Raw genomic sequence first — 144,179 nt, 5'->3', positions numbered from 1 at the left:
TAATTTTTTCTTTAGCCATCATTGCCAGAATTCTATCTTCATCCCAGTGCCGGTGAAGACAAAGATAAAACCAAACTACAGCTTCTGCAATAGCTATCACAACAAACTGTATAAACTGATGCATCAATGGGATTCCTCTGCTTTGAACTGCTTGCAGAACTTGCCTGGACTATGTATCACTTGTATGCATTGTGAACTATCTGTCGGTGCAGCGACTTGTGGTAGTGCCGGGGTATTTTTGCTGATGGTATTACCGGTGGTACAATTTTTCCAAAAGGAGCCGTCAATTGGCTTGGTGTATCCTCCTCCCTTCTGCTTGTGATGGTCATTCAGCTAAAATTTGGGGGCCAACAGAGGTGAGGCAAAGAACCTCACCCCCCCCACTGGTACAAAGGCCTATCCACAGGTGTGGCTGTATGCTGGACCGGTAGCCAATGATGGGTAAGATCCAATTGCAATGGTACCAACCTAAGACAGGAGGCTGACGCCTTGAGGTCAGCTCATCTGATGTCGGGTAAGGACCATATGTAGTATTGGACAACCTAAGACAGGCACGGTCCCTAAGCCACATGCTTGTTGTTTAATTAAACAGACAGGGTGAGTCTCAGTGACGCCGCCCCCACCGGCAGCCCCAGCAAACTTCCAGCTGATTGGCTCCTTTGCGGTGACGCTCATTGGGCTGTTTCCCTGCCCTTTCAGACCACGGAGTTGCTCATTGGGGGACTCTTTTGGCTCTGCCCATGCGACCCGGAAGTCTGCCTCAAGAGGGGGAAAATTGAAAATGACCTGGAAGTTCCGGTAGAGTGCTCTCCGGAAGTGCCGGTGGTTGGGGTTGAGCTCTCGGGGAATTCCTGGAGAGCGCGCATGGTGCTGCGTGCATGCTAAAAATAAAGTTCGTTCCTGCTTGACAAGTGGCTCGTGAATTGTGCCCAGACTGCGGCAATGGTTCAGGCAAGATGGCAAGCTGTCTTATAAGATGGGGACTGGCTAACTTAAATGATATAAGTAGAACAGTTCTCATAGAGGGAGTGAGAGGAAAGGACAAAGAGCAAAGGAATTCCTAAGAAAAAGGGAGTTAGAGGCAAGTAGTCCTGTGGCATTAAAATGTTCTTCTGTAAACCACAGGATGATGTGAGTTTGGGCCTGGTGGGGTTTCTGTATGCACTGGGAAAGGGGTGTCCATCTGCACAAGCTCAAAAATATCAGGGATACATGACTGAAGCCTGGTCTCTTGTGTCCTCTCAGCCCTTCTGTGGTGCACCAAAATTTGTCCTTTTATTTTAATTTCTTCCACAAGACTATGAAGGTTTTCTTTATCCTTTTTTTCTATGTGGGATTCACTGAGTTTCTGAAATTTATGACTTTATGGTTGTCATCAAATGTAGAAAAACTGTAACCATTATTTCTTCATATTTTTGATCCTTCCTGTCTCTCCTCTCCTCATAGTTTATTACACATAAACGGATCCCTTGGTATCTTTGCAATCTTTTTTCTTTTTTTTTTTTTTTTGGCTTTATTTATTTATTTATTTATTTTAATTTTTTATTGTTGGTTGTTCAAAACATTACAAATTTCTTGATATATCATATTTCACACTTTGATTCAAGTGGGTTATGAGCTCCCATTTTTACCCCATATACAGATTGCAGAATTACATCAGTTACACATCCATTGATTTACATATTGCCATACTAGTGTCTGTTGTGTTCTGCTGCCTTTCCTATCCTCTGCAATCTTTTTTCTCTGTGTACTTCTATTTGCTGTTTTCAGTATTACTATACTTTTCTTCTGCAATGTCTAATTTGCTATTAATCCAATAAAGTGTGTATGTCATATGTAAAAATGTCTCTTTTATCTCCAGGAGTTTAGGTCTTTCTTAGTATCTTCAAACTCTCTCCTCATGATATTCATGTTTTCCTCTAAATTCTTAAGTATTCGAGCCTATTATAATAGGGTTTTTTTTTTTTCCCAACGTTGCTGTCTATTAAAAGTCTCACGTTATAATTTCTGGGCTTGTTTCTCTTGAATGATTTTTCTCCTGGTTTTGGATCATTTTCTTTTACTTTCTTTCTTTCTTTTTTGTCTTTGCATGCTTTAGATATTTTTAATTGTATGCTAGACATTGTGACATTTGTATTGTATACTGGATTTAATTTTATTCCTTTGAAGTGAGTTGATACACACACAGGTTACTGAGGAACAATGATTCTTTCACAGCTTGCTGTTAATGTTGTTAGGGAAGCTCCCAAGCAGCCATTACTCTAGGAGTAATTTAGCTTCACAGATAAGGTGTGACTCTTCTAAATACTCAAACTGACTTTCCATGTATTACAAGGTCTCTCCACCCTATAGGTTAGAATACACCTTTTTCCCAGCCCTGTGTGAGTTCTGGGGATTGTTCAGCCTATTATTCTTCAGCTCTGTGGAGACTCACTCCATGAATGCAAAAACCAGTATTCAAAATTTTGAAGGGATCCCGCTTTAGATCTTCAGAGGTCCCTTCTCTCCAGTATTCTGCTTCGCAATTCTGGCAGCTTTGGTCTCTACAAATGCTGACACTCTTCTCTACCATTAAGCTGAATTACTAGACTCTGCCTGGAGGCAATCAGCCAGGATGATCCTAAGACATAGGTTACTTTTTCTTTCAGGGATTGCACTCCTGCACTGCCTGGTGTCCAATGTCTGAAAGGGGTGTTTTGTATATTTTTTCTGATTTTTTAGTTGTTTATTGTGGGGGAGTTTGGTGGACAGAGTCAAGGACAGCCTATGGTATTGCATCCTAGTGATCATGCGTATGCATGCTCTTGTCCCCTTGAGTATGGGCAGGATTTAGGACTTTCTTCTAACCAATAGAATCTGGTAAAAGTGAGAGGCTGTATGTGATCATAATACTTAAAATTACAATGCCCACCTTGGGAGAAGACAGCTTCTCTTCCTTGATAACGTTGAAGAAACAAAATGCCATGTGAGCTGACCACAGCCAGAGGACCAAGTATGGCCTCTGGCCAAAAACCAGCAAAGCATTGAACCACTCAAGCCAGCAGCCTGCAAGGAATTGGACTTTTCCAACAACCATGTGAGCATGAGAGTGGAGTCCTCCCCAGACTTCATATAAGACCACGAATTTGGACAACCTTGACTACAACCAGGGAAAAATGAAAATCAAACCGATAAAGGCAAATTCAGATGCCCCAAAACATTAGACCAAGAGAACCTGAGACATCAGACTTCGTTCCCACCTACCTTCACATAAGCTTTTGACCTTGTGCAACATGCTATAGTTTGTGAGAGCTGTAATTTTCAGTAGAGCAGAAAGCCACTAGGGTCATTTTGCCCCTAACTCTGTTGTTTTCCCCAAAATTTCTTTGTTCCTTCTTGAAAGCTGATTAATATATATCTTCAAAGTTCCCCAATCCCTTATTTACAAGTCAGCTTGCCAACCTACCTGCACCAATCTGAATTCCTGACAAACAACTGATACAACCCCTCTCTCTACTTGTGTTTTTTGCTTTTAAAACTTGCTTAAAATTTGTAAGACTGGCATATTTCAGCCAGCCTGAAATTTGTGTCTCCTGAATTAATACTCTTATCAGTCCAAATAAACCCTCTTTGTTTCTCAATTACTCTGTGCCTCAGTTCCTAACAGAATACAAACCCTAAGGCAAAAGACTCAGCTGATTCATACACAGGTTTCCTACCCAAAGGATATAATAAATGTATGTTATTTTGACCTGCTGAGTTTGTAGTAATAGTGTTCTACAGCAAGAGACAACTAATACAGAGGTAATCCTTAGAGCAGTTAACGCTTGAGGGCAGAAGCAGAAGTCCGGCTCCACTCCGCCTCACTCCTGAATCCAGATACACCCTAGGTAGACCTTTTTTATCTTTCATTTTAAGACAGAGTCTTGCTAAGTTGCCCAGGCTGACCCTGAACTTATGATTCTCTTGTCTCAGTCTCCTGAGTTACTGGGATTACAGGTGTGCACCACCTCACCCAGCTCCAGAGCTACTCTTAAGAGGAAAAAATATATATTCTATTTCTACTTCCTCAAAAAGAATCTAAAAATCTATGCACATTCTTGTTTTCCACAGAAGACATAAAGCGTCTCATTAAAATAAGAATAAATGTGAGAGAGTGATTGACTGGACCACAGGGTAGAGATTAAGAACACAGTGACTGGAGTTTGTCCCCTGTGACTGGCTACCCATTACCTCCCTTCTCTGCAGTGCCCCTGTCTGTAAAGTGAGGCTAACACCCACTCACAGAATCTTTGTGGACCACAGATGGGCCACTTCAAGGAGAGTGCCTATCATATTGCCAAGGGCGTGAGAGTTCAACATATTCTGGTTGCTAGTTTTGTTCTTTCTGGTGAAACTAGTAGGATTAAATAACATTTTTGTAGTCTTTGGTCATCAGTAATAGGACCACACAGATCCAGAGGAGTATTCTAGAATAGCCATGCAGCAAATATTTATCAAGCTCCACTTTGTACAAGTATTGGCTGGACTTTGGATATATTTTGGTGAATAAAACAGTCTGGAGGAGAGAAAGTACAGAGAAATTCCACTTACAATCCAACCTTACAATCTAGTGTGGAGAACATTAATGATAGACAGATAGACAGGAAGATTGATAAAATAAGAGTGTAATTAGTTTGATCCAGAAATATCATTGAAATAAATAAATAAGATTATATTTTTCCAGAAACTATTTCTATATTACCCCAGTAAGTCCCAAGTTTTCCATTATGCAAATATTTCAATGAAATTGGTACAGATGCATTAAAATAGGTTGGAAATCTTAATCTAGAACTTACATGCTAATATTAATTAGTATTATAATCATCAAAAGTATATTCTTATTATTTAATTATATATTATATAATTACATTATTTATTATGTACCATATTTAAGTTTTTATAGGTTTTCCACATCAGGGACAATCAGAAAAAAATCAATTAATTTGCTCCATCAAATTCCTCCATTTTCCAAGTGAGTATCCTCAGTGGAGTTTTAGCCTGATTCTCCACTTTCCAGCCACTTTTAATTATTAAAACAACCTGGTCAGAGCTGAGGTTTTAGCTCAGTGGTAGAGTGCTTGGTTCACATGCATGAGACTCTGGGTTCAATCCTCAGCACCACATAAAAAAATAAAGATATTGTGTCCATCTACAACTAAAACAGAAAATATATTTTTAAAAAACTGGTCAACCTGTCAATTTCATAGTCAATTAGAATTCCTCTCTTGTTGATGCAAAGTTTCAGTTAGATGTGGTAAATAAAATTCAGGAATCTATTGCACAGCATGGTAACCATCGTTAATAATATGTATTGCCTATTTCAAAATTGCTAAATGAATAGGTTTTAAACATTCTCACACACATAAAAAAAAAATAGATAAGGTGATGTGTATGTTAATTGGCTCAATTTAATCTTTCTACAATGTACACATACATCAAAGCAACACACCGTAGCCTATAAACATAATTATCATTTGTCAATTAAAAATAACAAATGAACAAACAACACATTTTTTACAATTACTCTACCTCCTCTGCAGCGCTCTCTCCTGCTGGATGGAGGGCTTCTGCAGCCGGAGGGGAGAAAGTACAGAGAAATTCTGCTTTACCTCTCACACAAACACCACCTTTCAACTGCCCATCCCTTTGCTTTGGAAAGAGCAAGAAAAAGAAAAATTATGTTTCCCTTCATGATTCTGCTCCTGTTGAGTTTGCCTAGTTGGTTATCACTGTTAATCCATTATACGAGCAACATGGTGAGCGTGAGACTGCCGCTGTGTTTTATTAATTTCGGTTGTCTGAAATTGGTTTATTGTCCCCAACAATTCCCACTGACAAATGAATCCCAAGCAGCCCCTTGACAAACAAGTGGCTCTTTGCAAGATATGATGCGCCTTTCAGCTGCCTCCTGGAAGTGGCATTATGCAAGAATCCTCAGATGCATCTACTTACCTTTCCCACCCTGCAGTGATCTCTAGATAACCTACAGCTCCTGTTCTCTCCTGTCTCCACAGCCCCAATTCCCTGGTCCTAAAGGAGATCGTGCTCCTCTTTCTACTTCTCCAAACTATCACCCCATCTCTCCTCACGTACCTTCCCCCAGCTCTAGCAGCAAAAGCACAAGCCAGGCAATACAGGAGTTCAGGGGACATCCTAAGGAGAAAAGAACACCAGTATTCCTTTCTTTAGCACCTACAAATTTTGGAACTTTATTGAATCAGGATTTAGGGAGGGGACCCTCTTGGTTAAAGGAGAGACACCTTCTCACCCAACCCGTGGGCCAGTTCATAGTCTTTTCATAAACATTACCGTCTTTCCCAAAGGTCACCTGTCTCCATATGTCCCCTTCCATAGTACCATTTCATCTCCATTTTTTGTTGTCCACAGCCACCCACAAAGCAGGTGAGCAGTTAACCAATCACCAGCTGTATTTGATTTTGAGAAAATAAAAGTCAAAAGAAATATTAAGAAATAAAGACAAACACACACACACAAAAAAAAAAAAAAAAAAAAAAAGATGGAGCAGCAGCAGGATACAGTGGGTGACCCAGCCCTGGTGGAGATTGCATCTAACGAAGGGAATGAAAACCCACTTGTTTACTGTATAAGTATGAGCACTAAAGGGTTTCAGTGTGAAAGGCCGACAGGATGAAGTTGAGAAAAACAATATGGTTGGGGCTTATGGCCCATCTCTTCTACCTCCGGGCAGCTGGGATTTGAGATCAAGGCTTTTGAACTAGTGAATTCCATGACAAACTGAACTTTCCTATCAACAGGAGTCATGATGCAAATGGGCGTTCCCCCAAAGCAGTGTCTCACTGTTCCCAGAAGCAGTGTCTCACTGTCCAGGGTTTATCTAGTTCAAATCAATGGTTATACACTGCTCACAACACTTAGTTGCCAAGTAAGGAAGAAAAGTTTCAACTTCTCTATCAGGGATCTTTCACAGACTCAGCCTATAACAAATCTCACCAGCCCTCAGGCCACTTTCCAATGTCCTCTTCCATTGGGAGGGAGCTGGGAAGAGCAGTCTTCATGGACCCTTGAAAGAGAGAGGAGGGTGCTCATCTCCCTGTTAAAAGTTCCAAATTGTTACAAATTAGGTTGCATTTAATGGTACCCCTAAACTCTAATAACTGATTTCTAATATTCTACAACGTATTTCTAGACAACTTGCTGGGATTCTAGAGGTGAATGTTGACATTATTTCAGAGAATTTCATCCTTTTTAGAAATACGGATTGCTTATTTTCTTTGGTTTTGTCTGTAAGTAATTCACCTCAATATGAAGGTCCCCAGTGTCCTGACAAGTAAGTACCATCCCATCCTCCATTGATGAGAAGGCCCAGGCATCCACTTGAGGCTAGGACCCCAAACAGTGAGCAGACCATGGGAGGCCCAGAAAGGACAAAGATGTGAGATCCAGAGAAATGAACAGAACAAATAAAGTGTGGATGGTGGACACCTTTTCAACCTTTATAGTCAGCAAGGCACTTCTTCCAGTAACTTCTTCAGGTCAGGTGAGCCCAATGCACAGGTATAGCTCTCTAAAAGTTTCCATGAAAATAGGAGCCAGCTGTAAACAAACAAAAAAAAATCCTTTTTATTTTCCTTAATCCATGCTTTTCCACAACCTTCTCCTGGAAATCACTGCCTAGAGAATATACACCCTCATGTTGCTTCCAGAGATGCTAACAGCTTCTGAAGAGAATTGGGCATAGCTCTTTGATGGTACCTCTGGTCTTTAGAGCACATCTTTGTTTATGACAGATGCTAGTAATGCTATGATCATAGCTTGGTATGGACCAAACCCAGCCCATCAATGATGGACTTTCTAGCAATTGTTCTCACTCTTACATTTTGGTAAAACTCTTAAGCTCTAGTGCCTGAGAGGTTAGGTGAGGTTGAGTCTCCTAGGACAAAAATAAGAGACAGAGAACAGGAGAGGTAGAAGACAGCAAACCGAATTGGAGGCTGAGATTTCTGAGTTGATGGGAACATTGACATCCCCTTATTATTAGTAAGAGCATGAGGATCTGGGACTCTGGCAGAGCTTTCTACAGCAATTTATGAGTCACCCCATTCCCATTTAAGGCAGCCCTACAGCTCTGTGTAATTACATGCAGCACAGTCTCGGCAGTAGTCTCTTGACAAACTTAAAATATATGTAGAAGCCTGCTGCGCTCGTTAGTTTTCCCTTATTGTAATGGAAACCGCAGATCATCAACTTATAAAGAGGAAAGATTTATTTTGGTTGGTGATTTTCAGCCCAGGATCACTTGGCCCATGCTCTTGCACCTGTGGAAAAGCAACATATTGAGGCAGAGAGAACATGGCAGAGGAAAATCATTTACTTCATGGCCAGAATACAAAAAAGAGGGTGAAAGAGGATCAGACTGGGGTCCTGTGATTCCCCTTTGAGGGCACATCTCCAATGACCTGAAACCTCTCCCTAAGCTCTACCTCTTAACCTTTCCACTACCTCCCAGTAGCACCGAGCTTGGGACCATGCCTTTAACACATGGCCCTTTGGGGACACTCCAGATCCTAACTATAGCCCTGGTCTCCAAAGGCCCATGTCCATCTCACAGTCAAAATCTATTTAGTTTGCCCCAAAATTGTCCAAGGTCTTAACTATTCCAGCACTGCTCAAAAGTCCCAATCCAAAGTCTCTTCTAAGATTCAAGACAAACAGCTGTGAGTCCTATAAGAAAATGTTTTGTAAAATACATACTTCCAAGACATGATGGTGGGAAGGGCAGAGGTTACATAGCCCATTCCAAAAGGAACAGGAAACTAGCAAGAAAGAATTGGACCAAAGCAAGACTGAACTTCAGCAGGATAAACATTTAACTCCTACAGTTCCGTGTCTAGCACCCAGGGCATGCTTTGGGATGAGGCTCCCAAGGGCATGGGAGGACCCCAGCTTAGCTGGTTACAGCGCACACGGCCACTCTCCCAGGCTGGCTTCACATACTACCTGCAGCCTCCCTTGGTCGGTGCTCCACGTTCCTTTCATGACCTTCCAAACTTTCCTTTGAAATCTTAGTGGAAGCCTCCACATCCCCATAAAACTCTCGTTTTCTGCATCCCTACAAAACTAGCATCACGTGAATGATGCCAAGATCTGGTGCTGGCCCTAACTGTACTTGGCCCCACTTGAACCACTGCAGCAGTCTGAGTGCCTTGCCTGCTTAGGCCATCCTTGGTGAGGAAAGTGCCCTGGGCTCTCTTCTTAAAATACTCTGCCCTACCATGTCTTTGAAATAAATTTGCATTTCTCTATCACTGAGTCTGTAATGGCCTTGCCATTCCAAAGGTATCCTCAAGACATCTTTCCTGATGTCCCCATTGCAGGGCACTTGGCTGCTTCTTCTTCTTCTAATTATTATTATTAAATTTGGCTTCTTTCTAATGGTACCAAAGTCCTTAGTAATTGTGCCTTCCTTGGCAGCACATTAAAATACACTCATTTTCTGGCCAAATTGCAAGATTTCCAAAATTTTCTGCTCTGCTCCTCTGAGCTCCCGATTCTCACTATAAATTGGGATAAAAGCAGCCAGTCATACCCAAACTACTGCCTGAGTACTCTGCTGCCTTGAAATTTCCTCCACCAGATGAACTAGCCCATTTCCTTTAAACTCAGCCTCCCACAACATCTCAGAGCATAGAAAAATGCATTTAAATTCTTGACTAAGATGTAACAAGAATGACCTGTAGCTCAATTTCCAATAGAAGACTCCTTTCCACCTGAAACCTCATCAAATCAGCTTTACTGTCCACATTACTATCAATATTCTGGTCTTCTAAGCCCTTGCCAGATGAGTTGTTAAACACTGCTTTACAGAACTCTAGGCTTTTTCTAGTCTGCTCCCCAAAAGATTTCCAAACTCCTCTGCAAGCCAATTTCAAGTTTTTCACATGATCAGGGAAACACAAGTCAGAGCCTAGGAGGACCTGATGTTTCTGAAGGTCTACTACCAAGAATGTTTTGGGGGGTAAAGAAGAGGGAAACCACATTCTTCACCTCCAATCTTCAGGTAGGGATAAAGCAGAACAACCTTGGTTGTGGAGTAGAGTCGTGTGCTTATAAAGCATCTGAAGAAATCCAGATGCACAAGTGGCATGCAATCTATCCTATATGCACTCCTCCCACCCACCCACTGCTTATAGGTGCAGAATGGCCGCCATTTTATCCCGGTCTGCCACCACTGAGGAGCATGTGAGTAATAAAATGTCCAGACCTTCTTTGAGTACCTCCAGGTTTTGGGGGGGATCAGGAAAACCTATGCTGGGACTTCTGCAGCCTTGAATTGAACACGGCACACAACTTCTTCTGCTGTGTCTATTGTTTTGCTTTTTGTTTGGGGTTTCAATTTGGGTTTTGGTTGAAGTTACTGTAATGGCTGCTATTCTTAACCTGGGAATGAGGGTGAAAACTTTGAACCAGGCTCTCTGTTCTAAATGCAAACACAGGAGATATTGGGTATATCTGGAGAGAAAGAAAAAGCCAGAAGGAAACAGAATGGGACAGTCCTCAGAGTTTCCACAATAGTCAGTGCCAATTCTTATATGTCTGTAACCTGGGTCGTTAACACTGAAGGCTTCAGATGGCTTTAACAGAGCCAGAGAGAGGTCTCTTCTGTCATAACTCTTAACATCAAGCTAATATAGGAAATGGTGTAATTTTAAATATAATCTCAAACAGCAGTATTTCTGTGCTTACCTGGGAGACATTAAGTAGGATTTCTCATTCCTGGATGAGGTCTGAGTATTTGCCTTTAGTTGTCTGAGTCAATGAGACAGGAATGACTTAACTATACAAATAAAAGAATAAGTATTTGTGTTTGTTTTATGCCATTCATTCTGCTGAAGACAAAGAAAAAGTGATTCCATTCTGCTCTGTGGTGGAGGGGAAATGGATCACCCCAGCTCTTTGCAGCTGACTCCAGAGCAAAGCCATCACGAACACCAGAAGCCTCCTCTGATAATTCCCTATGATTCAGCCTCGAGAAGGCAATATGCCCAGTGCACAGTCACATGCTGGAATCTTTCCTCCCTTACCCATGATAAAAGCTGAAAAATAGCAGATCACAATTTTTCAAATCTATACTGAGTAGCAACCACTTTCCAAACGTTTCCAGGTTCAGGAAAGTCTGAATTCAATGAATAAATAAATAAACATGAACTGGCAGCCTGGCCACTGCTGCATTCACTTAGTCCTGCACCAACAATGGCGCTGCTGGATGGAAGGCAGGGTCCAGGTTGGGCAGCCCAGTGAAAAGGAAGGGTCACCTTTTTCCCCAGGAAAATATGGAACACAGTTCCTGTATGTAGATCTGAGCTGGGCGACACTGACTGCATCGAATGCTGCTCTCTGGTCCCATGTTCTTCAGCAACATCCTGGGATGCTGGAGGCTGGAGGGAGCTGCTTGGTACATGGGGCACATCTCCCAATGCTATGAGGGACAGAGCGACATGGCCAATTACCACCCCCTTGGAATGAGCAGACGCCCTGGGCACACTTGATGACAGGCTGGGAAGAGCAGGCATTCTCCCATGAATGAGATCCCATAAGGCATGGATTTTAAGCCTACTTTACCAACCATCCACCTCATGCTTTCTCTGGCTTCTCATGTGCTTCTTTCTGCTAAGAGCCAGAAGGACTCAGCTCCTGTCTTGCAACCTTTTCTCATGGCCTTGTGAGTAAATTTTCTTCCCCAGTATTGGATTTGGCAAGGACAGTCCTGGTTAACTCCTTCCATTTGATTCTCAACTCTTCGCTCCATTAAAACTAGTCCCAGTGACTCCCTCTTCCAATTCTGGCACTATATGGAAGTGTTTCCAGGAAATGGGTCTCAAACCTTGACAAGACCTTCCTCAAAGCATCCGGTCGGTTCCCAACCTTTTTAATGAGTCTGAACAATGGCTATAAAGAACTCAAAGAGTAACTAAAAATAACAAATAAAAAAATAACTCAAAAAGATATGGAGTCTTAGCTTAGCTGTTTACTAATAGACTTTGAATAACTTAGTCATTTACTTTCCTCATCTGTAAAATGGTAAAAAATAGTTTTTATACTATGGGTTTATTGTGACGAAGAAGTGAGGTAAGAAACACAAAGCACTTGGCATGGCACCTGGAGTATGGTGAAAGTTCAATCCACAGGTCTCTGCCCTGGGTCAGTCACTTGTATGGCTTACCTGGACAACAGCCAGTGTCTCTTTACCTGTCTGCACTCATCCTACCTCCATAGCCTCCAGTGCCTCCTCACCTGCCTGCAATTATCATCCCTTTAGCAACAGGTGCTACACAAAACTAAAATCCTAGGCAACAGCCTCCCATGTAGTACTGCAATTGAAACGTGTTCCATTTTCCTGGTCGACACTCCCTCACCAACTGAACACCCCAGATTTTTCCATGCCCCCCTCCCCTAGCTGATTCTACATGATCTTATCTGTTTCCAGAAACACCTGCAGCTCAGATCAACAGACACACCTTCTGCTTCCACTGGTCCTGTGTAAATATCCCAAGGATTCTGCCCAAATTATCCTCCTACAGTAGATTCCAGCACATATCCTCATATCCCTGACTGAGGAGGGAGTTTGCTTTTCTTTCTCTTCTCTGACATTTTAAAACTCTTACAAGTTCTCAGTTGCTGTTCCCTTAAATTCACTAAAACTCCAAATCTACTTTGCCCCCTCCCCCACACACACACACACAAATATATATATATATATATATATATATATATATATATATATATATATATATATGCGCCTTGGATCTTCTGTGGTAAGTGAGATGACGCCACAGAGGAAGTTTGATTTTCACCCCACATCCCAGCAGGTGTTTCCATCTCAAATATCCTTGGAGCCAATTCTGTCTGTGTTTCTAAGGCTTCTGGTGCATATTCATGGGAAATGCTTAAAAGGAGAAACTTAAGAGAAGTGGAGGTGGGGATGGTTGATGAGGAAGGAGAAAGGTCTCACAGAAGAAAACTGAATTCATGGCCCAGAGTCAGTGCTATAGTTTGACCTGGAATGTCCCCCAAAATCTTATGAGTTGAAAATATGGTCCTCCATATAACAGTTGAGAGGTGGGGCTTTTAGACAATGATTGGCTCCTGAGGGCTCTGACCTCATCAGTGAAGGAACTGCTTCCCAGTGGGACAGAGTTGGAGAATGTAGTCTAGGTCACTGGGGGCTGTCCTGGAAGGTTCTGTCCTCTCCCTAGCTTCTTCCTCCCTGCCCCTCCCTCTGCCCACCCACCTCTCCTTTCCAGGCTGCTCTGAGTTGAGTAACTTTCCTTCTCTACACCTTTCCACCATGATGTTTCTGCATTCAAGTCAGCCAACCATGGGATAAATTCTTTAAAACCATGAGCCAAAATACATCTTTCTTTTTCTAACTTGTTCTCATCAGGTATTTTGGTCACAGCAACGAAAAGCTAACAGTTGGCAAGAAGCCAAACAGGTGGAAGAGCAGTGAGAGAGAATGGGTGAGATGCGGAGGAGGAGGGGAAATGCCAACATCAGGAAGGGCTATGGAACTTAACTTCCAGTTAAGTGGAGGAAAATCTGTGACTATACCTGGAGCTTGGGACTGGAGGCAAAAGAGGCAGGATATTGTTGATGGCCCCCGGGGCATGAGGAATGATTCACGATGAGATGACTCCCTCCTCCCTCTGAAGAGAATAAAGTCGTCATGAATTTTGCATAACCACTAAAGTGAAAGCTTGCAGCCATTTTGATCTTGCCAACATCAATGCTTAGATGATTATTCGCCATTCGAAAGTTGTTTGTGCCTCTCCCACAGGACAAAGCCCCAGCTTTGGTGGGGCATTTGAAACCTTGCCAACAGGGCCCTCCCACTGCCCACAGCCTGCACTCTGGATTAGCTTCTGGCATGGCTCCTGTCAATCACTCCCAACACTATTGCTTTGTCCAACTCTACTGCAATTTAATAGCCAGGCTTCTGGGTCTACTTCTTACCATATCTGATTCCACTCTCAGGTCCTGAGAAAGCACCTCTTGCTTTATATGTTCATCAATTCCTATTTCTTCTACTCTGAACCAGATACAGAAAGACAAACACCACATGATCTCACTTTTTTGTGGAATCTAAAAAAATTGTTCTCATAGAAGTAGAAAATAGAACAGGTTCCCAGGTATGGGGGCGGGAATGGGGGAGAGAGCAATGTGGAGAGAAAGGTCAACAAGTACAAAGTTATAGTTAAAAGGAATAAATTCTAGTGTTCTATTGCACAGCAGGTTGAATATAGTTAACAATAATGTATTGCATATTTCAGAATAGCTAGAAAAGAAGACATTAAATGTTCTTGCTACAAAGAAATAATATATGTTTGAGGTCACAGAAATATTAATTAGCCTGATTTGATCATTACACATATATATATATATATGTATCAAAGCAACACATTGATTCTAAAAATATGTATGTTTATTATGTTCCAATCAAAAAATAAACTTTCAAAATGCTTACTAGAAAAATATAAACTCATTGGAATAACAGATTGATTTGGTCATATCGGTCACCAGGAGAGGACTGAGTCCTAAAATAAGTGGACAAAGTTCCTGCCTGCAGGAGCTGGATGTATTCAGTACATACATGCACACACACACACAACAGGATCACATCAAGACCCTCAGCTGACCTCTGAACACAAGTTCCCTAAAAGACTGCGGTTGGTGAAACCTCAGCTGGTAAGATCAAAGGGTTTTGGGGGGGTTTTGTTTTTCATTTTGGGGGTGTTTTGGGTACCAGGGATTGAACCCATGGATGTATAACCACTGAGCCACATCCCCAGGCCTTTTTGAAATTTTATTTTGAGGCAGGATCTCTCTAAGTTACATAGGGCCTCACTAAATTGCTGAGGCTGGCTTTGAACTTATGATTCTCCTGTTCAGCCTCCTGAGCTGCTGGGATGACAGGTGTGCACCATCGCACCCAGCAAGATCAAACTTTTAAAGAAAGAGAGAACTATGTATACATTTTATAGATATGGAAGTGTAGATTTCTGCCAGTCCACGAATATTCAGATTTCTTCTATCTGTTGAGCCTGTGCTAGCAAATACAGGAAGAGGCATTTCCACCAGCTATCCAATCCATTCTTGCAGGGGAACTTCCCTCACATTAATTTATTGAAATCCAGAACATTGCACAAGGAGTGAATTTTTACAGTTTCCCTGCAATGCAGACCTTTTATTTTTCTTTTTGCAAAGATCCGAACCAAATCTTCAATTTGAAATTTAATTTCTTATGCACATTCATTTCCCCCAAAACTTTCGTAAGTAACCGTGTAGTGTATCCATCTGCTGGGTGCACACATTCACACAGCACCCAGGGGGAATGTTCTGAGCTGTGTGCTGCACATATGACCAGCCTTTTCCTTCCCCACCCCCTGACATAGGACACGCAGACAGGAAGAGCAATATAGAAAAATATAAACTCATTGGAATAGCAGATTGATTTTATATGCTCATCAATTCCTATTTCTTCTACTCTGAACCAGATACAGAAAGACAAACACTACTTTTTGTGGAATCTAAAAAATTGTTCTCATAGAAGTAGAAAATAGAACAGGTTCCCAGAGGAGCAACAATGACCTGCACAAATAAAAGTTCTGATTTGGCCTAAAAATACTTCAAACCTGCAAAGACTAGGAAGGACAGGCCCTGAAGGCCCAGGAAAAATCCAGATGATGTGGTCAAGGGGAGCCATCAAGTTCAGAGTGGAGCATGAGTTCAAAGGACCCCACCATCTATCAACTAGTGATACAAACAAAACCAACCTTGATACTGGTGTATATAGTATTTAATGGAGACCAATTATATTTCATGAATAGGAAAAAAATGTGGTTTTAAGTCTGAACCCAACCCTTACCCTACCTGTAGCTGATTGGGTGCCCTCAATTCTGAAGACCTGTTTGATTCCTGCCTCTCATTCTATGCTTACTTACCTTTGGGAGGATTCTTAACCTTGTGTATATCATTTCTCTTCCCGGCTTCCCAAGAGGTTGTGGTTTTCTTGTGAACAATGACGGTGCTTTCTGAATTTCTTTATGGACTACTTGGTCTTTGACAGAGAGGAGGGAAGATTTCTGATGCTGGGGCCCCATTCCTGGGAGCCACTGATGATGCTAGACCCAGACTCAACCATCACAGTACTGGATGGAGAAGGGTCCCTGGTGGTGACAAGCAGTCCACTAACCCCATAGCCCCTTTATTCACAGGTCCATGGTGCAGGGCAGCCCCTCTGTTTGCTACAGGAGCCAGCTTTAACACTTCTCTGAACTTAAGTGAGGAAGTTCTGGAAGGAAACCATCTGAATGCCAACTGGTACCCATGAAGTCATCCTTTATGGCCCTCTTCCTACATCATATCAGTGGGAAAATGAGAAAGTGGGAAGGAGTTATAAATCTTGTATTATTTTTTCATTGCTGTGACCAAAACACCTAACTAGAACAACATAGAGGAGGAAGAGTTTACCTTGGGTTCACTGTTTCAGTAATTCGTTCCAAGATTAGTCAATTCCATAGCTCTGGGACAGAGGGGACACAGAACATGATGGCAGAAGAGCATAGCAAAAGGAAGCTGCTTCGTTCATGCAGAGAGCTCTACTCTCTAGGGACAAAACATAAACCCCAAAGGCACGCCCCCCAGTGACCTACCTCCCCCAGTCACACCCTACCTGTCTATAGTTAAGGTCAGTTAATCCAAATCAGTGGATTAATCCACTGATTAGGTCACAGCTCTCATAATCTGATCACATCACCTCTGATCATTCTTGCGTTGTCTCACACATGAGCTTTGCAGGGAATGCCTCAAATCTAAACCACAACAGAAGTGTCTAGTATTGTGTGATGCTGAAGGTCATGGTTTAAGTTCATGGGTATTGAGAAGTAAGTTCCAGCTTTCTTTGTTTTTTACTGTCCTGGCTGAGCATGGTGTTTAGCAGGTCATAAATATTAATTCTTTGAAAATTGTCTACATTTAGCAGCAACTTGGTAGGAAAAAAACAAGATAAGCAGGAACCAGGAGTTTTACTTCTAAATTTCAAAATGTAAATACACCAATAAAAATTGCATAATAACTGAATAATTTAATATGTACTCACTCAGAAGTCTTTCTCTCAGAAGAATAACTTTTATTAAAATGGCATTTTAATGCCATTTAATGGGATTTTATCTAAAAATATGGATACAACATTTATAAGCATATAACTACCAAAGGTTTATGTTTCATTCATCTAATCAGGTGCGAGAGGCCACAGCCCTTGAAAGAAGGGGACAGACCTCCTCCCCATTCCCCCTGCTTGTCTTGCTGGTGTTCAGAGTGGCAAAAGACATTTCAGAACAGAATTCTGGGCAGAGAGAAGAATCATTTTGGAGGAAACCTACCCAAATCATAATTGCCAAGGATATTATGTGTCCTTTTGGCATTGAAAGATGTTAAGAGCCCAAATCCGGTGAGAGGACTTAATGTTTATAGATTACATTTCCACACCTTGAAATGGGCCACTAAGATCCTTCCCAAAAGTTCAGGAATCGATTTTCCTCAGTACAAGTGTACTGTGTAAAAGACTGGCAGTCCAGACAGGTATTCACAATACAGGGCTTCCAGCCTTGGGAGCTCACTGCCACCCTGCCGTGCCTGCAGCAGGATTTAGGGAAGACCCTCTCTGGTGTGCCTTTTGTGGGGAGACAAATAGGAAAAGAAGGGCAGGATTCAGGGTATTTGCTCATAGGGTGGATTGCATAATAACTTCAGATACTGACTGTGCTCACAAGAGGACTAAGTATCACAGAGGCCAGTCTTGGGACATTGCAATTGTCATCAGGAGGAACTCTGTACTGCTGGGTCCAAGTCCATGTTAGAGTCCTCTTTCCCAGAGCCTCCTCTGGCAAGCTCACCGTCTCACTTTCTTGTTTACTGGTTTCCCTGACAAGCCGTCCCCATAGAGAAACTGATGAGCAAGTACCTAAGGAAAATCCCCAGGCCACCAGGTTCTGGACCCACATGAACAGATTCACTCTGGAAATCCTTCCAAACAACCCACTCATGATAGGTACAGCCCATGCTGAATAAATTTTAATGCAAATAAGGATTATTCAGTATTGTCATGAAATGAAAACTGCACTTGGTTTACAACATAGCCTTGTCGGGAAAGGACTGCAGAAAACACTTGCATTCTAAGTAGTGGTGGTTTGGGCAACTTGTTCTTACACAGGCAACCAAATAAACTAAGATCCAGGTCTGTAAGCAGAACTCTGACAAGTTCCCCACTCCCTCCCCATCCTCCAAAGTCTCTGGAAAATCACCCTCTCCATACACACACAGAGTCCACTTCAAGTGATCCTGGTGTGCATGGTGGGTACTGGCACTTGTTGATTAACATGCGTGTCCTCACTTTTTTGACGGAGGGAGCCCTGTTAGGTTCAGGCATCTCCCTTCCTCCACCTGCTTTCAGGTAGATGGAGCTGTTTTAAAGTAAGCAAGGTCATCCCATTGAATCCCTCTGTCCTGCCATTGACTGTGCATTGCTTTTGGCCAGAGAGAAGTAAATAATGTCTGTAGGGCTTTCTATAGGGACACAGAAAGAAATATGGGGACAGAGGCTGGTAGCAGTTAGCCCACAGGTGGCAGATGCATGAATGAGATTGTGCTGAGACCCAAGAACAGGATGGATGCCCCATCTTTTTTTTTTTTTTTTTTTTTTTGTACCTAAGATTGAACCCAGAGGCCCTTAACCACTGGGCCACATCCCCAGCTCTTTTTTTATATTTTATTTAGAGGCAGGGTCTTGCTGAGTCGCTCAGGGCCTCCCTAAGTTGCTGAGGCCTCCCTAACTTGCAATCCTCTTGCCTCAGCCTCCCAAGCCTCTGGGATTACAGGTATGCATCCCTAGACTTCTTACAGAGGACAAGGCAAATTGTTTTTAAGCTAGTTTAAGTCAAGTTTTCTACTGCTTAGACAAAAACATCTTAAAAGACACATCTGTGTAAAAGATTAGGCCTCATAACCTCAACACTAAATATTTAACAAGCCAAAGTTATTAAAACAAATCCAAAATTCCATTTCCTCTGGTCTTATAATTAAATGGTACAATAAAAGTGTCATGAATCATAGAACTGGGTTTTAATTGGAATTTGGGGGTTTATTTAATCAATTCCAGGTTCTAAATCTGGCCAAAGTCTGTCTGGTCAAAATTTTCAGTAATCACTTGGATGAAAACAGAAAAATTATAGTTAATAAATATGCAAGTGGCCAAAGTTGATGGGCATTGCTAATAACAACTAATAACAGATGGAGGATATAAAAATTTGAACAGAATTTATTTGCATAAGAAACAATTTCCCATAACTAGATATGGTATATTCCAGAACTGTTAATAGTTCTTAGCATTAGGAACCCATAGACTAATTTAAGGGTCACCTTAGGAGATCACATCAATAGGTCAAATAAACTTCCATGGGATTATTCCAGTAGATATCACCAGGGCACTGACAAAACTCAATATCTGTCACTGAACGGGATAAACTAGGGTAGAGTAAACTAGGGGCAGGCACATCCCTTGACATGATAAATGTCTCAGGCCAACAGCTCTATCTTGCACATGAATGAAACACTAGGGGCTTTAAAATTGAGACCCACAAAGGAAGTGCTATTAAGTAGCAATATCCTGTGAATTAAGACCAATATAGTAACTGATAAGGAGCATTTCAAGTTATTATTATTTCTTCTTTATATATATATATATATATATATATATATATATATATATATATATATATCTTTATTTTACGGTTATGTAGTGCTGAGGATTGAACCCAGTGCCTCATGCATGCCAGGCGAGCACTCTACCACTGAGCCACAACCCCAGCCCCTTATTATTTCTTCTTAACCTTTGCAGCTCTGTGAAGTAGGTGCCATCATTTTCAATTTTACAAACAATAAACTTGAAGTCTAAGGAAATTTGATAATATCTAATTAATAGTATGAAGCAAAGCTATATTTAACCTAGATCTCTCTGAGGAAAGAATGGGCATACCTATTGAAAAGTAAGAAATAAAATTGTCATTACATGCACAATATGTGATTATATGTCCAGGAAAAATGGGTGGATGAATGGACAAGTGCACAGTCACAGACTAAAAGACGGGTTGGGCGAGGAAATAAACCCACCTTGATAGTCCTGAAGGACTGTGCACTCCTTCTACTCTGGCCCTGCAAATCTCCCTCTCCCTCAACAGCAGCCCGACCCTTCCACTTGCAATTGACCAAATGCAACGTCTGCTTTTACCCAGACAAGCTTGTTCCATCTTCCATCGAGCAAACTCAACCACAGCACCTTCCTGTCTGCCTGGTACGGATTACGTCCACACACAGACACTCCATGAGTGTCCTTCAGTATGTTTCAGGCTCCCTCAGGTGGAATAATCAGCTTCACCCAGTCAGTGGGAACATGTAAGGCCACCTAAAGAACACGGGAAGGGGGAAGACAGCCTCTGAAGAAGCAGCCACCCCTCAGAAGGTGCCACAGAGCCGTGCTGTGGTTCTCAGGACTCGCCACCAGTGTTCCACCAGGCGGATGAGGCAGAGCCTCTCTGCCTCGATCCTCCTCCACCCTCCGGTGGTCCAGCTCACATCCCCACTCTCCTCTTGACCTCATGGGTTTTTGCTTATGGCTTTTATTGCCTTTTTCTCTTGGTGGGTGGCTCGTTTGCATCAATCTCACTGTCTGCTGCTTTCATCTAAGTCTCTTAGGCTGATGCCTCAAAAGAGAGGGTTACGCCAGGCTGTGACTGTCTTTTGGAGCAGGCCACCTAAGACTGTCAGCCACCTCCTGTCTGCTGCCAATGGACCAGTCTCTGGCCTGGATCCAACCAGAGCATCACAGAGCAACCCAGGTAAAGTCCCTGCACAAAGGCCAGCCAGGGCCACTCCTAGACAATGAGGGGCAGGCCCTCAGACGGTCGTGTTCAACACATGGAGATGTCTTGTAGACTTGTGACAACTGCTCAAAACCTCACTTGTGCAATGGTTTCTCCAACAATTTCTCATTTGCACAATCAGAGGAGAGTCACAACCACATGGTCTGATTGATATTGTGTGACATAGGTTTGCCTAACCTTTATACGTCAAAATATTCCCTAAAATTTTTAGCATTGAAGTAGAAACATTTTAAATGACAAAAATATTGTTTTAGAATGAACATTTTAAAAGAAAGTAGAAGATTAAGAAGGAGACTTGTTCAGTGTTATTCCAAAGGTAGAATTTGGTCCCAATGTTGAAAAATACAAAAATAAAAACAACAAAACAAAACAAAAAAACTGGATACTGGCTCAAAACAAGAAACACTCTAGCACAGTTTCCAATCAAACAGGGTTCCTGACACTGGTATAGATACAAGTCAAGGTAGGATATGCACCTGTTATTCTCACCACATGAAATACATTTCATATTAACTACACATTACAGTCTAGTTTCAATCCTCATTTTAACTCTCCCAACTCTAGATGCTACACATTGTTAGAATACACAACCTCTATCAATCCTCAGCACCACATAAAAATAAAATAAAGGCATGCTGTCCATCTACATCTACAAAAAGAATTTTTAAAAAACCCCACAACCTCTAAAATCTTTTCCACTCTGAAACCATATGCTCTGGTACATCTGCTCCCCTTTCCTTACTCCAAAATTGAATAAAGGCCTATCCTCACATGACATACACAGACTAACAGGTTGGACAAAGAAATAAACCCACCTGGATAGCCCTGAAGGATTGTGAACTCCTCCTACCCTGGCCCTGCAAAGTTCTCTCTCTTACAAGTCAACATTGATCAAAAATACCACCTTCAGGATTTCAGTGTAAGCATGATCAACTGAACACACACATTTATTTCTGTTTCTTCTGAAACCCCACTTGAAAGGCTAAAAGGAATTTTTTTAAAAAATAAACAAAAAACAATAATCAGAAGAACAAATGAGATAATACAAATGCTAGCAGGACAATTTTGGAAGCTGGGAGAGTTGGATGAGTAGTGATTGACTTGGGACTCTTGTTTTTTCCACTCTATTACAGTCTGCAAAGGTATAGGTGAGAGAGAGTGACAGAGTGAGGCCACTTGGTATTCCAGACTAGCTCGTCTCCCTGAACCTTGGGAACTGGTAGCAGTGGGCTTCCTCGAGTGGGCCCGCTCACAAATTTCTATATGCGTGAAACTCCCTGCCTGCTACTGTAGTTATGGTATTGCTGGGCTTAGGTTTATATTTTTGCTATTTCCTATGTGTCCCCTCTCTTATATGTTCCTTCCATGTCTCTTCTTTTGGGTTAAGCAAGTATTTTGAGTACTCCACTCTATGGCCCCTTAGCCTTACCACTTTCAGTTTATTGTGGTGGTGGTTGCTCCAGGAGTTAGGTATGTATCCTGAAATCGTCAGTCTACTTTGTATTATGTTATACTACTTGATGTCTAATGTGATCACCTTACAAGGGAATAGCCCCATTTTCTCCTCCCTGCAACCTTTGTGCCATTGCTCCACATATTTTAATATTATATGTTACAAACACTGTTATTTGGTGCCTTGTGTACATTGGCTCCTTCAACCTAGTTCCTGATATTTTCTTTGTTCAAGAAGGGAAAAAGGCAAAGCTGGGAAGGTACAGCATCTTGGACCAGTATGACTTCAAACATAGAAGTGTTCCTTCAGCAATTTTATCCTAATTTTGCAATAGTACTTAACCCTTTCTCTTTTAAGAACTGAAAGAAAACATGAATTTGGTGTCAGATTTTGCATACACTATTGAGGGACCTTAACATTACTCAAAGCCCTTTCTTCTCTCCAGCTGACTCTCCCATTGGCAACTTGTTAAGAAAGCCACATCTCTTAAAAACAGAACATTTTGTACAGCACAACAAAAAAGAAATCTCTTCTTGAAATCTGAATGATTTCATTACCAGGTGTAGATTTGGAAAGTAACTTTGCCACCTACAAACTTTGAGTGATCTCAAAATTTAGTCTAAAATATTCTCTATTAGCAAAGGTAAAAAAAAAAAAAAAACAAAACCGGGAAAAGGGAAACTTTTAAGTAATTTTCAAATAGATCAAAAGCATTAAAGCCTGGCTCTGTCTTTCCAGGATTTGACAGCTAGAGGTGATGAAAGTATTTAAATTTCAATTATCTGAGATCAGCACCAATTACTCTTATATGGCTAGAAGTGAAAGAAGTTTTTTGGACTGGAGACATTCTGTTACCTGATATTTGCAGTTATTCAAGTGTAAAGTGTGGAAATAAACTTCAACTACCAATGGGAAAGCCCATTTCCATGCATCTTTTAAAATATTAATGTGAACAAGACCCAAAAGGAGTTTTTGAAGAAAGAAAGATATGATTTTATTCCCGTTTTATAGGACTGTGTGCCTCTCAAAATCTTAAGTCAGAAGTTTTTTCACATAAAGTTAATGTTCATACCTGCTCAGGTTGATTTTATTATAAATTATTAATAAAAAATATTTTAGAAACTGGTTTAGTTGGGTTTCCTATTGAACTTTGTAGAACCTATTATGCCCTCATCAAGAAATTCAATAAAATACCCAAATTGTAAACTGTTTTTTTCCAATACATTTCAACTTCAAATAGTGAAATTATTTCTGACAAATTGAGAAAGGACCGATGGTTATGGGATTTTAAGAGAGAAAGGGGACAGAAACGAAGGAGGGCATACAACACTTAACTAAGGGGCTGAATATCATGGAGCTGAGTGATGTCCAAGAACCTAGAAAGCCCTTTTCTGCATGGGATTGTAAAACAAGGAAACTTTTTGGGTTTGGGTTGCAAAAGAGGGGAATTTTAAGTGATTGATTAGGATTCAGCTATAGAGCATGGATTTTAAAAACTCAACTGAAAGTCTGATCACAAAAAGCAGCACAGATTGTCAGTGGCTGGATCACCACATGGAGTCCTGGAGCCTCCTGGTTTTCAAGACGTATTACTTAACTCACATATCCACCTACAAAGCATTCCCCACAGCTCTGTGACAGGAACTCAAGAGCTATAAGCTAGTCAAATGTATAAAGTTGGATACATACGATGGGATATTTTTCAGCCTTGAAAAGGAAGGCAACTCTTCAACATGCTACAAAAAGAATGAACCTTGAAGATTTTTTTCTAGCTACAATTAATCCAGTCACAAAAAGACAAATACTGAATGGTTTCACTTACGTAAGTTACTTAAAGTAGCGCAAAATTATACAGATAGAAAGTAGAACAGTGTTTTCTATGAACTGGGTAGGTGGGATGTGGGGAGAAGGAATTAATGTTTAATGGATACAGTTTCCATTTTATAAGATGAAAAGTGATGGCGATGGATGGCAATGATGTTTTCACAACATTATGAATGTGTTTAAAAAACTGAATTATACACGTTAAAAAAAAAAAAAAAAAAAAACTAGTCACCTCAGCAAGCCTGGAATGCTAGGATCTGGCCTTCCTGGTTGGGTACTTATAACACTAGGGAAAATGTAAAGTGTTAGCTCCCAAACAAGAACTTATAGTTAAGCACCTGTCCTTGTGTCTCAGATGATACACATCCCTTCAAGTTCCTCTTTCTTATTTTTTTCCCCTGGGGCAGGTACCAGGGATTGAATTCAGGGGCACTCAACCACTGAGCCACATCCCCAGCCCTACTCTGTATTTTCTTTAGAGACAAAGTCTGAGTTGCTTAGCACCTGGCCTTTTTTTTTTTTTTTTTTTTTTTTTTTGGCTGAGCTGGCTTTGAACTCTGAACGATTCTCCTACCTCAGCCTCCCGAGACACTGGGATTACAGGCATGCACCATTGCACTCCAGCTCGAGTTGATTTTTGTTCATTTCTGATAAGGCCCTCCAGAGAAGAAAACAAAGTCACCCAACCCTAGCTCTAGGTGACCTAAATTTTGCTCATCATCATTCTAATGCCAGATTCTTCAGGGGAGAATTTAGGCATTGGACCCTCTACTATTTTTAAACATAAAAATGTACAAAGCATGATCTAGAACTGTGTATTTGCAGGAATGTGCCCACCTCTATATGCAAGGGTGAGTCTCCCCACTATGAATATGCATTATCTTCCTAACAAAATTCCCTTGTTCCTTTGTTCAGAGAGACACTGCTTTGGAAGTCATCCCCATGCTCTTCTTGCTTGCTATAACTTATCAACCTTCCTTCACTTTTCTCTCTTGGTTGTGCTTATTGGCTTTGCACTTACCAATGGGAAAACCCACTGTGTTTGGTTACATAAACATGGGGTAATGAAGAAATAATTCAATCCTATAATATTAATGGTTTTATGTAAATTTTGTTGATACAGATGTAATAACACACTTTGTAACTATTGGGCTTTGTTTAGGCTGACTTTTAAATGCTTATTAATAGCATTTGTCCTACCACGTATACACCTGAGTAGGTTTACATGCATTTACTACTTAGATTTGCCTGGTCACATTTATTATTCTGCTGTTATGTATCTGCCATTCAACTGAATATGTAAACTTCGAGGGTTTAGTCACTGAATATTAATCAAAAGCATTAAGAAAAAAATGGGGGCTGGGGATGTGGCTCAAGCGGTAGTGCACTCGCCTGACATGCATGCGGCCCAGGTTCGATCCTCAGTACCACATACAAAGATGTTTTGTCCGCCGATAACTAAAAAATAAAATATTAAAATTCTCAAAAAAATGAAAGTGAACAGGTTGAACAGAAAAAAGGTGCCTAGAGATAGTTAATTTTAATATATAGGATAATAATTAAAATATGATGACATGGGAGTAGGGCTTCCCATGTACAAAAGCACTTCTTGGAAATTATAGCACTAACAATTCCCACCAGAATGACTGTCACTGATTTCTACTTTAGAAGTACAGGTTTTTGCATAATGAAACCAAAATCAGAACCTATGATCAGAACTTTCCAACGTTGAGTGTTTAAAAAATTTAATAATTCACAGACCATTAACGGGAAAACTGATCTGCTGAATGTAGAACCTGTAATTACCACAGAGAAAAGCTCTATTTAGTATTTTCCAGGTTTCTGAAAGTAAAAATATCTAGGACTGAGCAATTTTAAAAATTTTAAACTTGTTGTCAAAAAAATATAAATATATATTGGTCTGACCAAATCACTGACATTCTGGCAAAAATGTACCTTTTAAGGAAAATCCCTAAGTCACAAGAACCCACTAACAAAAACATATTTTTAACTTTTCTACAAGATCTCTATGTTGAAAGTGAAACAATCTTTGAATATTAAACAGGAGATGGAACCTATGAGTATCTTTCTATAGGAGAAACAACAAATGGATTATTAGCCTTAGCAAATTAACTTAACAACTCAACATTCAGAAAACTGCTAGGAATAAGAAGGGGGGAAAAATGAAAATGAGAGTCAGAGAGACGAGCTGATGGGTTTTGTTGCTGTCGTTGTTGTTGATAGGGGAAAATGCCTGTCACATATATACTACTAAAGGGCTGTAGTTCCCAAAATATAGGAGAGGGGGAGAAGTAAGATTTCTTTTGGCAATATTTAAACCAAAATTACTAAAACAAAACAAATGAGGATGTCATGTATAAAAAAAAAAGAATCATTTTTTAAATGAGGTACTTAAAATCTGAAGTATAAGAAATCAAAGGAATAAACTAACCTATAGGTAAATTTTTTCATGGAACTCCATGAACAAATCTTTTAGACCACAGGATGTTAAAAATTTAAGATTTCAAAGTTCTCTAAATATAATCATTCCCCATGTAACAATGTTTTGACTAATGGTGGACTGCATATTCAATGTAGCCCCATAAGATTAAATGAAACTAGAAAATTCCTATCACACAGTGGCATTATAGCCATTGTGACATCTGAGCCTAACATGTTACACATTTGTGTGGTGAGGCTGCTGTAAATATGCACACAGTCATATAAAAGTAGACCAAGTACAGTTACATGCAGCACATAACATTTGATAGTGATAATAAATAACTAACTATGAGTTGGGCACAGTGGCCTATGCCTGTAATCCCAATGGTTTGGGAGGCTGAGACAGGAGGATTGCAAGTTCAAGGCCAGCTTCAGCAACTCAGCAAGACCCTAAGCAGTTTAGCAAGACCCAGTCTCAAAAATAAAACAGGCTGGGGATATATAGCTCAGTGGTTAAAGTACCATTGGGTTTAATCAACGGTCCCCTACCCGCCAAAAAGACTATGTTACTGGTTTATGCACTGATTATGCTATATTTTCTATCACTATTTTAAAGAATATTCTTTTTACTTGTTTATTAAAGCTTATTGTATAACAGCAAAGGTTTACTGTAAAACAGCATGCAGTTACACCAGCAGCAGGCTCATTCACCTGGTGTTTACCCCATCTCTTTGATTGCATTAAGTGTACAAGTGATTGACCTAAACCATCTAGGTATGTATAGGTGCACTCTGTGATGTTTACACAACCAAAATGCCTAATGTTCTTCAGAACACGCCCATCATTAAGCAACACAGTATGTATTGCTCACTCTAACAGCTACAGTGTTTGTGTCTGTGTAGATACCCACTGATAAGAAATGATTCAAAGACAATTTCAAAACATTTACTTGCCATTCCCTACTTTGCAACAATTCTCCCAATCTGGTTTGAAAGAAACAAGTGACTTTTGTTTAAAGTCCAAGTAAGGAATAAGAAAGAAAAATGAGACGTTTGGAGTGAGAATTCTTTAATAGCTATATTAATTTTCATAGAACAATAAATACAGAAATTGCAAGCAGTATGTGTAACAGAAATATTTTCCTTAGATACAGAAAACACTGTTATACAATTGAACAAGCAAACACATTTTTCAGAAATCAGTACTGGGAGAAGCTACACAACAGAAGAAAATCACAAGTAAAATTAAAAACTATATTCTTGACCCTAAATACTGAGGCTCCCACTCCAAGTAGTCTTCACGGGTAAGGGGAAGTGGAAGAGGCCAGTTCAGCTTCGAGCAGCAGCAGTCTGAGGCTGCTCAGATTGAAGCTGCTTACCAAGGTATTCCCTAGAAAATAAAGAGTAAAACAACATGGCATATTAGAACTAATCTTAGATAAAATCACTTCATGATCTAAAAATTGCTAATAAAACAGCCCTGGAAAATTAAACTTCTCCATATTTCAAAAGTATTTATACTAAATTCTACCCTATTCCTGCAAAAACAACTCATGACACGTACAAACTAGTAACTGTACATACAAACGAGGTATTATAAGCTGATGTAATCGCTCCTAAGGGAAAGTCTACTTCTCTTGTTCACATAAATGTCTATTTATTACTGCCGCCATTTTTGCAATCTATGTTCAAAAATCAACTTAATTATGATTCCAATGAGGATCTTATTTCCAAAGAAGAGTAAGTAGTAATGTCTAATTTATGTGAAGGCCAAAAGGGAAGCCATCTTAAAAAATTTTATCAAACATGAAAAATAATATTTGGGGGGCACTATTACTGCTGCTACTTTGGGAAGGCCTGCAATTAGGGAAAATTTGTGGCTGCATAGGTTTGTTTTATTTTCTTGTGGGAAAGGGGATAATCTTAAAAAATTCCCAGATCTTGTAATATATATATTTCTATACATCCCTAAGAACTTAAGCCTGAAATTAGATATGCTTCATTTTAAGGAGAGCTTCAAATATTCTAATTTGAACATTAGAATATTTTAGTATGGTTCCTTAGAAAACATTGTAAGAGTGAATTCAAAAACATCATGTCATCCTTCAATCATAATAAGCTATGGTTGTTTCACAAAAGGACCCATGTCAAGGACCAGATTTTAAATGTAAGTTTCTAAGACAGCAGGCAAAAGCATGTGGCAAACCCCCAAGAACTCAGAATATAAAATGCTAGGTGATTACAAAGGGTCCTTGTGGATTTTACCCACAGAGGCTTCCAATTACTCCATCCGCTCCAGAGACCGAAAGGGTGGCTCATTCCCCTCCAGACTGAACTAATGTCTAGGGGACAATAGGGTCCTTCATGTGAGAGGTTCTGTTGAAGAACAGTCAAAATAGGAGGACACTAAAACACAGCAAAGGTGAGATGTCCTGGCAGAGAATTTAAAGACATGCCCAACCATGGCTTCCTTCCCAACCCTCTTTTGCTCCTGTTTGTATTCCCACTCAAAAGCATGTATTGTGGATAATGGCGTCTCCTACCCTCCCATTTATTCATACATACAACACAGCCCAGAGGCATCTACTTCTTTATGGCCTAATGTGTAGTAAAATCAGCACCTCCTTTTCCATCTGCTAACAAGAATCTATGTAATTTTGGATTCATGGATATAAAGCCAGTACAACTGAGAACTTGTACTCCACAGGTCACATACAGAACTTTGTGAGCCTAACTTGAAGTACAATAGGTCACAAAATGCCAAAAGCCCATCAAGGAAAAGCAGACAGGCTTGTGCAAAGAAGAATCATCAAATTCCTTCCTAAGGGTAACTGCTGAGTTTGTTATAGCAGGTGGCTTGTTAAAATAACAGAGGGAGTTGAATCATGCTCAAATGAAAGGATGTTCTTCTACAGAAAAGACCTAATCTGCACAATATATTGGAGAGAATCTGCTCCTTTAGCTCAGCTTAACAAAACATTGTAGTCTGCTGCCCTGATCCCAAGAGAGAACATGCAGTCAACTGGAACATTCCCAAGACCCAGGGAGTCAAGCCTGCTCTGAAACCGATGTGCCCCAAGCACAGGGAATTTGGCACCAAGTGGCTGCAGGCTGGGAACACAGGCTGGCTAGTACCATTGCACCCTTTATTACAAAGTCTTCATGGAAACTTCCTTACAGGGGTGGCCACAGGCCATCCTCCACCATCCTTACATGAAACATCCCTGTGAGATGGGGGTTACCTGCCCCATTTTATAAGGGAGGGACCAGAACCTTAGAAAAATGTCAACAATTGAACAAAGTGACCTCAAGGCTGACCAGAACTCTCATCCCATCCTCCCCAGACTGTGAGGCTGCCTAGCATCTAAGAAGAGCTGGGAAGTTGCAGAGTGCAGACACTGTTCCTATATTTATCAACCAGAAAACAATTAGGGGATAATTAATTACTTCCCGTTAAAGTTATTGTCAGATAAAGGAAAAACAAGTATGGATCTTACTTCAGAGAATTATAATTTATCTGTAAAAAGGACTCCAAAGAGATGTTTAAATGAATTAGCCTGTCTTTCTATGTATGAAGATCAATATAACAATAAAATTTCAACTTTTAATTCACTTAAGAAGTGCCCAATTTGTATCAGCAATCAACAGCTTGACATTAAATCTTTAGTTCTCCTACTCAAGAAGCAAATTTGAAAAGTGTAATATTTTTCTTCTCTTTAACTTCATCCATAACTGAAATCTCTTGGAATCCCAACATCTCTAAAGTTGAAATAAGTGGAAGTCTTGAAGACCTGTTCCACTTGGAAAAATCCAAGGACAAAAGAGATCACACTGTATGTGCCAAGAGAGTTTACATCTAGCAAAGAAATACTGAAAACCGCTCTCTGCTTCCCATAAGACACCAAGAGACAGCCGAGATTTGGCAGAGGCAGTCTGAAGGTGACATGTTCTACTGAGGTTCTATTCTGCAATGAGCCAGTATATCTGGAAGCCAGCAGCTAGACTACATTAACCCTCAGAATAACCTTCACTGTATTATAATGAAGCACCATACCATCACAATATATTACTTGTTTAAAGAGGGAAACATTTTTATTCTTTTTTTAAATCTAACTGAAGACACTATGATAGTATTCAACATGCTAACTTCTTCTATATAACTGAAACACATGGTAACTTCAGCAATATAATTTTGTGCCAGGAGAAAAGTGAATTTTCTATTGGCAAACATATTAATCAATGGAAACCACTAAGTCATTCTTATTTTCTCTTACCTCAGTAGAATATCTATCACCTTTGAATTATGTAATTATGAAACAAGTCACTTTTAGTCTTATTTTCTTTAATGCTAATTCACTATCATTTAATCATAAATTTAGTGATCCTTACAGCTTTTCTGATTTTGAATATTAAACACAAAGAAAATGTTGTTTTTATAAGCTAAAAAAACAAAATTTGTGTTCCTCCTATGAAAACAACAGACCCGTATAAAAATCACAGTGCTCTGTCTCATCTGCATCAAATTTGTAGAAACACGTAAATTCTAAAAGTATTATATAGTCAGACTGTTTCCACAACATTTCAAAATCAGCATAGGAAACATCACAACAAAAACCTACTGTTTTAGAATCTGGAACTACTAAAAACTACATTAATTACTTTGACATACATTTTCTTACTCTTCACAATAACATCTGTAAAAAGTAACGATGAACTTTTTATAGAAAATAGACAATTTATAGAAACTAGAAGCTAGCAATGATAAATGACAAGCTATAAGGTTAGGATAACTAGTTAATGGTGATAATTGTATTTATAATCGAATCTGTCAGATTTTAAAACTCAGTTTTAATGGACTGTGAAATGAAAAGGAAAATAAGAGAGACAGTAGTTTTCACTGATTAATATGTTTGCCAATAGAAAATTCACCTTTATTCAGGCACTAAATTATATAGCTGAAATCACCATGTGTTTCAATTATATAGGTAAAGTTAGCATCACCATCATAGTGTCTTCAGCCTCAGTTTCAATGAGCAAAGCACTGCCTCATAACACCTTATTCTATCTCCCACTGCTTGGAGACATGTTATTGGATAAAAGTTAGAATGAAGAACATAAGACCTTCACAATATGAATCCTCAATTTATTTTCTCAAATATATTTTCATGGGGCTGGGGTTGTGGCTCAGTGGTAGAATGCTCATCTAGCATGCACGAGGCACTGGGTTCGATTCTCAGCACCATATAAATGTAAAATAAAGATATTGTGTCCACTTAAAACTTAAGAATAAATATTTTAAAATATACATATTCATAGTCATTTAGCCACTTCATTTTATAGCAGTATCTAAATCCAAAGATAAACAGATTAGCAAGTCTGTTTGATGATTGTCCAGTGAAAAGCAATTGGAGTGAGCTGGGGATACAGCTCAGTGATGAAGTACTTTCCCTGCATGAAAGAGGGCCTGGGTTGGATAAATGGAAGGAAGGGAAGAGGCAGGAGGGGAGGAAAGGAAAAAAGTAGTTGGAGAATTTAGCGAGGAAGTTAGATCCTGAAAGAAGATGTATATTCCTTTAGAAAAAGGAAATGTGCTGAGACACTAATAGACAAAAACATTAATAGTTTATACCTAATAGTTACTCTCTAATCTAAACCAGTACATTACAACAGAATTGTCCAGTGAATTATGAACTAATTTTTTTTAGAGTCTGCTTATAACACAGGACAATTCTACTAAACCTACCATAAAGTCAACATTTTAGAAGGGTAGTTCACTGTTTTAATGATATGTTGTGGAAAATGATTAACGTTTTATAATTAAACCTAAAAGATTTCCTAGCCTACACAATTGGCCTTTAGAGAATCATTTTCCCATGAGATACACAAAAACTAAAATATATCAAAACATGTAGGCCAATTGTTTCTTCAATATGAATTATAATCACCTGCAATGAGTTTCAGAGCTATATAAAGAACAAAGAGGGCAACTTTGATACACTACATAAAAGGCAACAAGAGTTTTAAAAGCTTGTCTGATTTTGCAACATAATGAGAATATCAACTGTAAATTTGGGGAGTGGCTGACTTCCTCCCTCTTGTTTTTCCCCATATCCACTGGCCTCCAGGTCTTGCCCATCCGTCTCCTCAGCACACAGAACCCGCCCTTATCCTCTTCACCCCGACCCTGCCTTACTGAGTCATATGCTCCCCATCATGGCTTGGATGCACCTGCAGCCTCCTCACTGGCATTCTTCCTCCTGTGTTACCGTCTCTGATACAGCAGCCCCCACTCTCTCTAAAATGGTCTTGCTAAAATGACACTGTTATTATTTTTATTATCACTTGGTAGTTATCCCCTGCCTTCTGAAAAGAATTCAAACTTCTCCGCAGAGCAAAGATGGCTTGTCGTGAGGTCATTAGATACATCTCCAATTTTACTTTTAGCTTCATAACCAGACTCTAGTTATACAAAGCCACTGGTAACTCCCCAAATGGACTGGGTGCTCTCTACTTTGGGGTGTCTGCATACACAGCTCTCTTTCCCAGCACCTGCCTCTTCCTCCTGATTCCACCTCCCCCCTTACTACCTATCTCCTCAGCTGCTAACAGCTGCCACCTACTCTCTGCCCAGAACCTGCCAGGGCCTGGACAAGGCCCACTCTTTATAAGTCTTGTAGATCTTCCTACAATATCACAATTAAGCCTATGCTTGTTGCCCCCACCACAGGATGAACAATCTAGCTTTCACCCCAAAAGAGATTCAGAAAAGTTAGATATGTTCAAATTTGAAAATCAAACATAAGATTAAATAGTATGTGATTAACAGACCTACCTCTTTCTCTCATCAAGTTTCTATCAAAAAAAGTTTCAAATCGAATTCAAATTAATTTCATTTAAGTAGATTTTATTATTAACTATTTTTTCAGTTAATAAATCATCAATAAAAATGGCACAACTACTTCCAAAGGTTTTAATTTCTTAAACATTTAAAAACAAAAAATTAGCCAGGCGCAGCAGCATGTGCCTGTAATCTCAGCTGCTCACGAGGCTGAGGCAAAAGGAACGAAAGTTCAAAGCCAGCCTCAGCAACTTAGCGAAGCCCTGACTCAAAAATAAAAAATAAAAAGGGAAGGGAAGATGGTGGAATAAAGAGGCTGCTTCCCTGGTGGCTTTGAGGCATGAAACCAAGAAAAGCAGACAGGCAGCTTTTCAGCAAGGTGGGTGAATGAACAAGAATTAGGGAGGACTCTACTGGAAGTTAATACTGGACACTTAAAACAGATTGGGGACTCAGGAGATCGAATATAATAAAACAAGGGAAAAGTCCCCAGCCTCACAGTTGCTGCAGTGGCTGTAGATTCAGCCAGAATGGTCCCTCCATGAATGCAGTAAAGCAATAAGAGAATTAAAGGAACCCCCATTCTCCGGAGGATTGAAGCATGTTGGGGTATGGAGAGTTTAGAGGTCAGAGTCACTGCCTGAATAAATAGTAAGCTGCACTGCTCAATATCCTTATACCGAAAAGAAGCCATCATCTCTCTCCCTGAGGCATGCAGGAGACATCGGAAGGAACCATTGTGCAGCCACAGAGCAGAGGCCAGCAGCCAGGAGAGCTGATTTCTAGCAGACCTGAGGCTGGCTCAAAAAACAAGTTAGGCAAACTCGCATGGAGTGACAGGTAGTGTGCCCAAGTGACCAGAAGAAAATCAAGAATGGAGAGAGGTTTACACAGGGGAATACTGGTCACGGAAACCCACTTGGCTTCCTTCTCACCTTCCAATCCAACTGCTTGCAGGACCAGCTGGGAAAGAAGCACCTGACCAGAATTTGAAAGGGAGGGGGTGGGAGAGATGGAGTTTGTAGACTGAATCAGAGACTAGGAATCACGGAGTCTGCAGGCGATGCAGTGGACTAAGAACAGGCTCCTTACACCAAAGAAGGGAACCCAAAGGAGATTCCTGGGTATGGTCTTCCAGTATGGACTAGCAACTGCTGGGCCCTGTAGTGCACTGACTTAAAATCTCCAGACCAAGTAGCATTCAGCAGAGAGACTGAAGTATACCTGAGCCTATACCCTGCCTCACAGAGTTCAACCCCCAGGATTAATCCTCTCACCCTAGCAACCCCACCCACCCTGAGAAGGGAAGCTGAGAAACTTTTGAAATTCAACAGAAACAACTTATAATTTTTCATCGAGATTTATTTTTTCTTCTTTTTCTCTCATATTTCTACCATTTTTGAATCAAATATTTGTCATGTATCAGTTTATTGAGGACTGGATATCTGAATAATATCTTTCAGTTTTGGTTTGTATTCGTTAATTTTTACTTTTTTCTATTTTTCAATTTTTTAAATGTTTATATATATATATTTTTTTTTTTTTCCTCCCATTTATCTGTTTCCCTGATTCTCTTTCTCTTCTCTCCTGCTACAGCCCACCTCTATTATTCCCTCATTTACTCTTCCTTTATTTTTTTACTTCTATCTTCTCTCCTCCTTCCTCATAAACATCACATCTACAACTTCTGTTCTCTTTGTATCCACCACTGGAAATTGTAAAATATTTTGCAAACTTACTGTTTTTACTGTAGGCAATAACTGAACACATCATTTCTGTTTATTGTGATAAAACAATAGACGTCTTGGTAAGGGCTATTTGGTTTAATGCTGTATTTTGTTTGCATTGGTGGCTGTTATTATTTGTCTCCCCCTTAAAGATGAGGTACTGGGAATGTTCAGGGACACTCTAAGTCTACAGGATAGAAACTATACTGCCTCAGATCCACAATGTTAGATGGGTAGGCACACAAACAACATGAAAAAGCAAGAGAACAAATCACACCAAACAAACCAAGATGCTCCAATAACAGAATCCATTGATACCACAGTGGAAGAAATGTCAGAGAAGGAGTTTAGAATATACATACTTAAATTGATCCACAAGGTAAAGGATGGTATAAGGAGTGAAATCAGAGATAAAATTCAGGAGGTAAAAGATCACGTCAATAAAGAGAGATTATGAGAAGAAATCAAGCAGAAATCCTCAAAATGAAGGAATCAATAAACCAAATTAAAAATTCAATGGAAAGCATTACCAACAGACTAGAGCACTTGGAAGACAGAGTGTAAGGCAATGAAGACAAAATATATAATCTTAAAAATAAAGTTGACCATGGAGAGAAGATGGTAGAAGACCATGAAGAGAACTTTCAAGAAATATGGGATAACATGAAAAGACCAAATTTAAGATTTATCAGGACAGAGGAAGGCACAGAGATAAAAACCAATGGAATGCAAAATCTTTTCAATGAAGTAATACCAGAAAATTTCCCAAACCTAAAGAATGAAATGGAAAATCAAAAACAAGAGGCTTACAAGACCCCCAAATGTACAACATTACAACAGACCCATATCAAGGCACATTATAATGAAAATGCCTAGCATAAAAAATAAGGATGAATTTTAAAGGCTACCACAAAAAAATGTGAGATTATGTTTAGGAGAAAAACAATTCAGATCTCAACTGATTTCTCAACTCAGACCCTCAAAGCTAGGATGCTTTGGAATAATATATACCAATCACTGAAAGAAAATGGATGCCAACCAAGAATTCTATACCCAGGAAAATTAAGCTTCAGTTTTCAAAATGAAATAAAAACCTTCCAGGATAAAAAAAAAAAAAAAGGTTAAAAGAATTCAAAACTAGAAAGACCACACTACAGAACATTCCTAGGAGAATATTTCATGAAAATAAAATTTTTAAAAAATGAAAACCAGCAAAGAGAAGGACTATACTAAAGGAATAGTCAAACAAAGGAGAAACTCATCCAAATTAAAAACTGGATAAAAACCAAAATGACTGAGAATAAAAATCATATCTCAATAACAACATTGAACATAAATGGCCTTACTAACCAATCAAAAGGCACAGACAAGCAGATTGGATTAAAAATAAGACCCAACAATATGCTGTGTCCAAGAGACTCACCTTGTAGACAAAGACATCCACAGAATGAAGGTGAAGGGGTGGGGGGAAAAAACCTATCACTCACATGGATCATGCAAACAAGGGGGGGTTTCTATCCTCACATCAGGTAAAGTAGACTTCGGCCCAAGTTAATCAGAAGGGCAAAAAGGAGGAATTATATATCAATGAGACATAACAACTGTTAATATTTATGCCCCAAGCAATAGAGCATCAAACAAATGTACATCAAACAAACCTTTCTCAATTTCAAGAATCAAATAGACTCAACAACAATAATACTGGGTAATTTTAAAACATCTTTCTCACCCCTGGATAGATCCTCCAAACAAAAACTAAACAAAGAAGTTATAAAGCTAAGTAATACAATCAATAATACAGAATTAACAAACATATAGACTATTTCATCCATCAACGATTGAATATACTTTCTTCTCAGCAGCACATGGAACCTTCTCTAAAACAGACCATATCTTATGCCACAAAGCAATCACATTAAGATCAGAAAAAGAAGAACGGATCAACACCAAAAGTAGTAGAAGGCAGGGAATAAAATCAGAGCTAAGATCAATGAAATTGAAAGAAAAGAAACAATTCAAAAATTGACAAAAAATGGTTGGTTCTTTGAAAACATAAATAAATTGATAACCTTTAGCCAGGCTAATGAACAGAAAGAGAAAACATGAATTATTAAAACTCATGATGAAAAAGAAAATATCACAACGGACACTACTGAAATACAGATGATAATCAGAAACTATTTTGAAAATTTATACTCCAATAAAATAGAAAATATTGAAGACACTGACAAATTTCTAAAGACATATGACCTACCCAAACTTAATCAGGAGGACATACACAATTTAAACAGATCAAATTCAAGCAATGAAATAAAAGATGCCATCAAAAGCCTACCAATTAAAAAAAGCCCCAAACCAGACAAATTCTCAGCCAAGTTCTACAAACCTTCAAAGAAGAATACCAGTACTCTGCAAATTATTCCATGAAATAGAAAAGGAGGAACCCTTCCAAACTCATTCCATGAAGCTAATATCATCCTGATACCAAAACCAGAGAAAGACACACCAAGGAAAGAAAACTTCAGACCAATATCCCTGAGGAACATAGATGCAAAAATTCTCAATAAAATTCTGGCAAATTGCATACAAAAACACATGAAAAACATAGTGTACCACACGATTAAGTGGAGTTCATTCCAGAGATGCAAGAATAGTTCAACATACGGAAATCAATAAATGTTAATTCATCACATAGATAGACTTATAGACAAGAATCATATCATCTTAATAGACACAGAAAAAGCATATGACAAAATATAGCACCCCTGCATGTTCAAAAATACTAGAAAGACTAGGGATAGTAGGTACATACCTCAACATTGTAAAAGCTATCTATACTAAAGCCAAAGCCAACATCATTCTAAATGGAAAAAAAATTGAAAGCATTCCCTCTAAAAACTGGAACAAGACAGGGATGCCTTCTTTCACCACTTTTATTCAACATCATCCTTGAAACTCCAGCCAGAGCAATTAGACAAAAGAAAGAAATTAAAGGGAAACACATAGAAAAAGAAGAACTCAAACTATATGTATTTGTCAACAACATGATTCTAGATTTATAAGACCCAAAAAATTCCACCAGAAAACTTTTTGAACTCATAAATGAATTCAGCAAAATAGCAGGATATAAAATCAATACCCATAAATCAAAAGTGTTAAGAGGAATTAGGAAAACTACCCCATTCACAATAGCATTTAAAAAAAAAACTGGGAATCAATCTAACAAAAGAGGTGAAAGACCTCTACAATGAAAACTACAGAACACTAAAGAAAGAAATTGAAAAAGATCTTAGAAGATGGAAAGATCTCCATGCTCTTGGATTGGCAGAATCAATATTGTCAAGTGGCCATACCACCAAAAGCACTATGGAGATTTAATGCAATTTCTAACAAAATCCCAATGACATTCTTCATAGAACTAGAAAAAGCAGTCATAAAATTCATTTGGAAAAATAAGAGACCCAGAGTAGCCAATGCAACCCTTAGCAAGAAAAGTAAGGCAGGAGGCATCAGACCTTAAACTATACTACAGAGCTATAGTAAAAAAAAATTAAAAAATAAAAATAAAAAAAGAAGGCATAGTATTGGCACAAAACAGACAGGTAGACCAATGATACAGAATAGAAGACACAGAGACAAACCCACATAAATACAGTTATCCCATACTAGACAAAGGTGCCAAAACTATACATAGGAGAAAAATAGGAGAAAAGATAGCCTCTTCAACAAATGGTGCTGGGAAAACTGGAAATTCATAGGTAGTAAAATGAAACTGAACCCCTATCTCTCACCCTGTACAAAATTCAACTCAAAGTGGATCAAGGACTTAGGCATTACAACAGAGATCCTGCACCTACAAGAAGAAAAAGTAGGCCCAAATTTATATCATGTCGGCTTAGGAACTGAATTCCTTGACAAGACTACTAAAGCGCAAGAAGTAAAATCAACAATCGATAAATGGGATGGAATCAAACTCAAAAACTTCTTCACAGCAAAGAAAACCATCAAGAATGTGAAGAGAGAGCCTACAGAATGTGAGAAAGTCTTTGCCACCTGCACCTCAGATACAGCATTAATCTCCAGGATATATAAAGACCTCAAAAAACTTAACACATACATACACACACACACACACACACACACACACACGCAGACAAATAATCCAATCAATAAATGGACTAAGGAACTGAACTGACACTTCACAAAAGAAGAAATACAGTCAAACAAATATATGAGAAAATGTTCAACATCTCTAGTAATTAGAGAAATGCAAATTAAAACTACTCGGATATTTTGTCTCACTCCAATCAGAATGGCAATTATCAAGAATACAAGCATAAGCATTGGTGAGGATGCAGAGAAAAAGGTACACTCATAAACTGCTGGTGCAACCACTCTGGAAAGCAGTATAGAGATTCCTTAGAAAACTTGGAATGAAACCACCATCTGACCCACATTCTACTATCACATGTATAACTAATTAGAATGAATAAATAAATATATATATATAAAATAAAAAAGAAAAGGAAATTGAAAAGATGCTATTTCACTAACTAGATTGGCAAAGATTTAAGTAATTTGATAATATCCAATGTTATGTAAGGCATAAGAGAAATGAACCCTCTTATAACATGTTGGCAGAAATGTAAATTGATATAACCTCTGCCAAATTATTTTGGTAAAACTAGACAGATTACTTAAATCCTGTATGGTGGAAATATAATGACATGATTTATTCAGGACAAAGTCATTGCCTTAACCTGTCTAAACATTACCACAAAACATTTTATCATAATTTCATTATCTGGATGTCAACTATATTTATATTGGTATGTATGCACAGAAGAGTTAAACTTAATGATTTATAGAATCATTTCCTTTAAACTGTATTTCTAATCCAATGAGTAAAGAATCTAATAGATTCCAGCATTGGTAATTATTTTTCAGGTTTGGCAGTCATTTAGATGACTCTGGTTTTAAGAATGAATGTTATAGACCCTTTCGATGCCTGTGTCTACTTGTTCTGTTAATTGTTATGCAGCTATACTATTCATTGAAATATTAAAACTCATTCAAGGGGAATTAATTAAAAAATAAAAAGGACTGGGGATGTAGCTCAGGGGTTAGGCACCCTTGGGCTCAATCCCACATAACCAAAACAAAGAAACAAAAAAAAACACAAAAAGTTCTGGACAATGCCAATGCCATGAGAATTGCCAAATATGAATTTTCAAGGTATTACAAATGATTTTTCTAAAATTCTTATAGGAGGAAGGGGCTTTTAGGAGCATAAACCCACCAATAACTACAGTTTCCTCAATCGTCTAGTGAATGCAGGTTATTTGGCCTAGAAAAACTAAAAATCAAAATGCACATAATTTTAACACATAGGAGTATAAATCAGGTTTAATTTCTAGGACAAGATTGCCAGCTGCTATGCCAATATCCTTTATCTCTCTTTCCTAATGAACAGAACACCTGAATTTTACTAGAGATGTGGCCTATCAGAGCAAAAACTTCATTTTCCAGTTTCTTTGAAGCTATGTGCAGCCACCTGACTCAGTACTAGACCAATAAGGTTTAGCAGAAGTAGCAGGGGTGACTCTTGGGAGCCTTCCTACTGCCTGGAACACCCACCACCACCACCACCACTCATACCTATGAGGATGAAAGCCACACACCAGAGGCGGCAATATGCAGGGCTGGAAGAATCCTGGACCCTTGAGCACTTTCAGTTCTAGTCTGCCCAAATTCCCACATTTTGATGTAAGAGAAACAAACATCCATCTTGTTTAAGATATGGTTATTTGGGGTTTCTGTTATATCACTAGCTGAAACTATCCTTCCCATTATTTCTTCTCTTGAATAAAAATATTAGTATCTGTACTAGATACACACTGGCAAGTGTATATGACTAGATCAGTCAACTGGGGATCTAAAAGATATTGCATCAACAGCATACCACACACAAATAAATCCAAACACAAGGCAGTAGAACTCAAGATTTTTTTTTTCCAAATACTGAACTTCAGAACCTTTCCTCAGAGTCTTATCTCAATACGCAGCAGTCTTGACCCAATTTTCACCTGACTGCTCACCTATTATTTGTGACCCCCTTCTCCTAATTCTCATCTACATAGATGAGCAGAAAGACAACTGAGATAGCTACAGGGCCAAAACAAACAAAAGTTTAGTAACAAACAATGCTGGAGACCTTGAGTATCCTAGAAAATGGTCAGCAAAGTTAACATAAAACTATGACTATACAATAATGTTCCATAACATACACAAAAAGAGAATGAGAAACAAACAAAACAACTGGAAAAAAATGCCAGAGTGTGATGACTTGTTTTTATATTACCCTTTAGAAAAAACTTTAAGTTTCAAATAAAATATGAAAGATGTTTCTAAACGAATAATATATGAGCAAGCTGCTCTGCAGAGTACTGATCATTGACAAATTATTTAATGAGTGAAAATTTTAATTAGTAAAATTATTTCTTTAAATAAGTAAGACAATTTATACTCAAAACTATCCAAAGAAAACCTGATTAAAAAATTAAGATATCTATTCTTTGAAAATGTTAGTTTTTCTAATATTATTCCACAAATGGGAACACTTTCCACAACAGTACAGAGTCTATGTGTACCACAATTCTATACATTTTCTTGTGTTTTTAATAACCCACATGTATGCCCTTATTATGATATTTGCTCTCGTTTAACATAATATGAAGGCAAAATAATTTCTAATAATCATTTTCTCCAAATGTGAAGCTTTTATTTTCCCTCAAGCTTTCAGGAAATTATTGGTCCCTACATGGCACAATATAAAAAGCCCATTCTTATACAGTCTCTATCTTTTGATATTTTAAATTTAAGGTACTTAAAATACTTGATTTCATCAAGGTAAGAAGTCAACAAGACTGAAGTAAATTAGTACTATCAAATTCTGAAGTGATACCAGAAGGAACTTAAAGATATTAAAGAACAAAAGCACAAACTACTAAAATATTTTATCACCAGCAAAAACTTCTATATACATGAAACTCTAAAGTACAAAAAGACAAACTATGAAAGTAGTATTAAAAATCCCCAGCACCACAAAATGAAATGTGACTAAGAGTCACATTACTTCAAAGAGACTGCAAGTGGTAAAAAATGTTTTTTTTTTAAATATATCATGGTAAATAATACAGCTAATTCCAAATCCAGTTACTTGGGAGAGGAAAAAAAACAGGTCAAATTGCCAAATTAAAATCACTACTTATAAAAAAAATCTGAAATGGACATTTAAAGTAAATTTAATATAGGTCTTTAAACATATCTTAAACTTCTAACAATAAAGTTATACAATTAATTTTCTTAATTATTAAATGGGCATAACAAGAAAAGTGATCAGATGAGACAGATATTGCCCCTGTAATTTAAAAAGCCAAGATACCCCCAAAAAGCAGCAAGTCATATTCATTTAATCTGCAAAATCTGAAGACTTACTATAAGACCTATCTTTGCTTGATTAAATTACTCATTATGCATTCTGTCTACTCTTAAAAAGATCTGGAAAAATACTTAGTGGATGGGAGTCTGGTGGAGGTCCAGTTTCCCTAGAAATCGTTTGTTTATCCCCAAGGTGGCCAGTCACCTTTCCTTTCAGTGGCAACAGAAACATCACCCTAAATATAAAAGTTACATTGGGAAATGGACAGAAAGGCATCTCTTTCCATCAACAAAGAGCCAGGAGCAGCAGGCAGTGATTAAAGGAAGTAAAGAGAAGTGAAGGCAAGACAATCAACCTACTGGGGCCTATCCATTAGTTCCCATTGATCTTCAGGCCTTGGGAAAGCAATGACTGATTGCTGGGTAAGACCTGAACACAGCCGGCCTCTCTGCACAAAAGTCAGGGTATGAGAGGAAGGAAAGAAGGAAAGAGATAAAAAAAAAAAAAAAGTCAAATCATTCAGCAAATAGCAGCAACTGAGACAAAAATAGCAAGGACTTGGGAGCAAGAAAGAAAAAGAACAATACGGACAGTAAGCAACAGACATGGACAAGGAAACCAGGAGAGAAGAGACAGAGTGGACAAGCTTCACAACAGTACCACTTATGTGGCAAAGCAAAGCCATGAAAGGTACTTTGGATGGGAAGGGGATACAAGCAACCACATGCCTGAAAGGCCCCCAAGGATGCCTTACTGAAAAGCTCAATAAGTGACACCAAGATTGGAATTGGGGTCACACAGATTGAGGTCTAAATCCAACTCCCATAAGTGGGAGAATATGAGCAATTAACCAGGCTTCGTATCTATGAACACCAGGCTTTGTATCTATGAACATAAGGACAGTAACATCTACCGTGAAGAGACATGAAAATAAACAAAGTATGTCCCAGGCTGGTGCCACCTGGTGCCTCACTTACGTTGATCTCTTTCCTTCCATGGTTTGAATAGGAATCATCACACTGCGTCCCCATCTGTTATCTTTACACACAATAATTGAAAAAGACTGGCAACACTCTGAACATTCTTAACTAGTCATATCATGTGCTTACCTAGCAGAACTAGGCCCTGGGTTCAATCCCCAGCACCACAAAAATTAAATTAAATTAAAAAGTCACAATACTTTCTACCTACTACCTAATCTCATTCCCAATGACCAAATTATAAGTTTAGAACACAAAAAGTTAAAAATTTAGCTATGAGGAAAATAACTTATTTAGCATAAATTGGACACCTTGCCCAATCTACCAATATTTACCAGTTCATTTCAATAAATATTTATTTGCTGAAATTAGTCCAGACAACAGTTGTTTAACCTCACTATTAGAAATATCAGGAAAGGAAGTTTGTCTGCTCATTTACTGCTACAAAATCCCCACCTGATTACTCTTTCCTGAGTAATAATCCCACCCTGCCTCTTCAGGGCCTCTCTCCATCAATTTCCCAGCACTTCGATCTTCATTTCTACCATTTTAACTCCCTGCTGGCAGCATTTAGACATCTTCTACTTAAAAAAAATTATAATAATACAAACCCAATCTCCACCTCAGGCTCCCACTAAATGCTGTCCTCTTTCTCCCTCTCTCACTGAAGTGTCTTGAAGAAGATGCCCACATGGCTTCATTTGTTCTCTATCACAACCCTTGACCTGCTGCAATCTGCCTTCTGTGGCCCCCCAAGGGCCCTGGTCCAGACAACCCCTGGCATTCTTGCTACCACATATGAAGTATGCTTCTCAGCCTTCCCACTGTGTGTCCTCTTGGCTTATTTTACACTGAGGACTACTTATCCAATCCTTTTTTATCTTCCATTTCCCTAATGGCATATATGCCTGGTTTCCCTCTAAGTTCCCATCATTTCTCTTTACAGTATGGAAGTCTTTCTCCTCACCTCTCCCATTATATAAAATCCACTCTTCTTCTCTGGGTGCCTTGAATGTTTTTTGTCACAACGCTTTTTAACCTTTTGTGGGTCACATACCTCCTTGAGAATCTGATGGAAAGCATGGACCCTTCCCCCACTGGAGACTAGTTCAGGGAAACTGTCCAAATGCCTCCTGGGGGAAGAGCCCCTGTTCTACATAAACTTTTGGGGGGTAAGCTTGCCCCCTTCCATGAATTCAGTTCTTACTCCACTCATTAAATCTATTATTTTTGCTCACATCTTGCTTCAGAACACCAACCCTATATTTCTTTGGCTATAACACAAACACATAAAATTCAATTTGTCCAAAAACTGAACTCACTGCCATTTAAATCCCGTTTCTCCATCTAAATTATTGTATTCATAAATGAAACATCCAGTTCTAAGTCAGGAGCCTATCCGCCATGCTGGATCTGACTCATTCACCACTAGCTCCATTCAATAATCAAGTTGACACTGTTTTTTTTTGGGGGGGGGGGGATACTTTGAACATAGAGTTGCTCCAGCTCTGAGCTAAATCCATACCTCTTTTCATTTTTTTAGACAGGATCTCACTAAATTGTCAAGGCTGACCTCAAACTTGCAATTCTCCTGCCCCAGTCTCCCAAGATGCTAGGATTACAGGTATGCACTACTAGATCCAGCTACTTCTATACCTTAGTATCTCAAAAAAATGGTCTTTCATCCCCCATTTTTGCCATCACCATTATCATTTAGAGCACAATTACCTCATCTCTAGATTAACTGAACAGTCCCAACTTGTTTCCTCCCTTCTAAATTTGCCATATGTCAGGAAGGGAGATATTAGGAAGCACAATTCTTTTGATGGTACTCTCTGCTTTAAAATCCTCCAACACTTTCTATATTCCCAGGAAAATGTCTGAACCCCTCAAAATGACAAGAAAGGCTCCCTATATCACCAGCTTCATCTCCCCTTCATGAGTCCATTCTGAGCCTCAATGAGACTGATAGCAACTTGGCCTGTGTGACTAATGCCCTTTAAAATGGATCAAAGCAAGACTGAGTTGCAGCAAGTGAAAGCTCAGACAAGAACTTGAAGAACTGGTGTGAAAAAATACCTTGTTAAAAATCCTCACACTGTGTTATGATTTGGATCTTAAATGTCCCTCAAAGGCTCATATGGTGAAGGCTTGGTCCCCTGTCTATGGTGCCTACTGGGAGGTAGTGGAAGCTTTAAGAGGTGGGGTTTAGGAGGAAGTCTGGTCCTTGAGGGCATGCCCTGAAGGAGATATTGGGACTCTGACCTCTTCCTGTCCCCTTTTGCTTCCTGTTCACTGTGAGGTGAGCACTCTCCTCCACCATGTTTGCCCACCATGATGGTCTGCCTTGCCACAGGCCCCAAAACATCAAAACCAACTGATAAGAGACTGAAACCTGAAACCGTGAGCCAAAATAAACCTTTCCTCCCTTAAGTTGTTTATCTCAGGTATTTTGTCACATTGATGGAAAACAGATATAACACACAAAGATCTCACTGAAATGATAATGTAAATACATTAAGTTAAATAAAATGTATTATTGAAATTAACCTCAATGTTCTTTTTATTTTTTTTTAAATGTGCCTACTCGAAAGTTTTGACTTTCTTGTGTGGTTTGTGTTTGTGGCTCATATTACATTTCCTCCAGGCAGTGCTGCTCTTAATCAGATGACTTTGTGCAGTTCCTTCAGCTTTGTCCTTCCTGGTAAATTCTCCTGCTCAACAATACTAGTTAGGTGTTATTTTGGGTCAGGCACTGAGTAAGATCTGACATGAAAGAAAGCAAAGCATAAGGACCCACCCTCAGGGAACCCTGGAACACCTTCTATGTGCTTTTTCCCTCTTTATATGAGTTAGCTCCTGCTTAAGGCCTCAGAATAACCATTCTTCTTCCAGGAAGACTGTCCTGATTTCACCAAGTAAAATACCTCATTCATCTTTCCCCTAAGGAATACAAAGCACAATCCTATCTTAGCATGTGCTATAATATTCTGTGCTTACAGTTTCCTCACTTAGTCTCTAAATTCCCTGAAATGCTCATTACCAGAGCCCACAACAAAGCCCAGCACAAAACGGCTGCTCAATTAATGATTAATGAACAAACTCATAACTCATATAATTAGTACTTGTGGTTTCAGTTCTGATGATGACTGGAGATTTGATAACAGAGACTTAAAAATCTCTGGGCCAGAGCAGCTACTCTCTTCAAACCCTACCTTGCACAAGCACCAGAAACCAGCATATTTTGTTCAGCCAGGGCAATTTTTTTTTTTAAGTTATAGTTTGTATCTTTAAAATAGTACAACCAGAGAATAACGTATTCAGCATTTTAAGAAACCAGAAGTAGAAAGTGTGAAGCAGGTTCAAAGTGGACTGGTCACCAACACGGCTGAGCCTATGACACCAAGCACATGATAAATTATATAAAGCAGGTTTATTACTTACAGATAGGCAGGAAGAAATGACAGAAGTCAAGAATTTATGACAAGCAAATCCCCTACGTCTTAGGAAAGTTGCCTGGAGCAGGTGACGTTTCAACTGCAAGTGGCCCACTTGCACCACAATTGAGGGTTCCCAGAAAGCAGTCACCTTGGATTTTATTTTACATGGCATGCTGGGCTAACGCATTAAGAGACAACCTGTTGGTGTTAGAGTGGGGCAACTGAAATAGCCTTGGCTGTTCTAGTCAACTCTGCCAATCTGCAGGATGTTGCTCCCCAACACACTCTACAGTTATTCATAAGAACTATCAGTGAGAAAGGGGAGAGAACTGGGTCAATTCCTGGCCATCTGGAAAACTGTCCCACAGAATGAGGGGCCAGTTCTTCATTGCTCTTGTAAGGGACAAGCCTCAGCCACTCTACTTGTCTACGCCATCCCACCACATGGGTTTAGCTTAACAGGTAAAGGAGAGAAACTAGCCAATGAATAGTCCAGGCTAGAAGTAAGGGAATATCCCACATCTAGAAATTTGGAAAGGTATGCCCAATGAGCCAGCTTGGAAAGGTGAACCAGAGAATCAGAAAGACACTGGGGTTTATTACCCTGCTGCAACCAAGACAGGCAGAAAAGCCAGTCTATAGAAAAGAACAACACAGATGAGCTAGAAATGTGAGAAATCATGTGGCCCAAAGGGGAAGATAGATGGAAGAAGTTACTGCTTTACTTCTTGCCAATTTTCAGTTTCCGTGGATGGTATGACTTCACCTAATGGTTTCTGTAAGCTACCTGATGTCCTTACAATCTATCTTATTATATTTAAGCTAACTAGAGTAGGTTTTTGTTCCTTACAAATAAACCATTCCTTAGAACAAAGGAAAAATGTTTAGATTTTAGTTTACTAATATACTGTTTCACTGGCAGAATCAATTACATTCCTGTTTCACTCTGATAGAACCTCTAGTGGCAAATTCATTTCTTTAACATTTACTTTATTTCTCAGCTGAATGTATAGAATCCTCTGACAAGCTAAAAAAAATACTGGAAAGACTTTAAGATTATCCATTAAGAATCATTTGTTACCATCCCACATTTTTACCAAAGATGTAAGTTAATAAAATCAGAACTTATATCCTTACTGAAAATAACATGCTCCTTAGAACAAAAATAGCAAAATTGTTATAGGTTGTCAAAGACAGTAAACTGCATATATCTGATTTTAAACACACAGAATACATAAAAGATATCTAGAAAATAGGTGCATGTGAATGCCTACACACAAATATAACCACAAAAATTTCTTACATAAGCAGAACAAAATTAGACAAATGAAAAAAGTAGTCTCAAAATTATGCTAAATGTTCTAACATTAACATACTATGAACATACAAACCCTACCAAATACATTTTGTCCATTTACGTCTAAAAAAATGAAAATGAACGCTTGCAGTAATCTATCTTACTTGCTTTCTTAAAATTGTATTCATGTGGGAGAACACTCACTCTGGTATCCCAAACAAAATCTCTAGTATGATCCTATTAAAAAGCTTGGTTATTAAAGACAAAGAAAATAAAAGCTTGGTTAGGAGAATTTTTCTTATTAGAAAGAAAAAGCTATTGCTTTATTATGTCCATCATATTTATTATATCTCTAGAAGAGATCAAAGACATGTCATTTTCAGAAAATGATAACTGAGATGGGAAGCTGACGTGGAGTCATACTTTTCTCAGTATAACTACCTGAAGTGAATAAAATAAGAATTTTATCTTATTTCCATTTCTCTTTTCCCTCTAGCATCTTGTAAATGGTACTTGGGTGCCAGAAGGAAAGAAAAAAAATGGAAATAAGATAAAATTCTCACTGGCTCCCAGGAAGTAGGCTATGGAATGTCAAGAGCCTAGCATGGCCTCTAGCATCTTCCTCATTCTCCCAATGGCCACTAGCATCTTCCTCATTCTCCCAGTGCAATCCAGACAAAGGTTTTACTGAATCATTGCATTATCTCTACTTAAGATTTTATTTCCTATGTGCTAAGGAATACAGACTACTGACTTAAAGGCACTACGAATATAAAAAAATAAAATCCCAAAAAGCATTTTGCAATCTTCACAATAGCCTCAAAAAAAAAAAAAAAAAAAATACTTGGGAATCAACTTAACGAAAGAGGTGAAAGACCTCTATAATGAAAACTAAAGAACACTAAAGAAAGAAATTGAGGGGCTGGGGATGTGGCTCAAGCAGTAGCTCGCCTGGTATGCGTGCGGCCCGGGTTCGATCCTCAGCACCACATACAAACAAAGATGTTGTGTCCGCCGAAAACTAAAAAATAAATATTAAAATAAATATTAAAAATTCTCTCTCTCTCTGTCTCTAAAAAAAAAAAGAAAGAAATTGAAGAAGACCTTAGAAGATGGAAAGATCTCCCATGCTCTTGGATAGGCAAAATTAATATTGTCAAACCCAAAGCACTATACAGATTCAATGCGATTCCTATTAAAATCCCATCGTCATTTCTTATATAAATACAAACAGCAACCATAAAATTCATCTGGAAAAATAAGAGACCCAGAATAGCCAAAGCAATTCTTACCAAGAAAAGTGAAGCAGGAGGCATCAAAATACCAGAGCTTAAACTAAACTACAAAGCTACAGCAACAAAAATGGCATGGTATTGGCACCAAAATAGACTTGTAGACCAATGGTACAGAATAGAGGACACAGAGACAAACCCACATAAATACAGTTATCTTATAACTAGACAAAGGTGTCAAAAACATACATTGAAGAAAAGATAGCCTCTTCAACAAATGGTGCTAGGAGAACTGGAAAATCATACGCAGCAAAATGAAAATAAACTCCTATCTCTCATCATGCTGAAAACTCAACTCAAAGTGGATCAAGGACCTAGAAATTAGTCCAGAGATCCTGCGCTTAAAAGAGGAAAAAGTAGGCCCAAATCTTCATCACATCAGATTAGGCCCCGACTTCCTTAACACAACTCTTAAAGTGCAAGAAATAAAATCAAGAATTAATAAATGGGATAGACTCAAACTAGAAAGCTTCTTCTCAGCAAAAGAAAAAAATCAATAAGGTGAACAGAGAGCCAACATTTGGGGAGTTAATTTTTGCCATATGCACTTCAGATGGAGCACTAATCTCCAGGATATATAAAGAACTCAATAAAACTTAACACCAAAAAAACAAATAACCCAATCAATAAATGGGCTAAGGAGACACTTCTCAGAAGAAGGTATACAATCAATCAACAAACATATGAAAAAAATATTCAACACCTCTAGTAATTGAGAAATGCAAATCAAAACTACTCTAAGGATTTCATCCAGTCAGAATGGCAGCTATCAAGAATAGAAACAACAATAGGTGTTGGTGAGGATGTAGGGGGAAAGGCACACTCATACATTGCTGGTGATACTGCAAATTAGTGCAACCATTCTGGAAAGCAGTATGGAGATTCCTCAGAAAACTTGCAACCTTTATAGTAATAATTAACTCAGGTAAGAAAACAACAATGGATGCCAAATAACTGAGAGAGAATCTGTTGGGAAATACAAGTATTTACAGTCTTAAAGTACCTCCTCACAGCTTGCTTATTTATTACAAAGGGCAAATAAGTTCATGTTTTATCATGGACAAATCTAACAGATTTCTGTAACCAGTGATCAAAATTACCACCACCAAAAATAGGGCAAATGAACATGACAACAAAATCCAAGTTATGATCTTGGACTAGACAAAAAATAGTTGCTATTAGACAACAGTATAAACAATAGATAAGAAAATATTAATATGAGGAGATCCATGGTCAAGTATTTAGGGTTAAAGGGTCATACTGTCTACCATTTTTATATAGTCCAGAAAAAGAGAGAGAACACAACACAAATGTACCAAAATGTCAACAACTAGTAAATCTAGGTGGCAGGTATACTAGATAAGTTCACTGCACTAGTCTTATAATTTTTCAGCAATTGAAATCACTTTCAGTTTTTAAAAAATAAAATAGAACACAAGGTCTCATAAGAAAAAAAAATTTCTTTCCTACTTCCATTTTCCATCATAACCAGAAGGATGAAAGCTACAGCTTATGGCCAGAGAAGCAGGAAGGTTGAAGGATCCTGACCTTTTTGAGTAACTGTACCAACTAAGGATTTGTCAGTGCTATAAAGATAAATTCCTTACTTATATTTTAATTATTCAGAAAGAAATAAAATTGGCATTCAGATTACCGTGATTAAGTTGTCCTGAAATGCTAAGATAACACATGACTTCAAAGTTGACCTACGGCCTTAATCCAGCCACTCTGAGACTGGCAATTTCCTTTGTGGCAGCACTGCTGTGGCTCCTACATACAGCATGCTCATCCAGTGTCTCTGTCTGCCAAGTCCTCCCTGTTCTCCAACTACATCTTCACTAACTCATTCTTTGATTCTTTTTTTTTTTTTTTTTTTTTGGCATATTTTTTAAATTGCATTAATACTTGATCTAAGCACATCCACCTGAGATATGGGTCCCAAGCTCCTGTAACACCTGTGTATACTGTTACTGTGTGCTAGGCCTTTATTTTCTACTTTGTATTTCTCTACCTAGCATACACTGAATCGTTCAACAAACATTCCTGCTCATGTTTCAATCAGAGACTGATTACAGAAATAAATGTAAATACCCCTTTAATTTCCTTAACTGAGAAAAAAATTGAATACAAAGGGGACAGGATAGTGTTCTAACCAAACACTAAATTGTTCTGCTGTTTCTGGGATCATCCAAGAGATCCTTTGTGTTTCAGGCCTCCACAGGGACCTGGCCCTTACTTAAGCCCTTAAGGAAAATAGACAAGCACAGCTTGTAACAGCGACCCAGGGAGGGGTTGTGGAGCTTTTTTGTTTCTGTTTTTGTTTCAAGGCTGGGGAAAGAACCCAGCTCACATTCAGCAAGTGCCCTACCACTGAGCTACACCCCAGCCCTGCTGTGGAGCTTTGATAAGGCCTGGGTGTCAAAAATCTGGCCCCCTTCAAATACTGGGCATTATTTTCCTGAATTCATTCTGTTAAATGTAAGGACAGATGACAAATTCTATTTAACTCACCTAAGGGAGGTTAAGTTTAGGCCATTAAAAAAGTAACTACTGTATAATTTCCTTAAAATGTAAATTTGATAAAAATTTAAAGAATATTTACATTGAAAACTAGCTTTCATAAGATGAGAGTCTTTAACATTGCGCCCCACCCCACCCCCGCCGCCATTTTTGGTTAATTCCTCAGGTTTTATATAGTGATTAAAAAAAAAAAATCTTGTCAGTTCATTTCTGTTATCTGTGAAGGCTTTTTCCCCATCAAGATGTAACATCTTGGTGGTATACATAAAGGAAACTAAGAAAATAATTCAAAAACCTAATTAAATCTCTTAGTAAATATAAATTTTGCTTGCTTCTTAGTGAATACTAAACTCCTTTTAGCATACTCTATTGTTAGATGATTCATTTAAAACATACATACACACACACACACACACACAGCCCATGAAATGAAATAAGCCAAGTGAACACAAATGTTAACTGCTGCACTCAGAGGAAGACAAAAGACAGCACTTAGAAGCCGAGCATGTTAATCATAAGCGAATCCATTTTTCTCTACTCTCACTGGACAAGGTTTTTCCTGGTTTTGGTTTTGGTTTTAGTTTTGGGTGGTCTCTGCTTTTACTGATTTTCACAAACCCAGTTCAAAGATCTATCTGACCAAGATCTGGACCCCAGATCTTTACACCTTGGCTACACATATCTATCTGTGAATCTGTTTTTGATTTTATATTTAATTATAAAATGCACAGATTCTATTATCCTTCAGTTTTATTTTCTTTTATTTTTTTATTTTCAAAAATGATCTTTGCCCATCTCTTCCAAACGTTTATTTTGACTGGTTCTTTGCAACAATCTAAGATTTATATTTTGGTGGCACTTCCAAGTCAATTATGATTCAGTGATACACAGTGTCCAAAAAATTAAAAGTTAGTACAGCCCTAAGTATCAAATACAAAATCGGGCTGGGGATGTGGCTCAGTGGTCCAGTGCCCCTGAATTTAATCCCAAGTACCAAAAAGGGGGGCGCTGGACCACTGAGTCACATCCTCAGCCCTATTTTATTTCATTTAAAGACAGGGTCTCACTGAGTTGCTAGCGCCTCACCATTGCTTGAGGCTGGGTTGGAATTTTGATCCTCCTGCCTCAGCCTCCCGAGCTGCTGAGATTACAGGCATGTGCCACAGCACCTGGCCTCAAAAAACACTTCTGACAAGCAAAACAGGCAATTTGACACTGGGAGACAGAACTTTTCAACCGACAATGAAACAACTAAACAATTCCTCCACTTTTATTAAGAATTGGTTTTAATTTTACTTTCTTTTCTTTTTTTGGGGGTGTGTGTGTGTGTGTGTGTGTTTCTGGGGATCAAACCCAGGGCCTCAAGAATCATAGTTAAGTGCTGTACCACTGAGCTAGACCCTCAGCCCTGATTTTTTTTTTTTAAATCTAGTTAATATCTGTGTTTTTCTTTTTTGTTTAAATGCACAAAACATATGACACTAAACACATGTTCAAAGGCTCCTACACTAAAATCATTCTAAGAATGAGGTGGAAAATTCTAGGCATCCCAGAAAGAGACCATAATTTTGTAAATTAATCCTGGAAAAGTATTAAATCTGGAAATGTTATGATACATTTACTAAAAATTATATAGAATCCTTTAGTAACGTTAATGATAAAAAGTTAAAGCACATGAGGGGTTTCGTTTTTCAATTCAGTTCATAAGTAATACTTTTATTTCATAAGTAAAACTTTTAATTACTGTATTTATAAGTAAATACTTACAAAATAACTAAAATATCCTAAGTGGTATAAACATCAAGAGAACAAAGCAGTATTATCCATACTCTTGGCTTGCTAAATTTCTGTTATATTAATTTTCCTATATATAAAAGATCTAGAGAGGGTAACATTCTTATAACTTATTCTGCTGGTTAAAAAAGAATGTAGAAACACAAATAGAAATTTCTGCATGAGATTGATTCTCTACCTACAAAATTCTGTGTTTCTTTCCTGAAGTCCTGAGCTGTCCATATGCACATACTGTTGCTTCTGAATTAGAGGCTGATTACATTTTAAATCATTCTGTAGGAAAAAAAATGATGACATTTTATGATGTTGAATTATAAAATATGAACTAGGAGTATGTATATACAGAAGTTCTCTAGAGTAAATGGTCATTATTTGTTTTTGTCAAATCTATGAATATAAAAAATCTAGCCCTACTAAAAAAAAATAAGGGATGCACCAGGAAAGCCACAGTGAAAAAAGAGCTGCATTTTATCATCTGGAGGGAGATCAGCGAGGACTGCCTTGCTAAAGGCCTCCTAAATGGAGGGAGACTCACTATGTGCCTACTGTCCCATTTTTCCCACCCAATGGCAACTCTATTCTACGCCCCAGCACTCCAGAGTAGACTCAGGAATATCTGTAATCCATGAGCCCACATCAATAGAGATGTCAAGGAGCAGGGGAGAAACAATGGCCATTCTAAGACCTGCAAAATCATAGAAATGATTTTGAAAACAATCATAAAATTGTGAAAAAGAATTATTTTCATGCTATATAACTCTATATAACATGTTACATAAATTCAGACTTATCTCTATATTACAACAAAACTGAATATTTAACCCCTTATAATAGAATCAAATCAAGATCCATAGCCAGTCCAGTTCATGATTTTATAAGTATCCAATTTACACTGACAATGTAATTTTTAAATTATACTTAAAAATTTTAATTTCCTCAGAGAAAAATAAATGCTAACATTGCTATATCCACCAAAATTATGATTTAGTCTAATAAACAGAAACTTTAGGAAAAAAACAGTATCGAAAACCTAAAAATCACCTAGGGTAGAAAAGTAAAAGCAGTCAGGTTGAAAGCCTGGTTCAGAGCACAGGGACTCTGGAAAGCACCCAGGAATGTGGGGAAGAGCCGCTGCCGCCTGGCAGACACACTCTGCTTTTCATCTACAACTGTATTTTAATTATTTACAAGTAATTTACTTCACTATGGGGTACTAAAATAAATCATTAAAAAACTAATTTTAACTAAGTTAAAAACAAAATGCTAAGTGAAGATCAACTCTGTTTTCAAGCTCTTAGTGTGAAAGTGAACAATTTCAAGACATCTTTATAAAATTCTCCAATAAACAAACACCAGCAGCATTTTTAAAAAATACAACAACAACAAAAACCCTATTTTAGGTAAGTAGAAAGGTTGTCTTTAACAAAGATTTTAATAAAGACAACTAGGTTTCACAGAGACATGGATCCAAGTTCATTTTACATTGGGGATTTTTACTTTGCAAATTTAGCCTCAATTAATCCAATATAGAAATAAATCACTATTAGTTGAGTAAAAGTCAAAACAAAATGTTGAAGTCATATGTAAATTCTACTTTTCTTTCATATGAAATCTTCCTTTACCTCTTATTAAAGTATAGGAAGATGCTAAAATTAAGCTTTTCCATTAAATGCAAAGGAAATTTATAACTGAAATACTGAAGTTAAAATAGCTTGGCACATAATTAGGGAAGATAAAGGGTGCTCTCTCTTCAGCTAGTCAATGACAGAAAGCAAATAAACTAGTTTCTGTTTATAAAGACACATAAATAATGTACTATGAGACTAAATTCCTAAACTCAATAAAAAAATTCAAATTTTAATTCCTCTTCAATGCATTATCATTTGAACAAAAATTCTCAATGAAAAAAAAAAATTTCTCTACTGGCCAAGAGAAAAGATCAACATCCTATTTCATACTCATCTTTTCTTTCACATCTGGGCTATACAGTTGTTAGAAGAAAAAGAAAACAATAAACCCAAAATCCAATTCAAGAAATAATAAAGTTAAATTTCTTCATTAACGCAACAAGAATTATGTTTTAGCATTGCCTAGTATCAACAAAAAGAGAAAATAAAACTGACTTTCAAAAGAAACTTCAGAAAAACATCAAACAAATATAAACTCACTTGGTTCCCACAGCCTTAAACTCTATTAAATGTTAACATTTGGAAAAATAACTCCACAGATGAGATATAAACAAGTCAAAAGATATCAAATTGCTAAATAATTCATTTATGTTGAAAAATCTAGCTCTAGGTAAAGTGAAACAAGGAGAGAAAATCCAGTGATACTTGAAGTTTTGTCCTCTTGCTGTTTAGATAAAAAGTCATTTTCAAGTGCCCTCTACTTTGATCCCATTCTTCTTGCACTTAAGATAATGAAAAAATACAAACATTTTCAGTCCGTTAAGTAATTGTGGTACTGGCTCTAGGAGCCACCTGAAGTCCACCTACCTCTTATCTCAACTTTTATTGTCTGGTCTAGGCCTCCAACTACCTCTACCAACGACCACCATAAGAACCATCTATAACAGTCTTCTTAATTTCAGACTTACCCCTGTATGATCCATTCTCCAGTCAAAATGATCTTTTTTAAAATATAAATCAAATATTGTCATTCTCCTATTTATAACCCTTTTCTATAGCTTTCATTTTACCTTATAAAAGTAAGAATCAAACAACAGCCGACAAGACACTCCATGATCCTATTCCTGCCTACCTCTCAATATACTTTCCCATGTTGGCCTTTATACTGTCCCTTTAAATTAGAGTTTCTCCTCCTCAGTACTGACATAGAACATTCTTTAAAGTGGAGGCTGTCTGTGCACTGTAGGATCTTCACCAGCATCCCTGGTCTCTATCCATTAGGTGCCAAAAGCAGCACCACCCTCAAGTGTCACAACCAAATATGTTTCTATGCATTGCTTTAACAAGCCAAGCTCATTCCTGCTTCCTGGGTCTTTTTCCCTCTCCTTCCTTCTACCTGAAATAGGAATTAGCCCAAATAAATTAGCTATATGGCTGGTTCCTCATCATCATCATCTCAGCCCACTCAAAAGAGATCTTCTCTAGTCGTTCTCCATAAATTTGCACTGACTTTTATCCTATTATTAGCCAAGCAGAAAGCAAGTGCTCAAAAAGCAGATGTGAGAATGCATAAATGTCAGTATTTATGAGAAAAGTCTTAAGTGGCAGGACCGTAACATTCAATATAGGAGGCCACAGCAACACTCCTGGGTATTCTCCTGTACTACATTCACCTGCATCTTTAAATACACCCATTCAAGTGCACCATAACTTTGTCCTTTAGAAGTGCTAGGAACAGTATCATCAGTTATAGGTACTGCATATTTATTACTTGTGCCTTAACAAAAATAGTTCAAAACCAGAGCATCCTTCAGTAAGATTGAGAAGAGGCATTTGAACTGTTCAGAAGAGTGCTGAACAACCAACCTACAGCTAAAAACAGCCAGGCAAAATAGGATCCTCATTTATTCTGTCTTGTACACAAAGGGCTTACCATTATGTCTAAGCAGTTGCTCTCTATTTTAAGTGGATACAAAAGGTCAATAATCTTCATTTTAAAAATAAAAACAGATGAGAGAAAAGCATGATCTGGCTACTTCCAAAGTAAAAGGATGTAATGAATGAAGTTTAAGAGTTGAATATCAGTTAATCAATCAGCTTTTAGTGTTTTATGTGAACTGATAAAATTCATTCAGGTTAACCATATGCTGAATAGTTAAGACCTTACCAAACTGTAGAATCAGTGGCCCAACTAGATTCCATTCAACTCCAAAAAAGACTGATTCACTTACATCACAAGGTTCCTTTCAAAAAACTTGTGAAGTTGTTTTAGATATTAGTACTTTGAGTATATTTTTCTTAAAAGTATTAGTGTAGTTCATTTTCAAATTATCATGTCATTGCTCTAAATAGTAAAATACATTTCTATTTTTTTTATCAAAATCACTAACTTTAAGAACAAGCATTCATCAGAGCATTTACAGAACTTGCAGGTCAATATACAAGTGTGAGTGAAGAGCTGAGGCATACCAGTTGTGCACCATGAGCTTCTGCACAGCCAGCAGAGCATTGTAGCGGACCTGCTGGTCTTCATGATGCATGTGGTTCATTACCAGCTGCTTCCCACCGAGCTGCTCAATAACCCTGCAGAATAGAAGAGACTTGGTGAAGATGCTACAATTACTTTCAAACTCATGCTGTTCATAAGAAGAAAGTTCAAATATGAAAGGATTTTCAAAAATGACAATGGATGGAAGTAAACCCAACACACATGCCTTCTTACATTGTTCGTCTCTGAATTACAGATTTAAAATATTCAAATATATTCTCTTCTGAATTCTTAATGATAAATCCAACTGTTATTCGAGTTTCTAAGTCAGAGAAGAGAAGAGATCATCTACCTGGATACCTCATAGATCACAAAGTACTCTAGTTGATCATTTCTGGATAGTTGAGTATTAACTTCTTTATTACCAGTATTTCTGGCTTGCTTAAAATCAATATTGAGCACCGTCTATTATTTATAACTTACATAAGATCAATATTAAGGCCAGCAGTTAGCATGCCGTGTAACAGATACAAGCTTAGATGCAGATAGTAAGGGACAGAGGGTTAAAGAGCATCCATGTTAATTTCCTGGAAAAGACCCGATTTTAAGATAGCTGCCTGTTTCTCATAACCATGGGATATGCCATGTAACCTCCTGGGCAATGAAGCAGAGGAGAAAATTCATGTCTTCAAAAGAACCAAGATGACTGACAACCAACATTGTTTTCTATCACTGTACCCCCCTAACACACTGAAAATTCACTTAGTACAGACAAAAGTAAAGTGAAAATGATTATTTTCTTCATAAATAAAAAGAGATTCTCTGTTCTTAAAGTGTAGTTTTTAAACAGAGCTATGGAGTCTCTTTTAAACTCCAACACAACAATGTGAATTTCTATGTCCATTCTGTATCCACCAGTATGATCTGATGGGTGATATCTATCATTTGTCAGGTACAAGAGACACCTTAATGAAATAAGGCATTTAGTGGTTGTTTCAACTTCACAGATCAGTAAGGCTTCTAATATTAGTAAGAAATGAGTGGATGGGGGTCAGGGGTGAGAGGGAAGCTCTCAATTGCATACTTTTTCATATTTTATTTTAGGAATCTTTTCAAAAATGTGTTGAATTAGTGGGGGAAGAGAACAATATAAGAATAACGAAACATTAACTGAGTGCTTACTGTGTGCCAGGTACTATGCTTTGAAATGCTATCTGATATACCAGTTCAATTATTAATGTGTTATATTAGACAACTCCTTTGCTGTCTAATAAAGTAAATTCCTCCCTGCAAACAAGGAGAACAAGGGCATCTCTATTATATCATTGCTGTAAAGATTAAAGGACATAAAGCCCATGTCCCTGCAGTGTGGTAAACCCAGGTCTGCTTCTAGGATGACACTAGTTCTGACACCAGGCTAAGATAACACTAGCTCTGACCCCAAGGCTACCTCCCCTCAACACATTCTCCTATTATACTCCAAGAGATCTCTGCAAAATACTGAATATCATTTTCCATACCTAAAATAATTCAGTCACTACCACTGCTCTTAACAAAAGGACCTAAATCCTTAAAATAGTCAACAAAGCCCTTCACAGGCTCATTTGGAGCCCCTGCCTAGCTTCAGAGAATAGGATCACATACTTCTTGTGCCCAGGGCTTGCTCTGCATATTTAGCTTATGGCCAACAGCACTATTAGCCCTGTCTGAAAGAAACTTAACTGCCACATACATTTTCTCCACAGGCACTTCACAACCTCTTAGGCTTAGAAATCTACTGAGTACTTCAGCAGTACTCTGCTACACTGGGGAACTTTTTTAAACGGCAAAATAAATAGCAAAAAGACCCAGAAATGTAAACAATGTGGTACTAAACAGACTATGTAAAGGATTCTTGTTGATTGTGGGAGAGTAAACACAAGAAGGCGGATCATAGCCTTGTTCTACCTCAGTTGAAAATGTGCCAATTGATGACTCAGCTTTTCATCACTTTATACAGATCCGTGATTGACCATAAGAGTGCCATAAGCATTAACATGGGGATTACAAATTAATTTTAGTAGGTAGTGAAATTTACCAGTCTAGAATCTGCCAACAATGAGAATCAACATACAATCTCAGGAAGCTGCCATATTATGTATAAAATATGACTGAATGAAAAAACAAAGGGATCATATATCATTTAATAAAAATATGAGCACTTTTCTACATGTTGGGCACAGTGCTCAATGCATCATTTTTTTAAATCTCCTGTACCCTCACAACAAATGTATTACCAAGGAAATTACAGAGGATTGACATTTTAAATCCTTGCCCTTTATACTATCTTCTCATACTAGCACCAGCCAAGAAAATTCTGTAGAACTTTGCTTTTAATAATTGATACTGGATATGTGTGTACACAATTTACTGAAAGCATTTATTTTCAATCTACATTTTACTGCTCTCCACCCCACAGAATCTAGCAGGTCCTAGAGTTGGGATAATCTTACCCCACTGGAAATCACTGCTATAAAATAGTCATTTCTTTTCTTCTCAACTAGATATGCAAGTCAAGTATCAATTACTTTTGGATTATAAATATATCAGAGATGCTTGAAAAAAGAATTCTCCAGCTGGCAGATTATAATGAGAGATCATTTTTTAAAAAGGATATTTTGATGATTTAATTTAGAATTAAGATTCAAGTACTTCATTTTTTAGCTATTGTCTAATATGGATAACCGTGTTAACTATATTTCAAAATACATTGAGTCAATAGCACATTAAACTTTAAAGACTTCAAATATTATAATACATGATTAGCAAGTTTAACCCTAGTAAGAACATTTAAGGAATGCACCAGCTGGTGAAATAGAGAAATATAATTTTAGAATAAACTTCAGATATTCTAAAAAGTGCAGAACTATTTTTGTTTATTCTAACGGTCTTTTTCCCTCTTAATATAGTTTAAATAATTCAGATGAGTTTATATTTTCTAGTAAGAATTGTGTTGTTTAGAATTGTATAGAGGCTAATGAAATTATATCACTCTATATTATTATCCCATGCACATTATTAAAAACTAGTTATTAAACTTCAGGCATGACATAATTTACATGAAAGTGGATACTTCTATATATATGCATCAATTTGCCCTCTAGAGTTCATAAGCTCAATGAGCACAGAAACCACACCTATCTTATTCCCCTTATAATTAGGAAGGTTATTAGTTCTTTCAACAACAAAAAGGTAATTTAGAAGATCTTTTTGCCAGGGAAAAATACAGAAGCACTTTCTAAGCATAAAAGTATTGGAAAAAACCACAAATGTTTCACTGGAACATAAGCTCCAAGGAGCAATACTCAGAATGGTAACCAGTACATTAATAAAACATCAATGATTTCATGAATGATTTTCACTACATAATAACTGAAATTTCTGTATGATAAAAAATTACAAACAGAAGTTGTTAATGTAATAATGTAATTTAACATAATAATGCTGCAGCTTAACATAATAATGTGAATAGCAAATTTTAAAAATGTTTATCATAAATGCTAATGTTCCTATTAAATCATATAAGTAGTCAAAGTATCAAAACCACCAATGCCATTTTCTCCTATAAGAGGTTAAACAGAAACAATAGCACTTAGCACTGCAGCAAGAATCATGAAAATAATGTTCTCATATATTGTTAATGAGAGTCTGAATTGGCCTACATTTAATGATATTTTTTAAGTGTTCACATGGGGCTGGGATATAGCTCAGTAGAGTGCTTGCCTCCCATGCACAAGGCCCTGGGTTCAATACACACACACACACACACACAAAGGTGCTCACATGTTTCATTCTCATTAAATCTATTTCAGGGAGCCAGCAAAAGGAAAGTAATAAGAATTTAAAGATATTAATTCCATTTTAATAATAATAAAAAATTGTAAACAAACCAAATTTGCTATAGTAAAAACAAGAAGCTGAAATACAGGTAACTAAAGGTAGCATTACATTATATTTTTAAACTTTATATGGAAAATATTGAAATAAACAACTAAAAGCAAGAGATAAGAGAGAAAATATTACAAGACCACAGTTTTAGAACAAAAAATATGTATTCATAGCGGAAGAACAAAAACATCATTAAAATTATCTCATGGTTTGCAGCATCAGGATGCTATTTTTTCTTTATTATTCTTTTCTATAGTTTTCAAGTTTCCTGTATTGAGCACTTGTTACTTTTCATGATAACTTTAATTTTCAACACAGAAACTGATTGGGTTTGGTTGGCAAACAGTTTGTGCCACTATTAAAAACAATCTATTTGCATGTGCTATGCTAGGTTTTGAACAAAGGAAATAAGAGATACTTACCTGATATAAGTCTGTATTTTAAGAGAACAAGTATGACTTCTTTTGGCAATTCTTTCAGCACTTATTATACCCTACTGTATGGTGAGTACTATGCCTAGTCATATACGTTGCTATTTTTGAGAAGTTCACAATATAGTTGGGGAAAGAAATATAATCAGGTTATCATCGTACTAAACTACTCACAAATGTTACATAATGGAGATATTATACAGGATACTGTGCTTCTATGCTTGAAGATATCCATCTCCCTCAAGTTACTTACATGCTATTTTATAATGTTTAAATATTTATAGACAATAAGGACAAAGAAGTAGTCATGAGTAATTATGGAATGCTAAAATCTTCAAATATAACCACAGCTTCACCAATTTTTTCCTCACATTCTAACAGTTCCTGAGTTTATTAACTTCTGTTGCTTGATAAATGTGTGTGTGTATATATATAGATATAGATATAGATATATCTTCATATATAGCTTTGATGAATATAAAATATTAACATTACTAATAATGAAAGCAGTCAATAATTATTGAGTATTGACTGTACACTGTTCTAAACACTGTATCTGGAATAACTCCATTGACCTCATTAGAAAGAAATATTATTATCCCAATTTTATGAAATAAGGAACCATTTAGAAAGGGAAATAGCAACAATTAGAACATAGCTTTTCACACAAAATAAAACAGCCCTTTTGCCCCATTTAATGTTTTTCCCTTTGATATAATAATGGCACCCTGATTTTCTATTTTTTTCCTAGAAAACCTGTATATCTTTTTATTGTTAATGCATCTAAGTTAATTGTGTGACCAATATCACCTCCTCTCTAACTTGTCTCCTTAATACTTTGGAATATATAATTCCAATACTATCTTTCTACTATAACTTTTCTTAAAGATGTTGTATTTTCTATTATACTTTGAACCTACTGAGGTCAATCATAACTTATAAGTCATCTCTGTAACTACAAATAGTAATAGAAAAATAACTAGTGCTCACAAAAAGTCTAATGAATTAAATTATACAAACCAGAGAAAATCCTTAACATGAAATTTCTAATGTAATCTCTGATAGCTACTACATAACACTATTATTGCAAGTGTTCTTATATTTTTATACTACTCATTTTTAATTGGGTTTATCATAATTCACACTATTATGGTAATCTTGATTCCATTTACTCAATTAGTTCCTCTATTAAACCACTCTATTTTACTTATATAGGCACATTACTTAGGATTCTATATTGAAGATTTCAAAAAACCCAAATGAAATTATTGGTTTTCTCTTACCGTTTGCCTCGTGGATAATGCCGCACATATTCTCCAACATCATGTGCAGCAACAGCTAAGACTTGTGGATCATCTGATACCTCCAAAAGTTTTGTCAAGATTCTGTAATAAATTTAATCCAGAGAGAGCAAGTTCTATTTTTTCTTATAGATCACAGATATAATCCTAACATTTTCTTCAAAGTAGATGTTTATAAACATAATCATATTCTTTTAAGAATTTCACTATTATATATAAATTAGCAGTTCTTAAGCCTTTGTACATATATAACAGGTTAACTTGAAGATTCACAAAATACACCAAGCTGAGTCCCAAAATATCATAGGCTCCCTCTCCCTCTAAAGAAAGACAGCTAGAATGTGAGTAAGAGTTATTTTAATATGAGACTACCAGTAGATCTTTGTCAATTATATTTGTTAAATAAATCACCTGTAAATCACAGCACCAATTGTTAGTATTGGGACAGATTCTTCTCAGCACCCTACAATCAAGATGATAGATTAAGCACTAAGCCACTCTCTCTTGCCTTATTTCTAATAAAATACTGGGACTAAGTCCAATCACTAAAGCAACTGAATGTTTTCTAGAAGATGGCAGCCTAAATCCACCATTCTGACTCTCTTGCTTATCTAATACTTTCCCTCATGCAACCATACAGAGTGAAACTTCTTTCAGAGCCTCACAGGTATCATGAGACTATGAACTAGGGATTGAAGCAGAGAAGGCTGCTGCTGGTCTACTACATTTTCTACCTCTCTTCACAAAGACCACCAGCGAGAGGATGTGGATCCACCCAGGTGATGTAAAAGTCCCTGGGTGAAGGAGGAGGAAGACAGTGCTGCTCAGAATCCAAGGAGCTGGGGAAAGACTGCCTTCCTCTTATTCAAGAAGCACATAATTTCTGTTATTTAAACTGTTCAAAGGTCCAGAAATGGAGGGGAAACTTCTCAACTCCTTTCATAAACAGAGAATATTATAATAACCAATCAGAATAGCAATGTTTAAATAGCTAGGTAGAAGACTAACATAAAACAATTGTTTTCTAATATGCCAGCAACAGACACCCAGAAATAGAAACATAAAAACATTAACAAAGTATCAAACTGAACTCAGGAGTGAACTCAAAAAGATAATTTATTCAGCTTTCAGCTCAAATGTACCCTCTGGCTTAAGAGCCATATCACTAAGGCAGGACTCTCTGTGATACTCTTCTCATACTTCATTTTTCTTCATAGTACTAATTGCCACCCATCATTATATTCTCTGTCTCCTTGATTGCTTATTTGGTCTTTCTACCCCAAATTACAATGTAAGCTTAACGACAATAAAGACTTATATTTGCCAATATATCTGCAACAACTAGAACCAGAGTGACCATTCAATAGATGCTCCAACAAACACAAGAAAAATATAAATCAATAATTTAAGTGTTAGATTGGTGATGCCAAGTGGGAAAAACAATTTTGACAGCTCCTGATGGAATTTAACATACACAGATCCTTAAACCTAGCAATTCTATTTTTAGAGCACTTCCTTACAGAAATGTTTTCACATTTTCACAAATATATATATGTACACCATCTTTTAAAATGTCTACAACAGGGCTGGGGGTATACCTCAGTGGCAGAGTACTTGCCTAACATGAGCAAGGTCCTGATTAAATACCCAGTACAAAAAAAAAAAAAGACTAAGTCATTCTTAGTGACTTCAAGTTATCATTTGTAAAAAAGATAAGTATCAGATTAAGACTCAGTGGTAGAGTGCTCACCTAGCATGCATGAGACACTGGGTTCGATCCTCAGCACCACATAAAAATATTGTGTCCACCTCATCATTACCCTAAGTACACGTATTAATACACAAATGGTGTGAATATACTGTGTGTACAACCTGTGATATGAAAAATTGTGCTCTATATGTGTAATATGAGTTGTAATACATTCTGCTGTCATATATAACAAATTAGAATAAAAAATTTTAAAAAAATATTATGTCTACCTAAAACTAAAAAATAAAATCGAAAAAGAAGAAAAAAGAAAAGAAACATCCTTAGTATGATGGTGATAGTAGAAAAATTCATCATTATTTTCATCACCATCATTCATTACAATTACCCAGGTGATATATGTCTAGGCCCCAAAAGAACACTGGAGAGTCTACCTTTGGTTCCAGTTCCCCCAGAGAGGAATCTGAGATGGAATAGCAGTGAAGAAGATTCACTTTAGTTCTGTATGCCTTCACGAGTGCTGGAATGACCTGAACCAGGTCTGTTTGATATAACTTGGATTTCATAGATTTAGCAATAAACACATTTAAAAAGGTTACCTAATTTTACCAAGATGTCCAAGATGTTATTATGCCTTGCAATTGCTAATTATTTAAGATATTTAATAAAAAAATTGAAACCACTGAGTGGTTCATTTTCATACAAGCCATTCATTTACAAAATATGTCCTATTTCTTAAAATATTAGTAGGAAATAAAACACAACTATCTTTACTTTTATTATTTACATTACAACAAATATATAAGAGCAATAAAACCCTCTCTTTGTTCAAAATTTTTACCAATCTATGAAATTTGCTTACTTTGATTTCTAGATAACATTTACTTGGCAATGTCTTCTAAGACTGAAGCCTAAGGTCTCTTGAGTATCTTTTCCTGTCACCATCTCAGCCTATTAGCTAGCTAAAATCTATTAACAACAGGAAGCACTGATAAAGACCCCTGTTGTCAATTAAGGAATCATTTCATTTCATCATGAAGTAATTGCACACCTTCTACTTTCTGGAGTAACTGGAAAATTTGGATTTCCAAGTTATAGAGAAGAGAGGAATAACCACTTGTTATACATACTATGCATGTTTCAAACTGTGTAAAATATTCTCCATAACAACACATAAATATAAAATGAGACTTATAGAAGTTAGGTAATATGCCTTTCAACATTTCAAATGTTAAAATGATGTTAAAAATGTTGCAATTGAAATCTTAATTATTATCTGCTAACTGTCCAGCCACACACATAACACAACTGCGCCCTGACAGAAATTCTTTCAACTCCAGCATATGTAATCTAAAAGATGAAACAAGATATATATTCAATTTTCCATATACTTATATTTTGAACACTTCAAATTATGCATGTTTCCTTTATAAAAGGCCAATTTACAAGTTATTCTAAAGTTAAATTCAACTGAATTTAACTTTAATTTTAAAAGATTAAACTGATATTATCTTGACATTTTAATAAGATATAGCTTTAGGAAGTTGTAAGTAAATTGTGTTAAAATTTATTAAACATAATATTTATTCTGATTACCTCAAACTGGACGGAAGTCAGAAAATTAGAGCTCAAGCCAAACCTGGTTGCCAACTGCCTTTGTAAATAAAGTTTTTCAGAAACATAGCCATGTTCATAGTTTACTTCTTGTTCATAGCTGCTTTACCACTACAACAGTAGTGTTAAATAGTTGAGACGGGGAGTAAATGATTCAACAAGTATAAAATACATAACATCTGAGCCTCTATAGAAACAAAGTGTGTCAATCCCTGTCTTAAACCATATTCAGTGGCTTAAACCATTCTCCATGTGGCTGAAATCCTGATACCCAAAATACGATGTACAAACCAACAACAACAGTACCACCTGGACACCTGGAATCACAGGCCCTACTCTAAACCTACTAAGTTAGAATTTGCATTTGAACATGATCCCATAAATATTTGAAAAGCACAGTCAGACTCAAAGAATGCTAGAATCAGAAAGAATCACAGAGACTTTCTATTAAAATCTACCAAACACAGAAATTATTTTAATGGTTCTCTTTGAGGGACATTTAGTCCACTGATATCTTCCTATTGTCTGTAAGTCTGTTAAAGTATGGTTTCTATTTGTAATATTTAAATTATTAATATAAATGTTCAAAATACGTTACAAAAAATACTTTTGTTAAGAAAAAAGAGCTCCCTCCCAAGCCATCTCTGAGTACAGTTAGTAAGTCAACAATAGATTCATCAATCATAATCTAAATTTCTATCACATTAACCACAAGCTGTGATTCTGTCAAATATTCTAATGGCGCCCAAACAGGAACATGCCACACAGCTTTGTAGTTAGAACAAACATGACTTACAACTCTGATGTTTGTTAGAAATGCTGTCTTGAAAAGTGTCTATATAAATTCAAAACAGAATTTAAGCTATTATTCTCATTGATCAATCAACAAATTTGCTCTGATCCTTCTTCACAATGTTTCCCTGCCTGTTTTATAAACTTGTTGCTCTCTTGGCTTTGCTTTTAACTACCATCAATGATTTTTTTACATTTTTTACATTTCTTATTCAAAATACATACTTATTTCAAAACTATAACATAAAAGCTCCAAGATATTTTTGAAAACCATTGCACTCAAAGGTAATAGAGGAAAAATCAAACTTATATCACATACTTGCTGAGTCTGAAATTACCCCAAAATATGTCACAGCCTGAAATAAGTGTGGTTCTCCACAGATGAAAAGGTCAGCACTCACAGTGCTTTTAAAATAGCAGAATTAAAGACTGCAACTGCATCTATCTCTTCAAATAGTTTTAAGAACAGCACTAATATACCCTTCCTGTCTATCATCCTATGCAACTAATTTTCAGGAATAAGATGAACAATGATTTCAAACTTGTCATCATCATGTAAACATAAAAGAAAAACAAAATACCAAATGCCATTTTTTCTGGTTATTTAGAAAAATCACAAAGGATCATACAAAGATAAAAAGGAATAATATGATGGAGTAATAAAACCTAATGCCAGGAAATAGAATGTGCACTTCAAATGCTCGTATTATGTGTATCATACATAGAAATCTAAATAAGAAATATATGCATGCCTAAATATATTTCATCAAATACATGTATCTACTTTTGCTCCTTCTGTCTCAGACTACGCTGTTCAATATGACATCCACTAGTCACATGTGGCTATATAGGCAAGTGCTCTACACTGAGCTACATCCCCAGTCCTACCTGTGGCTATTTAAAGTTAAATTTATTAAAATTAAATTCTAATATTAAGGGTTTTTGGTGATACCATCAACATATCAAGTACTCTTTGGCCATAAACTACCATACTAAGTAACACAAATACAAACTATTTCTACTTGCACAGAAAAGTTTCATGGAAAAGTAGGAAATGAAAAATTATAAAAGGCATCTGTAAAAACATCAAAAAACCAAATGCACTGGTATAAACTTAATGAAATATAATCAATACCATAACATTATTTGAAAGTAATCCAACATAAACTAAGGAATATGCCATGTTCATAGACCGGAGGACTACCTCTCCCAGCAAGTTTTTTAAAATATCAATTCCTTCTAGAATGAACTATTGATTCAATCTGAGTCAAAATCCCAAATAAAACCATTTACATGACAAGCTTATTCTAATATACATATAGAAACATAAAAGGCAAAATCCAAGACACCTTGGAAAAACAACAAATTTGGAACACTCATATTATCAGAGACCTTGACTCACTATAAAGCATGACAAATTAACACAATGTAGCACTGGAATAAGAATAGAGAGATAATGGAATAAAATAAAAAAATTCAGAAAGACATTTGCATAGTAGTGATTCTAGCCAAAGCAATTAGGCAAGAAACAGAAATACACTCAGATTAGAAAATAAAAAGTAAAACCACCTCTATTTGCAAATATCATAATCTTGTACTAGATAATGCAAAAATTCAATTAAAAAGCTGTTTAAACTAACAAAAAGAGTTCCAAAAGACTGAAGAATATGAGATTGACCTATAAAAATCAAATATATTTCCTTAAGCTTACAGTAAATGATTGAAAATTAAATTAAGAAAAAAAATCCATTTGTACTAGCGTCAAAAGCAAAAATATTTAGAAATAAATTTGACAAAACAAATGTAAAACTTGTACTCTAAAAATTTAAAGCATGGTCAAAAAAAATATGATCTAAAAAACAGAAAAAACTTATTTAAAGTCTATATATTAAATAGTTAAAAATTATTTATAGCTTCAACACAATCTCTGTTAGAGTTACAACTGGTTTCTTTTTTAAAAAATATTTATTTTTTAGTTGTAGTTGGACACAATGTCTTTATTTTATTTAGTTATTTTTATATGGTGCTGAGGATCGAACCCAGGGCCTCACGACATGCTGGGTGAGTGCTCTACTGCTGAGCCACAATCTCAGCCCTCCAACTGGCTGCTTTATAGAATTTAATAAAGGGATTCTAAAATTCATAAGAAATGGCAAGGAACCGAGAACAGCCAAAACTATCTAGAAAATTAATAGGCTTCTAGTTTCCCATTCAACATATAAACAACTTGGAAGTTATTACTCCCTTCCCCCCAACAACTAAAAAGCTTGAAAATGAACTCTTCTTAAATTCATCAGACAACTGAGTTCTAAATGTACACTAACACCATGTGAACTAGAGAGACAGGTAAATACAGAGAATCAAAGCTTATTGAGAGCAGAAGCTACTGCTGGCTCCATCAACTTGCAGGAATATTTCAAGTATAACCGAATAACTGCAGAAGATTTAAGCAGTGGCTGGCTTGAGAGAAAAAAAAAAAGTCCTCCTAGAGGCTAATCTAAAATTGCCTGTATCTATTATATAAATTCAATGGAGACTGAATAACCTTATAAAACAGCAAACAATAGGCCCAGACAGTTTCAGGAGTTAATTCTGGCAAACATTTAAAGAGAAAATGACATCACTTTTCTATAAAATATTACAGAAAATAGAAGGAGAAGGAATACTTTTTAAATCATTCTATGAGACCAACATTACCATAATCCCAAAATCAGATAAAGAATCACAAGAAAGGAAAATTACAGAGTACTATCTATCTCTCATTAGCATAGATGCAAAAACCCTCAACAAATACTAACAAAATCAAATACAACAGTATAAAAAGAATTATGCACCATGACCAAGCAGGACTGATTCCAAGAATGCAAATCTGATTCAATATTTGAGAATAAATTAAAGTCATCCATCATATTCAACAGGCTAAAAAAGAAAAATCACATGATATCATCAGTAGGTATAAAAACATCATTTGACAAAATTCAACACCTATTCATGATTAAAAAAAATTATTCTCAGTAAATTAGGAATAAAAGGAAACTTTCTTGATAAAGAAGAAGTACAAAAAGTCTACAACTAAATCATACTGAATGGTGAGACACTAGATGTTTCCCCGTAAGATCAGGAGGGATATCCTGTCTTGCCACTCATATTTGCTGTCATATTGGAAGTGCAGCTAGTGTTTAATAAAAAGCCAAAAAGGAAATTATAGCAAAGATACAGAATATAAGGTTAATACATAACAGTTTTCCTATACACCATCAATGAACAATTGGAATTTGAAATTAACAGCACCCAAAAATAAAATACTTAGGTATAAATCCAACAAAATGTGTAAAAGAGCCACATGAGATAGACAAATCAAATAAATTAAAGAAAATCTAAATAAACAAAGAGATTTTATGTACGTAAACAAGACTCAATAATGTGAAAATGTAAATTCTTCTCAACTTGATCTATAGACATAATGCAATTCCAGTAAAAATTCAGCTGAGTTATTTTGTGGATATCAAGAAATTAAATCTTGTTCCCATATATTTAGTTAGGGAGAGGCAAAAGACTCAGAATGGCCAGTGCAATAATGAAGAACAACAAAATCATAGGACTGACACTACTAATTTCAAGACTTACACTAAAGTTATAATAGTCAAGTACAGTATGGTATTTACAAATGAATATACAACTAGATCAATGGAACAGAACAGAAAATTCAGAAGTGGACCCACACAAATATAGTCAACTGAATATTACTCAGCTTTAAAAAAGAATGAAATCATAGCATTTTCAGGTAAATGGATAGAGCTGGAGAATACCATGCTAAGCAAAATAAGCCAAACACAAAAAAACAAAAGTCAAAAGTTTTCTCTGATAAGTAAATGTTAATCCATAGTGGGGTGGAGGGGTTGTGAAGAATGAAGAAACTATGGATTATGCAGAGGGGAGTGAAGGGAGGGAAGGAGTTGTGGGAATGGGAAGGACAGTGGAATAAGACAAACACTTTTACCCTATGTACATGTATGATTATACTATGGGTGTTACTCTGCACCATGTTCAGCCAGAGAAATGAAAAGCTGTGTTCTATTTGTTTACAATGTGTCAAAACATATTCTACTGTCATGTATAACTAATTAGAATAAATTTTTTAAAAAAACTTATAGAAACGTACAATGCAAAAAGTGAACCCCAAGGTAACAAATGTATTTCAGTTAATAACGAACTCTAGATAGGGCAGAGGGGTTGGAGGGGTGGGGAGGAGGCATGGGGTTATTAATGAGTGTGGAATGTGATGATCATTATTATCCAAAGTACATGTATAAAGACACGAATTTGTGTGAATATACTGTGTGTACAACCAGAGATATGAAAAATTGTGGCTCTATATGTTAATAAGAATTGTAATGCATTCCACTGTCATATAAATTTAAAAATAAATAAATAAATAAATAATGCATCAAATGCTAGCTTATCAACTACAATAAATGTGCCACACTAATGCAAGATGTTAAAATCAAAAGAAACTCTGTGCTGGTGGGGATTAAGATAGGATGTAAGAATGCTCTGTACTTTCTGCTCAATTTTCATGTACACCTAAAATTTTTCTAAAAATTAAAGTCTACTATCTTAAAAAGTTATAGTAAGGTAATTTGTGCATTGTTTGTAACAGACAAATCTGGCAATAAATCTAAATGCCTATTACTTAGAGATTGATCAAATAAGATGAACTCATTTTTAAAAAAGAATAAAAAAAGATCAAAGTCATGTCTCGTTTCAAAACTTACTATAAAGCTGCAGTGACCCAGACAGTATGGTACTGGCATCAGGAAAACCATATAGACCAGTATAGTGTCCAGAAATAAACCCATGTGTGTATAGTCAGATAAATTTTCCAAAAGGGCCAAGAATTCAATGGGGAAAGAACAGTCTTTTCAACACACTGAAAAATCAGACAGCTACATGCAAAAGAATTGGACCTTCGTCTTACACAAATATAAAAATAACTTAAAAGTGAATCACAGACCAACATGTAAGAGCTAAAACCACAAAAATATTAGAGAAAGCATGGGATAAATCTTTGTAAGCTGAATTTTGTTAATGGATTCTTTGACACAAAACCAAAAACACAAGGAACCAAAACAAACAAACAAACAAACAAATTGGACTTGATCAAAATCCTAAGTAGACTCTTACACTTCAAAGGATACCACCAAGAAAGCTAGGAATCACATAAAAGGGAGAAAATGCCTTGTAAATCATATGTCTGATCAAGGACTTATATTCAGAATATTCAGATGATACCCTGTGGTTCAACTTACAATTTTTTGACTTAATGAAGGTATGAAGAAATATGCACTCAATAGAAACCATACTTTTAGTTTTGATTTGTAATCTTTTCCAGAATATCAATATGCAGCACAATAGTCTCTCATGATACTGAGCAGTGGCAGGGATCCATCATTCCGCCAAATCACAAGGGCAATCAACTGATAAAGCACAATGGACTATGTTGCTATGATGTTTTAAGTTAGGTATATTAAGTGCATTTTAAACTTATACTACATTTACCAAGATGTAGGTATCATAAATTGAGGGGGCATCTGCATAAAGAACCTTATAACTTAAATAACAACAAGGCAACCCAATAGAATATGAGTCAAGGACTTGCTGGTAAGTGGATGGAATGGGAGACTATCATTCTAAGTAAAATAAGCCAGACCCAAAAAGTCAATTGTTTTCTCTGATATACAGAAACTAATACAAAATAAGGGAGTAAAAAAAGAGAAAGAAAGGGAAAAAAGCGGGGGAATAGAAGATCAATGAACCAGATGTAGGGGCTTGAGGGGGGTATGGAGGAGGGACAGGATAAGGGAAGAACAGTGGAATGAATATAACCTAACTTTCCTATGGGTTAGGACTTCCTCCTTTTTTTTTTTTAGTTGTTGATAGACCTCTTATTTATTTATATGCAGTGCTGAGAATTGAACCCAGTGCCTCACACATGCCAGGCAAGTGCTCTACCACTGAGCCACAGCTCCAGCCCCCTAACTCCTATGTACATATATGAATAAGCCACAGTGAATCTCACCATCATGTACATCCACAAGACACTAACTGAAAAAAAAAACAGCAGAAAGACTAGTAGAGCAGAGGGAAGGGATATTATGTATAACTAAAAACAATCAATAAAAATATGTATAGAAAGCAAAATATTTACCTATTTGTGTGTGTGTGTGTGTGTATGCACGTACATACATACACATCAAGGATTCAAGAGAGCAGGCCCAGCGGCCTGCTGAGGGGCAGAGCCGCCCCCCCACCCCCCTCGCCTGCCAGGTAGGGGAAGGGTGACCACCGACAGAAAAGGCCCAGTGGCCCAGGGCGGGACAGAGCTTCCAATCACTCCTGCAAGGTAGGCGGGCCTGCGACCCACCGGCAGAAGAGGAGCAGTCGCCTGCTGAGAGGCTGAGCCGCCCCCTCCCCCTGCGCCGGCATAGTAGAGGGAACTGGGACCAAACACAGAGCAGGCCCAGCGGCCTGCTGAGGGGCAGAGCCGCCCCCCACCCCCCTCGCCTGCCAGGTAGGGGAAGGGTGACCACCGACAGAAAAGGCCCAGTGGCCCGCGGCGGGACAGAGCTTCCAATCACTCCTGCAAGGTAGGCGGGCCTGCGACCCACCGGCAGAAGAGGAGCAGCCGCCTGCTGAGAGGCTGAGCCGCCCCCTCCCCCTGCGCCGGCATAGTAGAGGGAACTGGGACCAAACACAGAGCAGGCCCAGCGGCCTGCTGAGGGGCAGAGCCGCCCCCCACCCCCCTCGCCTGCCAGGTAGGGGAAGGGTGACCACCGACAGAAAAGGCCCAGTGGCCCAGGGCGAGACAGAGCTTCCAATCACTCCTGCAAGGTAGGCGGGCCTGCGACCCACCGGCAGAAGAGGAGCAGCCGCCTGCTGAGAGGCTGAGCCGCCCCCTCCCCCTGCGCCGGCATAGTAGAGGGAACTGGGACCAAACACAGAGCAGGCCCAGCGGCCTGCTGAGGGGCAGAGCCGCCCCCCACCCCCCTCGCCTGCCAGGTAGGGGAAGGGTGACCACCGACAGAAAAGGCCCAGTGGCCCGCGGCGGGACAGAGCTTCCAATCACTCCTGCAAGGTAGGCGGGCCTGCGACCCACCGGCAGAAGAGGAGCAGCGGCCTGCTGAGAGGCAGAGCCGCCCCCTCCCTCCCGCGCCTGCGACTGGCAGAGCAGGCCTGCAAGGTAGTCGGAACTGAGACCACCATCAGAACAGGTCAGACCTGCAACCGAGAGACAGAACAGGCCCAGTGGCCTGAGGAAGGGTAGAGCCGCCCCCCCCCCACGCCTGCAAAGTAGGCGGACCTGCGACCCACTGGCACTACAGCCCCAGAGGCCTGCAGAGGGGCAGTGCCGCTGCCTGCGCCTGCAAAGTAGGCAGAACTGCGACCACCGACAGAACAAGCCTAGCGGCCCGCAGAGGGACAGAGCCGCCGCCCGCGCCTGCAAGGACGGCGGACCTGCTACCGACTGGCAGAGCAGGCCCAGCGGCCTGCCGGCGTGGTAGGCACATTGCCCCAATTGGCGGAGGGGCAGAGCCGCCGCCCGCGCCTGCGAGGGAGACTTTGCAACTATACAAGACCAATATAAATATATAGGGGGAAAATTCAATAGCACAACAGTTTCACCAAGAAGAAAGGAACGCGAACAGTATGAAGAGACAAGGAAAGAAAGGACCACAAGCATTGCAGGTCAACTCAACTTTAGAAGAGGTAATAGCTGCAGCTGATGGAATGTCAGATAAAGAATTCAGGATATACATGCTTCAGATGATCTGGAGTCTCAAGGAAGACATCAGACAGCAAAATCAGACAATGAAAGATCACTTCAACAATGAATTACATAAACAAATCCAAGAAGCAAAAGATCAACTATACAGGGAAATAGAGGTTATAAAAAACAAACAAACAGAAATCCTAGAAATGCAGGAAGCAATAAGCCAACTTAAAAACTCAATTGAGAATACTACCAGCAGAGTAGAACACTTAGAAGACAGAACATCAGACAATGAAGATAAAGTATTTCAACTTGAAAAGAACATAGACAGCTCAGCAAGACTGTTAAGAAACCATGAGCAGAACATCCAAGAAATATGGGATAACATCAAGAGACCAAATTTAAGAGTCATTGGGATACAGGAAGGAACAGAGTTTCAAACCAAAGGAATGAGCAATGTATTCAATGAAATAATACGAGAAAACTTCCCAGACTTGAAGAATGAGACAGAACCCCAAATCCTAGAAGCCTACAGGACGCCGAATGTGCAAAATCATAAGAGACCCACACCTAGACACATTATAATGAAGATGCCCAACATACAGAATAAGGAGAGAATTTTAAAAGCTACAAGAGAAAGGAAGCAGATCACATTTAGGGGTAAGCCAATCAGGATAACAGCTGATCTTTCAACACAGACTCTGAAAGCTAGAAGATCCTGGAATAACATATTTCAAACACTGAAAGAAAATGGGTTCCAACCAAGAATTGGGTTTCCAGCGAAATTAAGCTTCAGGATGGAAGATGAAATTAAAACCTTCCACGATAAACAAAAGTTAAAAGAATTTGCAGCTAGAAAACCATCTCTTCAAAACATCCTTGGCAAAACATTACAGGAAGAGGAAATGGAAAATAACAATGAAAACCAACAGTGGGAGGTAGGACACTAAAGGGGGGAAAATAATCAAAGTGGAAAACAAACCATGTTTAGTAATATAAATAAACAAATATGGCTGGAAGAACAACCCATATCTCAATAATAACCCTAAATGTTAATGGCTTAAACTCACCAATCAAGAGACACAGGCTAGTAGAATGGATCACAAAACAAGACCCAACAATATGCTGCCTACAGGAGACGCATTTGATAGGAAAAGACATACATAGGCTGAAGGTGAAAGGTTGGGAAAAATCATATCACTCATATGGACTTCGGAAACAAGCAGGAGTATCCATACTCATATCAAATAAAATAGATTTTAAGCCAAAGTTAATCAAAAGGGATAAAGAGGGACACTACATACTGCTCAAGGGAACCATACACCAACAAGACATAACAATCATAAATATATATGCCCCAAACAATGGTGCAGCTATGTTCATCAAACAAACTCTTCTCAAGTTCAAGAGTCTAATAGACCACCATACAATAATCATGGGAGACTTCAACACACCTCTCTCACCACTGGACAGATCTTCCAAACAAAAGTTGAATAAGGAAACTATAGAACTCAATAACACAATTAATAACCTAGACTTAATTGACATATATAGAATATACCACCCAACATCAAACAGTTACACTTTTTTCTCAGCAGCACATGGATCCTTCTCAAAAATAGATCATATATTATGTCACAGGGAAACTCTTAGACAATACAAAGGAGTAGAGATAATACCATGCATCCTATCTGATCATAATGGAATGGAACTGAAAATCAACGATAAAAGAAGGAAGGAAAAAGAATATATCACTTGGAGAATGAACAATAGGTTACTGAATGATCAATGGGTTATAGAAGACATCAAGGAGGAAATTAAAAAATTCTTAGAGATTAATGAAAACACAGACACAACATATCGGAATCTATGGGACACATTGAAAGCAGTTCTAAGAGGAAAATTCATTGCTTGGAGTTCATTCCTTAAAAAAAGAAAAAACCAACAAATAAATGATCTCATACTTCATCTCAAAATCCTAGAAAAAGAAGAGCAAAACAACAGCAAAAGAAGTAGAAGGCAAGAAATAATTAAAATCAGAGCTGAAATCAATGAAATCGAAACAAAAGAAACAATTGAAAAAATTGACAAAACTAAAAGTTGGTTCTTTGAAAAAATAAACAAAATCGACAGACCCTTAGCCATGCTAGCGAAGAGAAGAAGAGAGAGAACTCAAATCACTAACATACGGGATGAAAGAGGCAATATCACAACAGACACTTCAGAAATACAGAAGATAATCAAAAATTATTTTGAATCCTTATACTCCAATAAATTAGAAGATAGTGAAGGCATAGATAAATTTCTTAAGTCATATGATCTGCCCAGATTGAGTCAGGAGGATATAGACAACCTAAACAGACCAATATCAATTGAGGAAATAGAAGAAACCATCAAAAGACTACCAACTAAGAAAAGCCCAGGACCGGATGGGTATACAGCAGAGTTTTACAAAACCTTTAAAGAGGAACTAATACCAATACTTTTCAAGCTACTTCGGGAAATAGAAAAAGAGGGAGAACTTCCAAATTCATTCTACGAGGCCAACATCACCCTGATACCTAAACCAGACAAAGACACTTCAAAGAAAGAAAACTACAGACCAATATCTCTAATGAACCTAGATGCAAAAATCCTCAATAAAATTCTGGCCACTCGGATACAAAGGCACATCAAAAAAATTGTGCACCATGATCAAGTAGGATTCATCCCTGGGATGCAAGGCTGGTTCAATATAAGGAAATCAATAAATGTTATTCACCACATCAATAGACTTAAAAATAAGAACCATATGATCATCTCGATAGATGCGGAAAAAGCATTCGACAAAGTACAGCATCCCTTTATGTTCAAAACTCTAGAAAAACTAGGGATAACAGGAACATACCTCAATATTGTAAAAGCAATCTATGCTAAGCCTCAGGCTAGCATCATTCTGAATGGAGAAAAATTGAAGGCATTCCCTCTAAAATCTGGAACCAGACAGGGATGCCCTCTCTCACCACTTCTGTTCAACATAGTTCTCGAAACACTGGCCAGAGCAATTAGACAGACGAAAGAAATTAAAGGCATCAAAATAGGAAAAGAAGAACTTAAATTATCACTATTTGCAGATGACATGATTCTATACCTAGCAGACCCAAAAGGGTCTACAAAGAAACTATTAGAGCTAATAAATGAATTCAGCAAAGTGGCAGGATATAAAATCAACACGCATAAATCAAAGGCATTCCTGTATATCAGCGACAAATCCTCTGAAATGGAAATGAGGACAACCACTCCATTCACAATATCTTCAAAAAAAATAAAATACTTGGGAATCAACCTAACAAAAGAGGTGAAAGACTTATACAATGAAAACTACAGAACCCTAAAGAGAGAAATAGAAGAAGATGTTAGAAGATGGAAAAATTTACCCTGTTCATGGATAGGCAGAACTAACATCATCAAAATGGCGATATTACCAAAAGTTCTCTATAGGTTTAATGCAATGCCAATCAAAATCCCAACGGCATTTCTTGTAGAAATAGAGAAAGCAATCATGAAATTCATATGGAAAAATAAAAGACCCAGAATAGCAAAAACAATGCTAAGCAGGAAGTGTGAATCAGGCGGTATAGCGATACCAGACTTCAAACTATATTACAGAGCAATAGTAACAAAAACAGCATGGTACTGGTACCAAAACAGGCGGGTGGACCAATGGTACAGAATAGAGGACACAGAAACCAATCCACAAAACTACAACTATCTTATATTTGATAAAGGGTCTAAAAGCATGCAATGGAGGAAGGATAGCATCTTCAACAAATGGTGCTGGGAAAACTGGAAATCCATATGCAACAAAATGAAACTGAATCCCTTTCTCTCGCCATGCACAAAAGTTAATTCAAAATGGATCAAGGAGCTTGATATCAAATCAGAGACACGCCGTCTGATAGAAGAAAAAGTTGGCTACGATCTACAGTCGGTGGGGTCGGGCTCCAAATTCCTCAATAGGACACCCATAGCACAAAAGTTAATAACTAGAATCAACAAATGGGACTTACTCAAACTAAAAAGTTTTTTCTCAGCAAAAGATACAATAAGAGAGGTAAATAGAGAGCCTACATCCTGGGAACAAATCTTTACTCCTCACACTTCAGATAGAGCCCTAATATCCAGAGTATACAAAGAGCTCAAAAAATTAGACAATAAGAGAACAAACAACCCAATCAACAAATGGGCCAAGGACCTGAACAGACACTTCTCAGAGGAGGACATACAGTCAATCAACAAGTACATGAAAAAATGCTCACCATCTCTAGCAGTCAGAGAAATGCAAATCAAAACCACCCTAAGATACCATCTCACTCCAGTTAGACTGGCAGCCATTATGAAGTCAAACAACAACAAGTGCTGGCGAGGATGTGGGGAAAAGGGTACACTTGTACATTGCTGGTGGGACTGCAAATTGGTGCAGCCAATTTGGAAAGCAGTATGGAGATTTCTTGGAAAGCTGGGAATGGAGCCACCATTTGACCCAGCTATTCCCCTTCTCGGTCTATTCCCTAAAGACCTAAAAAGAGCATGCTACAGGGACACTGCTACATCGATGTTCATAGCAGCACAATTCACAATAGCAAGACTGTGGAACCAACCTAGATGCCCTTCAATAGACGAATGGATAAAAAAAATGTGGCATTCATACACAATGGAGTATTACTCTGCATTAAAAAATGACAAAATCATAGAATTTACAGGGAAATGGATGGCATTAGAGCAGATTATGCTAAGTGAAGCTAGCCAATCCCTAAAAAACAAATGTCAAATGTCTTCTTTGATATAAGGAGAGTAACTAAGAACAGAGTAGGGTCGAAGAGCATGAGAAGAAGATTAACATTAAACAGGGATGAGAGGTGGGAGGGAAAGGGAGAGAGAAGGGAAAATGCATGGAAATGGAAGGAGACCCTCAGAGTTATACAAAAGTACATACAAGAGGAAGTGAGGGGAAGGGGAAAAATAATACAAGGGGGACAAACGAATGTCAGTAAAGGGGGCAGAGAGAGAAGAGGGGAGGGGAGGGGAGGGGGGATAGTAGAGGATAGGAAAGACAGCAGAATACAACAGACACTAGTATGGCAATATGTAAATCAATGGATGTGTAACTGATGTGATTCTGCAATCTGTATATGGGGTAAAAATGGGAGCTCATAACCCACTTGAATCAAATTGTGAAATATGATATATCAAGAACTATGTAATGTTTTGAACAGCCAACAATAAAAAATTAAAAAAAAAAGATATTGTATTTTACTAGTCCATTCATCAGCTGATGGATAATTTGGATTTTTTCTGCTTTTGTTGTTATAAATGATACTGATTTAACAAAAAAAAAAAAAAAAGGATTCAATAGCTACTCCTCCAAAGAAGATATAAAGTGGCCAATGAGCATAAGATAAGACCTTTGAGATCATTAGCCATCAGGAAATACAAATAGAAACCTCAATAAGCTACCACTATATATCCATTAAAATGACTGGAATCAAAAAGTCAAATAATAAACCTTAGTAAAGAGGCAGAAAAATCAGAAACCTCATACATTGTTGGTGGAAATCTATAATTTTATAGCTATTATAATTTTAATAATAAAATTATTTTAATAAATTGTTATTATCTTACATCATAGTTTTAATTACAGTTTTAACTTTGGAAAAATAGTCTAGGAGTTCCACAAAGGTTAAATGAAAAATTACCACATGACTAAACAATTACACTCCTAGTTATCTACCCAAGCAAGAGAAATAAAAACTTTACATCCACACACCAACTTCTACAGCAAGTATCACTAGTCTTATTATTCATAATAAACAAAAAGTAGAAACAATCCAAACATCCATAAACTGATGAGTTCAAAATAAAATGTAGTCTTATTCATACAATGGAATATTACTCAACCATAAAAAGGAATGAAGTACTGATAAATGCTGCAACATGAACCTTGAACATATGGTGAGTGAAAGAAGCAAGATACAAAAAGTACAAATATATGACCCCATTTATGTGAGATTATGTGAGAGAGACATGAAGTGGTTGTTTCAAGCTGGGTAAATGGGTGGATAGAGAGGTGATAGCTAAAGGACATGGGAATTATTTCAGAAAATGTTCTAATATTGACTGTGTTGATAATCATGCACAGCTGTGAATGAATCAGACATTTTGAATAGATGAATTGTATAATATGTAAATTTTACAGTAAGATACCTGCACATATGTGGTCACCTTATCATGACAAATAAGCCTGCAAAACACTGAGAAAATGTTATTTTCAATAAAGGGTGCTAGTTCAATTAAATAGCCATATAAGGAAAAGAGTAGATTTTTTACTTCTACTTTATACCTTACCCAAAAATCAATTCCAGATAGACGGACTTCTAAATGTTAAGAGGTAAAATAATAAAGCCTCTATAAATTAATATAAAAAGGAAGCTTCATGAACTTAAGTAGGCAAAACCTTCTTAACCAAGACATAGGACATATGTCTTAGGGAAACATTAATAAATTGAGCCACATTAAAATTTAGAGCTTTTGGGCTGGGGATGTAGCTCAGTGGTAGAGCACTTTGCTAGCACATGTGAGGCACTGAGTTAGATCCTCAGCACCACGTAAAAATAAATAAAGGGATTGTATTCATCTACAACTAAAAAAAATATTTTAAAAATTTTAGAGTTTCTTTTCATCCAAACACCATTAGAGAGTGACATAGCTGATGCAGAATGAGACAATATAGTTGTAAGGAATATATGAAAAAATAAGTCATACTCTGAATACAGAATTCCCATTAACATGCAAAAATAAATAAATAAAGACTTGAATGGGTACTTCTCCAAGAAAAGATGATGTCCCAATAAAAAGGCATTCAACTAAACTATTCAGCATGAAAACATAAACTAAAACCATAGAATACGTAAGATTTAAAGAATGACAAAAACAAAAGTTGATGAGGATTTGAAATAACAGGCGTTAAGAGTGTAAAGTGGAATAAAAACTTACTTCAAGAGTTCATAATTCTTCTCATTTAGCCTCACAGCATTCTCTCTCCAAAATTTCTCAGATTTGTGCACAGGACTCCATTCCAACCTTCCAGATTTAAGTTCTGAACTATATTCATCAAATGAGCTATAAAATTTTTAAATGAATATTGTGTACAATAAGAATTTGAGTTATTCCAAAATTAAGCATAATCAAATTTCTTCACTTTTAAAATTATGAAGACTGACAATATATAGTAACAAACTATCACTAAATAAAGTTTAAATAGATTTAATAATCTTTAATGAATTCTATGAAATTTTATTCAAAATACTAAGATCAAAATTTTATCAAAGTACTCACTCCTGAAAATTTGAATACTGCATGAAATATTTAAATGAGCACTTGTTTTCAAAATCCTTATCCCAATAAGTACATGAATATGTATTAGGAAAAAAAAACTGTTTAATCTATCAGAATTTCTACTGTGACACTTGAAATACTGATGTTTGCCAGACTACTAGGCATAATAATGTGAACATATGTAAAAGCAAAGTACTTTAACATAAAATAGCATACCCTAATACCTTTAGACTATATCATAAACTATGATAATTTATACATCATAAAAATAAAATCACAAATATCTGTACAATATTTTACAATGTGACTACCAATAATGTAGAGGTAATTTATTAATTGAAATAATCCATTATAGATTAATTAAAAACATCTATATGTATAACAAACTGCAGTGCACTTTAATTCAGAAACCACTCACTCTGTGTACAGTAACTTGGTTATTCAAAACATCATAATCTGATATTTTTTAACATGGTCAGCTAGTAGACAATGTCAGGACATGCTGAGATTTTCTTTCAAGTAAAAACTTAAAAGAGATGTAGCCATTAAATATTGACTGGTAATTCAGTGAAAGCATGATAAGTAAGATGATTGGGGTATCCTGTTCAAATAAAGTAGTTACTTAGTTTTATGTAGGGCCAGTTGGTATAAAAAGTGATAGTATTTTTAACATTCATATCCTACACCTTATAACAACAAAAATAGAGATAAGCCAACTGTACACATCACTCTCATTCACTGTTTATAAATAAAAATGGTAATCTCAACGGAGAAGAGGTAACCCACAGCTCTAACCAACTGTTGCCATGTAAAAATGATATTTCAAGAGAAGACAGCATATCTCAGGGAATGCTCTTGATTTTCATACTTGGCAATCAATTCAGATTCTGAAAAAATTATGCAAGTCAGCATATGTACCTGTAGCCCCAACCCCCCAGGAGACTGAGGCAGGAGGGATCTCTGGAGCCCAGGAGTTCACAGCCAGCCTGGGCAACACAGTAAGAACCCCCACTCCCTGCCAAAAACAAAATAAAACAAAAAGCTATGCAAATCAAACAAAGCCCAACAGATCCAGTATATGAGAATTTTTTAAAGTAATAATACGAACACACCTAAGGTCCTGGACACTTTCACCAAGTTTTTCTAAAAGAAATTTGATGTCTTCGCTGATATCTTCATCATCATACTTCTGCTGTTCCAGGTTCTCCAACTGTTTCAGAACTTTGCACTGAATCATAGCCAAAGCATATTCCTGACGAGTTTCTCTTTCAGTTGACTTTTCTAAAAAGTTCTGGGTTAGAAAAAGAAATAATAAAAAACTTTATAATTTTGTCACATGATGTTCCCAGATTTCTTCATTTCCTTTTATATCCTCTAACTTTCCTTCTGTTCTCAGATATAACCATCACTTTTAAGTCAATGACTTCATCGTGATATCCTCCTTCATGAGTGCCTCTCCCTTATTAGAACTCTACCTTTGATTACTTACATACTGTTATAGTTTGAATCTGAAATGTCTCTCAAACTCCCAGGTGTTAAAAGCTTAGTCCCCAGCCCATCATATTACTGGGAGGTAGTAAGAACTTTACAGATGAAGCCCCTAATGGAGGAAGGAGGAAGTTATGTCACTGGAAGCATACCTTTAAAGGGGATATTGAGACCTTGGCTCCTCCATCTCTCTCCCTTTGCTTTCTGGCCACATATGAGGTGTGTAGCTTCTTTCACCACATGCTCCCCACTATGATGTGCCCTTCTGCTGCAGGCCCAAAGGCAATGGGGCCAAGAAACCACAAAACTGAAACCATGAGCCACAGTAAGCCTTTCCTTCTTATGGGCTGATTATCTGAGGTATTATGTCACTGTGATGAACGTTGACTAACACACATACTTCTGGCTTACTAAACATATTTATTGGCCCAGACAAGCTTCACAACACTAAATACACTGAAAACAAAATCCACCACAATCATTTCTCACAGCCCTGCTTCTGAGTACAATACAGTGAACTTCATTTGTTGCCCAGTTAGAACACTAAGGATGCTAAGAAAAAGAGTGCTCCTGTGATTATCTCTCTAGTTTCCAGTCAGTTACATATTTCCCCCCTTAGAAATCTATGCACAAAGAACAGTAATTTTAAAATTCTCTTGCTTGAACAATTATCAGAAATTTTTTATGGTATTCAAACAGTTCCCTAACTTTCTTCTGCACTTGTCTATTTTTAAGAGAACTTACAAAGGGCTAGAGTTGTGGCTCAGTGGTAGGATCACTTGTCTGGCATGTATGAGGCCTGGGTTCAATTCTCAGCACCATATATAAATAAATAAAGTAAAAAGATCGACTGACAACTAAAAATACATTTTAAAAAAAAGAGTATTTCTGAAAATAGCAAAGGAATCAACAAATTGATAAAGACAAACCGTTCATTGAATTAATATGTATATGATGGCCATCATCACCTTAGGTACATGTGTGGCTGCACATACGGTACAATGCTACATTATGTACAACCAGAGAATGAAAAGTTGTGCTGCAATTATGTACAATGAATCAAAACGCATTCTGCTGTCATATGTACCTAATTACATAAATAGATAAATTTATTTTAAAAAGAATTCAATTAACCCAAGAGAAGACAAAAATTGAAAAGAGAAATCAAAAAACAAAGGAGCAAACAGAAAAGAGTAAAATGGCAGATCTAACCCAACCACACCAACAATCACTTTAAATGCTAGTGAAGTAAACACTCAGGTTAGCAGGCAGAGATTATTAGAACATATTCAAGACTCAACTATATATTGTCTAAAAGAGACAAACTTTAAATATGAAATCAAAGATAGGGTAAAACTAAAAAGATGGAAAAAGATATACCATTCAAACTATAAGCATAAGAACTGGCTTATCACATAATTTCAAATAAAGTATATATTGAGAAAAGAGCTTTATCAGTGATAAAAGAGAACATTTCACAATGACACAAGGGGGCCATTTATTAGGGAAACACAACGTGCATAATGTAATAATAGAGCTTGAAAATTCATGAAGCACAAACTAACAAAATTGAAGGGAGAATAAACAAATCTAAAATAAAAGCTAGAGATGTGAACAGCTCTCTAAGCAACAGATAGAACAACTAAACAAAAAAATCAGTACACAGAAGATCTGAATAATAACTATCAACTACCCTGACCTAATTGACATTTACAGAACACTATTCCCACCTGCAAAATACGCATTCTTTTAAAATGAGCATAGTACATTCACCATGATACATTATGAGTCAGAAAACAATTCTCAACTTTCCAAGGGTTAAAAATTTACAGAATAGTTCTTTATCCATAATGGAATTCAATTAAAGACCTGTAAATGTCTACTTTCTATTTGGAAAGATAACAATGTGCTTCTACAAAATCCACAGGTCAAAGAAGAAATTATCAATGACATTAACATTTGAACAAGCCTGTGTCCTTTACTAAACTGTGAAATCCTAGTCCATATCACCCGACTAGATAACATAGATCATGTTTAATTCTTCCCTTAACCCCAGCTCCTACTATGACTACTCCTATGAACTACTCTCTCCCAAGACATCTATTATTTCCTTCCACAAATTCTTTTGAGATCTTAAACTGTATAGAACCCTAAATCTAATAACCTCTTCTTTTAAGAAACTCTTCCTTTCCTTATTTCCTTTTCTGAGATTTTACTTGTTCTTCTATTAAGTTTTCTGTTACCTTTTCCAGTTACTTTTCCTACTACCATCTCTTCTAACTTTAGAAGCATGAAAGTTTTTTGGTTCACATGGTCCCTTATTGATCTCCTACATGTCTGTTTAAACTCTATATGATTTTATGGTAATAATATCATTAGTGGTTTCAACTATAACTTTAACACATTCAATATCTCAATAGGACAGTCTGTGTTATGGTATTCTCAATTCTCAAGATAATGGCACCTCAAAGATCAGTCATCTTTTATTCTCCCCTTTTCTTCAATCCTGTCAAATCAATCAGTAAGCCTAATTTTTCCTTGAAAACAAGTTTTAATTTCATCTCTTCATCTGATAAAGAATATAAAGGAGGAAATAATGTGTTATGAAAAGTACTTGAAACAAAATCTTCCAGAAACAACCTATAAAATCTGGGAGCAACATAGTTTTATAAGATCCTAAAACTGAGTAGTACCTTCACCCAACAAAACAAAAAAGTGACCAGGCCTAGTGGCACACACTTGTAATCCCAGTGGCTGGTAAACATGAGTCAGGAGGATCATGAGTTCAAAACTAGCCTCAGCAACATAGGCTGTGAGCAACTCAGTGAAATCCTGTATCTAAATAAAATATAAACAAGGGTAAAGCACCCCAGGGTTCAATCTCTGGTACCAAAAACAAAACGAAAAAGTGGCCGATCCAGCCTCATTTAGCCTTTGGAAAATTTGTGGTGCAGCAAGATCTTGACTTCACTAAGTACAAGATGGAATCACATGACAATTCAGATCTTTCCATTACCAAAATTAAACTTCTAGCCATGAAATTACACATTTATCAACTGTGGTGATGACCAGTCTCAAGGTGAATGCTTTCATTAAAAAATTAAGAATGAATTTTAAAATATCTGAAAAATCCAAACTCAAATTCTATATTACAAAAATTAATAGACATGCAATTATTCTATCAAATTCCTGTAAGTTTCTAAATGCTCACTCTCACTTTCTGTACTATCCACTGTGGGTTGTAAAGGATGCACTACACTGCTTACACAGGTGATAAAGATCACACTTCATGCTCACTCTCACTTTCTGTACTATCCACTGCGGGTTGTGAATGGTTCATTGCACCGCACTGCAGTGGTAATGCAGGCCACATTTTAAGATTTAAAATGTTTCAGTCTTGCCAGGCATGGTAGCACATGCCTGTAATCCCAGTGGCTCAGGAGGATGAGGTAGGAGGATTGTGAGTCCAAAGCCATAGTGAGGCCTTAAGCAACTCAGCGAGATCCTGTCTCCTATTAAAAAAAAAAAAAAAAAGGGCTGGGGATGTTGCTCAGTAGTTAAGTGCCCCTGGGTTCAATCCCCAGTGCCAAAACAAGTCTCAGTCTTGCTTCAGTCACACCTGTATCTAATAAGCAAGATGGAGATTTAATTAGCAAAGTCTATGCAGAATTTCTGAAATAGGGAATAAGGGATAGATTTGAGAATACAATTTTTTCATGGCAATATAATTTCTATGCCAAAGTGAGAAAAATAGTCCCTATACACTCAAGCTAGAGCTGGCCTCTTTGAAACTATTAACTACTTGCACAGGAAAATGCACACATCTATGAATAAGTAAGTACATGTAGATATGAGTTAAAAGTTGTGATAAATACAGTTAATGAAAAGAAGATAGTAACTTGATGGTAATTCTTAAGACTTTCTGATAAAAATCAGAATTTTAAAACAAATATAATGTCCCATATCATTATACATATAATTCAGACTCTTGACTAAACAGAACTAAAAGGGGAAATAAAACTCAGAGCAGATGTAGAACTCTAGACAACAAAGATAATCTCCAATGCCTGTCTCAGTCATAGCTCCAAAACCTTCTAACTTATTTTAGAAACTAAAGATTGACAAATCCATTTAACCAACAGCAATAACATTTGCAAAGACCTGGGGTTCCACACCTACCATGCATAAGTGAGATTGACATTTTCAAAAATAAAATTCATCCCTCAAATGGAAAAATAATAATAATTAGCAGCTGCTAGATTTGCTCAATTCATAAGGGCTCAACAAGCTTCCTAAAGTCTCCAGCATAAAAATTTCCTTCTCAGTTTCAGGATATGGGGGGAAAAAATACATGACTAGACCATATTGAGAGAACCTCATCAGAAAAATCTTTTTTTTTTTTTTTTTTTTTTTGGTATCAGGGATTGAACTCAGGGGCATTCGACCACTGAGACAGTCCTATTTTGTATTTTATTTAGAGAGAGAGGGTCTCACTGAATTGCTTAGTGCTTCGGCATTGCTGATGCTGGCTTTGAACTCGAAATCCTCCTGACTCAGCCTTCCAAGCTGCTATGATAACAGGCATGCACCACTGCGCCTGGCTAGAGAAATCACTTTTAAAGGACACAGGGATTTGAAAATGATTTTTCAAAACATTTTCCCCAGTTTTTTTGATGGTCTAAATCATGCCCTTACAAATGGCTTAATTTTAGCTCAGTTGTATATATCAAAGTTGTGGATATCTAAAGACATTCTTTTGAGTTTTGGTCCTCAGCATATTCACATAAATAACTGCATTAACCCAAATTTAGCATTATTCAGCCCAAAAAAAAAAACAAATATTTCTGCTAATGGACTGATCTATTTAAATAATCCAAAATATTAAAAATTACAGATGATGGAAGCCCAGAAACTGTCATAAAAAATTTCATGCATTATGGGTAAAAATTGAAACTACAAATATAGTTTACATAGAATTTTAAATCTTGCTTAGTATTTGTAAAATATCAATTCTGCCTCTTATAAATCAAACAAAAATAAAGCACTACATCTTCATCTGGGCTTAACATTAATAAGAATTCACCTTACATATAAGATTTAAAGAGGCAAACTTCTGGTGTTCTATGATTTTATAAAGAGAAGAGATAGAGGAAAGAGTATGTATCATGTACTCACTATTGCCAGGCATCTCACTATTACTTCACTGAATCCTTATCTTACCCAGATATGAAGTGGGTTAAGTATTACTACCCACCCTTCACCAATGAGGAAACCATTTCAGAATTCAAGCCACTCTCCCAACACTAAACAAGCAAGTGCGGAATTCAAATCTAGGTCTATCCACTCCAGGCCGACTCCAGTCTCACATTGTACTGTCACTTAGAAAGAAAATTAAGAAGGAGCTATACTACTCCTCATATTTCAATACAAAAGAGACAATTAATCCAAAGAGTTTCCATATCAGGTCAAAAAAAAAAAAAAAAACTAAGAATCTCAGTCTGGCTCTACACTTCTTGTGGCTTTTTGAGCTTTGCATACCATAAACGGTGAATTCATCAAGTCACCCCATCAAGACAAAGATTTAAACAAAATACAAAGGCATTTTCAAACAAAAATATGACTAACATACAGAAAAGGATAAGTAAATACAAACTGAAAAATAATACAGTTTACTTCCATATTAATAATTACTAAGGAAACTGTTGATTTTTCTATCAAAAGAAGTGAAAAGTCATACAAAAAAATAAGAACAATAATTCAAGATTATCTTTCTAGAATAATCTAATTGTAAGAACACTGAGTCAAAGGTAAGTATTTTTCCTAATGGTTTAACAATTACAAAATATGTCTTATTTTTTGAAAAGAGCTTTTCAATAACAAGTTTATGAACAACTTTCAAATTAGAGAAAAACATTTATGGACTAACAGAAAAAAAGGGATTTTCTTCCTCTAGTCTTGCTTTCTGTGATATGTTTTTATGTGGATTATTGTAGTGAATGTATTCTTTTTTCCTTCTTTATTTAATTTAATTTATTGTGTGTGTGTGTGTGTGTGTGTGTGTGGTGGTGGTGGTGTATGTGTATATGTTACTAAGGATTGAACCCAGGACCTCACATGTACTAGGCAAGGGCTTTGCCACTGATCTACATTCTCAGCCCTACACATATAAACTTAACATATAAACTGAAAAATAATACAATTCACTTCTAGAATAATCCAATTGCACTGAAAACTAGCTGCCAGAGGCTCTGAGGTACACTGATTTTCAATGCAGCAGCAGCTTCAAGCAACAGACAGTATGTTATAGAATTTTATCATCATAGTTTTAAATATGAGAACAAAACAACCAAATGTTTTTTAAAAAGAAACTGAAATCAGTCAATAAAGAAATCAACATAAACATCAATAAATTCAATGCCATTACCCTATTCCTATAGAAAGCTTTTCTTTCAGCACTTTTGTTCAATCTCTTGTATAATCACACACATTTTTGGGGGGTCTATTATATGCCCAAGATTGATTTAGTACACATTTATTTTTTGAAGGACATTACCCTATTGGCATCATCAGTAAGGTCTAGTGACAAATTTAGGAGAGAGAATAGTACTCACACCAGAAACATGAAAAAAAGGTGAAGTATGGAGATGGAAAGCAAATGCCAAAGGCTCAGAGGACAACCCAGGAGCCCAACAACCTCATCTCCACTGACCATGGCAGATGCGCTCACTACCAACTTGAGTGCACACACCATCTGTAGTCGCTAATGTAAACCATGATCCACCTAAATTATGACGGGGGCGGAGAATTCAAAGACTCCCCCTAGTCCTTCCTTCTGTTTTTCAGTGCCTACTACAATTCATCTTGAATTGATGCCTTGTGTATTTAGGGAATAGAAATTATAAATAGCACATAAAATGTCAACAAGGCTCCAATGGAAAATTGAGGATAATTTATACTTTTTTCTTAATATTTCTCTATCGTACAATTTTTGTAAACAAATGAAAGATCTAAACTAGCTCCATTTTTTTCCAAATGGTAGATGCTTCATTTAAACTAGAGGATTTTAGTAAAATATGGGCTCCTATGAATTTACTAGATTAATAAGGAGGAAAGACAAGAGAGAAACTCACAACATAAACTAACAGAATTGGAAGGAGCTTTAAATCTTCAGAGAATAAATATGTCGAGTTGAAAAGATGCAATACATGAATAAATTTATTTCAAATGAATAAATTCTAAAAAATCAGTCTTGTTTCATGTAGAAAAGTATGCAATAAAATAGTAAAAGCAGAGCTGACAAAGAAGCTTATTTGGAGAGACTGGGCTTTGGTGAGTTCTTCCTCGTAAGAACTAGGCAGCACATTTTCCCCCTCTCAAGAGGAAACTTCATGTTTACTTTTTTAAATTCTGAGACAGGCTCTTTTTAATTGTCCAGGTGACCTCAAACATGCAATCCTCCTGCCTCAATCTTCCCAGGTATATAACACCTTTAATTCACAAAATTTTCTGAGTCACTTTTATGTGTCATACACATAAACACAGATAATAGAGACAACCAAGGTCTTATGTTTGATGAAGACGACTGAGTAAATTAAATAATGTCTGTACAAAGCAGTGATTAAAAAACATACAAGAAATATATATATATATATATATATATATATATATATATATATATATATATATATATATGTAAAATCATTTGAAAAGTTGCAGAGTGAAATAAGGGGTTTTAGGAAATACTCTAGGCAAGGGCTCTGCCCTGATCTACATTCCCAGCCCTAGTAATCTTAACATATAAACTGAAAAATAATACAGTTCACTTCTAGTATATCTAATTGCACTGTTACCTCACTGAAAACTAGCTGCCAGAGACTCTGAGGTTACACTGATTCAAATTCTCCTCTCACATTACCTATGGTTTTCCTTTTCATAATCTCCCTCCACCCTTTTAATGGCACTCTTAAGGTTCCTGAGAAAATGTACCAAAAGTAGATGAAAAAAAAATGAGTGCAGGGGAGATGGCAGAGTGGTTAAGAAAAAGATTTTGAAGCTGATAAATTACACTGAAGTTTCAATCTTATACTAACTGAGGAATCAACTTCTTAAGTCTTGGTTTCCTCATCTATAAAATAAAAATAATAATAGAACCTATTGGTTAATCATGAAGATTACATAAAGCAATGCATGAAAATGACTCATTAAATGTAACAATTATGATTCTCAGCATCAAACACAAGGTTAGCATGATGGTTAACAGCATGAGTCACACTGCCTGAGTTTGAATCCCTGCTCTTAATTTCTTAGCTATTTTGGCAAATTATTTAACCTCTCATTGCCTAATGAGAGGCCATGCATGGAGTTCTTGGAATAATTAAATGCGTAATACATTTAAATAATTATGACAGTGCCTGACACAGATAAGCTCTCAATAAACATTAGTTGTTGTTAATAACTACAGACATCCAGAAAAGAGTTCCTACACATCAAATTTTAAAATTTACAAGGTGACAACAAGCTATTAATATGCAATTTATAGAAAGAAAATAAATAGTCAATAAAATACTTAAAGATGTTTAGCTTCATTCAGTATTAACAGAATGCAATTTCAAAACAATGATTTCATTTTTGGTAAAAATCAAAAGAAAGACTATTAAATGCTAGTAAGAGAGTAGAAAATTCCCAATACATACTTGATATAAATATAAATTGGCACAGTTTTGAAAGACAGGTGATTTGGCATTATCTATAGTAAGTGTAAAACAGCATGTATCTTTGACTCCCCTTCTAGAACTTCATTCAGAAGAATTATTCATCAAAGTAAGCATGCATACACGAAAGAAACTGAAAATACCCACAAGCCCATCAATAGAATACTTAACGCTTATATACCAACACAATGGAATATAGCCATTAAAAGGAAGAGTGAAGATCTATGTTTAGAGAAATAAAAACATATTCTTTAAGAATTGGTAAGAATAAAGCTAAAAAAATAGGAAAGACAGTGGAATGAATCTGACATAACTTTCCTATGCTCATATATGAATACATGACCAGTGTAACTCCACATCATGTACAACCACAAGAAAGGGAAGTTATACTCCATGTATGTATGTATGTCAAAATACTCTCTACTGTCATGTATATCTAAAAAAAACAAATTTAAAAAAAGATAAAGAACAATATTTATTATATGGTATCATTTTATTTTTAAATATGAAGGAAAACCACACACTTATTTATATATTTATCTCTGCATGCTCAGAAACATCTAAAAGGTGACTGCATTTGACAAATATGATATCTATACTATTTATATTTTTGTAACACGTGTATATTACTTTTTATTTTTGACTTGTTCATTACATATGAATAAATAATGATCAAAAGTACAGTTTCTGAAGCAAACAAATAACAACACCAATAATAACACATACCAATAATAAAAATAATAATTTTTATGTTCTAGGGCTCTAATAAACACTAAATGAGTTAACAAGGGAAAGCCCTGGGAACAATGCATGACACAGTAAGCGCTACCTGAGATATGTCCACTATTATCACTCTCAGGTAGCATTCTTTTTTTTTAATATTTATTTTTTAATTTTAGTTTGACACAATATCTTTATTTTATTTACTTTTATTTGGTGCTGAGGATCAAATCCAAGGCCTTGTACATGCTAGGCAAGTGCTCTACCACTGAGCCACAACCCCAGCCCTCTCAGGTAGCATTCTTAAGAGACCAAACAAGCCATCTGCCAAAATCCCATCTGAATCCTAAGGCAATCAACAAAATTATCAAGAGACAGTTGTTACAGTGAAGACACTGGCTCTGGGGACCCAATTAACAATACTTTATTTCTGTTTTACAAATGACTAGCTACCTAGAATAAAGATTCAAACTCAGCTCCTCTCTTGTTCTCAACTTCCTCATCTTTTCAAGGGAGGAAGTTGACTTACGTAACTCAAAAATTCTTACATATTAATAAATACCTACAGTTTAAAATAATTATACACCTTTTTATTCTAATTTGTTATGTATGACAGCAAAATGCATTACAATTCATATTACACATATAGAGCACAATTTTTCATATCTCTGGTTGTACACAAAGTAGAGTCACACCATCGTGTTGTCATACATGACTTAAGAGTAATGATGCCCATCTCATTACACCTTCTTTCCTACCCCCATACTCCCACTTTCCCTCCCTCCCCTTTGCTTTATATCTAGAGTTCGTCTAATCCACCCATGCTCCACACCCCCCACAACCCCTTTATGAATCAGCCTCCTTATATCAGAAAAAACATTCGGCTTTGGTTTTGGGGATTGGCTAACTTCACTTAGCATTATATTCTCCAACTCCATCCATTTACCTGCAAATGCCATGATTTTATTCTCTTTTAATACTGAATAGTATTCTATTGTGCATAAATACCACATTTTTGTTATCCATTCATCTACTGAAGGGCATCTAGGTTAGTTCCACAGTTTAGCTATTGTGAATTGTACTGCTATAAACATTGATGTGGCTGTGTCCTTGTAGTATGCTGTTTTTAAGTCCTTTGGGTAAAGACCGAGGAGTAGGATAGCTGGGTCAAATGGTAGTTCGATTCCCAGTTTTCCAAGGAATCTCTATAATGCTTTCCATATTGGCTGTACCAATTTGCAGTCCCACTAGCAATGTATGAATGTGCCTTTTTTCTCACATCCTTGCCAACACTTACTGTTTTTTTGTATTCCTCATAGCTGCCATTCTGACTGGAGTGAGAAGAAATCTTAGAGTAGTTTTGATTTGCATTTCTCTAATTGCTAGAGATGTTGAACATTTTTTCATATATTTGTTGATTGACTGTATATCATCTACTGGGAAGTGCCTCTTCAGTTCCTTGGTCCTTGTATTGATTGGATTATTTGTTTTTTGGTGTTAAGATTTTTGAGTTCTTTATATATCCTGGAGATTAGTGCTCTATCTGATGTGCATGTGGTAAAAATTTGCTCCCATTCTGTAAGCTCTCTATTCTCTTCACTTAATTGTTTCTTTTGTGAGAAGCAGCTTTTGAGTTTTACATCCATCCCATTTTTTGATTCTTGATTTTAATTCCTGCTCTATAGGAGTCTTATTAAAGGAAGTCAGATCCTAATCCGACGTGATGGAGATTAGGGCCTACTTTTTCTTCTATTTCGCGCAGGGTCTCTGATTTAATTCCTAGGTCCTTGATGTGTCCATCTTTATCTCTTTTGATTAACTTTAGTTTGAAGTCTACTTTATTTGATATGAGGATAGAAACCCCTGCTTGCTTCCGCAGTCCATGTGAGTGGTATGATTTTTCCCATCCTTTCACGGTCAGTCTGTGGATGTCTTTTCCTATGAGATGAGTCTCTTGGAGGAAGCATATTGTTGGGTCTTTTTTTTTTTTTTAATCCAATCTGCTAATCTATGTCTTTTGATTGGTGAGTTTAGGCCATTAACATTCAGAGTTACTATTGAAACATGATTTGTATTCCCAGCCATTTTTGTTTATTTTTGGTATTTAATTTGACTTGGTTTCTCCTCTGATTAGATTTTCCTTTAGTGTAATACCTCCCTCTGCTGATTTTCATCATTGTTTTTCACTTCCTCTTCTTGGAATATTTTGCCAAAGACGTTCTATAGTGCAGGCTTTCGAGATGTAAATTCTTTTAACTTTTGTTTATCATGGAAGATTTTCATTTCATCATCAAATCTAAAGCTTAATTTTGCTGGATATGATTCTTGGTTTTCATCCATTTTCTTTCAGAGCTTGGTATATGTTGTTCCATGATCTCCCGGCTTTGAGGGTCTGGGTTGAAAAATCTGCTGAGATACGAATTGCTTTCCCCCTATATGTGAACTGATTCTTCTTCTCTTATGGCCTTTAAGATTCTCTCCTTATTCTCTATACTAGGCATTTTCATTGTAATGTGCGTTGGTGTAGAACTGTTGTAATTGTGTACAATTGGTGTCCTATAAGCCTCCTGTATTTGATTTTCCAATTCATTCTTCATGCTTGGGAAATTTTCTGATATATCTCATTGAAGAGATTATGCATTCCTTTGGTTTGTAACTATGAGCCTTCCTTTATCCCAATAACTCTTAGATTTGGTCTTTTGATGCTGTCCCATAATTCATGGATGGCTTGTTCATGGTTTCTTACTATCTTTACTGTGTGGTCAACTTTATTTTCCAGATTGTATACTTTGTCTTCATTATCTGACACTGTATCTTCCAAGTGATCTATCTAGTCTGTTGGTGATGCTTTCTATTGAGTTTTTTATTTGGCTTATTGTTTCCTTCATTTCAAGGATTTCTGATTTTTTTTTTCAGAGTCTCTATCTCTTTCTTGAAGAAATCTTTTGTTACCTATATTTGCTCTCTCATCTCTTTGTTAGAATGATCAATTTTGCCTGTATTTGCTCATTTCGGTCATCCTTTAATTCACAGATCATTTTAATTATGAACTTCCTGAACTCCTCCTCTGACATTTCATCAACTTTGCTGTCCGTGGATTCTATTATTGCAGTATCCTGGTTTGTTTGGGTCACTTTCCTCCCTTGTTTTTTCATGTTGTCATGTGTTTCTATGTGTCTTCCATTCTTACAGTGTGGATCTGAGATATTACAGTTTCTACCATATAATCTTTCAGTATCTGTGCAGATCATCTGTACCTCACCTTAATATTGGGCTTCCAGACTCTTGATGTATGCTGCTGCAACTAAAGGTGGTGGCAGCAATAGCAGAGGTAACGCCAAGATAGCAGTGGCGGTGCCCAAAATGGATGCAACATATTTCAGAGATGGGGCTGAAAGGGTGAGCCTTACACTGTCTTTGGGATGCCTGCTCCGAGATGCAGCTGCTTCTAGGGGCCCTGTCTGTTGTTGAAAGGTAGAGGCTACTGCATGGAGAAGGCTATGGAGATGTCTGCAGTGTCCCAAGATGGAAGTGGGTTAGGCCTGGGCTCCCAGCTGGGAGGTGAAGGTAGCAGTGGACTCGAACCTACCCTGGGCCTGGGTCCTGTGCAGGTTGGTGTAGGTGATCCTGTGCCAGAGCCTGAATTGTGTCCTCAGGTGTCTGCCGGTGGCAGGATGGACCTGGGCCTATCCTGGGCCTGTGTCCCGTGCAGGTGAGCAGAGGCAGATCTAGGCGGAGCCTGAGCTCTGGTGGGTGTCTGCCAGTGGCAGGACAGACCCAGGCCTACCCTGGGCCTGGGTCCCGCATAGGTCAGTGTAGGTGGATCTCTAATTATACATCTTTATAGTTGCCTTAGAAATATACTGCTAGTCAGTAGATCCAGAATCTAAAAAGAAAAAAAAACCCTCCATACTAAAATACGGGCCCCATGAGAGAAAACTCCTCTAATAGCAGTCTCATGGCAAGCAATAAAGAAAAGGGAGACTTTCTTCAACTGAATATAACCAAATTACCTTTCCTTACAAGTATTCTATGACTCACACATTTCATTGATTTAGATGGTTTCCTCCAACCTGCTCCACAGTCCCATGCCATAAAGACAAACCAATGATATCTTATTGTATGTTTATAAAACTACATGTAAAACATAGAGGGCAAGTAATTTTCCCATCTGCTAAAATTCATATATACTGCACAATAGAAAGTGCCTCTGTCTCTCTCACACACACACCACTACCACCACCAACAACAATAACAACAAGCACCAAAACTTACACGGAATGCTGCAAGAATGATCCTTGTGACTTTCTCCTTGACAGATTCTTGGAGGATGTCGGAGAGGACAGGAATGATATTGTAGCGCCGCAGGTGTTCACACATTTGAGGACTGAATGCCAGGAGCCATATTGAAAAAATCATTTGATATTGGAGTTGAAAGCCACACTTGTTACTCAAAACTCCCATTATGCTGAAAGGGAACAGGCATTTAGAAAACATTTAATATGACGAAACATCAAAAAAGAAATGAGTGATTATTCTTTTTGAACACTAATGGAAAAAGCCTCTCTGAATTGTGTCCTCAGTTTCTTTTCCACCAGCAACAGCACACAGCCAGATTGCTACTCAAAGTGGGCCATTTCCAGCGCAGTTCCACTTAACCCTCTCTCCAAAAGTCATAGGACCTCAGGCAGCAGGAGCATTTGCTGCACAGAAGCAACAAGAAAGGGAACCAAGACTTGTAATAGGGCAAAGAGAATGGTAAGAAGAATAAGACAAGCAACAGAGAGCTAACATCAACAGAAAGTCATGACAAAACAAATGTACATCTTCAAGTCAAATTTCATATGAAGATTTTGCATCTGTGCAACCAAGAGAATAGATTTAATATACACAGAAAACTCAGAGAAAGGAGGGAATGACTCCGGAGGAAACCTGTGAGGAGTCTGAATTTTACACAGGCTATCACAGAATTTGGGGGTCAGAGAAAATCCTAGATGGATTATAGATAAATCTTCTACTTCACTGGAAAACTCAATGGAAATGAAAGAGATTTCCCCAAGGGAAAAAGTATACAACAGAAGATAAATAAGCAAATTTCCCTGCGAAATGCCTACATTCAGACAATGGAAGACAGAAATTATCAAATAAGACCATTAAAACTGACCACCAGGTTAAGGGGAGCTCAGACACACAGAATGTCCAGCAGAGTGACTCCTAATATAAACTGTGGACCTCAATTAACAGTAGCGTATCAATATTGATGCCTCAATAAGAACAAATATATAGTGCTAATTTAAGACATCAATAAAAGGAAACTTCAGTGTTGAAATGAAGGGAGCACACATATGGAAACTTTCTACACGTGAATTTTTTTTTCTGTAAACCTAAAATTGCTCTATAAGTAAAAGCTGAACAATTTTCAAAATCTAATTTTACAATCTAAACCAATTAAATTATTAGAAGCTTATATTTGTGCCAATTCTCCATTTTTGTGATTTACATACAGTTCTAAACTTACCAAATTATTAATTTTCTCATATATGATTTACTGATGTCAGTATCTCAACTCCTGAGAAACCATGTAACTTTATACTACAACACCTTAGAGACTTGTTCTCCTTGTTCTCCGTTCCATTACTCAACTAAGCCTTCTACACTTGGCTTTGTGCTGCTGCAGGGTGAGAACCTGGGAACCACATTTCTGCCATACCAGCTGGCTCCCTCTTAGGCTTGACCAAAATGGAGTACTTGAGGCTGACTGCAAGGATGGAAGAAGGAGGAACTTTGCTGTGTTGGTTTTGTTTCTCTGGCAGCAGCTGAACTCAGTTTGCAGTTCTTCCAGTTCAGTAGAAAACACTTCATCAGACCAAACCAGACAGTGCGGGGTCCTCTCCCCAGAGGCCTGAGTCTGTGAATGAGGCACTTTGTCAGAATTTAGATATGTCAGTATCAGAGGGGTGGCACCTCCTCCTCAAAGGTCCAAATTTTGGATGCATTTGCCCCTCCTTCAAGCATGTAAATTTTAGTGATCCTAACCTGTGACCATTGCTTCCCTCAGCTTTAGGGAAGTACTTGCTACCTCTCTAACACTTGAGTCATTTCTTCATTTAGTTTTTAGAACAAAGTAGATAGTAAATGTAGACTTACTTAATAATTCTTCATATCAAATTTTCTGACAGAATCAGTTTTGTTTTGGTTTTTTAGTAATAAGAGGGGTTGACCCAGGGAGCTCACAAACAGTACACTATTACAGAAACCAAAGTAAAGCAGAAAGATTTCAAAAGAGGTAGTTGTCAACAATGATAATCTCGGAGAAACATTTAGAGGAGTTCAAAATTTACACACAATACATATGATTATATAAAAAAGAAGTCTTCTACATCTAAATATTAGACACAAGAAATATCCTAATAAAGCAAAATAAAACTCCTGTTTCCCAGAATAAAGAAGGAACTGACTTCAGGATAACAACCCTGAATATAGTGAAGTAGCAAGAAGAACATGCCAAGAAACACCAAGAATATTAAGACCCAGGATATAACCAAATATACTGATTTAACAAGTATTTGCTAAGGAGCTATGTGGAGGTATAGAGCAAGGCACAAGGGATATAACAGGAAGCAAAAATGATTCTGTCTATGCTCTCAAATAGCTTACAGGTTACCATGGGTGAAAGGAGGATTCACTGAGGAAGGAACCAGAGAAGTGAATGTGGCATCCAACCCTGTGCCATCCCTCTAATTAAGAAGGCAAGTTAAATGTGACTGCTGAGTTTTAAAAAATGTGAATCTGCAAGGTTGATGTGACTTTTAAAATCACTGAGAAAGTCACTAAATGAAGTTGTAGAATACTAAAGGCTGCCTTTGATGGGTTCTAATATTTTCTGACTAGATTATAAACTTCATAAAGAGAAGAGCCATATATCTTTTTAGTCCCCATTATATGTAGCACAATATATAGAAAGCTCAGGAAGTATAACTAGCAAATCCAAGATTAGAAGACGACTAAGGTCTGTGAGGTCAAAATCACTATTAGTATTGTTTTACTTTTTAATAAGTTATTTTAAATCAAATGAATAAAAGGAATAGTGAGACAAAATAGATGGGTACTGGCTAAGACACACTTTGAACGAGACGCTGCCCTCCAAATCCATAAGTACCTCATACCTCATCACACAACGTCACCCAAGAGTGTAAGATTTCAACTATTTTTTCTTAAAACTCACCTTTAAACTTTGCATTACTTTATACTTTCGAAACACTTCAAATTTGAGGATATAATAGTTCATAAATGCTAGTTGAATTGTGAAGACAATTAACTCCAGGAAATGCCCACTTTTAGCTGCAATACTTAAAAAGTCAATGCCAGTCTTCAGACTGTGAAGTCAACAATTTCAACACAATGAAAAGTATTTTATCTTACATAAGTACATAAATATTCAAAAATAGTGTTGTGTCATGTATACAATGGCTTTTTCGCCAAAAAAAAAAAAGCAGACTATGTTGATTAAACTGTACTTTTTTAAAATCAGTTCTCTTCCTCTCATTAAACAGCCTATTCTTGCATTTTTTTTCTCTTCACATTATTCCTGCTTGTGATTTTAGAAGCACCAGAAACTAAAACTTCAATGCTAAGCAAGACAAATGGGAAAGTAGAAAGTGTGTTTTACCTCTGAAAAAATAAAAGGATTAAATGACTTTTCTAAATTGTTACACTATTAGCAAGTTTAGATATACCTTATTAATGTCTGTTCACAACCTAAAGATTTATCTGATTACTGCTCATTTCATTAGTGATGATTAGCATACCAAAATACAAAGGCTAAGTCAGTACTGTTGACTGTTCTCCAAAATACGAAATATAGTAATTGAGACAGCAGCATTTGGTTGAAAGTCCCTATACCAAGAGAATCCACTGGACAAAATTTTCATGGGATCTTGGTGATCTTAGACTATTTCATAATCCTAAATATTATTTCATCATTATTAACCATAATTAATTATGCTATTAAATAAAAAACTAAAACAAAAAATTGAGACCTATATAATGATGATATAATGAAATATACTGAAATAATCATTATCTCTTCTTATTTCTCTGCCCAAAATATGGCATCATCTTTTAGGAAAGTAAAAAGACTTGAAACATCATTTTTGTAGTCCACATTTAGGTTTCTATGCAGAAGAGCTGACATCACAATCTTAAGATTGCTAGTCTTAAAAAGACCTGCTTGTAAGGTTGGCCATTGGCTAGCTTTTAGGAACTTGGCTAGTAACGAGTTCCCTACATCAACACAAAATTTTCCCTAAATCCTAAGGGTAGCTCATTGTACCTACACAGTTTGTACAAATAATATGGTGTATGCTATGAACATCCATTGCTATGGTTTAAGTATCTGTGTCCCTCCAAAATTCATGTTAAAATCCTAACTTCCAAGGTAATAGTGTGATGAAGTGAGGTCTTTGGGATTAGGCCATACAGGCAAAGCCCTCATGAATATAATTAGTGCCCTTAAAAGGGCCTAAGAGACCCTTTGACCCTTCGGTCATAAGAGGTTAGAGTGAAAAGACAGCCAACCTGAACCAGGAAGCAGGCCCTCACCAGACACCAAAACCACTAATACCTTGATCTTGGACTTCCCAACCTCCAGAACTATCATAAGCCACTCAAATCTATAGTATTTTGATTTAGATAACCACTTTCTTTTTGGAGTCTGAAATTTTGATGTATTACAGTCAGTGGGTATCTACACTACTAGCCTCCAGTAAAATGCTTGGAAGATGAGACAATAATTAGTTTCTTGGACAGAAATCTCACACAAATGTTGCTGCATTTTTGTTGATGGGGGAGGGTACACTCAGTGGGACCTCATGAAAGGGAGGGAGCACGAGGAAGCCTGCAGGTAAATTCTTCCAGATTCAGCCTTTGTCTTTTTCACTTACAGACTAGCTGTGTGCATCCTGACCACATCTCTGCAATAAAGTTTAGCTATGAGTCCCAGCTGCTGACTCCATGAGTCTTCCTAATGAATCTCCCAACAGCAGAAACACACAGCTGAGAATTCAGAACTTTTTACTTTCTACCCATAACAATGATTAATAGAAGAATACATTTCACAATCATTAATCAGAAGACAAAAGCAAAGTGAGAAATAGCATTCTATTCTAACAATGATAGTGAAATTATGTGTGTTTAGATGATTATACCATAAAAAAATTTTCTCAGATGCAATAATTAATGAGTAAGCAATATATGTCTTCTATGGACAAAAAGGAAGTACAATTTTCTCACTTGTTGGTATTGAACACAAAAGTCTTCAAGACAATATTCCACAACAAAAACCTGGTCAATTTTGCTCAAGAATATGTGATGATTTTTTTCATTGTTTTATGGTATTTATGCATCAAAATTTACTTACTACAAAAAGAGCTGCTACATTTAAATTCCTATTAAAATTTCTAATAGTCGGTTTTTACTTTCTCTCTATTTTTGATTAATTAATTTTTCATAAGAAAACTAAAACTATATTTTTTTAGAAGAACTACTGGACCAGATGGCAAACTGAAATAACTACTTTTCCTGGTAGATTCAGGGGTAAGTAGTCATAAATATATTGAACATACATACTAACTCACTGAGTCAGTGGAGATTGAGTGGTACATGATGATTTAAATTCAATTCATAAGAAAAGCTTTTTGCAGAAGTCCAAGAAAGTTTAAAAAACTGCACATATTTGTAGAGGAAATCCAGAATATTCAGATCCCTTTCACAGTATTCATCTACACTGAAGATGTAACATAAAGTTCTGAAAGAGTTTGATGCCACACACATATTGTCAATCAACTATTGCTCTAAATCCTTGCTCACCAAAGAATCTACTGATAACCTGATAACCTAATTCCGTATGTTTATTTTCCAACAAAGAAACAATGCCCTCACTAACTAAAAAGAGTACAGTATAAATTGGGTTTCCAGTGATAAAACAGAAATTCCAGTATTTTGGGGGAGATTTTTCTTAGGTTGTTTATTAACAGCTTCTTAACGTTTTCGTACCTGCAAATTAGGACCCCACAAGAATGGACTAAATTATATGGCTTATAAAAACAGTTGACACTCACTTTTTTCTGATGGGACATTTCCTAATTGATTTTTATCTTATTCATCACATAATACTTTTATAATTATTTTGTTTTCTGAGTTGTTCCATCCAGGCTTCAACCTCTTTTAAATGCACAAACCAGTAAGGGAAGGGAAATGTTCAGTTTGATAGTTATTGACTTATAAGAAAGTTAGCATAATCCATTGTTAAACAGACATGAAAATATAAAATACTTCTGTTGGATGATTAAATGTATTAATTTCTTTGAAAATGTCAGGGAGAAATGCTTTTAAATGTTATTCTACATCAAAAGTAAAGGGCACTCACCAGTTTACCCCATCTGCTTCCACCCAGGCAAAACGGTACTCGTTGACCCGGAGCATCAGCTGCAGACACCCAGCAACACACTGCACATACTGAGAACTCTACACCAAAAAAAAAAAAAAAAAAAAAGTACATAGTTTTAAAATGGGAAAGCATTTAAAGTCATAAAATCATGCACACCCATTTCTACAGGAAAAGTTTAGTTTTTTACTGAAATTGGTTAGCATCATTTCATCAGAAATTCCCTGATATCTTTTCAAAAGTTGATCCTCATGTTTGCCTTTATCTCTGCTTCTTACAAATGAAGATGATTTTGTCTCCCAAATTACACCTACACAATGCAAGACAAATTTAACATACATAATTAGGGAAATAAAGACATAAAGTAAAAGTATATTTGATACAGTTTGATAAATAAACATAATGAGCTGTAACATTTCAAATACTCCCAAATAGAGGCACTATAGAGAAAAAATAGTAATTATTCATGATTATACAAATATCAAAGAACAATAATAAAAATGAAAAAAAGAGTGGATGCATCAAGACAAGCCTATAATTAAATGACTTTAGACAAGTTATTGAATCAGTAATACAGTATTTAGTTTCTTGGTCCTTAAACTGAAGGGGTACTGTTTGTTTAAGGAAAATAATTCACTGAGCACACAACTAGACACAGCTTCAAAAAAGATCTGTATGGCACATCTAAAAAGTCAAATAAACACCTGTAAAAGGCAGTTCATGATTCTTAAAACAGTCAGTTAAATAGTAACTACCTTATAAAAATTGAGTTTAAATCTGAAATTTCCAATAAATATGAATCATTCTCCTCAAAGTTACAAACCCCTCCTTTTTACCAAAGCTAGTAGAAATACCTGGTCTGGGCTCTTCTTTAAATAGTTACAATGAGTCTTATATTTTTTAAGAAGTGGAAAGACTTAAAAGAAATTTCAGACTCTAGCCTTCATAAAGAGCATACTATTAAAAACAAATTTTTCAAAGGAAAGAACCATGGATGTTATAAAAATTCACAAAACCTAATATATATGACACTACTAAAATCTATAGTATCATTTAAACAACATTTGTAAAAGCCTAACACTTCAAAGAAAGTCTGGGCACTCAAATACAAAACTGCAATGATATTATGTACATTTGGTAGAAATAGACAAATGTTATCAAGGAAAAGGTTATATGTTATGCTCCACCTAGAAAGTAGTAACACTGTTCACACAACATATCCAGGAATATACTTGCCTGAAAACTCAAAACATTAGCATAATGACAAAAAATAGTGCATTTTCAGCTCCTAAAACAATCTCGATAATGGAACAAAATATGTATTTTTCCAATTAAGCCAGAAGGTACAAACCCTTACTAAAGAAGAGGAATTCCACCTTTCACATTTAGAGAGATATCTTGTGGAAGATTCTAGACATAAAATGGGGGAAAAAATGGCAAAAAAGGGGCACTCTCTCCTCTCCATTTATCATTTTCCTCTCAACACAAAAATTCTTGATTTATTTTAAGTCTTTTCTATGTTCCTTCACCATGGCTATTGAAATCTGTAATATAGTACAAGTATGGATTCTTCACTACTGGTGGCAGCTTCATTATAAATGAACTGGTCCTACAGCTGACTTGTACACTGTCAAAGGACCCTGTGCTTCTCCTTAATAGGCAGTGGCACACATTTATTGTAATAATCAGCTGTGTAATTATTAACTTAATGCTGTGCTCCCAGACACAATGTGGCCCTCCGAAGGCAGGACTCATACCCATCTTGTTCAGCACTTCACTCTCAGCATCATGCTGTACCTATAAGGCACTCAACAAATATTTCTCGAATTAACAAACAATGGAATGTGCAAATAAACCCTATCTTATACTAATTCCAGATGAGTAGTGCCCAAGTAGACATGATTTGATTGTTTAAAAGTCTAAGACTGTGATCAAAATTGCTATACTGATAATAATCAAAACTGTAGAGATAGACACAATTTATCATTATTACCCTATCTCTTCTGGAAGCCAAGATAATTTGATTGATTATTCAAAGTATTTCCTAGAGAAATTATGGACCTAATATAACTGCCTATTTTTTAAATTTAAATCATCTCAATTTGAGAACTCATGTAAATTTCTAATTTTCAGTTATGTCATCCTACTTTACTAGGAAATTTAGAGTATTAATAGCTCAGTTAGCTCAATAGTTTCCATGTAAGTTGCTAAAGTAATTCATTTCTCCACTGAAGAAGTATTATTGTATTTGGACTGACTTCTCCAATAGTCAAACAAGAAAGGCGTTGTAGATACTCACTGTATTATTTCCTGAATACTCTTTCTTATTATTTTTTAATATCATTCACATTTAGTTCTTTATTTTAAAGTCTTCCATGTAATAAAAATAAATTTTTTAACTTTTGTAACTATCAAAATATGTCAAAAAATGAGCCAGGCACAGTGTGTGCTCCTGTTAATTCCAGTGACTTGGAAGTCAGAGGAGGATCACAATTTTGAGGCCAGCCTGGGCAACTTAAGAGAGACCCCCATCTTGAAAAAAAATAAATCTTAAAGGCTAGGGATGTAGCTCAATGGTAAAATGCCCCTGGGTTCAATCCCCAGTACCGAAAGAAAAACAAAACAACTTTTTACAAAGACAATTTATGAACGTGTATATTTTTCAACATACTTTCAAAACAAAACAAATATCAAAATAAAAGGAGAAATTGAAATTTCCCATTTTAATAACATGAACAATTCATCATTATGACAACCACTTCTTCAAATGGGGAATATAAGGCTTACACATTTGATATAATTGTTGAAATTAAAGTAATGAGTTCAAGCTGGATGCAGTGGTGCATGTCTATAATCCTAGAGAGCTAAAAGGCTGAAGCAAGAAAATCACAAATTGGCAGACAGCTGGTTGACCACCACTAATCATCTGTCATTTGTCCATTTGCCCACCATTTGCCAGCAGACCACCCACGGATCGCAAGCTGCCCACTGCCGCCTGGAAGTCCATATCAAGAGTACCCACAGGTTTGGTTACATGAGGCCACTGCCGTCTTGGGACACTGGCCAGGCCTGGACTCAGGGCCTGCAGGTTTGCCACAACCACTGCCACCATCTTGGGGAATGGCTGCCTCAGTCTAGGGATACCAGCCAGGGCCTAGAGATATATTGTCAGGGTACCTGCAGGTCTGGTTGTGCCTGAGGTCTTCCTGCTGGATAAGCCAGTGGCTGCCCTCTGGCCGCCTCTTTGCAGGGTTGCTCCTTTGTGTGAGCGCATCCCTGGTGGTCTCTCTGCAAGCTGAAATGGCATTGAGATCTTGGGACTCCAGCAAGGCAGCACCTGGGAAATCTGAAGCCCAGGTCCATCAGATTGCAGCTGAGTCTGTGTGGGGCCAGTGTGGGCCTGGCAAGCCTGTGGAAAGCTGGAAACTGAGGGCAGCTCCCCAGGTAAAGCACAGTTGGAGAAACTGGGCTCTCTCCCGCTCAGTGAGTCCCGAAGTGCACAAGGGCAGAAGGGGCCAGCACAACGGGTAGGAAGACTAGAAGAGGGTGTGAGGGCATCTTGCTATAGGCTCACCCAGCCAACCGGTCTGGACCCACAGGACTGGAGCTACCATCAAAATTCAGATAACCCCACCTACCAGCAGAGAAGGGGAGCTGAGAAAATTTTTAAAAGCCAACGGAAGCAATCGTTCAATTTTCCATTGAGACTTTCCTTTTTTTTTTCTTCTCCTTCTCTCTCACATCTCTACCATCTTTGGATCCAAATATTTCCCATGTATCAATTTATTGAGGAATGGGATATCTGAATAGTATATTATAGTTTTATTGTATATTCTTATCTTTATATTTTTATTTTTTGATCCCCCTGTATATTTTTTCTCCTTTATCTGTCTCCCTGGTTTCTCTTTCTTGCCTCTCTCATGCTAACAGCCAACTGCTACTAATTCCTCCCCCTCACTCTTCCTATAAATTTTTACCTCTATCTTCTCTTCTTTTCCCTCATGAACATCACATCTCATATCACTTCTGTTCTCTCACTATCCATCGTTTAAAAAGGTAAACCCTTTTAGCAAACTTACTGTTTATATTTTAGACAATAATTGAATACATCATTCTATGTATAGTGACAAAACTGTAGACATCTTAATAGGAGCTATTTGTTTGAAGGTTGTATATTGTTTGCATTGGGTGCTGTTAATATTGGTCTCCCTCTTAAAGGTGAGGTACTGGAAGCCTTCAGGGATACTGTAAGTCTACAGGATAGAAACTGTACTGCCTCAGATCCACACTGCTAGATGGGAAGACACACAAACAACATGAAAAAACAAGAAAACAAAGCACCTCAAACAAACCAAAACGTTCTAACAATAGAATCCATAGACAACAGAGTAGAAGAAATGTCAGAGAATGGGTTTAAAAGGTTAATAGTTAGACTGATCTTCAAACTAAAGGATGGTATCAGAAAGAAAATGCAGGCATTGAAAGACCACTTCTATAAAGAGGCAGAGATTATAAAAAGGAAGCAAGCAGAAATCCTCAAAATGAAGGAAACAATAAATCAAATTAAAAATTCAGTGGAAAGTATCACCAACAGACTAGACCACCTAGAAGACAGACCCTCAGGTAATGAAGACAAAATATATACTTCTGAAAATAAAGTCAACCATACAGAGAACATGGTAAGAAATCATGAACAGAACTTCCAAGAAATATGAAATAACATGAAAAGACCAAATTTAAGATTTATTATATACAAAGACGTGGAGATATAAGCCAAAGGAATACACAATGTTTTCAATTACGTAATATCAGAAAACTTCCCAAACCTAAAGAATGAAATGGAAAATCAAATACAAAATTTTTATTGGACCCCAAATGTACAAAATTACAGCAGAACCACACCAAAGCACATTATAATGAGAATGACTAACGTACGAAATAAGAATTTTAAAGGCTATGAGAGAAAAAAAATCAAATTACATATATGGGGAAACCAATTTGTATCTGAGGGCTGAGAATATGACTAGTGACAAAGCAACCCTGGGAATGACGAGAAGGATAAAAGCATCACCTGAAGGATCCAATAAAGCAAAGTTCTCTAGTAGGAATCATTTTCCTTGCTCTGAATCAGAAAATTAAACAAACAAAAGAATAATCAAGAAGTGAAACACCTCAGGCTTAGAGGAAAAACTAAAGCAAATACTTTGATAATGTCAAGATTCTTGAGTACAGTATATATTGACATCAGGGACTGTAAAAAAACAAAATAATGAAATGTTGCCATTTCCACTGTTAGTTATTATTACAAAAGATAGATTCTGATGGAAGGAAAGAAATGGTGGAGAAGGGGTAGAAGAAAAACTGAGCACCTACTATGTGGAAATTCTTCATATAAGGAAACAACATATTTTTGTTTCATCTAAGTCTTCCAGCAACACTTTTAAGTATATATATTATTCAGCTTGCTTTGTAATTGAAGAATCAGAATTTTAATGAGATGATACAACTTTTCTAAGTCCATACAACTAAATGGTAAAGAATGTCTAACCCAAGATGGCCTAACATAATTCCTTCCATCAAACTGTGTTTCTTCCCAAAGGGCAAGAAATTCTCATTGTTGAACAATTTTCATTTCTTCTGGAAATGTGCTGCATACAACATCATTTTACTATGAAGTCAAGTGTTGCTTATGGCAAAATTTTTCACATTTCCTACATGTATAAAAAATGGATAAACAAATGAGGAATATAATGATAATAGTGATTTTTCTATGAAACTATTTCTATCCCTGTTTTTTTTTTTCCTGGTACTGAGAGTTGTACTTTACCACTAAGCTACATCGCCAGTCTTTTTTTTTTTTTTTTCAAATCAGGGTCTTGATAAGTTGCTGAAGATCTCACTAAGTTATTGAGGCTGGTCTCAAACTTGCAATTCTCCTGCTTCTGCCTTCCAAGTTGCTAGTAGTTGAGATATTCTTGCCTTTTCATTTTTGAAACACTGGTTAAAAAAAAAAGCAGCAGTACGGATCATGTATGTTTATTGTTTTAAAGTAAAATTGAAAAGTTAGCAATTAAAATATTCATTATTCTTAACTTTTAAAAAAGTGAGACAGACTTGGATTGGCACAAGAAGTGAACTCTCTACATACCCAAGCTAGTGTTCTTCTCACTGTGCTATGTATTCTACCTGAGAACCTACCACAACCTGCACTCTATGCAACAAACCTCAGTGATAAAGAAAACACCATTGTTAGAGTCTGTAAACAAGTCAAAATAACACCTGGCATTTTGCCAGGGGAATGTTAGAGTTCATAAACAAGTCTAGATGGTGCCTGGCAAAATGCCAGAGGGAGTGGTTTGAGAAGTAACAAAAGCAAGCCATTAAGTGTGGAGATTCCTTATTGGTTGACTGATGTATCTAGTTTATGCTAATTAGATAAGCTGTGTGGAATGTATAAATACTGCTCCTGTCCTGCAATAAACGGCTCCCTCTCCTGCTGTATCAACGTACACAAGTTGTTCGTCACCCCCCGGTTATTTTGCTGCAGCCGGACTGCGGCACACCATCTTTACTTCTCAACACATTTAAGAGAATATTATTTAGATAAACTCCCTGATGTTGCTGAAAATACAAATTCATACCATATTACAGTACAATAATCACATCGAATGGAAGGAAACTAATAACTGACAGAATTCACCGTCCTAGAGAATATGGTCTCAGAGATTCAGTCTACAGAATTACAAAGTAATTCAAGAATTAAGAAATTATAATATAAATGCACAATAAAAGAAATACAAAAGCATCAGTGATATTGTACCAAAGTAAAACCTAATATTTTAAAATTGTCTATGGACAGTTTTCATTACTCATTTTGATGATAATATGACTAAAGTACAAACTAAAATAAAGAAATAACACCTTATTCACCTATGAAAAAAAAAATGTCAGCACTGAAGCACAGAGCAGTTGTTTCATAGATACTGAGTGAAAATATTCAGGACACTGGTATCAGTGACAGATGAACTTTGGAAATATAACTGACTAAAATAAACTGCAGCAACCACTCTTACATGAAATGGAAGGATCCTGATTTAATTTAATATGTTTCATGACTATTGAATGACTCTCCTTTCTTAAAACAAAAAGTAAATGTACATATGTGTACATAGATGAGGTTTCTTTGCTTCTATCAGAAAGACATCGACTTAAATTGCACAGGACAGTATCAGGTATCAGTAGGGAAATGGAACAAATGGCACTCTCATACTTTGTTGAGAGGTGCATAAATTGGTTTAGAAAACTGGCAATATGTACTAAAATTAAATTCATATAACTCATTACTGAGCAAGTCCATTCTAGAATTAGGCACTCCAGATGCAAAAAGAATGTTCACAGCAAGATTATTCACAATAGCCAAAAACTAGAAGCAATCACTCAATATATAGCACTAACAGAAAAACAATGCTAAATGCTATGAGTAAATTTCACAGACACAATGTTGAACAAGCAAATCCAAGTAATTACAGATTTCATAACGAATGAATATGACTTCATTTGTATGCAGTTCAGGATCAGACTACATTAATTTATGGTAACAGATAATATAGTACCAATAATTTTATCAGAATTGAGGTGAAGGGAGATCTCAAACAGGTAGAATTACAATGTATAAACTCATCCCACCAACTAGCATCTGACCTGTGCATTTCACTTTACGTAAGTTAAGACATTTAAAAAACAAAAAAGAAGAAAGCTGGGAATGTAGCTCAGTGACAGACCACTTGCTTAGGCCTTGAGCTCAATCCCCAGCAACGCCAAAAAATAATGGTAGGGTGGGGGTGAAAGAATGGAAGAGAGGAAAAGAAGCAAAGAAGGGAGTGATTACCACAACAAGAATCAGAAGTTTTGCCACACTATCTCGGGTACATCACTTAACCTCTTCAAAATTGTTTCACTATCAATAAAAGAAAATATCAACCCTAACAAACAAAAAAAATCTCTGCTATGAAATGGAAATCAATTTCTATAAACACTAGATAATTGTAAGGTATACTATTATTACCTAATATTCAGGAATTAAAATGCATATAGCCAAGAATTCTCTTGAAGATGACTTATGAAAAGAGATCATTTAGTCAATATTCATAAAATACCTAGATTAAATTGAGATATATTCTTGAAAACTTCACTGATAATTTACAAATTTATAAATGTCCAAGTAACATTTTCAATATAATTTCCTTAATTAATATACTATAGTTTCATAACTATTGAGAATCTTATGAGGAAAAAGTGTTGTTAATATAACTAAGAAAACATGATTTACTTTATAAATTGCTAACTTATATACAACTTTCAAGAATACATCTAAGACATAGTATTAGGTTATCTTATTATAATCAGTGCTATGCTTTCAAAATGACATATAAAAGGTAGTCTTGTATTCAAATACTTCATCATTTAATTTTCTTTTATACTGTGTGTATGTATAATCCCTAGGAACTCCTTCCAAAAATTCGATCAGAAAAATAAAAGATTTTAAAAGAAATTGAAGACTTTAGAAGATGGAAAGTTCTCTCATGTTCTTGGATAGGCAGAATTCATACTGTCAAACAACCATACTACCAAAAGTGTTATACAGATTTAATGCAATTCCTATCAAGATCCCAATGACATTCTTCATAGAATTAGAAAAAGCAGTCATGAAATTCATCTGGAAAAATAAGAGACCCAGAATAGCCAAAGCAATCCTTAGCAAGAAAAGTTAAACAGGAAGCATCACAATAGCAGATCTTAAACTATACTAACGAGCTATAGTAACAAAAACAGCATGGTATTGGCACCAAAATAGACATGTACACCAATGGTACAGAACAGAAGACACAGAGACAAACCCACATAAATACAGTTATCTTATACTAGACAAAGGTACCAAAAACATACAACAAATGGTGCTTCAACAAATGGTGCTGGGAAAACTGGAAATCCATATGTAGCAAAATGAAATTAAACCCCTATCTCTCATCCTGCACAAAAATTAACTCAAAGTGGAACAAGGACCCAAGAATTAAACCAGAGACCCTACACGTAATAGAAGAAAAAGTAGGCCCCAAATCTTCATCATATCGGCTTAGGACCTGACTTCCTTAAGACGACTCCTAAAACGCAAGAAATAAAATCAAGAATCAATAAATTAGATGGATTCAAACTAAAAAGCTTCTTCTCAGCAAAGAAAACAATCAATAATGTGAAGACAGAGCCTACAGAATGGGAGAAAATCTTTACCACATGCACATCAGATACAGCACTAAACTCCAGGATACAGAAAGAATTCAAAAAACTTAACACCAAAAAAACAAATAACCCAATCAATAAATGAGCTAAGGAACTGCACAGACACTTCATGGAAGAAGAAATACAATCGATCAACAAACATGAAAAAGTGTTTAACATCTCTAGCAATTAGAGAAATGCAAATCAAAACTACTGTAAGATTTCATTTTACTCCAGTCAGAATGGCAATTATCAAGAAGACAAGCACATCTCAATGTTTGTAGCAGCTCAATTCACAATAGTTGAACTGTGGAAACAGCCTAGATGCCCTTCAACAGATGAATGGATAAAGAAACTGTGGAATATATATATACAATGTAATATTACTCAGCCTTAAAGAATGAAATCATGGCATTTACAAGTGAATGCGCAGAGTTGGACAATATACATGCTAAGCGAAGTAAGCCAATTCCCAAAAAACCAAAGCCCGAATATTTTCTCTGATAAGTGGATGCTCATCCATATGTTTCTTCCTTTTCTTAATATTCATTTTGTATATATATTTTAAAGATCACCAATATTTTGGAGGAACTTTGGATTGAACAGAGGGGAGGGAGAAAAGGGGGAATAGGCAGGGGGAGGAGATGGTAGAATGAGATGGACATTATTACCCCTATGTATGGGTATGATTGCATGAATGGTGTGACTCTACATCAATGTACAACCAGAGAAATGAAAAGTTGTGCTACATTTGTGTAAAAAAATTTTAAAATTAATTTTTTAAAAAAGAATATAAGCAACAATAATTGTTAGCGAGGATGTGAGAGGAAAGGTACACTCAAACATTGCTGGTGGGACAGCAAATTGGTACAACTACTCTGGAAAGCAGTGTAGAGATTCCTCAGAAAACTTGGATTGGAGACACCATTTGGCCCAGCTATCCTACCCCTGTGTTTATACCCAAAGGAGTTAAAAATAGGCATACTACAGTGATGTAGCCACTTCAATGTTTATAGCAGCTCAACTCACAAGAGCTAAACTATGTAACCAATCTAAGTGTCCTTCAACAGATGAATGGATAAAGAAAATGTGGTATATACACACAATGGAATATTATTCAGCCTTAAAGAAGAACAAAATTATGGCATTTGCAGGTAAATGGATGGAGTTGGAGAATGTCATGGTAAGTGAAATAAGCTAATTCCAAAAATCCAAAGACTCAATGTTTTCTCTGATATGCCGATGCTGATTCATAATGTGGGGGAGGGGCACTAGGGAAGAATGCAGGAACTCTGGATTGGGCAGAGGGGAGTGAGGGGAAGGGAGGGGCTCTAGGGGTAGGAGGAATGATGGAATGAGACGGACATTATTACCCCATGTACATGTATGATTGCAAGAATGATTGTGCATCATGTATGGTCAGAGAAATTAGAAGTTGTGCTTCATTTGTGTACAATGAGTTGAAATGCATCCTGCTGTCATGTATAACTAATTAGAACAAATTTTGAAAAAAATTTTTAATTAAAATTAAAAATTCTTAAGTTTCTTCCTTTTCTTAATATTCATTTTGTATATATATTTTAAAGATCACCAATATTTAAAAGTATTAACTTCGTGATGAAAGACAAAGAAAAACCACCAAGAACTGCTTTGAGTAAATAACATGTTCTTGAAATTTACACTTAAGACAAGTACAGCAATCTCCCTTATCTACCAGTAATATGTTCCAAGAACCCTGGTAGATACCTGAAACTGCAAATAGTCCTAAACCCTATATATGTTTTCTCCTACATATACATATTTATGATGAAGTTTAATTTATAAATTAGACACAGTAAGAGATTAACACCCATAATAATATAGAACAACTGTAACAACAGACTATGACAAAAGTTATTTAAAACTTACAAGTCTTTTATTTCAGGAATTTTCCACTTAATATTCTCAGACCACCATTGACTACTGATGACTAGAAAGCAAAACAACAAAAGAGTGGGGAACTGCTATAATCAACTGCATGTTAGTATCATACCCCACAGACTCCACAACTCCCCAGCTAAAGCAGATTATAATTTAAGAATAGGCCTGATTGTGTGCATTACTGACACAGCCCACATATATCTACTGCTTGGACAGCACTTTTGATGGATTGGAAACAAAGAGTTAAATCACGGATATCCTTTACCTCTTCTGAAAGACTGAAAAAAAAAAAAATCACATCATCACAGCACTAAATTAAAAATGAGCCAAAGCAGTAAAACCAACCTTCATTAACAAGGATAGAACTGCCACAGAATTTAAGGAATGTAACAAAAACCCAAAGAAACTAAGTTGTTCTCCCACCATTCTGAAATGCTATCATGGCATGCTAAAACATGGATGAATCTTGAAACATTATGCTAAGTTAAAGAAGCCAGTCACAGAAAACCAAGTACACATTTTCATTTCTGTGAAATGTTTAAAAGAGGAGTAGATTTGTGGTTGCCAGGAGCTGAAAGGGGAGAGCAGAAATGAGAAAGACTGTGGGTGTGTACAGGTGCTTTCCATTTTTCTGAGGTGCTGAAAATGTTCAAAGTTAGACTGTGGTAATGATTGCACAACTGCATAAGTATACTAAAAACCACTGAACTGCAAGTGGATGAATTTTATAGTACATGAAAAAAATTTCAATAAAGCTTTTTTTAAAATCTTAAATAAAATTGAAAACTTACTTCCTCACTCAAACCAGCCACACACCCCAGTGCTACCTGGCTAGTGGCTGCCATAATGGATGGTACAGATAGACAAAGTTTCCTTCAGCACAAAAAATTCTATTGTGTGGAACAGTTCCAGAACACTGAGATGTAACATGTAACCAGCAAGGAGAATTTGGAAATTCCAGTCTTTCACTAGCAGTGAAACAATGTCCTCTAGAAATAACTGATACAAGACTAGATCTGCAATGGAAGTAGACAGAAAACAGGAAACGGTCAAATGTGGAAGCTAGGAGACATTCTGCTCTCCTACCCACAGGTATTAAGTGTTAAGTAGTCAGAAGAAAAAGGAAAACAAAGAAACAAAAACTCCAGATTCTAAGTCTTCCAAAGACTGTAAGAGATCACAGTATTCTCTTGTCAGGCCATCAGCCCAACAATCCACTTTCCAGGTTGTGATGCTTCCTCAGAAAGAGATTTTTTTTTATCTATATATGACAGTGGAATGGATTACAATTCTTATCAAACATATAGAGCACAATTTTTCATAAGTCTGGTTGTATACATTCACACCAATTCCTGTCTTCATTTATGTACTTTGGATAATAATAATCATCACATTCCACCATCATTTATAACCCCATGCACCCTCCCTCCCCTCCAACCTCTCTGCCCTATCTAAAGTTTGTCTATTCCAGAAAAAGAGATTTATAATGTACATTCAAAAACCAGTAAGAACTAAGTAGATGAAGTAAGTAGATATAATTTGATGTTGTATATTATTTTCACAACTAGGTAAAGAGAATATAACACATTATGAGGAAATTCCACCTTTGCAATATTACATATTAAATTAAAATATTTGTAATGATCCACTCATGATGATGCTTCTGTGGACAATTTTTAAAAACTGTTCAAAATGTTTCTTATAGTGCAGTGTACAAATTTTTCTTGTTTTGTACTGCCATCAAGTGGCAATATTATGAAATGCAGAATACCAAACTGCTTTTCTCCATTCTCTGAAAACCTAAAAGGGGCTTTCAAGACACATTGACCTATTTAAAAGTCTGAGTAGGTAATGTGATTTGAGAAATGCCTAAAAATTCAAACCTGTCCAGTTGCCTCAAGAATAATTCTCTCACTAAGCCATTCATTTCACTGGAGTTTCTGCTACTCATTGGCTGTATGACCTGGGCAAACTGGTGTTTTTCTGCTTGGCCTCCCTGCTTATCATAAAACATGGCTAATATTACAACCTTCATCAAAGAAAGAGTTTGATTACTCAGGCAATGTAAATGTAAAGTGAGTAAAACAGTGGCAGGCAGAGAGTAAGTGCTCAGTAAATAGATTTCCTCTCCCCACCCTCGTCCCAAAAAGGCTCAGCTAGTTCTACACTGTGTTCTGATTCCACTTCAGATTCCCTTTTCTGGTCTAACATACTATTTGTCAAGTCCTTCAACCCATGCCAACCAGGAAAGCCAGGATCCTAACTTTGACAATGGATTCTGCTGTCTAGTCTTAGAACATACATAATGGTATGTTCCATTTAGATCATGGAAGCTCTAATAATCAAAATGGATATTAACTGGCCTATAAAGAGCTTAATTTAGTTCTACTATCTACAGCTTGTAGACACTACTCTCTAATGATGCTTTCAAGTATATCTACTCTCTAAAGGTGCTTTCAAGAAACATTTCCAGCAAATGAAGCTAATTAAAAGCTCACCTTCATTTCTCTTCCCCCCACCAATCTTTCTCTCAGCTCATTCAAGTCATACCCATCCTTACTGTGTAAACTTATTTCCAATCCCTGACCTATCAGAGTACAAGCAAAGTTAAACCATTCTCAAATGGTTTATCCAAGAAAGGAAATTGGGGAACCATGATTAGTTTCAACCATTAACTTTTTGGCTCTACAAAAAGGTGGGGAGAGATTGATTGAAAGGGAGGGTGAGGGGGTCCAGGTTTGAACACCATGTAGTCCACAAAAAGTCCTAAGCAGCACAGTGCAACAGCACATTTTAGGGCCATCAGTGAACTGAATCCCTGTTAACTGTTCAATACACTATTCACCCACTGGTTAGACAGATATTAGTTAGCTTTGTCAGACAACTGTGAAGAGAGTAACTTTATGATTATTTACTCCAGTTTTACACCTGAATTGAGATGCTTGTTGAATTCAGGTCTAAATGGACTGAAAAAAGAGAACAGAAAGGACAAGTTTCTTGGGGCAGGGATGGTGGCTCAGGGGTAGAGTGCTTGCCTCACATGTGTGAGGTACTGGGTTCAATTCTCAGCACCACATATAAATAAATGAATAAAATAAAGGTCTGTGAACACTAAAAAATATTTTTAAAAAAAAAAAGAAAGACAAGTTTCTTGACCATAGAAAAATTGATCACCACAGATCACATGTAATATATTGTTTTTGTTATGGTTTGGATCTGAAATGTCCCCTGAAAGTCTCATGTTTTAAAGCTTGGTCCCCATTTGATGGATTAATAATTTAAATGGACTACTAGAAGGTGGTGAAAACTATAGGTAGGTGGGGCATGGTTAGAGGAAGTAGGTCACTGGGGATTATATTCTCATCCTTCCTCCCTCTCTCCCTATCCCCTTCCCTTCTTCCCTCCATCTCCTTCTTCTCCTCTACTTCTTTTACTGCCGTGAGCTGAGAAGCCTTCCTCCACAACACCATTGCGCCATAATGTTCTGCCTCATCTCAGGCCCAAAGCTATGGAACCAGCTGACCATGGACTGAAACTCTGAACCCATGAGCCAAAATAAATCTTTCCTCCTTTAAGTTGTTCATATTAGATATTTTGGTTACAGCAAGAAAAAGCTAAATAACACCACTCTGCAATACAACCGAACTAAGTGGGGGTGGACAACACATCAAATTCATAGATTTACATTTGGGCAACTAGTAAACCCCTTGAAACTTTAAATATCTGTGACTCAAAATAATTTCTTTTTAGAGTGTGAGGAGGCCAGTGAATTAAGGAGGAATGTACTTACATCACTTGAAGAGACTGTTCCTGTTTCAACAGCAACACCGCTACCACGAAGTTTCTATTACGAAATAAATTACTTATTACTTAGTTTTGTTTTAATTTTTAACCTGATAATAGCTTATAAAAGGGACCTCAGTGAATTTAATAATTATTTTTCCCTAATCCTACATTATAAAAAAACATGAGGATGATGTAAAATATTCTAAGTATCATTATACTCTTCCAGAAAATATCTTAATTGATAGATTACTAAAAATGGAAAAATAATCTGATGCTAATCTGATGCTAAATTTTATATGTGAAAATTTATAATATAATATATAATATAATATAATGAAAATTTCCATTTCAAGATTTATTTACTGAATTTTTTTCCAAGATGAAGACTGCTTCTCACTGAACTATCTACATTATATTCTGTGGCAAAGCTTTTCAAAATAGGTGCCTGACAATAGAAGATACTACATGAGACTGAAGATTAGGTCATATATAGGAATGCTAATAAATTATGACAATCAACACCTCAAATATTATATAGACATGACCAAAGAAAATGTAAGGTAGAGAGTCAAAGGCTGAAATGCAAGAAGAAAAGTAACAATGAATTGCTCAAAGGAAATGTTTATTTTTATTCAATAACTACCAAGTAGTTGAACTACCAACTACCCAAAAAAAAAAAAATGCCAGTATAAAGTCAAAGAACAAAATATCCAAACCTGTAACTAACTTGAGCTTTTGAAAGTTTATTTCCTCTAAAATCAAGAAAATTATAGTCCTTTTTATGGGGGGAGGAAAAAACACTTGAGGGAAAGAAAGAGAGACTTTTCATATATAGCACTGTTCTATGACATTTGAGCAAGGTAAAGTAGTAAATGAAATCATAAATAATCCTACATTACTTCCTTTGAATAAGAAGTCTACAATTTAATACCGATAAAAGGCTGTTGAAGAACATTCTGCTCACAGCAAGAGAGAGTGAGCCTAGAGCAAGCTGAAGCAGTGCGCAGACTATGAGACACAAAGCCAGACTAAGCAGGTACCCTGAAGAGGCACCCTGTCGCAGGATGACTTGCAAAGCCGAAATGCTAAACCACACCGAAAGCCAAAGACTGGAATAAAAAGACAGCAATGGATAGACACAGAAAAGATCTTGAAATATCAAGAAGCTCAATTCTAATGAAAACCATTCTAGGCACTGAAATATTTACTTCCACAAATGATGAGAGAAAAACTTTCCCGCAATTGTTGGGACATGGTTACAATCAAGTAACGGTTAATTCTGATGTTGGTTAATTGAGGAAAGATAATTGTCTGTGAGGCAGTTTAAGTGATATTTCTATGAGAAAAAGTCTAAGGTGAAACTGCCCAAAGAGTGAGTGCAAGATTATAGAAGCAAACTCTCTGCCCTGCCAATATTCATTTTATGAATTCAGCAACAATACAGCCTTAAAAGAAAGCTAACGTTTAAGCAGAAATGAGGTTTATTTAAAAGGAGAGATAATTTCATAATAGAAAAAGGGATCAGTTTTTCCCATTTAACTAATAAGCATTCTGATTCCAAACGATATATATTTAGAAATTTAAATTTTCATTTTCACAAACATATTTTTTTCATGTTTTAAATACTGTTTGTTAAATACCTCACCAACTCAGTAAAATCTTCAAATTGGTAGTTCTTATAAAAATATTTTACAATGGTCTGGGATTGTGGCTCAGTGGTCGAGTGTTTGCCTGGCACACATGAGGCACTGAGTTCAAACCTCAGCACCACATAAAAATAAAGATATTGTGTCCACCTAAAACTAAAAAATAAATTTTAAAAAATATTTTACACAATAAGCCCACAAAGACTTAAAATTATTTTGGTGATTAAAAAGATTCAGTTTCATCTCAGACATTCTATCCAAACATTAAAGGCAACTAGACGAAAAGAGGCAAGCAATAAGGCAAAAAGTAAAGCTCAGCAAAGTGTCATGGTGTCTTCCTTTCTGAAGCCTCAAATTAAAATCTGTGGAAATAATAAGGTCACTTGAGACCTATATTACAACTTTCCAAAAATTTATTTCAAATAGATCCTTTTTGGTAACCTAAGGATGACAATATAACAATTACCAATATTACTTCTCCTAGTCTCATTCTTCCATGTCACCTACCCCACTACATTTTCTTCCCCAGAACACTCCCCCTGACACCCAATGTTATTTCTCTCCTTTTCTAAGCATCATTCCCACCAAACCTCCCCCTTGTCACCTAACACTTAGTCACTAGAAACCTAAAAAAAATTACTCAGAAAAATCATCATAAATGTTCTATTTTACCCATTTCTAAGGAACCATTTATTTGGATAAATACAGAAAATTTGCCAATTTCCTCAGAAAATCTGTCATTTTTCCAGCTGTTTCACTAGCAAATCATCTTCCTTCATGAAGAAGTAGCTCTAGAAATGCCTGGAAGCAACCTAGATACCCAACAAGCAGCTTCATGTCTCACTTTGAGCCTTACTATTCAATCCCACAATCATACTGTGGTATCATGAAAACAAGGTGAGACACAGCCATCTCACAGCTGGACTGGGCAGCTCCAGGCTTACCCAGGACATCTGGAAGCCCAGTACAGACTTTTGGCCAAGACAAGGATAAGCGGGCTAACTAACATTCTATAAATGTTGTCTGCGGTTCATAACACCCGTGGTGGCACACAGACCAGTTTGTTTAATGGTGCAACCGGTTAGACGGCTTGACCTGGTTGTGACCAAAAGGATCTGAAAGACCTCAGTAGAAACTTTTGGAGAGCTCTCCCAAAAAACAAGAATTCTTGCACAAATCTTGATGGCTTAAATTCCTGAGGCAGATGTGAAAGCAGCCTGGAAGTCCCCGGGACTTGGAGCTCGCCTGCATATTCCCTCCAGCTGCACTACTTCTCCTTTACCAGAGGCCTTACGTGAGCATGCTCTTTGGAGTTGTGCAGGTCCTCTCAGTTCTCCAAGCTGTATAATCTTGGCAGCCACCTAGAAGGAAGACACTCCCTGACCACTGAAAAGCAAGAGCGGGAAAATGCAAGTGGCAGAACAGACAGAAAGGTTTGAATTGAAGCCAAAGAAAGAAAAATTAAACATGCTACCATACCCAAGAGTAATTTGGCTTACTTATTAAGTTTTACTTTATAAAGTTCAAAATGGCATTACTTTCAATAAAATTTTTTTGTAATTCAACATATTTACTATAAATAGTTTAAGAGAACATGGATATTATGTTCCTTTTAAAGATACTAAAAGAAATTTCTGTTACCTGTGAACTCAGCTGAGTTTTTATCCAATTGAAATAGTAATTTAAGTCACTGCCTTCCATCAGTTCTTTTCCCCAAGCTGCTAACTTGGCAATAATTCTTGCTGCCTGAAAACAAAAAAGGAATACATTTGAATACCATCCTGATTGAAAACATCACATCATTTGCCTTGAAACTCAACTTCTAATCACTTTGATATATGATTTTTATAGCACTTGATTCCTGAAAAATAGTTTATAATTCACATTTTTAAATTTATTTTGAAATACAAACATTCAAAATGTATTTTTAGATATATCCACTAAAGTGAACCAAAATGAGATGTTTTAAGAATCTCATTTCCAGCTGCTCAGGAGGCTGAGACAAGAGGATCACAAGTTTGAAGCCAGCCTGAGCAACTTAGAGAGACCATGTCAAAGTAAAAAGGTTAGAATGTAGCTCAGTGGTAGAGCACTTTCCTAGAATAACTGAGGGTTCTTGGTTCAATGCCCAGTATCAACAGCATATGCACTACTTATGCATATAAGTAAAAGACAAAGAAACAAGAGATCTGACATTTCTACTCCTAGCATAATCTCCACCAACACATGGCAAATCAACAACAATCTGACCCTAGAAAGTTAAAAGGTTGGCCACAAGTAGTATAACTTATCATGGCTGTACATTTGCTCTTTAATATATTTGTCAATTTTATTATAACACTAAAAAGATATTTCAGTCAGGCAAATAGACAGTGAAAATAGGACTCCAAAATTTAGAAGAAGGAAGCATGTTATTGTTTTTTAAAAAGTTATTCTTTAAAATGCAGTTTATACCATTAGTCTTCCTTTTTAAGTTCCCATTTTATAAATGTTTTATTATACATACAATATATAAATGCACTAACACATAAATAAATACAGAAACACATGGAGGAAGAGGGAGAGAGAGAGGCAACATACATGCACAAAAATGTTTCAGACAATAGCCTCTGATTTGAATAATTTAAAGCTACCTACTGAAACAAGGAAGAGCCTCCAAGATCCTCTTCCTTCTTCCCCACCCCACTCCACTCCTGCCCCAGGCCCTCCACTGGACATAGATAAAGCTTGTTTATGCAAGCATTTATTCTCTCCCTCCTCTCATCCCTTCTCCACTCTCATTGAAAGATTCTTCAATGTTAGATCTTCTAAAAACAGCCCTTCAAGCTAAGACTAAAATAAGAGTGCTTAAGATATTAAAAAACAGGCAATTACTTAATTAAAATAAAATTAAACACAGTAGCTGCTTCAAAGAAAAATTCAAGTTCTACATGGTACACTGTAGTTAATCCTACTATAGAAAATTTGAGCTGTTTGCACATGTAAAGTCACCACAGACTGATACTAGTGAACTCATTATTACCCAGTAATCTACAAAACTTTGTGTCAGAGCAACTCTATATCCTTCCAACTCACTAATGTCTGCTTTTTACTAAGCACACTATTAAGAAAAGCTAATGTCACAGTAGTTACTCTTCTGAGAACTGGCAAGTTACCAGGTCATAAATGTTTCTTATCTAAATCAGAATGTGACCATGATTTTATGTCAATACTTTTAAAAAAGTGAAAATATGTTTCTTAAAAATAAATTCCTTTGTTATATCACATATATACTATTATTTTAAAAACAATATGATCAATTCAGAATTTACCATATGAACAGTAAAGGGATCCTGACGATTCAACATTGGCAGAAAGTACGGCCAGGCAGTACTCTTGCTACGTTTCGCATACTCAAAGAAAATGCTGACGCGCTGGTGATTTTCCTAAAACAAAAAAAAATTGTACCACTAATCCAAATGAATTTCACTGATGAATGCAAAAATTGTGACTAGTTCTCAACCTTTTATTTTATATCCCTTTAGGTATATGTTCTTTCCCCCCTCTAGGTATATGAGTATCTCTCTCATTATTATTATGGGGCAGTGGGTAGAGATGGTGGTAGGGACAGATACTTTACAAATAAAATCACCTTTAATGATTATGATTATTTTAAATCACAAGGTGGAACTATACATTACATTTCTTCTCAGCCTATACCCTCTAACCTGCTGCTCCCAACATGTCTTGACACATCTTTGGACACCAAAGTGTCAACATCATGGCCACCATACAAAGGAAATTAGGAGGGGTCATAAAAGCCTAGATGAAGGATAAGCAGGAAATTCATCAACTATTAACAAACAGGTAAGGGAAACAGAACTACATAAATCTCAAATGTTCAAAGTTACTTCTAGCACATCTTGATAGAAAACTCAGGATAATAAACACAGTAAAACCAGCATATCACTCAGGCAGGCAGATATAGGAGTTGGTTCAAATTATGCAAATATCTCCTAAACTTTTCTGCATATCACTGGCTAAAATCCACTTTCTGGTTCATTAAGTGAATACAGTTGATAAGCAGCAATATTTTCTAAAATAACCACATAAATAATAACATCATTTTTTAATTATTTTTAAATACACTGGTTTAATATCCATCTGTGCTAACAGCAACCTACTTGAGGAAAAGACTACTATATTCTTAAGCAATTACTCATTAGTTTAAAATAGTTATGATAATGACTTTGAAAAAGGATTCAAAATTCAGGTAAGCCATTATACTTCATTGGTAGAGGAACCAGGCTACAAACCTTAAAGAAAATAAGGATAAAGTCCTTCTAGTCTGGTGCACTGGGCAATTGCTGTTGCTATGCAGACATAGAAAATAAAACAATTGACTTAAGAACTCAAATATAATATTGATATACAGAGACTATAATATTGATTTACAAAGCTATTGCTTTGTCTGCATAAACAAATCAGTTCAATAATAGAACAGAATAGAAATGATGTTTATAACAGCAATAAGGGAGACAAAATACTTAGGCTTAAGGTAAGAAATGTACAAAATCCTCTATGTGAAAAACACTACAACACTCCTAAACAAACAGGTATTTAAATAAATTGAATGACACCCCTTGTTCTTGCATACAAAATTTCCATAAAGATATCATTACTCCCTTATTTGAAAATTTAAAGCAACTCAGTAAAAATGGCAACAAACTTAAATAAAAATTATATGCCCTTTATCAGAAAAAAAAAAGGAAAGCCATGTCAGTTTTAGTACACAAAGTATCCACAAAGCCTCATATGATTCACCAAATTTTGTTGGTATTCAATGCAAAACTCTGAGGTAGCTCAACAAAAGCTATATATGGGTTACTTGATATTCTGAAAAACAAAAAATAGCTTACGTGTGAATACTTCCATCTTTAGCACTACCAATGAGTTAAGTGAAACCTTACAAAAATGTTATTTCTGTAAACAAAAAGATGAAGTCACCAAAGGTATTAAGAAATGAATATACCTACCTGCAACATATCATCAACCATAGTTAGTATGTACTGCACTGTCTGTTCTTTGGAGATATGAGTCATCAGATTTATGAAAGTTTTAGCACACTACGGAAAAATGAAATTAATGTTAATTATTGTTTTCACTTGCAAATATCATTTTACAATTAAAATGTTTACTTCAGTAAAACATTTCTCTTTCAAAAATAGAATACAAATACTATTAGCTAACAGAATTATAGAAAATGTATACCTTTTATAAATATTATTGAAGTATGGGAGAACCTTACTATGACTTGCATCAGTTATGTGTTGTTGTTTTGTTTTTGTGGTACTAGGAACTGAACCCTAGACCTCACACATGCTATACAAATACTCTTCCACTGAGCTACATCCCCAGTCCTTTTTATTTTATTTTGAGAGAGTCTAAGATGCCCAGGCTGTCCTCAAACTTGTAATCCTCTTGCCTCTGCCTCCCAAGTAGCTAGGATTACAGGTATGCACCACTGTACCTAGCAGATTTCTTTATCTTTTCTACTGGTAAACCTCAAAATGTTTACTATTATTAAGTAGACATACCTACAGCCACAGTCAATTCTTGATTCAAGAAAGCACAGTTATATAGACAATTAAAAATGGTACATAGATTTGAGTATTTCATTCTTTTCAATCTTTACTTTTTGTGCTGAGAAGTAGAAAACTAGAACAAGAGTACTTCAGATTGTAATCAGAAGCCCTTGATCCGTCTCCATTCTACAACATATTAACTACATAACAATCTCTCCAGAATTCAATAAAAATTGAAGCCAACAACAGATCATCTACCAATTTTCCCAAGATCACTGTGAGAATCACATCAACTAGTGCACAGACTCCTTCAACCACCCAGGGTCCTATATCAGAAAATCTGATCAGCAGTAAGACTGTATCTTATTTGGGGTCTAGGATCTAAACTCAATGTATAAATCAAATAGGGCACCAAGTTATTTCATAAAGTCCTTTAAATCATCCCCAGACTTTGTGAATGCAACACATTCAGAAATATGTTTGTCTTTATACTTCAAAACTTTCTGTACCCCAAAAGACGTACAAATTGAAATGTTTCACTCTGTATTCATGCATTCAATAAATCCCCAGTGAAACAAATAGCATGCAATAAATCCTATGCTGTAAACTTATCAAAATTATATTCATTCCAGAATTTATCCTGTATCTAAGAGTCATATCTTCCTTGGAAAGACAGTCCTTTTACCATTCTGAACAAGGGAATTGTAAAGATTACAAGATGTGCCTATAGTTATCTTTAAATCCTTTAGAAAGTTAATATTACATTCAAAACAACCGGCAATTTTTAGTCAATACATTAAAATGGAAACACTTTCACCTCTTTAAATAAAAAAAAATAGAAATTGCCTGTGACACTTCTGTCATTACTTTTGTTTTTCAATATATTGCTTTTTTTTTTTTTTTTAATAAAATCAGACGTTTATTTTCTGGTAACAATCCAGAAAAAGGATCACACCAGAGACACCAATTAAGAAAGAACCAATTTACTTAACTAAAAAGTCTTATCTTATTAACACCATTTTCCCAGTCTTAGTGCATGATAGGGACTTAACATGAGTGTTAAATAAACACTGAATGAATGTTCCTTTCAATACATATGTGCTTGGAGTGAGGAAGCTTTGCATAGGATGACAACAGAAGACATCACAAAGGAAAGGAGGGAATAGATTTGCTTGCATAATTGAAGCCTCAATATGGCAAAGGGACCCATCAACCAAGTTTAAAATTCAAAAAATCAGCTTTGAAAATATGGCATACAGCTGGTATGTTGAATGCATGAAGGAATTGACAAATCAGTAAGATAGGTATAAACATTCCTAAAGAAAAGTAAGTAAAGAATATAGAGAAGCAGTTATTATTTTTTAAAAATATTTTTTAGTTGTAGTCGGACACAATAGCTTTATTTTATTTATTTTTATGTGGTGCTGAGAATTGAACCCAGGGCCTTACATGTGCTAGGCGAGCACTCTACCTCTGAGTCACAACCCCAGCCCTAGAAGCAGTTATTATGAAGAAATAAAAGACTAAAAAATTTATAAATGAGTGACATTATTATAATAAGATACTATTTTCAGACAAAAATCAAAATGCCTAAAATATAAGAATGAATGGTTAGACCCAGAACAGGTGCTGAAACGCCTTGAGCATGTTTATACACTGCTGGCAGGCATCTCAAATCAGTATAACCTATCAAGAGGACATCTTTATAATGTATATAAAACTCACATAAATGTCCAAATTGTTTGATCAGCAATCACATTTCTAGAATTCATTATGAGGAAGTAAGAATGTTTACCTCAAGACTTCTTATAAAGAGAAAAAATGGAAGTAACTAAATTATGTGGGGTACTGGTTTAGAATATGGTTCATTCATTAAATGGAAAACTACACAATTATTTTTAAAAGACACAGGATAACTGCTACAGGTATAGGGGAGGAGATATACAGTTAAATGAAAAGAACAAAACCATGTACATGTATCACACCATTTTCTTAAACCTCAGATTTGTATCAGTAAGTTATATATGCATAAAAAATGGTTAGAGATATTCTGAAGTGTTAACACAGGTCCACCTTGAACAGGAATATCAGGTAGAATAATAATGCTTATTTTATTCTTACTGTATTATTATATTTCATTATTTTTCTACAGCAAACATGTATAACAAAAGAAGGTAAAACTGCTGGACATGGTAGCACAAGCCTATAATCCCAGTGGCTCAGGAGGCTGAGGCAGGAGAATCGCAAGTTCAAAGCCAGGCTCAGGAACTTAGCAAGGCACTAAGCAACTCAGTGAGACCCTGTCTCTAAATAAAATATAAAAAGGGGCTGGGGCTGGGGCTCAGTGGTTAAGTGCCCCTGAGTTCAATCCCCAGTATCAAAAAAAAAAGAAAGTAAAACTGTGGTGTGGTAGCATGTAACTATAATCCCTGCTACTGAGGCAGATCACAAGATCAAGGCCAGCCTAGGCAATTTAGCAAGATATGCCTTTTTATAAAAGGTGTAAGGATATAGAGTGCTTTCCCAGTATGTGCAAAGCCCTGAATTCCAACCCCAACACCGTATTAAAAAAAAAAAGGCAAAATGTCAAACTATATACATTTTAAATTATTATATATGAAAAACTCCAAAGATAAACAATAGGTTAAAAAACACTTGTTATAAATGGCAAATGTTAATATATCTTCTATGTTAAAAGACTGTATAAGGAGCTAGTCATGCTTGCATTTGCGGGCCCTGAGTTCAATCCCCAACACCCCAAAAAGGTATAAAATAAAAAAGAACCAAAATCTTACAGATTACAATAAAAAGAACCCCCAAAAGTTCAAAATAAAAACTTAACAAAGAGAAAAAAATGTAATCCCATGTAGTTGAAGTAATATCACTTTTAACCCACAAATTAGATTGTTTTTAATTATGTTATTATTGTATTTAATTATGTTTTTAATTATATTATTCAAACTTCACTAGTGAGAATGTAAAGCAGAAAAAAAACTTTAAAATGTTAAGCTTATTTTAAAACTTTATATACTTTGAAATAGTAACTTCTCCTCTAGAAATATATTCTATGAAGGTACACAAGAACAGAAAAGGATGAAGGCATAAACATGCTCAATATAACTTTTCTATAATTAACAAGAAAACTAGAAATATCTTAAATGTTTTCCAATAAAAGAATTTTTAATTAAATTATGGTGCAGGGCTAGGGGTGTAACTCAGTGGTAGAATACATACTTGGTAAGCACAAAACTCTGACTTAGATCCCCAGCACCACCAAAAAAATTATGGCACATAAAACTACAATGCAATATCACAGTCATTCAGATTTTTTTACAGGATTTTTTTTGGAGGGGTGGGTACTAAGGATTGAATCCAGGGCCTGCATGCATTCTACCACTGAACTATAACTCCACCTCTTTCTAAAATTTTTTAATGGCATGGAAAAGTCATAGCAAAATGTATATATAGATCACCTGGCTGCCTTCCATTTGAAGCATTTCTTGCTTCTCTTCAGGACTTCTTTTCATTTCAAATCTTTGAATAAATTCACAATCTTCAGCAGAAATCATCTGCCCCCTAGAAAATAAGAATAAATTGTTTTGTTCAATAAGAGTTGAACAGCCACTGTAAGCAAATGATTGAGGAATTCCAGCTTTTCTCCTCTCTCCTTTATATTGTTCAATAACATTATAGCATGACATTGTTTTGGTCTAGGCTCCTGCACCAAGCCCCAACAAAATGACTAAAAATCAAAATAGAGTCACTCATACTAAAGACCCACATCACCAAACTGAAACTAAGCTGTTACTTGACCTTAAGAAATCAGGAAAGATAACCACCAAATTCCCTAAATGGGCCAGTTTTACTAGGTATGATAATGAAGTTCACCCTGTTTAATCCTTACCAAAAAAGTTACCTGATTATTAACCAATTAGATATTTTTCTATTGTTCTGGTTCTCTGTTCCCACCTTACAAAGAATGTAACCTTAATATGACGATTTCATATTTTGTCGTATATTTCTTCTTTCTTCAGCCTTTGTCTAACAAAACCAACCTCTTTTGTTCAGACCATCAGAACACTTACTCTGTTTTATGGAGTGAAGTGTTACCTGACTCTACAATCACAAGAAACACCAATTAAGATCTTTAAATTTGTTTTGTCTTTTGACAATACTAAAACACAAGAATTGACATAGAGGCCCTGACATCAAATAGATATCAAAATTTAGCTCTATCACTTATTTAGTAATGACATGACATCTGTGGAAAGTGATTTAATTTATCTACAAAATGGGGAAAACAGCCACATTTCTTTCAAGGGGCTGTACTGAGGATTAAATTAAGTAATTCACATAAGATGTTTAATACAGCAACTGGCCCACAGTATGCACTCACTAACCAGTCACCTTTTAGCATCAGCCAAAGTCTCGTCCACATGCCAAACAATTTACTTGACTATCTAATTTATCACAACCAAAGCCACTTCACATTGAATGTCTCCTATCATTTCCTTCAGCACATTTTTCCCTCTATATTCAGAATAGGTCATCCTTCTCCTCTCTGAAAAATCCCCTTTCCATTCTGATCTCATCTACATGGTTCTTCCCTGCTCCTGAGGCATCCCTTCATCCTTGGCTTTTTATTTTTCAAGATTTATCCCCATGGCTCAATCAAACTATGTCCTTCAAGGAGAAATAGAGCCCCATCTTCCTTCTCAATTTTCACGGATTCAGCATCACCACCACTCAATCTATCTTTCTGTTGCAAACCTGGCTTGACCTCTCAACTTCTCCACTCATCAAGGACTCAAACATGTCACAGCCCACAACACCCCGATCCTAATCGTGTGTGTGTGGGTGGGTGTGTGTGTGTGTGTGAGTGTGTGTGTGAGAGAGAGAGAGAGAGATACACCTGGGATTGCACATAGGGGTGCTTAACCCCTGAACCACGTCCCCAGCCCTTTTTATTTTTTATTTTAAGACAGGTCTCACTATGTTACTGAGGCTGGTTTTAACTTTCAATCCTCCTGCCTCAGCCTCCAAGCCACTGGGATTACAGGTGTGCACCACCAAGCCCAGCTCCCCATCCTAATCTTTACATCCAGACCCTTCTTTTAAAATACATGTCAGCAGCTTTGCTAGTCTCTGTAAGACTCTGGTCTGAAGGAGTCTGGAGGGAGTCACAACAAACTACCCAAAGCTCTGTAAGCACTGCAAAATCTTCCAAGCCTCAGCTCCCTGCCTGGAGCTTCCTTCACTGCAACCCCCAGCTCCTCAGCTTGATCAGCTCCTATGAGTACCTTCATGTGTTCTATAAAAACTTCCTCAAGTCTCCTAGTCCTTCCTTGTTTTGTATATACACACACATGCAATAAATTTCTCCACACTTACCACAATTCATTATTTAATTTGTTTAAAGATGTGTTTCCTCATTGGACTTTAAACTAAAGAGGGAGGGTGGTATGTTATGATTTTTGTAGCCTCAGTTTTATTGGACCAGCTTGAGTAGAACATGCCATGCCCACTCATTTCTATACTATTTAGTTAAGAAAAAGCTTAATCAAATATAAACACATTTCTGAATACTGTATTTTCATAACATGTTAATTTTTGAGAGACAAAAGCATATTGGCCTTTGACATAAAAAACTCTTCCACAGGTTTTGTTATGTCAAGCATATGTGATACAAAATTCATTAGTTATAGAGGTGACATTCAGCCCCCAACAATCTGTAAGGTCTTTAGAAAAAGAAAGTATAGTCCACACCCTCTAGTACCCTCACATCAACAGGCTCAGCAGTAGGCACAGTTAACATTTGGTGAACATTTACATACAGACATACAGAAGAGTTTTATAAAAGAAATTTGTGAAATGGACAACAGAATAAAAGCCACAACTAGGAAACAGAAAAAGCAATGTATGTAGTACAGAGGCCATGGAACAGGAAAAACAAAAGAGAAAACAAGTTAAAATCTCTATGTCACTAAAAACATTCCAAATACCAATACTAGAGAGAGCACTATCAGCCTGCTAGTACTTTATGTTCAACAATATTATTCTATTTAGGTTATAAACAGATTCAGCCTTTATAAACATGAAAATTCTTTTCCCTCTAGTCTAAATGAACTGTGGACAAAAGTATTATAAACAGCTCAGAATCCTAATTTCACAAGTAATTTTAAAAACTACAATTATCAGTGACCAAAGAACATCTTTAAATCCCTCTTCCTCCTCCTGTCCTTCAGTCAGTAGTCCCACAATAATCTACCTCCTTAAAGTGAGAATTTAGAAGTCGTCCTAGACCACTTTCACCCCACACATCAAATCAATCACCAAGATTTTCTCAAATCTATACAATTCCACCCGTCCTAACAACCTTAACTACTGCTATTGCCTCTCCCGGCCTTAGGTTTGTTACCCACAAACCCACCTTTACACCATTGGTAAAGCCATCCAACCAAGGGACAAATCTCATCATTTAACTCCTAGCTAAGAACTTCAATAGCTATAGCAATGATTTTTAAAACTGTGCTCCTTAGAATCCTAATGAGGATAGTGAATGGTCTTAAAGAAGAAGGCTCTGAGGAATACGCTCCCAACTCCACTTAGCTACAATTTTCACCTGTTTTACAAGCTGAGATTCCTTATTAGACCCCAAAGCCAACCATGGGATCCACAGCTTAAAATCACCCTGAAAAGCACTGACAGGATTAAGTCCAAACCTCTTCCAAGGTTACTTACCCATGTACTCGGGTCCTTCAAAACAGGACCTGGCTGCCTCTCAGCCTCAGCTCTCCCCACTGCCTGCTTCCAAAACATGAATGACTGTCACGCAATGTGCCATTTTTTGCTTCCTTGCCTTTGCTCATGATGTGTGGTCTACTTAAAAGGTTGCCCTTTTTGCCACATGGCTAAAGACCATTCATTCTTAAAAACTCAGTTCAGAGACCATGCCCTTCAGGAAAAAATTCCTGAGGATATGATTAGCTGCCCTTTTTCTGTGTACCAAATAGGTCCTGGGCATTTTTCTATTATCATAGTCAACACACTAAATTAAAATGACTTGCATATGTAGTGTAAGTTCCTTTAGAGACAGTATTCTATGTCCTTTTTGCAGCTACAAAGCCTACAAAATGTATCAAAATGTGGTCAATATATGTTTAATGAGTGACTAAATTAACAGACATAAAATAATCACTTTTGGACACTATATACTACCACAAAACAAATTGCTAATTATAAAGCTACAGATGCTTCAATTAACTTTTAAAATGCATAAGCAAATTGGAAATGAATTTCCTTAATTATTCACTCCGTTATAAATATGGCAACAAACCTGAGGGATACTGATTCCATTTCACATTTACTATACCAAACCCAAGAGTAGTTAAGTGATTTGCCAGACACCAAACCAACAGAGAACCAAAATTCACCCCCAGCTCTTGAAACTCAGAATATTCATGCTTCTTCTTAGTAAGAACTATCTGGCAACCATCTGCCCCGACTCTGATCACCAAGTTATACTAGGCTCACGTGGCATGTTTAAGTCCTCATCCCCTTCCTCCATCCACATTCCTCCTATGTTTCTCACTCATTCAAATTCTTCCCAGACATAGAAAATCAAAAGCACTAGTAACATTTCTATTTCTCACTAGAGTCTCAAGCTGTTTCCACCATACTATGCTGTCTTCCTGAAACAACTAGTTATTCTAAGGAAATGTTTCTTCCACATTTACTAGTATTTTTCCAGCATTTCTCTCATAGAAGCATGACCATGAAAAAGTCTGATGCAAAAGCACATGATTACCCATGATTCACAGTACTTACTGAAGATAGGACTGCCAGTTTACTTTATTCGCTCGAACTTCTGCAGCCTTGGCTGCAATAATGTTGGTTGGGACAGCAGCATCCACAGCACCTCGAATATCCATTTTGGTCATCTAAATTTTACGATCTTGAATGCTTTTTAACAGACCTTCAATTTAGATGCAAGGTAAAAAACAATACCAGATATTAATTTTTCGTGTATAACCACTACTATCATCATCACCATCACTTTAATGTCCCCAGGCATTCAACTCAAATATTAAATATTCTCAATTTGAAAACACTAATGTTATATTTCAAATCTTGTCCACTGTCCCATAAAAGGGTTCTCTACAGGTTTTTTTCTTTTCCAGGAAAGGTTATTTATTTATTAGTCCTAATATCACAGTGAAATGTTTAAAGTGACCATTTAAAATACTGACATCAGAAATCATGACTAAAAAGAACAGGCATACAAATTAGGGAAGAAAAAAATACCTATATATATATTTGGTGCTGAGGATTGAATCCAGGGCCTTGTGTATGCTGAGGAAACTATTTTAAATTTATACAGTTGAGTTCAACTTTCGTCTTTTGATAGAGAAAAAATATAAACCACATATTAATGTTTAGTAAGCATCATTTTAAAGTAACACGTTAAAAATTATAAGACCTTCCTAAAATTCATTCAAACTAAAATATACAAAGTGGGAAAGTAATTTCTCAGAAGACAGTGCTTTCCTTTAGCAACCAAAATTCATAATATTTCCAAAATCAATTTGGGGAGAAATTTTTGAATCAAAAACCTATTGTGATTTATACACAACCAACAATGAGAGCCTGAGCCTGTTTTATAACAAGAACCTACAATGATAAACATTTACGTACTTCTCATCCCTAAAACTTAACAGATAACAGCTTATGCCTGACTTTATCACGAAACAAAACGTAGGTTCCCATTAGCAAAATATAAGTTCTTGGTCATGGCCACAAAGATGCTAAAGTCACACCCAAAATTTTACTCTGAGTTCCCAAAGACCTTAGTCAGTTTGAAATTTAACCTCTGTATTGAGGATTTGCTGCCTAAACAAGCCAGTGCAGTTGGGGCTGCCGCGGACCCGGTAAAAACAGGCTCAGCCCAGGCTAGGCTGGAGCTCTGGAACCATCCAGGCTCGGCCCCACAGGCCTTTCCTGGGGTGGCTCGGGTGCCTCAAGACTGTTATCTCGGTCCGTGAACCACTGGCACCTCCGGCAGGCTGGGGGCATGGCCCAATCCTGGAGAAAAGATCCTTTTTATCCATTCCCCTTCATTCCCCTGGCCCACTCTTCCTCCCTTCCCCCTTAGGGGAAGGCTCTGCGGTTTCGCAAACCTGATCGAGGCCTGGAAGGAAAGCAATGTGGCCACCCCTGGCGGGAGGACAGGTGGGGCCGAGCGGTAAGGGGCCAGCGTGCACCAGGGAAGCTGGGGAAACCGCAGCGGTAGTCTCACCGGGGCAGGTGCCTTACCTCTTGAATCCTGGGGACCCCACAACGCACCCAAAGGAGACTGGGAGGGTGCGGCGGCCGGGGCGTTGAGGCCGCAGCCAGTCTGGGGCGCCGAGTCAGAGCCAAGTTGGCGTCTCCTGCCGGTTCCAGGGGGCTTGAACGGCGGCTGCGACTCGGCAGCAGGAAAGTGAAGCGGTACCGGCACCAAGGAGGCGTTGAGGACCCACAGGCAGAAGGAAGCCCAAGCTGCGGCAGAATGACAGGAGCGCTGGTCACGTGAACACACGCACGTGACCGCCGCGGAAGGCGGAAGCCGGGAGAGCCCAAAACAACCGGAGGAGGGGCATTGCGCTAAAGAGGGTCTCACACCTTGGGACCACGGCGTCTGCTCCGGAGCCACACAGACCGAGCGAACCTGATCCGAACTCGCGCCCGCAAACCAGCGGCCCCCCGGAGGCAGCTCAGAACCCCGGTCTGGAAATAGCGAGCAAGGCCAAAATTTAACTTTTTTTTGCAAAGAATGATCTAATAATACCTTTTAAATAGTTTGATTTTCTTTGGGGTTTAAGAGTTCGATGAAGCAGGCATTCTTATTCCGATTTTAAATATGAAACTGAAAAGTGAATCACAAAAGTTATCTTCACCTAGGGTTGCAGATTTGGCAAATAATATGTTTCCTATAATAATTGCAATTATAATAAAAAGTTATTCATTTTTTATTTAAAATTCAAATTTAATTTAGCTTCCCATATTTTATTTGACAGCTCTCTTGAGCCCAGGTTTTCCTTTTGTATGGCCGCGCCTACCCCTCTTTGTCTTAAGATGAAGTGATACTAAACTGCACCACTGGTCATATATATTTAACAGCATGTTTTGGCTAAAAGCACTGGAAATGAATTATAAATATAACCAGTACGTTTCTATTAAAAATATTGAGGTCAGGGCTGGAGTTGTGGTTCAGTGGCAGAGTGCTTGCCTAGCATGTGTGAGGCACTGGGTTCAATTCTCAGCACCACATATAAATAAATGAATAAAATAAAGGTTCATCAACATCTAAAAAATATTTTTTAAAAAAATATTGAGGTCAAGTTTTAAAACAAATCTAATATGGTACATGAAAAAAAAAACACAGTGTGCAAAATTGTATTAATTTTCTATTGCTTCAACAAATTACCTCAAATTTACTATATTAAACCAACATAAATTTATTATCTTACAGTTGGGTAGGTCAGAAGTCCAAAATGAGTCTCACCAGTCTAACAAGCTTTTGGCAGGGCTGAGATCTAAATTCACTCTCCCCATCTCTAGGTCTTTAACCTTATCACATCTGCAACCTTAGATCCCTTTTGCCACTTAACATTTTCACTGGTTCATTACATGGACATTTTTAGGGGACCATTATTTTGACTATCACAAATTAGAGGGAATGATTACTCACTAATCTAGATGGTTGTGTAAAAATAGAAAGTGACCCTATATGTTGTTTTTCTAAAGTAAAATTTATATATACATATATAAGCATTTAATGTGTGTATGTGTGTGTGTATATACACACTTCTACTTTACTTAATATTTAGTATTGTTCATGGAGCATAAAGAAGAAAATTTGGTAGCTTTATCCAGACCACACAGGGTTCATATATTTTAAGCGGTCATTGTATTTTATTACAGCAAAAACATTTTCAAGGCTCAGTGGTAGAGTACTTGCCTAAATGCTTGAGGCACTGAGTTGGATCCTCAGCACCACATAAATGTAAAATAAAGATATTGTTTCCACTTAAAAACATTTTCAAAAGGAAATGTTAATGTCATAGAAATTTGACATTACTGAGTAGAAATGAGGACTTTTAAACACTTCAATTCCATTTGCTGCCTTCTGATTTATTTATTTTTTTAAGTACCATTTTTAAAAGAATTGTAGCTGATGGGCAAAATGTTAACTTTTCTAAAGCGTGATGCAGGATGCAGTGGCACACACCTGTAATCCCAGGTACTTGGCCAGTCTTGGCAATTTAGCAAGACCCTGCCCCAAAATAAAATAAATAAAAAGGATGTAGCTCAGAAGTAGAACACTCCTGAATTAAATCCCCAGTAACACAAAAAAAAATTGGCCAAATTATATTGTGTGCATGTATGAATATGTAACAATGAATCCCATCAGTATGTACAACTATAATGCACCAATAAAAAAATGTGAGGAAAAAAAAGAAAACCGAATTGTGGATACATAGATTTCCCTTACATTGTTCTGTTTATTTGGAATTATTCTTTTTTAGAAGACTGATCATTTAGATCAGTGCTGAGGATTGAACCCAGAGCCTCAAGCATCCTAAGCATATGTTCTTCAACTGAGATACACCCCTAACCCAATTGAGCCCATTTAGAGGGAAAACTGTAGCCTAAATTAAAGAATGATTTGCTAACCAAGAAATTACTAGAATTATGGGCTGGGAATGTGGCTCAGAGGAAGAGTGTTTGCCTCACCTTGGTGAGGCACTGGGTTTAAATCCTCAGCACCACATAAAAATAAAATAAGGATATTTTTTTATGGTGGTGGTGATGGTGGTATTGGGATTAAACCCAGGACCTCACACATGGTAGGCAAGTGCTCAATCTCAGAGCTACATTCCCAGTCCTTTTTTTGTTTTTGTTTTCATTTTGTAACAAAGTCTTGCTAAATTGCCCATGTTGTCCTTGAATTTGTTGTCCTCCTGCCTAAGTGTCCCTAGTAGCTGGAATTTCAGGCATGCACCATTGCATCTGGTTTTTAACTCTAATATTTTAAGCTCAATACATATTTCCAAGTTTCTGGGAGTGGAAAAGGGTCTTTGAAACTGTAGGACTTTCAGGGTTATTGTAATAACTAAGGAGTGAATGCTGCTGGTAGTTGGTGTCCAGAGACCAAGGATGACCAACGGTAGAGATCAATAGCAGAGGATGTTTTCTGGCCAAAAACATCAGTAGTCTCCAAAGTAAAAGTATGAAGACATGAATAGATCTGAACATACGTTTTCAAATCTCTATTTGTATATAAAGTATGTTCAGATCTATTCATGTCTTCATATATATATATATGAAGTGATCCTATGGAGAAAAACAGGTGAATGGCTCTCTGCTCACTAATGTGTCATTCAATATATGAAGACAGATTCTAGGCTGTACTGGGGACATGGCCTTACAATTACAGAATGGCATGCTTCTGGAACATCTGAATACAGAACTCTGTACTGCCAGAAAGAAGTAGTATGAGTATCTATCCTAAAGTTAAGTATGCACACTCCACAATCCAACAAACTTCCAGAAGTCTTTCCTACAAAACTGTTAGCAAGAGTGCACAAAGATGAATGGACAAGGGTTTTCAGTGCAATGTTCCTTATAATAGCAAAGCAATAACAGAAAATAATATGTTTTAGTAAGCCTGGGCTGTCATAACCAAATACCACAGACCAGATGGCTTCACCAACAAATTTATTTCTCACAGATCTGGAAACTGAAAGTTCAAGATTAAGGTGTTGGCCACTTAGATCGTGGTAAGGGCCAACTTCCTGGTTTGTAGGTTGCCACCTTCTCTCTGTGTCCTACATGGCAAAGAGAGAAAGCAAACTCTCTCCTGTCTTTTCATATAAAAACAGTAATCCTATTGGATCAGGGCTGTACTCATGACTTCTTTTAACCTTAAATATCTCTTTGAGGGTCATATTTCCGAATACACTCATATTGGGGCTTAGGATTTCAACATATGAATTTGGAAAGGGTGGAACACAAAATTGAATAGAGAATTCGATATCATACACTGAAGTATTATATAGCTATTAAAAATATTTAGATAATAGTCAAGTTCTGACAGACATTTATGCTATGTTAAATGAGAAAAGTATGCTCAAGTAATATGTACAGAATAATATAATTTTATTGTTTAACTGAATGTTTATATAGTATATTTATGGGTACATACCACTATAAAAATCTATAATGACACACATGAAAGTGTTTATCAAAATGGGTAACTCTAGGGAGTGGGAGGTTAGATGTGGATTTTCACTTTTTTTTTTTTTTTTTTTTTATTTTGGTGATCAAACCCAGAGGCACTTACTCACAAAACTACATCCCCAGCCATTTTTATTTTTATTTTGAGATAGGGTCTTGGTAAGTTGCTTAGGGCCTCACTAAGTTGCTGAGGCTAGTCTGGAACTTGTGAAACTCCTGCCTCAGCCTACAAAGTCACTGAGATTACAGGCATGTGCCACTGTGTCAGGGATTTTCACTTTTGACTTTAAACACTCTATATAATTCCATGTGTTAAAATCAGCATGCATTACTTTAATGTTTAAAAAATTGAAGACAGAATTTTCTAGTAAAGCCACCCAAGCCTGAGGTTTTCTTCATGGGAAGATTATTAACTACAGTTTCCCTTTCTTTAAAATATATATAAGGCTATTCAGATAATATGTTTATTCTTAAGTGAACTTTGATGGTTTGCATCTTTTGAGGAAATTTTCCATTTCATTTAAGTTGAATCATTTATTAATTTAAAATTATTCATAACATTTCTTATTATTCATTTGATATCTATAAAACTAAGTTTACCTCTCTCATTCCTTTATTGGCAATTGGTAGTGTCTTTTGTTTTTGTCTGATCCAGTTAGCTAGAGGTTTATCAATTTTATTTATCTCAAAGAACCAGCTTTTTGTTTCATTGATTTTTTTTTCCTATTTAAATTCTGTTTTCCTTTTTATTTTTTCAGTGCTGGGGATCAAGACCTAGCGCATTACTGGGCATGTACTCTACCAGCTACATCCCCAGCCCAGTATTATTATTTTTGCTTGAAACAGTCTTCTAAGAAGAATTAAGCAATTTTTAAAGTCTATATTTATCCTCAATGGTTACCATTTTCAGTGCTGTTTCTTCTTGTTGTATTTGTCTAGATTTGGGGCCTTGGTTTTCATTTTCCTTCTGAATAAATTACTTCATTTAACATTTCTTATAATTAAAATTCTGCTGGTGATTAGTTTTGCAGCTTTTTGTGTCTGAAAACATCTTTATTTTTTCTTCCTTTTTCAATGTGGTTTTCACTTAGTAAAAGAAAAATTTCTTATTGACTGTAATTTTTCTTTCTTGTTTTAGAACTTCAATTCTGAGTTAATAATGGCATCATTTTTTGTGTGTTTTGGTTTATTTTTTTAGTTTCTCTACTGTATTTTTTCCTGATTTTTAAAAATGTGCTATTGTTCTTAGCTTTGTTCTTCTCTTTTTAATGTGTTTTATTTCTCTGGCTGCTTTTAAGATTTTCTCTTTTTCATTGGTTTGTGGAATTTTATCATGATGTGCCTTTGTGTCATTTTCTTCCTCTTTCCTAAACTTAAATTTCATTGATATTCTTATATCTTAATTTTTATAGTATCTGTCAAATATAGAAAAATTTGAGCCTTTATTTCTTCAAATATCTTTATATATTCTACCCTCCAATAAAGTCATCTGGGCCTGAGGTTTACTTTGGGAAAGGTTTTTAACTACACTTTCCATTTCCTTGACAGATATAAGGCTAGTCAGAAAATCCATTTCTTTTTAAGTGAATTTTGATAGCATTTCTTATGCTCATTTCATCTGACACGGGAACTGAATATATATACGTTAGGCTGCCTGACATTATCCCATAGTTCATGGGTGCTGTTATTTCTTGTTTCTATTTCCCTTTCTCTCTGTGTTTTACTTGGGATAATTTGTTTGGTTCTGTTTGTTGCTTATTATTTCTATTTCTTTTTCTTTCTGTGTTTCACTTGGGGTAACTTCTTTGATCATGTCTTCCGATTCACTAGTGTTTTATTCTGTAATTCTGTCAAGTGAAGTTTTTGTCTCTAAAATTTTTATTTGAGACATTTTTATATCTTCCATGTCTCTACTTCACATTCACATTTTCCCTTAGTTTCTTGAACTGGTGCAATACAGTTATAATAACTTTAATGTCCCTGACTACTAATTCAAATATCTGTGGCATTTCAGGGTTAGTTTCCACTGTTTGGCTTATTTTCTCTTCATAGGGCATATATTTCTGCTTCCTTGCATGTGTGGAAATTGTTTAGTAGATGCCAGGCCTGATGAATTTTACCTCACTGGCTGCTGGGATTGTTTTTATTCCTATAAATCTTGACATTTGTTCTGGAGCACACTTGTTACCCACAGTCTGATCCTTCAGGGTTTTGTTTTAGGTTTCATTAGGCAGGACCAGAGCCATTCGTGATTTATGTTTAATTTTCCCAAATACTGAGGCAAGAATTTTCTGAGTTCAAAATACCCAATGCCTGGTGAATTTTAAGTGATTCCTTTCGGGTGTTTAAAAGGGGCACTATTCTCTGCCCTTCATGAGCTCCAAGGATGGTTTCCTCTGCTGCCTGGTGGTTCTTTTCCTGGCCTTGGCTCATCTCCTCACAGCAATGCATCGATCATGCTCAGCTGGTCCTCTTGAGGACCCTCTGCAGATATACAGTCTATCCCTCTATGCAGTTTTCCTCTTCAATACTCTGTCCTGGGAACTCTAGTTGTCTTGGCTTCTCTAGACTCCTGTTCCGTCTCCTCACCTCCAGGATAGCACTAGTCTCCATGTGGGTCCCTCTCCCTGAGCCAGAGTTTAGAAACTTTCACTAAGCAGGAAACTAGAGCATCCATGGAGCTCACTTCATTTAGTTTTGGCCATTTGGAGATCACTGCCCTTTACTGATAATGCCCAATGGATTAGGTGCCATTTTTTTTTCTTCAAATTCTTAGTCAAGAATTTTTTGCTGCTTAAGTTGAATAAATTAAGCCATATCATTCTCTCTTGAACAGAAGAGGAAATCTGAGTTTCTTAAGTCTAGCCAGTCATGGTAGCACAAATCTGTAATCCTAGCAATTTGGTAGGCTGAGGCAGGAGGATTCCAGGTTTGAGAACAGCTTCAACCATTGAGACCCTATCTCAAAACAACAACAACAAAAAAGTGTAGCCCAGTGGTAAAATTTCCCTGAGTTCAGTGCCTAATACAAGAAGAGATGGAAGGGAGGGAGGGAGGAAGCGAGCGAGCAAGAGAGCATCCAGTCCATCAGTCTAAGGAATAAAGTTTATGTTTTGAGGAATAGAAACAGAGAAAATGGTTAGGTACCAATAAACTCCAAAAAACTTAGAGTTGTTATTTTTCAAATCAACACAATATTTCCTGTTTTACTTCCAGCCCAAGAAGCAAACGGCAAGTTAAGCTTTCATCTAAATGTATTCACGTTCTTTGTTCTCGGAATGACCCTTCTTTGGTCCTCCTTCAGTGTCCAACATTTTCCCATGTCATCATTATTTTCAGCTCACACTTATAAGGAAACTAGTTTCTACTAATAATATGTAAAATATATATCTCAGTGCCTCTGACAATGGAAGTCCTACTTTTGTAGTTCATGTCATAATGGAAGCCTTGAAGATAAAGAATAGATGCAGAATTCTGGGATTTATAGAGTGTAATATTATAAATCATGAAATGTCAAGTCAGGCACAGTAACACACACCTGTAATCCCAGCAGCTCAGGAGGCTAAGGCTGGAGGATTGTGAGCTCAAAGCCAGCCTCAGCAACTTATCAAGGCCCCAGACAACTCAGTGAGATCCTGTCTCTAAATAAAATACAAAAAAAGGGCTGGGATGTGGCTCAGTGGTTAAATACCCGAGTTCAATCCCAGATACCAAAATAAATAAATAAATAGATAAACCACAAGATGTAAGAATTTCTGAGAAAAGGATGAAGATATGAACCAAATGCCTGAAAAACCAAATATTAAAATCTTCCCTTCTTCCAACATTTTATTAATTATTTATTAGTTATAGGACATGGATTAAATATGAATGAAGCTGAAATAAGATTGGAATATATATTGTAATATGCCCAGAGGCTTGTCAATAATAACCATGGAAGTTTCTTCCTGTAAGTCAATGTGAAAGCAGGACACAGTCTATTATATGAATACCATATTGTATATAGCATTATATAAACATGTTTACATATTGTACATAACATTATATAAATATATTTGAGCCAAACCAATCTCTGTTTTCTGAAGATTTGCCTAGGAGCCTAAATAAAAAGGACCTCTTGTGAGAGTAAACATCAAGTGAAGATGGAAGGAATCAGTTAAATCAATCTTCCTAGAGAGTTTAGAATGGGCACATGGATTGGAGACAATTTGATTATCATCAGTGTCAAAAAATGAAACTTGAGAATGGTCACAGTTAGCCAGATCAGTA

General features: G+C 36.6%; 1 protein-coding gene across 2 annotated transcripts; it reads right to left on the bottom strand.

Annotated features, from left to right (window-relative positions):
• Window positions 1-27,766: 27,766 nt before the first annotated feature.
• On the bottom strand, window positions 27,767-136,196 carry Atp6v1h (ATPase H+ transporting V1 subunit H). 2 transcript variants are annotated; one of them, XM_027932874.2, is made up of 14 exons: window positions 135,945-136,196; window positions 134,460-134,607; window positions 130,106-130,208; window positions 126,084-126,173; window positions 124,380-124,493; window positions 122,710-122,814; window positions 119,427-119,480; window positions 104,423-104,520; window positions 98,272-98,464; window positions 84,190-84,368; window positions 82,736-82,861; window positions 63,801-63,902; window positions 58,141-58,254; window positions 27,767-28,104 (listed from the first exon to the last, which is right to left on the bottom strand). In XM_027932874.2, the coding sequence occupies exons 2-14, from the start codon at window positions 134,570-134,572 to the stop codon at window positions 28,044-28,046; spliced, it is 1,452 nt and encodes a 483-aa protein (XP_027788675.1). In that variant the 5' UTR covers window positions 134,573-134,607; window positions 135,945-136,196; the 3' UTR covers window positions 27,767-28,043. The 2 variants fall into 2 exon arrangements, with proteins under 2 accessions (XP_027788675.1, XP_027788676.1); XM_027932875.2 differs by lacking the exon at window positions 119,427-119,480.
• Between the last annotated feature and the right edge of the window lie 7,983 nt (window positions 136,197-144,179).

This window comes from Marmota flaviventris, chromosome 15, assembly GCF_047511675.1.
Source record: "Marmota flaviventris isolate mMarFla1 chromosome 15, mMarFla1.hap1, whole genome shotgun sequence".
In the NCBI taxonomy this organism is placed as follows: Eukaryota; Metazoa; Chordata; class Mammalia; order Rodentia; family Sciuridae; genus Marmota; species Marmota flaviventris.
This window is presented reverse-complemented; position numbering and strand designations above follow the sequence as displayed.

Excerpts from the sequence above, each read along its gene's own strand:
- Atp6v1h (XM_027932874.2), bottom strand. The coding sequence starts at position 134,572 with ATGACCAAAATGGATATTCGAGGTGCTGTGGATGCTGCTGTCCCAACC. Across the intron at positions 84,369-98,271 it reads TCATTCTTGCAGCATTCCGT|AACTTTTTAGAAAAGTCAAC; the intron begins GTAAGTTTTGGT and ends TTTCTAACCCAG. Across the intron at positions 82,862-84,189 it reads GAAAGTGTCCAGGACCTTAG|CTCATTTGATGAATATAGTT; the intron begins GTGTGTTCGTAT and ends AAAATTTTATAG.